Raw genomic sequence first — 143,621 nt, forward strand, 5'->3', positions numbered from 1 at the left:
AACCCCAAGGACCTGTGAATATGAAAAGTGCTTTTCATGGCAAAGTGCACTTTTCAGATGTTGAAATTACCACCTTAAGAGAAGGGGGTTATCGTGGATTACATCTAATCACAGGAGCCCTTAAAAGTAGAGAACTTTCCCCAGCTGGAAGGAAGAAAGATGTGGCAGAAGGGAAAGTCAGAGAGATCTGAAGCCATCCGAGGGACTGAGCACGCCTGTGCTGGTGCTGAGATGTAGAGCCCACGTGCGGGGACCAGACAGACGCCACTAGGAACTCCTAGGAAGGCATGAGAAGGAACTCAGGCAACCAGCAGGAGCCACACTGACTGTCAGCCAGTCCCCAGGGCCGCATTGCTAGCACCTGGGCAACTGAATTCAGCTAACACCCTGTGTGAGCCTGCAAGTCTTCCCCCAGAGACTCCATGAGGAAGGCAACCTGCTGGTGCCTGGTTTTAGCCTGGTGACACCTACGCAGACTTCTGACCTGTGGAGCTGTAATAAATACCTGCTGCTTTAAATCACAGAATCCGTGGTAATTGGTTACAACAGCAATAGTAAACCAACGCAGGCCAGTACCTCCAACATCCCCACCTGAAGGACCAACACAAAGTTGATCAAGCGCAGAAAGTACATTCCCCATAGGCAGTAAGCTCCCTCCCTGCCTGACTTAGGGCTCTGTGCGCGGGAGCCAGCTCTTTGGAGGCACCAAACGTCCCCTGTGACTTCCAGGAAGGCAGGCCGAGGATAACTCCACTTTCTCTTCCCAGTCTCAGGTGGGAACAGGGGTCTTCCCGGGTTGCTAGGCTCCGCCCCTGCAGACACTTTACTCCTCACAAACCTGGCCACCTGGGGGCTCAGGAATGCCATTCACAGTTCCTGAAACTGGATCAGCGTCAAGTTGAGAAGGTTTGTATGCTCAGGGGGGAGCGCATGTCTGGTGTGGAGGCCAGGTTTCGGGCTCCAATTTGCTTTAGGACCTTGGGCGAATCATTTCTCCTCGAGGATCACGTTTCTCCAACCTGTAAAACGAAGGGATGGGACAAACGAATGGTCTCCAGCTTCCTTACAGATGGAACTCTTTTGAGTCTCCGGGGAAGCAGGCGCCCAGCAGGGCAGCTGACTGGCGGGTGTCCAGGGGTTGCAGGGAACACGAGGTTTGGAGACAATTATTGGGTTGGAAGGGGCTCCGATACCTGCTTCCAAGGGCAGGCCGCCGCGGGGTCCACGCAGAAGGGAACGAAGAAGGAAGGGCGGGGCCGGCCCCCCTGCGCCCGCCCCGCGCCTGGCGCGCCCCTGCCCGCCCCTGGCGCGGCCCGGCCCAGCCCAGCCAGCCCGGCGGGCGGGTCACACGCGCCGCTGGCCGGCCGTCTCCCGCGCCCAGTGTGCCGCGCTGCAGTGCCCGGCGCCCCTGCCCCGCGCCGCCGTCCGCGCCCACCGCCTGCCCGGCGCTCCCGGCCACGGTGACCCTGCTTAGGGAGCTGGGCCGAGCGGGCATGGCCCGCCGGGGGGCCGCCGCGCTGTCGCTGGCCCTCGTGCTTCTGGGGGTGGCTCTGGCTGGGATCGGGGCCCAAGGCGCAGCGCTCGAGGACCCCGACTACTACGTGCAGGAGATCTGGAGCCAGGAGCCCTACTACGCGCGCCCAGAGCCCGAGCCGTTCTCGCCGCCGCTGCCCGCGGGGGCCCAGGAGGAGGAGCAGGATCCGCGCCCGCCGGAGCCCAGGCCGTCTAAGAAGGCAACCAAGCCCAAGAAAGTTCCCAAGAGGGAAAAGTTGGCTCCGGAGACGCCTCCACCAGGTAAGTAACTCTGCAGTAGGAGGCTCGAGGGGGCGCCCGTGGCCGTGCGCCTCTCTCCGCGGTGGCCTGCTGGGTCTGAGGGGACAGCTGGCTTCTCAGTCCGTGTGTCTGGGATGAAGGAGCCCGAGAACCTCCGCGTCGCTCCCCCCTGTGCCCCGCCTCCTTTGAGACTGCACTGTGCTCTCCACGGGCCCCTCTGAGGTCCTCAGTGCTTAAACCTGGCCAGCATTTCCCTCGGGTAGAGACAGCTGTGCAGTGGAGAATTTGCCTGGGGAGCTGGGTCCCTCGTGCCCCAAGTTTGAAATTTACTCATTTACTGAGTAAAAGGTCTTTCTGCCGGACACTCTTACTTCTGTGCCTACTTTTCAGTCTTCCTACAGGGCGTTTTCTTGAGAGTGAATTTCCGATTTGGCGATGTGAATGGCTGGTGGATTTTGGCACAATGGCCTGAGGAAAGCACAGCAGTGAGCCTTTACCCAGCGTGTCCCCTCTCAGCTCCTTCCCCATCTCCTGCTTTCTATGGGTCCCTTGAATTCTTTGCTTGGTTGGGGCAGGAGGGCAGAGCCTCTGCTGGGGAAGCTGGAGCTGCACCCAGATCCTGGTTCCTTCCCCCACCCCCAAAAGGCCAGCAGTACCTGGTAGCCTGGTATCTTTCCGTCCATCCCCAGTTTCTGCCAGCCCAGTCTTGGGGAACTGACTTCATTCAGTTTCTTACACTCCTTGCGAATGTGGACGTTCCCTTAATTCTTCCAAATGTTCTTTGCTCAAATTGCAAAAGGCTGTGGTCCGAGTATTTCAAGATTGAGGAGTGAGCCGGCTTATGGCCAAACTCTCTGGCCTTTGATGGCCTTCCTTGAAAGGAGATACGTGCTGGTGGCACCTTACACAGCTCCAAGCATGGCAGGAATCACCACTGTTTGGTTAAATTGTTCATGAAAGTCTGCAGTGAGGCAGTGGGAAAGGAGTGGAGATGGGGACACAGAACCCTTGAGTGTGTGGACGCATATCAGCAGCCCCTTTGCAAGTCCGTGGGGGTGGGGGGGGGGCGTCCTGCAATATTTCGGTTTTAGGCAACTCTGTGAATGACCAGCCAGTTCTGCAGGTTGTGTGACCCTGAACAGAACCATCCAGAATTTCCAATATTTTCTGGGGAGTTGTTAAAATGAAGATTTGGAAAAGCCACAGTGGCTTACTAACAGGACGCAAGAGTGGGAAGAGACCCTCATGTTGGTAGAACATCTGCCGTGACTCCATTGGAGCTGTATATACAACTGTCTCATTTAATTCTTTTAGTGGCGTGGATTTTGTTGTTATTTTACAGATGGGGACCCTGAGGCCTTGACAGTTTAATAACTTGCTCAGTGTCACTTGCTGGCTTGGGAGATTGGAGACGCCTTTTTGGGTTTGGTAGTTTGAATCGAATTCGCATGTTCTGTGTTTAGCACAGTGTTGGGCAAGGATGGGTGGGTGGGTGGGAGGCACATATGTTAGGTTCTGGTATTTATTGGGGGGGATACAGGAGAGGGGAGTGTAGGAGAAACCCCAGCCTGATAGTCTGAGAACCACACTTAACACCCAGGTCTGGGGCTGGGCACTCAGCTTCCTGGACCTCTCCCTGGCTATGCTACCTCACTTTACTTTGCCAGTTGTTCTAGAAGCTTTTCAACAAGATTCCAGTGTGTTAATACATGGTTGTGCTAGTCCGTCTGTGAACCCTTCATTCATCCCACAGGTTGTTACCAAGAACCTGCTCAATATGGGGTGCTGGGAGCGGTCCTGGGGGGAAGGAGAGCCCTGCCCCCACCCTTGTGGAATGGAAGTTGGGGGACTTTGAGAGACTAATGGCAGGTGTGCAGAAGGCTGGATCGCTGGTCCCCAAACTGAAAACTCGTCCTTGGAAATTCCAGACTTGGCTCAGAGACTCAGCTCAAGGCCTCCCAGGGGAGCGGCCTCCTGGCCTGCCATGTTTGTAGTGCATTGTGTGGGGCTTTTTAGAGCATCCCGACTTTAACAAGCAAAGTGTGACATTTAGCACCCACTTTCAACTCCTATCCTTTTTGTGGGTGGTGGTGGGGAACAAGGGCATTTGGCCAGTGGACTCCTCCTCCCTGGACCCCAAATGGGGGAGACTGGCTTAAGAATGACCTTGATGAGGGCAGTCAATGGTAGTTTTCTGCAGTTAAACTGTGTTAAGAGAAACTATTTTTTCCCCCACTTTAAGTGGTGGCTTGATGTATGTACTGCTCCTGATATAATAGAAGCATTCATCTCTGCACTGGACTGTTTCGTAAACAGGTGTCATATCTCAGGAAGGCGTTGATTTATAGAGGAAGAAGAAACAGTGGGCCTCGGTTAGGGTGTTTAGTGTGAACTTGAGGTCTCGGCTTCGCTAGGTGGACAGTGCGTGCTACGTACCGGGCCCCGAGGTGGGAGAGAGGGATTAGAGTCAGAGATGAATAAGCATGTGAAAGCTTTCATAACGAATTGAAAAGTTTATCATGTGCTTTGTCTCTGCAGATGATAAAATGTTTTCCAGACAGCCCTTGTCTTGCGCAAATGTTCTGTGTGTCAGGTTCCAGCGGGGATTCTTGTCTTCATCTCATAGGAAGGTTGACTAAAGGAGCCAGGGGCCTGGGGATTGGCTCTCCGTGTGAGTTTTGGCTCTGACGCTTGGCTGCTCTCTCACACAACCACAGAAATGTGCAGTGGACATCATGTGCTGATGTCCTGGGGAGGGCTTGGACAGCTGAACCCTGTGGTTAATTGAGAGCATTGCGTTTTTCTAGGAGTGGCTGATTCCCAGAGAAGTGCAGCCCTGATTTACTGAATAGAGGGGAATCTTTAAAAAAAAAAAATGCTTAAGGTTTTATTTTGAATAACTGTAGACTCACAGGAAATTGCAAAAATAGTGTAGTATATACAATAGCAAAACCAGGAAATTGACATGGCTACAATACTATTAACTGGATTATATACCTTATATTTCAGCAGTTTTTACATGCACCTGTGTGTGCGTGTGTAGTTCTTTGCAACTTTATTACATGTACAGATTCGTGGAACCACCATCAGGATGCAGAACTGTGCGATCCTTTTTTGAGATTGAGTGAACTCAGTATCATACAATTTCTGAGCACCTCACTGTGAATATCAGTTAATGCCAGGATTTTAGAACTTGAAGGAAATGAAGCAGCGGTCGTTGGGTCCAGTGAATCCTGTTCCTTGCAAGAGTCTGGTGGTGGGCTGCTGGTCTCAGCTCACACCTGTCTGCTGTGGACTCTCCCCACCTCCCACGATGGCCCGTTCATTGGATAATGGTACTGATAACTAGAATGTTGTTTTAGCCACAGGGACGTCGGGACCTGACTGCCTGCTTCTCTCTAATTCCATTCAGTCAACTGTTTCTAGCGAATCCAGTAGTTTCTAGATGCCTGCAGTTGGACTGCTTTGGGATTCAGAGAGTGAGTATCAGATTCCCAGTTTTCATTACCCCAGGTGAAGAGAAGATAAGGGACCACATTTTGGGCGTGCCAGTGGGTTTGGGTTGCATTTACTTTGCGTGTCATCTCCAAGTGGATGACCTTGGTTTGTGGTTATACTCTTTTTAGAGAATAAAATGGAACAGAGAAATAAATCATAATTATATAACTCACTTACCTTTTCCCTCCCAGGTGGCAGTAAGAAATAAACAAGCTAATAAACAAGACACTAAAGAGGTGATTTGAAGAAATTTTTTATACTCCCCCCACTGTGTCGGGTTAGAAGTAGGCTAAGTCATTCAGCCTTTACTTTTCGGGTTCCTACTTGTTTGCTTGTTTGTCGCTTTCTTCAAGGAGCAGGCAGAACGCGCCACTGTTTGAATATGTTCATGCCCACATCACATCCATAGTTCTGGTCCATAGTTCCCAGCCGTGGAATTTGCAGAGTGGGCAGCGAGCCACGTTTGTTTGTATGTCTGTGCCCAGAATCTGCAAGTTTGCATTTTGTACTGTGTTGTGCCCCAGCCACGGGGATAAGGGTGGGGGGAGGGGGGCAATAACTAAAGAGTTGTTACTTGAGCATATGGGATTGTAAACAAAGCCCTTTCTGTGTGTGCGCTGTAAGCCAGTTGCTGGAAAGACCTTCTCTTGTAAGCCTTGCTCATCTCTCTCGGGGGTCTTTCTGTGTTTGGCCTTCAGATGGAAACATCTCCTCTTGGGCAAAGCTGGAGGGTGAGGTTTAGGAGAATGTGTTTGCAAATATTTAGTATGTATTTTAGAAGTGATCCAATGCTTTCAGCACACCCAAACAAGTAACAAGAAATCTTTATATTATGACTTTATATGCTCATTTGAAGAGTTCAATCCAAAGTGTTTTGTCCAGATAAACTCCCTACAAAATTCTGAGGGAAAGGACGTTTTATAAAAAAGGTCATTTCATGTACATCAGCAAGCAGCTTTCTAAGATACACCTCTTTCCAAAATGCTTTCCAAAATCAACTATTCATGCTGGCAGGTCCTCCCTGCCTGTGCCCGTGGTTCCAGAAACCAGGGTTTGTGCATAGATAATAAAGGGGAGACACTCCATGGTTGGGGAAGCTGGATTGGATGCTGTGGTTCTTAAAAATAGCCACCGTGTTTCCCGTGTGCTTCAAGCCACCTCGGCTGCCAGATCTCATGGTGGATGTCACCTTCAGTGCCCGACAACGGCAGCCTGCGCCCTGGAGCCTGGATTTTTGAGATGGAGTCTGCTGACTCTCCCTGAGGGGCCAGAGAGCCTGGGCTGTCAGGCTTGGTGTCTCCAGGAATGGCTCTGCCCTCTGTGGCCTTCTTGGGTCCTTGCCGCCATAGCTGCCCTTCTGGGATCATGAAGCCTGTGATTTGGGGTGTCTTTGCATGGCCACGGGAAGGGCTGACATGCATAACTGACTGGCATCCTGTCAGCTATTCATCTGGGCCCCATAGGATGGTTATAGTGGCACAAGATACTTCTTCAAATGTGAATTTCAGACGAATGTCATGGATTTTTATGGAATACTCAAGATGTGTAGGTGTTTGCCAAAGCTTGTTCAGGATCGGAGAGAGCTGGAATCAAAATCCGGCTCTGCCACCTACAGGCACGTGTGAGTTCTCTAAGCCTCGGACTCCTCACTGTCGCATGGGAATATTAATAAGCCCACTTCCCCAGGTGGTGAGTGGTTAGATGGGTCAGCGTGCAGCCTCCCAGCCTTCGGACGGACAGTTCAGAGGCACTTTCTGTCCAGTTCCCCAAAGTCCCCAGCCAAGGGGAGTCCCAGAAGGTCCTGCTCCATGTCGCAGCCCAGGCAATTGGCGTTTCCTCCTCTGCATCTCCTTCCCTTCTCTTCTGCTTTGTGGAGTCACCTCCTGGATACCCTTCTATACCGAGGCCTTGTCTCAGGCCGTTTCCAGGCTGAATCCAAACTGAGACAGGCAAGTACCCGCGGAGCCTGGCACATCTGCACCTGCTGCTGTTACGGGGTGGCTCTTTCTTTAAAAGGCTCCTTGTCTGGTTGCCAGTCAGGAACATGGCTGGGTGTGGCTGTCCCTCAAGCCCCAGGGACCCTGATGGAAACCAGGCCTTCTGCACCAAAGCTGCCCCAGGGGAGGGCAGAGGCTGATCGGGAAGATAGCTGAAATGGGGGAGGGAAGGGCTTTTGACTGACTGATTGATGGGCTGGTTGATTTTGGTCTAGCCCTGGTGACAGGTACTTAGAAAATTGCACTGGTGCCACCATCTCCACCCCGACCTTCCAGGTCACCAAGCAGGGGAAGCACGCTTTTCATTCAGCTGCTCTGCCTGCCTTTCAGGATTCACCTGATCCCTGGAAAACCCATTTCCACGGGGAGCTTGACTGTCTCAGAACTGGATAAAGGCACAGGCTGTTTCCTCCCCACATCCTGGCAATGTGCTAACATCCACTGGAGGACAAGTGTGTAGCCACTACTGTTTAGGCTTTTCATGCTTACCTGCAGAGTCCCCCTGGCTCTCATGTGCGACGTTGTCTGCAGACGTGCATAGTTTTAGTTTGCAGTGTTTTAGAAAGCTGTAATTATTGTTTGTCCCTATGCCGTCAGGCTGCATTTCTGGGGTGCTCCTGAGAGCCTTCTGTGCACGTGGGGGAGGGCTCCCCCCTCCTGTGAGTTTCTTAACAGGAGGCAGGCGAGGGGCTTAGGACTCCGGCCTAGCCCTTCCCAAGACGGAGTGCAAATGCTGTTGGGCTGGAATTTCCTGGGGAAAATGCAAATATGCAGCAAAGAATGTTTCAGTTTCTGGGGTTTGCTACTGTAAGCTCCTTGTATAGAGAGGAAAAAATAGTTTCCTATCAAACAAGAAGCACTCTATTTATCACCATTGACCAGAATAGAACATGGGGCCCGCACTGGCAATTCAGTTTTGCTACTTTTAAGGAATTTAGTTTTGTCACGCAGCCCAGATGGAGATGCTGATTTGATTCTGGCTCCTTCTCTGTACGCTATTTCCACTTTACTCTCTTCTTTCATCTGGACAGACCATATGTTGCCTTTCTTATTATAAGAGAGGAGGCGGCTGGGAAGGGCCTAGACTCTGCACCCTCCTGGCTGTCAGTGACCTTGGGTGTGTCTGTCCCCTTCTGAGCCTCTGTGTCCCCACCTGTAAACTGATGTTCATAGTAAACTTCCCACCCTCAGGGGACCTGGCCAAGATCAAATGTTATAATCTACGCGAAAGTGCCTCGTACATTGTGAATCACACTCCGCATGTTGGCTGTTATTCTCCCAGCAACTGGAATGGTGCTTTTGTGCTGTGTCGGGGCTCGAACTAATACTAACCATGAAAAGATGAAAGCCGTCTTTTCCCCAGTGGTTCCTGCAGTCAGTCACTGCTCTAAGCACTTGCCATGTATTATATATTATTTGTTTCTTCCCCATAACTGCCATTGAGGCAGGTACTATGCCTCCTTGTTTTACGGACGAGGGAACAGGGCATGGAGAGGGGAAGTGGGTCACCAAGGACACGCCGTGGTCAGTGCAGCGGCAGGGCCGGGAACCAGGTCCTCAGGCCAGTGTATCACCTGGAGCTGCGTCTTCCCGGGAGAAAGTGGCTGGGCCCTGCCTGTCGTCTCTGGCCCCTTGCCATTCCCTTCAGAGCTTCTGTCCCCCACATGTGGTGCCCCTGGGGAATCAACCTCTCAGGGGTAGTACACATGTGCCCCACAGCTGGGCCCTTATTGGATTCCCAGAGCTGCGCGGGGACGTTTTTGTCATGGGCGTGGATCTGGCGTATGGGAGGTGAGGCTGAGCGTGTGGCCTGGGCCAGGCTCTGTGACACGCATTCCCACGTCACTGATGGAGACTGCAGAGTGGTGGCCCTGGGAGAGAGCAGGCTCCCAACGAGTGGCCGAGAATTGTGATGGTACATTCAGAGAGGGTTGTGATGGAACATTTCTTTCCCAGAACTTTGGCTTTTTCCTCACATATTTTGTAAAACATTTTTCCCCCCCTTAATATCTTATCTCTCTGCCAAATTGGACTCCACATTCGCAGAAGTTATGGCACCGGTTTTGCCAATCAGGGTTTTTATAGACCCTCAGTCAGGCTCTTTCAGAAAAGGCCGCCTTTGGACGTCACTGGCCAGGACATTCCTCCCCACAGAAATGGCACAGATGCCCAGGTGACATCAGGCTGATGTCAGAGGCTCCCAGGCTGGCAGCCTTCCTCTGGCCTTTCTGGATGTTTTGGTTCATTGACTCCTTGACTCGAGGGGGATACTTGATTTTGTGATTTTTCAGTTCGTATGAAAAATGGAAGCCACTCCCAGTGGGCGTCACCCAAGAATCTGACAGAGAGAACTGTTCTTGGCCGGGCCCAACGCGCACTTTGTATGTTTTGAAGATTTAAGTTTTTCCTGAGAAATATCTTTTTTCTTTTGGTGACTGTAGAACAATCTGCAATGATTTCATTAATTGGCGTAATCTACTCTATGGTTTTGGTATTTCAACTTGCTTTATAAAGTCCAGATTGAGCATCTTTCTCCACAGACCTGCCCCTGCTCTTGTTTTTGTCTGTCATTGAGTGACTCATTCGTTCATTCATTCATTCATTAGTCACCACAGATTATATGCCATAGTCTAGAACTAGAACTGTGAGAAAAAGCAGATGCAGTTCCTGCCCCACAGACAGAGCAGCACGGTGTGCGGAACTGCTGGGGGCTTGGCTGCGGTGGCTCCCAGCTGCTCCCTTCTCTGGAGCATTGCCCCTGGAAGGTTATCGCTCCCACTCCCCAACTGGGCAGTGTGTAGCCAGAGGCTAACCAGCGCTAGTCTCAAAGAGGAGGCGGGGGGAGCAACCTGTGCAGGTCCCGCTCCAGACCTCCCCGTCGGATCAGACTGTCAGACTCTCGCTGAGAATGTGGTCTTGCTTAGCTCCTTCCTCTGCCTCGTCCTGCTTCCTCCTCCTCTTTCTCCGTAGAGCCCTTCCTCAATACACCCCGTGTACCCGAACCCCTGCATCAGGCTCTGCTTAGAGGCAACTGGACCGCCGACAGGTGCCAGCAGAGCCCAGCAAAGGAGGCACTGATTTAGGTGGGGAGTTCAGGAAATGCGGTTCAAGGAGGGGATACAGAGCTGAGATTTGCAGCATCAGCAGGAGTTAATTAGATGGAGATGAATGGAAGGACGCTGCAGGAGGAAGAACAGCACGTGCCAAGTGCTGGTGGGAAGGAAACATGAACTGAAGGCTGAAAGGAAGCTGGTGTTTCTGGAGCAGAGAGAGAGGGAGCATGGTGTGGGAGGAAGCTGCAGGGGCCTGTGGGGCCTGAGCAGGCAGGCGTCCTGGCCTCGATAAGGAGTCTCATCACCAGGGCCTTGGTGCGTTGGTGGTCTGGAGTTCCAGCTCCTTTTATCAGTTAGATGTGGTGTCACTCTCTGGGCCCCAGTGAGGATGAAAGGTACAAGCACAGGGCGTTTTGCACTCTTGGAATAGTAAGGATCTGCAAGTAGACGTTGTTTTCTCGGGAGGGTTTATTTCCCTGTGTGTTCCTAAGAACAGGCTTCCTCTCCGTTAACCAGCAGCAGCTCAGAGTCCCGGGTACCTCACTGGGGACAGGGGAGGCAGAGGCGGAGACGCTGCTCCGCAGAAGGTGCTTCAGTTCTGACCACCCTGGGACAACTGGGACGTATGTCAGAGTAAAGACATGTCTCTCTGTCTTTCTTTTTAGGTAAAAATAGCAACCGAAGAGGCGTGAGAACCAAGAGCTCTGAGAAGGCTGCCAGTGATGATCACAGCGTCCCCATGGCCCATGGTGATGTCATAGAGGGTGAGTGAGACCCTGTGGAGAGCCCGACCCCTGTGCCATCACCGGTCCAGCGACTGCTGGCCCTGGGAGCAGCCGCCACCACAGATTCCTGCGTGGGGCTGCCAGGGAGCTGCTGCTTCTTCTGAACCATTGGTGTGGGGGTGAAAACCTCCATAGCTGCCCTCTCTTCGGCCTTGCACAGTAACTCACAGCCAGATTTTCCCGTGAGTTCTGAATTTTCCAGAGCTCCTGGTTACCTTCCCTGCTCCTCCCCCTCCCTCCCCAAAGATAACATCGTTTTCTTTCTTGTGGGGCCCCAGAGCTGCCCCCAACCTTGGCTGTGCAATTCTTACCTCCCAACCAGACCCAGGGGCCTCCGGGGTCAGAGAGTAAGTCTTCCACTTACAAAGCCTGCGATCCTCGTCTTGGCCTCTTCCTGCCGTGTAATTTAATTACTTACCTTAGGATGATTGAAGCCGTTAGTTCTAGAGTCATAGGCAAACTCTGGTCCCTGAGTGACAGCTACGTATTCTTATTACCATTACTATTGGTTATGTCTGTTACCCTAAACTATGGTATCTAGGATCACTCTTCTGCTGACATTCGTAATAGTAGCCATTTATGAAGCCCTGGGGCTCTCAGGCGTTGCTAGGCCTTGGGCCTCACATTTTGACATCTTCCAATGCCCCTCTGAGTATTGCGGATGCTGTTACCATCATCATCGTCGTCGTCGTCACCACCAGCATCCTTTCCATATTTTACAGATAAGGAAAATGAGATTTGGTAAGATGAGTCATTTGCCTCTGGCCATGCAGCTTGGAAGTGGCAAGACAGGGATTGGTACCCAAGATTTTCTGATTCTAGACTTTCTGCTCAGCAGTACAGCCGCTCAAAATAGAAAGGGCATTTCACAGATCTGCGTTTACAGAGGCAGGACCTGTTTCAGGGGCCATGTGAGCCTGTAAACCACACAACAGACTTGATCGTCACCGAGGGAATCGCCTGTTCCCTTGGTCATAAGGTAACGATTTGGGGCAGCGTTTCTAACCAAGAAGTCGCCATCAAAGAAATCCTAGATATGGCTAACAGTGGATAGTAAAACAAAAACAGGAGTTCAAGCAAAAATGAACCTCTGCGTCACTTAACAAATGAGAATGACATTCCGTCTTCACGTGGGCAGGTGTGTACTGTACCATTGCCATCCAGAGGACCCCACACGTCAGAAGGGTGTGCTGAGGGCACCCGAGACGTTGGGGCTGTGTTTCTGCGTTGCTGCATTTCTAAATGGGTGGTCATATGACTCCCCACCTGGGGTGGGCCTCAGCATGACTTTGGGTCACCTTCACCCAGCAGGCGGGTAAAACATCCCCTCAGGCTTACAAACGCCACGGGGCTGAAGCAGCTTCCAGTGCTGGCCTCCCTCTCCGGGTGCTCGCTGCCATCAGATCTGGGCCTAGAAGTTCTTTACTATCTTGTTCATTCTTAAGTACTTTTTTTTTTTAAATTGGGGAATATTGGGGGACAGTGTGTTTCTCCAGGGTCCATCAGTTGTTGTCCTTCAATCTAGTTGTGGAGGGCGCAGCTCGGCTCCAAGTCCAGTCGCTGTTTTCAATCTTAGTTGCAGGGGGCGCAGCCCACCATCCCATGTGGGAATTGAACCGGCAACCTTGTTGTTGAGAGCTGGCGCTCTAACCAACTGAGCCAACGTGGCTGCCCTGTCTTAAGTACTTTTAAACATATTTTTAAAAAATATTTTGTCCAGATTTTTTTAGTGGCTTCAGCAGACGTGTTGCTATGCAGTACCTTAGTTCCTCATTACCATAATAGGAGTTGTTGAAATTTTGGGAGTTATTTTCAGAAAGATTTTTCAGTGCCCATGTCACTGCACGTATGCACATGTACATGTGTGCACACACACACACACATACACTGAAGTCTGTATGTGCCTCCTGTTCTGCCACGGGTACGTTCCCCTTCCCCCACTCAAAATTGTTCCACTGACCTTGACCTAAGAGCTCTTCCTGAATGGGTTGGGATCACTGGCCTCAAAAGCAACCACTGTGTCTGTGAGTCCTTGAGCAACCTTTGGCCTGTGAAATTTCTTTACGTTGCTCTTCGGTTCAGCCAGAATTGAGGACACCCCTGGTTGGAAGAGAAGCAGTGGAGGTCCCTGCTATGCAAACATGGAAGGAAGAGAAATGATGGCGGGCATGGAGGTGTTGTTCCTGGAGGCAGGTGGCACAGCAGTGAGGAACACAGGCCTGGGGTCGGGCAGAGTTGCCTGTGGGGTGGTGCTGGGCAGCACGGGGCCTAAGGTGTCCGGCTGGGCACTCGCTGGAACCTGTGTGCATCCCCCTCTCAGCACCTCCCTGGTGGCACTAGGGGGCCTTTCTGGAGACGTGGCAGAATGAAGGGGTTGGGGTGGAACAGATGTCAGCTGCATCGTGTTCAAGTTGACAGGTGGAACAGATGTCAGCTGCATTGTGTGCAAGGTGACAGGTGGAACAGATGTCACCTTCATTGTGTCCAAGGTGGCAGGTGGTACAGATGTCAGCTGCATCATGTGCAAGGTGACAGGTGGAACAGATGTTACTTGCTTTGTTTTCAGGGTGGTGGGTGGTAGAGTTATTAATCACATTGAGCTATGTGAGTGGATGGCATCAGAGGGCTTGTGTCAGATGTGGAGTCACCTCTGGGGATCCTTAGCTTTGAGGGAGAGGTTATGACCATGACTAAGGATCAGTGTCAACTGGACAAGTCTCCAAAATACATCTCGGATATTGTTCTGTAACAGTATATGCGGGTGGTTGGGTGATTGGTCTAGGTCTTTACTTCTCTCTATGTTCATATCCTTTGCTGTAGCTCCAATTTCCTTCACAACAGGTGAAAGCCCCTTGACTTTGGGCTGGTCCCTCTGCCTTTTAAGGCCAATAGAATACGGTGGAGTGATAAGGGGCTGTTCTGAGCCAAGGTCGTAAGAGGCTTTGTTTGTTTCCACTTGCTTCTTGCACCACTGCCATGTCCACGAGAAGAATGTGTGCACCTAGGCCATTGGTCCAAGGAGGCTGAGAGGAGTGGAGCAAATACAGCCCCTGCAGCCTGGAGCCACCAGCTGAGCCCAGCTGATCTGTAGACACTTAAGAAATGTGTGTCTATTGTGTGCCACTAGAGTTTGTTGCTTGTTACGTAGCAGTAGCTAACTAATACAATGAAGACAAAGAAGATCCTTATTTTTTAAAATGTTGCATAGAATTCTATTAAAGGGATGTTCTAGAATTTATTTAATCCCCTCAGGATGGAAATTTAGGTGGTTCCCAATATTTTGCGACTATTAAACAGTGTTGCCGTGGAATTTCCACTTGCCCGTGTCATTGACCCTGCGTTGGTTGAACAATAACTCCCTACTTGGCGTTCAGAACCCACCATGTTTTGACTCATTTCTGGTCTCTGCCTCCCTTTCTTTCCAGCCAGATGGGAGCTTGTTTCTCACACACGTCCTGTGCTGAAAACATGGCGTATGTGTTTCCTCTGTAGGGACCTGGACAGGTATCTAAGTTGGTGATCGAGAGGACAGCTTTGGGTCAGGCTGTACCCTCACTGGCTGTGAGACTCTGGGCAAGTTACTAACTACTCTATGACTCAGTTTCCTTCTTCGTAATTGGGGACGATATCCCTTTATAGGGTTATTGTGAAGATGAAATGACGCGTAGCACACATAGCACACAGGAAGCCCTCAGCAAGCACTGGCAATGATTTTTATTTGCTATCTTGGGATTTTTCTGTGCCTCAGTTACAGGAGTTGGCAGACATTTTTAAAGGATCAGATCATAAATTTATGCTTTACTGGCCAAGAAGTAAAATCGAGGATATTATTATGTAGGTACTTAAATAATCATTTAAATTATAACCATTAAAAAATGTAAAGACCATTTTTAAATCACAGGCCATACAAATGCAGGTGGTGGGCTGGATTTGGCTCTGACCTGGGCTGTGGCTTGCCTACCTCTGCCTTAGAACGTCGTGGTTCTGCAAATGCTGCCTCCAGGAAGCCTGCCCTGATCACCTGTCTTCCGCTTTCCTGTACCTCTTCCTTGTGGTCCCCGTCGCCTCCTCTCTCACATCATAGTGATTCCTATGCATGGCTCTCCTGTTCTGGGAGGCTATGAGTGCTTAAGAGCAGGGCCCCCATGTGATCAATCAGGATGTACCCAGTGTTGGTAGCAGCACTTGACACAATGGCAAACTTGTTTATTGAGCACCTGCGCTGTGCCAGAGCTAGTGTTCTGGGATACCGAACAGGTGTCCCATGTGTGTTCAAGTGGATTCTCCATGACTGGACGTCAGGGCTAGCCCTCCACATGAAGTGCTCTTTGATCTGTAGGAAGGAAGTATGATTTCCGGCCATCGTGGAAGTAGGATGGTTTTCCCAAAGGCATACACGTTGTTGAATAGCAACACCCTTGGTTCCTCTCCATTGTGCCCAGCCTTGGTTGCTGGGTGAGATTTAAGGGCTGAGGGTTCAACCAGGTACCATGCTTGGAGATTGCCCTACATAGTGTGTGTGTGTGTGTGTGTGTGTGTGTGTGTGTGTGTGTGTGTGTGTGTGTGTGTGTGTGTGTGTGTGTGTATGTATATTAAACTTGAGGGTTTTTAATTGTATCTCAGATGGTTTGGTTTTCATCCAAGTCCTTGTTGTGAGTTTCTCCGCAGTGTTGCACTGCCAGATGGTTCTCTGAGGCTCAGCTCTGCTCTTCTCCCAGACATCTGGCACAGCTGTTGAGGGTGGTGGTGTAAATCCCAGACTCCTGATTCTGGAGGAGTGGCTGACATGCTCTTGGCTGCCCTGACAGATGCGATGATAAATGGTCCCATCTGTATTTCAGACTTCTCTGGAAGTGAGTGGGGGCACGAGGGACAGATTGAGACAGAGTCACAGCCTCTTGGGCAAGCCTTCGTCAGGAAACCTGAGAGACGTGGGCACTGGAAAACCCAGGGCTCCGGCCCCCTTTGCTGTTTTCTCTCCTTTTAACTCCATCTTGCCCCAAAGTTATTTTTGAGTCTCTAAAATGAAATGTGTGCCTTGTAAGGCCTTTCTAGCTTTCCTTTACAGTCTGGAGAGATTTGTTTTGTTTTTCCAGTGGTTTTGTGGCAGGGTCTTCACTGGGTTGGATTAGGGGTCTTGGGCGTGCTTTGCCCACAGGAAACTGTAAGCTGTGTTTATTAAAACCACATGACAGGGTGGCCAGCCTGGGCCATAAACTTCAGCAGCTTTGGTCTGAAACTACAGCCACAGTGGACTTGCTGGCCCCCCAAAGGTCAGGGGACAGAGTTCTGATGTGCTTGGTGGTACCAATGGGTGTCAGTTAAAGGCTCCCATCATTTCTGTCACCCAGTTGTCTCCAAGGATGGTTTTGTGTGACCAAGGTCACACTGTTGCATTTGCCGAGTGTGAATTCTAGTGCTGCAGCTCCGTCCTCACGACCAAGGCCAGTACGTGCCCCTCTTGCTCTTGGGGTTGTGTTCTTGTGACAGACACTCTGCCTGTGTCCTTCCCATCTTTCAATGTTTCTGTGGTGAGACCTTCTTTATTCTGCATTGCTGGTTCTAGGACACACTTAGCAGAAAACCCAATTCACTATATCATACCCTAAAACTTGAAAAAAAATAGAAATTTAACCCACTTGAAGTGGAAGTTGTCCTCAAATACATTTGTTTCCTGGCTTATAAATATTTTGACTATGAAAGTAGTGAATGTACCTTGTAGAAAATTTGAAAGATAGAGAAAAACACAAAGAAGGAAATAGAACTAATCCATAGTCTTGTCTTCCAGGGATAACACCATCAACATTTTGGAATCTGTTTCTCCAATTTTTTTCCTCCGTGTATGTGTGTGTGTGTGTATCTGTGTATGTGTGTGTGTGTGTGTTTGTGTGTGTGTACAAGGACAATTTTACAGGTATCTTTGTAGATCATACACAAACACACTTTTTGCAAATTGAACCAGTCCTGTTTTATAATCTTCCATACTCACTTAGCATGCTGTTGTTATTTTCCTATGTCATCAACCGTTCTTTCACAAAACTAAATTTTTTTTCATTTTGTAATGGAGTCATACCTGCCATCCTGTGTTTTAATATTCACGTTGTTTCCAGTTCTTCCCTGGTGGGGAGCAGTTCCGTACTGCATCCTTGCATCTGAGTCCTTTCACCTACTCCTTAAGTTCATGTTTCCCAGAGGAGGAACTACACAAAAGGTGTTCACTGTTCTCTAGAAAGTTTGTACCAACTTGCACTTTTACCAGCCTTTACATATAGTCTTGCACCCATTTCCTGCAAGGGGGTGTGTTGATTTATGGGAGCTCTTTCTATATGAAGGACAAGGGACCTCTGCTTATACATTGCTGTATAGTGTAGTTAAGAGCCTGGGAGCCAAACTGAGTTGAGTTCAAAGCCCAGCCCACCGCTCACGAGCTGTGTGACCTTGGTCATGTGATTTAACCTCTTCATGCCTCAAATTTCTCAAATATAAAATAGAGATAATAATTGGACATATTCATAGAATTGGGATAAGATAACTTGAACAAAGCACTTACAACCGTGGTTGACACGTGATAAATGCTCAGTAAGGGTTAGCCACTGCTTTGTTAAGGTCCCATTGAGTGAGCTTCATAACAGTCATTCATTTGAATGCTTCTTACTAAGTTATATAGTGCAGGAGTCACATGGATGTGGAAAAATTCATGAAGGTAATAAGCTAGTGATTGAGGTTTGAGAAGTGCTATTTTGAACCAATAATTTTTTTTGGCTTTATAAGCAATACATAAAGAACAAACTATTAATTTTCCATGATGATGCAGACATGGTGATTATCAGTCATATTGGATTATGATTCAAATTCATTAATTTCTTGGGAAATGTTGGTTGGGCTTCGGGAATTCAATGGTGAAAACTCAGTTGCTGCCCCGTGACATTAGCCGTGTGGTGTGTCCTGTTTGGGGGCTGGAGTGGGTAGGACGAGAGGAACAGGTGTGGGAGGAGGGAGTCTTGGGAAGCTTTCAGAGGAGGCTGCACGGATCAGTGGTCAGAGCCACTGAGACCTCAGCCGGCTCTGGTCAAGCTCCGGCATGACGGGTTTCCACCGGCGTCCACTGATACCCAGTTCCCTGACGTTTCCTTTGTCCGATCTGCTGGGACCTGGGCAAGAGAATCTCTGAGCTCATGTCGCCTTACAAAGGAGAGCCACCAGCTAGGTTGTGAGGGTCCCAGAAGGTTCTCCTGGGAGCTTTAGATCAGGGCATGGGCCCCTCTGCAATCCTGTCAATCAGAGCCTCTGGGGAGGGGTCTGGGCATTTTTTATAAGCTCACCAGGAGATTCTGATGTTGGATAGAGTGAGAACTGTTGCCTGGAGGAGTCCAGAGAGGACAGTCTGAAGGGTCTTCTGTAATGGGGGTGTGACCAAGCTGTCCAAGGGTGATTAGATAAGGCTGAGATTAGCTCCTTTCCCAAGACCCTGAGGGAGGCGTGCCCATGGGGAGCCAGTGACTTCTGAGATAGGCAAAGAGTCACTGCAGACACATTGTCCCCTACACCAGGAAGCTGCCTCCACACTCTCACTGATCAAAGGGAATGTCAAGTTCAGAAAGGTGAAGGAAAGAATGTCTTGAGTCAGAGCTATTCGATTTATAGACGACAGTGAAAGCTAAAGTTCAGAATGGCTGTGAGCTTGTCCCTGGCAGGTCTTGAAGAATTCTTGGCTTCGCTGCCAGCAGAGATCACAGCCGGCCAGATAGCCTTGGCTCTGCGCTCCCCTCTGCCAACTGGTGACGCCTGTCCCAGCTCCACTTCCTTTCTCTGGTGGGACCCCACACACCACCGTGCAACTTGAATTTGTATTACACTCTTGAGTTTTCAAGTCAAACGGAGGTGGCATAAAAATTGTGCCTGGGGTTTTATGTCAGACTTGATTTTCAAATTCTAACCTGGACACCTAGTAGCTGCTGAGCTCTGTTTAAGCCTCCTTGAGTCTTAGTTTGTTTATGTGTAAAATGGAAATAATAACGCCCATCTCTCAGGGTTCTCATGAAGATTAAATGGCAAAACGTCTTCAGAGGGTCTGGCTCAGAGTAGCTGCTTGCACGTTGGCCCCGTCGCTCCCCAAATCACTACCCTTTTAAAATAATTTTATGACTTGACTCTCATAACAGCTTCCTCCAGACAGATTGGAGGCATTGGGGGTGGGGTGTTGGGATTGAAGGTCCAGATTTAGAATTCTAACGGGTACACTGACTTCGCCCTGTAACTCGGGGCCACAAAGACCTCCAGGACGTTAAATGCAGTGGACACTCTGAGTTCCTACGAGCTGGTGAGCTTAGGTGGTAATTCATGGTGGTGAGGAAGACGAGGACCGATAAATGTGGGCCAGAGTGCTCAAACGGTTTTGTAAAGTGGCTGCAGTGCTGAGGACTTCAGCATGGAGAGATTTAATTAGTTGTGTGTGTGCGCTCGCGTGTCGGAAGGAGGTGTGGAACCAGGCCGAGCATCCCGTCTGTCTTCACCCGTCTCCTTGGGAACGGAGCCCAGGCCTGGGGAATGACACCCGCTCAGCACAGGGTGTCCTTAGAGAGCCACGCAGCTTTTAAGAGACAAATAGAGTCATCTTTGACGCCTGCCACTCTCTTTCCTCCAGATTGTGGCTCACCTCCAAGCTCTAATTAGGATCTTCCTGAAGTGTTCTTTTCACACCTCTTTTCATGTTCTCCTCACCCACATGCTGCTGAGGATCAGTGTCTCTTTCCTCCTGGAGACAACAGGAAGTTGATTTGATGATAAAGGGTTTTGTTTGTTTTTGTAGGAGGGGCAGGAGCTGTCCTGAGGAGCTTTTCCTGGCTGCTCTTGGAACCGGTTGGTCCCAGAGCTGAGTCCTGCCTGGGTTTCTGCAGTGCAGCCTGGCTGGGGCTCAGAGGAGGGGTGAGGGGCTGGGGCTGGGTCTCCCCCTGAATCCAAGCGCTCTCTAAACCTAGCAATGAGCTCCTCCACGGACATTATAATTGTGCTTATAATGCAAACATGTTATAGTCTGTCACTCGGGGGGTTCTGGCCTTGTTGCTTTCTTGCTGCCTGCCAATATCCAAATTAAGCTTTGAAACACTTGTTTCTCCTCCATTTTACGTGAGCATCAAGGCAGCACCCGTCTTCCTCAGTAGAGTTTCTAAAGGATGGAAAAAAGTCCTCCATGTTGGACGGTGACAGCTCCTTGGACAGGGGTAGGATGTTTCTGCAAGAATTTAAAACCAAAGGAATTCTAACTTCTTGTTCCAACTTTGCATTGCTTCTGGAGTTCTTTGGCAGAATCCACTGGGCTTTTTGGGGAGGGTGTCACTGTGCACTGCTCAGCCCTTCCTGTACCGTGTGTCTCTGTGTGTGTCTGTATGTTTCTAGCACATTATTCCAGCAGTTCTTGCAGAGTCTGTGGTCTGGGTGGGAGGGGGGACATTTTCTAAGTACTTGTATGTCTGCCCTTGTATGCCCTTCATTACCTTGACTGATGACTGACAGTGGATTCTAGATTCCAGTTTCTTTTCCCTTGGCCCTTGGAGGCCCAGGTTGCCAACGAGAAGTCTCGCGTTAGTTTGCTGATCAGTCTCTTGGGATGCTGCTGGCAGTCACGGACAAGCAGAGACTGTAGCTGGAACGGGGCCGCGTGTCTCCTTCTATCCTCGGCCCTTCTACAGTTCTGGTTTTGAAGACGTGGAAGTGTCCTTGAAGTGGGTTAATTCATTCTGTGGATTTTGTTTGGCTGCTCCCTGCCTTTGGGGTTATCATTTTTAGCAGCAGTCCCTCATTGTGTCCAAAGTCCAGGGTGCTGCTGAAGAACTGAAGTGCTGTAGATGTCACTGCAAGGACCAGGAGGCGTCCTTGAGTGGCGGCCCAAGGGATGGGAGCTGGTGGCCAGATGCGGTCAGCCTGCCATCTCCTGCTGCTTTCGTGTGTTGCTGCTCTGTCTTTGCCAGCGCAGGGTGTGGCCGGATGGAGGAACAGCCCCCGGCCCCTTTGTGGGCCTCTGCACGACTGGGCACCTCAGATGGTCTGGGCTGCTGTGGGGGCACAGGGTGTCCCTTGCCCATGTGGCTCTGAGGCCTCCAGGCTGTTCCGTATGCTTCATTTTCCTTCTGGTCTCTACCTTCCTCCTGAGTATCTTTGCAGAGGTTTCTTACTACTTTCGCCGTTGAGTAGACCTGCTGAAAATCCTTTCCCAGGGTAGAAAGAAGAGGAGAAAAACGAATTGGGTTGAAATGTACTGAAACTCCTCAGAGTTAAGTATTTAATACGAAGAACCTTTTAGTACTCTGTGTTTTGAATGAATTTAGAATGTTTAAATCAAAAGGTAATTTTCCTGCCCATTATTTCCGTCCTGCAGTGTAGGAAAATCCTTCATTTTTCTGAATGTGGAGGTTCCTGTATCAAACTTCCAGTATTCGTCATTCGGATGGGCCTAGGAACCTTTGTCAGGAAAAGGGTGATTCTGACCTGGGAGATTTGCCTCATGGATCTTTGCATAAAGGGATGTGGGACAGACAGTTTGTGCTTAAACTACTTTATACTTCAACTTTTCATTAGTTACAAATGTGATTTGGGAAGGCGGGTAACTCTCAGATGGTCTAGCATGCAGTTTTTTGCTGAGCTTAGTGGGATACGGCATTACACCCTGCAGCAGGTAGGCGCCCTGCGGTAGGTAGGGATGCAGGACACACTTGCTGAGCTAAATTGCATTGATGGTTACGGGAAAGGAGTAAAAGTCAATGTGAAACAGATGTGTGGTGGAAGGAAAGGAGTGAAGACTCTCCAAGGAACAAGTAAACAGTGGAGATGTGGTGGAATAAGAGCCGCCTCCTGAGGGAAGGCGACGCTAGGGCTGTGTCTCTGCCCCCGACTGGGGCTTCTGCCATCTGACTGTGTGGGGACAGGATGCCGAGGAGGAGGAAGTCGCTACAACCTTGGAGAGCTTCTTCGGCAGTAGACTGAGGAAGACCATTGGGACAGCTGCTTCAGCTGAAGTAGTCACACCCGAAGCCACAGGAGCTACCAGGGCTGCTGATGCGAAGCAGGCTTGACAGATGGAAGGTCATGGAAGAGTTGGTCTCCAAATATGCTCACGAGTGGGGTCCTGAGTTAAACTTTGTGCGTGTGTGATTTGATTGCTGCTAGTGTAGATGGCGTCTGTGACCTCTTGTGGATGAGGCCTTGGCTGCTCACTGTGGATTGTTCGAGAAGGGAGGGAGGACTCTTAGAGAGTTAGAGGGTTACAACCCTGTGCTGCACGGGAGGAAAACAAGGAAGAAGGAAAGGGAGACACGAGAAAATATTGTGTTATGGAAGCCATGGGGGTCGGAGGGCGGGGAGGGAATAGCCGAGAGAGCAGGAGAAAGGGAAAAGCCCCAGGAGTCCAAAGATGGAGCAGAGCCACCATCTTCCAGACAGAAGCCAGAGCACACAATGCAAAACTTCAGGAAAGGAATGAGTAGAGAGGAAGTCGAGATGGAGGGTGTGGAGCCCAGGGTTGGGCACTGAGGGAAGGTGGTCAGAAGAACCGTTCACACCTCAGCTACACAAAGGCTGAACATGGCTGATATTTACCCGCAGTGCCAGACAGGCAATTCCACATGCCTGGCCCATGTGTGTGTCAGTTGTGAACTGGGGACCTGGCACCAGTCCCCCTGCTAACAGCACCCAATTCTCAGCGGGCAGAGGTGTGATGAAATGAGTCAGGCCGTCTCCAGGAGGTGCGACGAGAGGTTGAGTGGGGACCCCTGAGAGGTGTGTGTGATGCTGTGAGAATCCATCCATTCCTCTGCATCCTGGATGATGAGGCCTCTAGTGGCTCTGTCCTGTACCTGTCCTGTGTCCCTGCCTTGGTCCCTTCTGCAAGATTCCTGCCATCTCTCCAGTGATTCTCCTTCCAGCTTAACTGCTGTTGGTTTCTTACAACCAAAGGAGCCTCACCAGCCCTGTGTGTCAGAAACTTCATCTTTGCCTGTGAAGGGTATGGCATTTTCTCTGTGAAACCATCTCTAGCTTCTTTATTAATAGCATGGATGACGGAGAAGGCATGCAAACAAAACTAACTTCTCTAAAGACAGTGTCATCTGCTAAGGAAAACAAAATCCTTATTAGGATTCACTGAAGACTACATTTGGGAGCAGGCTGAGTGCCTGTGTGTTTATCTGGGCTTCCCACCAAGGGCATCGTCAGCCAAGCTGTGGGCGGACAGAGTGGCTTTTCTAGCTTCTGCTGTCACATCATGTCGAGAGAGAACAGGAGCGGACATTTGTCTGATGCAGCAGCTGACAGCCTTGCAGGCTGCATGGAACACCAGTCTTGCCAGGAGTACATGGTGGTCTTGCCCCTTGAGAGGGCAGGCCTTGAGTTAATGTTAGATGTGCACGCAGGAAGCACCCCACTTAGGGGCACTTTCTTTTCACCCCCGTGTACCTTGGGGAGAGGATATGGCAGAGCTTCCACCTATCAAGAGAAGAGCAATTTTGATGAACATGCAATTTTATTCAGGTAGTTCCTTTTTGAATTAAAATATTCATATACACACAAGAAGTTTTCCTTTTCGGGGAGAAATGCTTTGGATAGCAACTGTTGCTTTATTTAGCTGGTAAATAATATATATGTGTGTCTGGCCATCTGTCTGTCTCTGTCTGAGTCTGACTATCTAAATGATACAAATGGAAGGTGTTAGCTGGACGCAGTAGGTGGAATTCGCCACCCGTATTGTTTTCTGCTAAGGAAGGAAGGACCTAGGGGATGGACACACGTGCAATATGGCTATGAAATAGGTTCACCCAAACGGCGGCAGATCCTTTTTGTGTTTCTGATGCTTGATTATGTGGGAACGTTGGGGATCTGAACTGAGCACCTGGACGTGGAAGGGCAGAACCAGTGCCCTGTTCCCTGTTGGGGTCTGAAACCAAAGCTGGCATACCTGGCAGAATGGAAATGTGCAGAGGCCATTCTCAGGACATGAGCAATCGTCCAGCAGACCCACTGCCCAGCCAGCTTGGTGGCAGAGTTCAGGAGATGCTGGTTATTCCTGAGGACGCTGATGTGCCAGGAGCAAGGTGGGCTGGGACTTGGTGACAAAGAGAAGAGGGGAGCAAGCGGGATGGGGGGTAAGAACGGGGGACAATGGAGTAGCAACTCCGGCTGAGTTGTTGAGAGCTCAGGGACAGAACCAGGTTCTAAGGGGCAGGTTGAAAGACATCCTGGGGTCCAGCCTCCTAGAGACAATCAGCAGTGACCTTGACTCTCAGGCTTCACTCTGAATCCTGACCAGGGACTCTGGTTTATGCCAGTGACCACCAGGATCTGAGAGCCCAGTGTGGCAGGTAGCACTGAGAGAAGGTGCCGCTGTCTGGAGGCCAGGGTGGCGTGGCGCGGGGCTCCCGCTATCCTAGCCTGGGGGCTGCACTGCTGCTATGTCAGCATCACAGGTTCTGTGACTGCCATGGCTGGTAGAGGCCGGCAGCACGGATTTCTGGGTAAGTTGGGTAAGAGCCTTGCTCAGCCGTCAGACACTTGAAGTCAATTTCCAGTAGGCAGGATGGAGAATTACTCAGTTAACATTTGGAACCAGGAATGTCCTCCAGTCCTAGAAGGTGTCCAGGGCAAACCTGAGTGAGGGACCGGGTTATGGTAACTAGGTTCCTCTCTGTGGGGTCAGCCTCAGGGGATTGGGGGTGCTCGCTGCACAGACCCCTGCTGGCTCTAAGCTCCCACCCTTGCTGCATGGCCCCTTCACAGTCTCGCTGTGATGGACCCCCGTTTGCCACATAGCCTCTCACTACAAGCCCTACCCCTTCAATGTGGTTCCCACTCACTGCATGGCCCCGCCCCCGTTCACCTCATGGTCTTCGTTCAGTGGACCCGCTTGCAGCATGGCCCCCTCTCAAAGAAGCCAGCCATTGCTCACGGTGCCACCTGAAGCTGAGTTCTCCGGCAGCGTCAGCAGGTAGCAGTGGCACCATTTATCCCCCACCCCGCTCCCCACCATGCTGAATAGCAGCACCTCTGCCTCCCAGGGCAGCACAGGTGGCTGATAAGTATTTACCCATCGAAGCAGCCTCCCTACAGTTGTGGACAAAGCGAGGAGAGCATCGTTTGAAAGCCTGGAGGCTGAGAATCTGGGGACCAGGAGCCGAGGTCCAGCTCTGCCTTGGACCACTTCCCTCAAGTCTCAGGATTCAGCTTCCTCTTCTGAGAACTTAAGGGGAGGATGAGATGGTGTCTCAGGTTCCAGCAGGTCCCACTTTCTTACCCAGGTGCCCGCCGAGCACCCCAGACTGCCCATTTCCCAGGCTCCTCCAGCCTCCTGAGATGGGAGGGGCCTTTCTCCTGCCATGGTTTGTCATGGATGGACAGACACTCCCACGTCCCCAGGTCCGTGGGATCCCTGGGACACTCCCATCTCAGTAGTGATCCACAAGGCTAAAGCCTTGTTACCTGCGGGACTTTTCTAATACTTCTAGTAGAAATAGACTTTGTCTACTTCTACTGCAGGGGTTTTTGTTTCCTTCCTCCAGGGTTGGATTTGAAGCAGACAGCATCACTTGGAGATTTCTAGCCCCGGGACAGGGTGTGAGAACAGCAGCCCAGGAGTCAGGAGGCCTGGGTTCCAGTCCCAGGGCTGCTATTAAAGCTCTTATCTGTGGGATGATGGGCTGGGCTGGGCCTTGCCGAGGTCACCACCCAGTGCGGGCATCTTGTTCCGGGGCAGCTGGGATCCAATTGTTTCAAACCCATTCTGAAAGTTTTGTCAAGAACAGAAGACAATACATTTCTTCTATGTCTACATTACTTCTACATTTCTTCTATCTATACTGCTTTGCATATTAGCATGCACAACATAAGGGCTAGAGCTGCTGGAGTAAAATGAACAAGTTTTAATGAATCTGCAGAGGTCAACCACAGGGTTGCTCCGAAATTTCTGACCAGTAATGCTCCCTGGTTGAGTCACGCTGTGGAAGGAGCCTTAATTGGAAACAGCCTCAGACAGTAGCATGGACAGCAACAGAGAGAAGGACTATCAGAGCAGAGACACCCAGAGAGGAAATGCCGACAAGAACGAAAGTCGGCATAATGCTGACAGTTGCGTCAACAATATTTGTCCCAAAACACTGGGCGTGCCAGTGGGAGGGGCTGCGATGATGAGTGGGAGTTCAGGGGAAAAACAGAAAAGTGCGTGGCCAGATTTGTCTTTCCACACCTGCCCTTGATTTTAACAAGCATTGTCCTTTCCAGGTTGCCCACCTCTTGGTCTGGAAACCTTAAAAATCACAGACTTCCAGCTGCACGCATCCACGGTGAAGCGCTACGGCCTGGGGGCACACCGAGGGCGGCTCAACATCCAGGTACCGGCGCCGGGGGAAGGATTCTGAGTGCATGGCTAGTTGCTCTGGTCACAGACAGGCAATGGTTCGTTGAACTTGGGTCAGGCACCGTTTAACATGCATTAGCCCTAATTCTTACAGTAGGAAGGGCATTGCTGCAGAATCCTTATCTTACAGAGAGGGAGAGAGCGAGCCCTGAGATCCGTGATAGGTGTCTTCTCCAAAGACTGCTTAGAAAAAGGGTGCTGCTGGTACCTGGACCCCAGTCAGTCCACATCCATGTGATCTGTCTGGAAAGAGCAGGAGGAGACTCCTGAACCCTTGTGGGCGGGAGAGGCGAATGAACTCTTCAAGTTTGAACAGGAGTAACCATTAAAAATCCGAGTGCCTCCCGCACCTCGAAGGGGCTCTGATCCTCCAGTAAATAAAGTCAGACCCAAGCAGGGCTAGATCCAGAGGGGCTTGGGGCTGTACCATGCATTAATTAGAGGAGCTGTCATCTGACACCTTAAACGCTTTATGAAAGAAGTTATCCGTTTTTAAAGAGGAAGTGTTCACATTTATCCACACTTTCAGCAGAAACGGAAAGGCCCTGTTCGTCCTAAATTTGTGGGGTGAGGTGTCGGGAGGTGAGGGTTGTGTGCTCTCAGTTGGGAATTCCACTGGTAGTGTAGACAAGTGTGCTGCGTTCAGACCTTTGTCTTAACACATCTAGATTTGGGGACCTTGCAACAATTATCTTACGTGTCTGAGCCTCAGTCACCTCATCAGGAAAATGAAAGCCCCAGACACTCACAGGATTTGTTGAACAGCGAAATTAGCTAATTGATCATTTAAAAACATTTCCTGGGTCATCTCACGTCTCTGCTTAAAGGCTGCGGCAGCTTCCAGGTGCTCTTGGGACAAACTGCAGCCTGGCCCTGTGTGATCAGCCCTCTTAGTGCTTGTGTGGCACTGTCCCTCCTGAACGATGGTTGACTTGTTTCCTTGGGTGTTATCTGCCTCTCCTTGAGCAGAGGCCCAGGTTAGAAGGGGCTTTGTCTCTTCTCCTCTCCTGTTCCCCATGCCGCCCCACAGGCCAGAATAGTGCCCAGAACACAGGAAGTGCACAGAGCATGTTGGATGAAGACCTGGCCTGAAGTGCGGGTGGCAGTTACTTGCTTCCCTGCTTTCTCTGGGCTACAAAGGAGGCCTGGTGGTGGGTGGGTCGTCCTGCAGGAAGCGGAGGCTGGGCTGTTCTTATTTCCTGGTCTTCTGTCCTGTCTCTTTGGTCCTTCACCCACAGGAGGCGCACACCAGGGAGAAACATGCTCCCTGGGCTAAAAGTGTTGGCAGACACATGCTCCTGCTTCAGTCGGGATGAAAATAGGGGGTGATTAAAAACCACTTCAGCTCTAGTTGACCTTAAGGGGATTTACTTTTTCTTCAGTGGTATGTCATCTACCCTGATGCCCTCTGAGAAAAGCTCTGCACCCACACGTAGGGTGTGCAGTTGCTGCTGTCACAGCCAGGTCCAGGCCAGCCGAGCCCCAGCCCCTGGGCTCCCCCATCCCATGGCTTACATGGTGTTAACCACAGAGAATGGGCTGTTGCTAGCAGCCTGTGTCAGGCTTTCAACACACTAGATTGGGGCCCCTTTTGTGGTTCTTGCTTTCCAGAATCAGTGCCCAATGAAGCGCAATTCCACGGTCACAGGTGCTCCAAATTCATCTTCCCACACTTACCGTTTGAAATGCAGTCTAAAAATAACCACATCTTGTCTCACATGCGAGTATTTTGTAGGCGTTTCAAGCTACTGGGATTTCATGTGCGAGAAACACCAAGGTGTCAGAATTAGAAACTGTATTTAAATGCCTTAGGGCTGGATGTGAGCGAGTTTGTCCAGCCCTTTGCTGACACGTGTCCCTGGGGGTGCATGTGTGGTCCACCCAGAACTCACGGGCTCATAGGCTTGATGCGTCCTGGTTCTGCTAACAAGCTGAGTGGCCTTAGTTAGGCAAGATGCCCGCCTTCTCTGAGGCTGCAGTACAATCCCACCACCAGTTCTCCTACCTTCATGGAAGGTGAGGATCAAACGGCATAAAGGGACAATTGTCTTCAGTAATTCTCAGTTGCCATGTTCATGCCGTTAGAATCCATCCACTCAGCTGACCATTGTGAAGTGCCCACGACTGCCAGGAATTGTGCGGGGCCGAAAGCAAAGATGGAAAGCTCCAGCTTATTGTCATTTCGCAGGATGCCTCGGTCTCTAGCAGGGGGGGACCGAGCTCGGCTCTGGTATTGTTGGCACTGTGCCAAGTGCTTTATGTGCATTATTTATTCCTCAACACAAGGACAATTATTATTATTACATCTAGCTTCTAGAAAACAGACTTGTTTGGATTGGTAGAGTAACTTGGTTAAGATCTCCCGGGAGAGGCAGGATGCGAATACAAGCTGCTTTAAGCCTGGAGTCGTTGCCCCTGACAACTCCACAAAACCGCCCCCAAGTCAACAGATAGAAGTGTTCCGGGCTCATCTGGGATGATTATTAAGCCGCGTACATCTCTCTCTTTCCCGACAATTACCTCACCTTGATTTACTCATATGTCACCTTCGCTAGATGATAATCTTGCAGACAGTGCGATCCGGCTTTTCCGAGTACCCGCCCACTATCTGAGCACAGCGACGCACACAGCGACGGCACACATGTCTCTGCTTGCTAACGGTTTCTGGTAGCAGCTGCAATGCTTCAACATCTCGTGGCTGCTGTAAAGACGTCTTCCTGGAGGGGGCGCTGCAGCCTGCTCTGCTATCTTGGGTGTTTTGCTATTGCAAATTTGCTCACGTGATTGGCAAATATGGAAAGATGTCATTATGACACAGAAGTAGCATTGGTTCATGTGTCGCTTTTTGCCAGTACATTGATTCTTTGTGGGACCAGGCATCCGGAACCTGACCCCAGAATGCGCCGACCCAGCTGAGAGCAGTACCTTCAGAAGAATTCTTCCGTCCTACACTCTTCTGCGCGCACTCTGTTTTCGGACGCTTATCGCTTAGTTTTTTTGGCCCATTTTGCCCTTGCCCAACTCAGTGGCTTCCACTTTCCTACACCCCCTTCCATCGTACTGCCTTCAACCATTTTTTGCAAACATCAAATCCTAGCATTGTAGCTGCATTAAAATTTTTTAAAGCAATTTGACATGTCTCCTTAACTGTGGTAGTATTTTTTAGGATTGATTTTTTAGTCTGCTGATTACAGAGCCACATAGATTTTGAAGCCTATTTTCCCCATGAACGTGGTTTATATAGTGCAAGATTTTACAGACGCTGAGCTTTCACTGAATTGCATTTGCCACATTATTGTGGAAATGCCTGTGTCTTTGTCTTAGTCCGTTCAGGCCGCTGTAATGTAATACCATAGACCAGGTGGCTTATAAACAACATAGATTTATTTCTCACAGTTCTGGAAGCTGGGAAGTCCAAAGTCAAGGTGCCGGCTGAGTCGGTGTCTGGTGAGGGTCCACCTTCTGGTTCATACATAGCTGTCTTCTCCCTCTGGCGAAAGGGGCGATGGAGTCTTCTCCGTTAGAAGAGCACGAATCCCGTTCACAAGGGCTCCATCCTCGTGACCTCATCACCTTCCAAAGGCCCCTCCTCCTGATACCGTCACCATGGGGGTTAGGTTTCAACACAGGAATTCTGAGGGGTCATAAACATTTAGTCTAGAGCATTCTTTCATCTTCATTTTAAGCACAGGACTTGGAAAGGGTAAGTGCACCTTCTAATTCAACTGGTAACTTCTCTTTTTTTGCAAGTGGAATTTTGCTGTGTCTGTTTAATAATGTGAGCTTAGAGAAGAACCCCACCTTTACGTTTCATGACACACATCGGGACAAGATCTAAGCATTCAGGGAAAAGATCTCAGCTGAGGTTTGCCCTTTTACCTAGGATTGTCCTTGCCGTGTGCCCGGGAACCTTACCTACTACCTCACTTTTGAGGTTGTGATCTCATTTAGAGCAAACAGTCATTGGCTTCTTCTGCTCCGGGGGAAGTCACAGACATATTGGAAATTTCCATTCCAAATCTCAAAGCGAACGTTTTGGCAATGACCTCTAAAATCAGGCGTGGGTCATTTGCCTGTAGTTGGTTTTAGGAGGTAGCCCTGTACTCAGGTGGGTCATTTAATGGCAGCTCTTTACCTGTCCTGTTCCTGCAGAATCCACTGAGGACCCCAAGAGATTTTCCATGGCTCATAAACGAAGCAAGGGGCAGGGGTAGGTGCTCTTCCCTGACTGGTGTGTCCCACCACTGTCATTACGTGGATGCTTTCTTAGCTGGAAAACCTTGAGCAAATTGTAGCAGCACTTGACATTTCAAAGGGCTGGTTTCGATTTCGTTCTTAAGACCCTAAAGTTATGGTGTGGGCCTAACATGTGATCAGCATGGCGGGACCTCAGCATATCACCACGATTCCTGCCAGTAAACAGGGATGTAAGAGAGTTGATGCTCAGATAGAGTTTTGGAAGAGCTGATGTTTTGAGGTCACAAGAAAAAACGCGGCTCTGCATTGACACTTCCAGATGTCTTTGTGATGCCTGGTCATGGTTATTTGACACTGTGGACCGCATCTTGGAGGTGTTAGAAATGACTTGGAGTTTGACCCTTAGAGAAGTTCACCTCTGGTACCTCCTTCATGAGCAACTGTCTGGTTATATTAATAGCATCTGTCAGAGCCAGTTCTCAGCACCGCTGGAATGAACTATAGTGTCCTTTTTAGTCGTTCCCTTAAAGGACTTCTCCAGAGCCCCTGGATGCTGCTTTTGGGATCCACTTCCAGTGTTCTGATCATCTTTTTACCTGAAATGAGGTACGCGCCTTGAAAACGACTGATGCCCCTGACTTCAGATGTACCCTGCAGGAAGACAGGAAGTTAGGCATAGGACGTTGGACCGAGTTTTATCCTCGTGTCAAAGTTCACGTGCATGGGGACATCCTACACATCAGTCTCCCTGTCCCCTTTGGTCCCCTTGCCCAGATGTGGAGACCACATTTGTCCTGGTAGGAAGTAAGAGGGCAGCACCTTCGGCGGCGTCATTTTCTCAGGCATCACCCATGACCACCTCTCTCCCCTATCACTAGAGTCTTCTGACCCCAAAGCCTGTCTGTCCCTTCAGACCGTCCCGGTTCTCTGGGTGCTCAGCCTCCAGTCTGTTTCTGGCTACACAAAGCTTGGCTGTAACTCAACAAGTCCTGGCTGGGACCTATCTATGTGTGCGGTGCTGTGGAGGCAAAAATCATCACCGGGGTATAGTTTCTAAACCAAGGAATGTCCTGCTTGTTCCGATGAAGAGATTTTGTTCTGCATCTGACATTAAGGAACAGTCTGGAAGATGCTGTTTCCATGCCAAAATGCTGGAATTTGGGGTATTTGGATTTTTATGGGAATAACAGGACCAAATATTTTAAATCATGACTCTCTTGGAAAATTCAAAATATTACTATAACGATGATAATGTGCTCTTCTTATTCTCAAGAAGCTTGCATCGTAAACACATGAGCCATTAGAAGCATGAAGACTAGAAGAACTGGGTAACAAGAGAAGGGAGCCTGAAGTCACCAGGACCTTGGCCGGAAGTCATAGATTCAGGAACCGCGGGACTCTGGTTCAGATGTGGATTCTGTCCCACTTGCTATGTGAATTTTTCTTAATAACTACCTTATTAAATTTCATTAAATTAATATTTCATCTTCTATATACTCGGAGGGAAACTGTTTTAGAGATAAGGAAATTGAAGTCAGAGGCTAAAAGGACCTGCCTTAACCTCACAGCTAATGGGAGCAGAATGGAGGCTCAAATTCAAGGTTTCTGGCTGCGGGTAAGCCCGTTCTTCCTCTGCATCTCAGGACCCAGGAGAAGGCCCAGTGTGTTCACCAGCATGTCTTTTCCCAGCGTCCCAGCTTTTGTCTCATCTCCCTGACCTCTGGCCTGAGAGGCCCCTAGTACCTTCCAGGCCCACCTCCTGGCAGGGTCCCGAGAAGTCTGAGGGGTGTAGCAATCTCCCCCTCAGAGCCTTGTGTCTATTCAGCTGGCACAATCGAGCTTACCTTCTCAAATGATGCCACGTGGGGTGGGCCCTCTGGGCTGTCTGCCCAGCCACACGTAGGCCAGGCACACTGTTTCTCGGATGTGTACAGCTGGCAGTCGGTGTGCAGGCCATTCTGTGCTAAGCTTTCAATGGATACAACAAACTACACAAGTGGAGAAGCCAGTGCGGGGAGAGGACGAAGGAGAGGAAAGGGAGAGGAGTAGGGAGAGAAAGATCGGAGCAGGTCCTTTCTTTTTTTATATTCACTTCATTTAAAAAAGATTTAAAAAAAGTGGAACTTTACATACTAGGCACTATAATAAGTCCTGGGGGAACAATGATGAACAAACACAGAAACAGTCCCTGACCTGTTAGCAAATATTTATGGAGGACCTACTACGTGCTGGGTCCTGTCCAGGTGCTTGCGATACTTCAGTGACCCAGACAGACAATGATCCTTGCCACCTGAAAGCTTACATTCTAGTCGGGGAGGCACCTAAAAGCCAGAGATGTAATAAAATATAACTTTTATAACATGCTAGGAGGTGGTAAGTGATATGCAGAGAAGGGAAAAAAAACCTACAGCCGGCAGTGCGGGTCAGACAGGCCGGCTATGGGGAGGGGACAGGTCATAGTTAAAGGTGACCAAGGTTGGCTTCAGAGAGGGGGTGATATTTGGGGTCAGTTGGCTTGAGGATTAGCAGGGAGTCAAGTTTCTGTGGGAAGAGCATTCTGGGTAGTGGGCATGGCTGGCACTCAGGCCTGCAGTGACAGCATGTCTGCATCAGAAGCCTCCATCAGAAGACTAGAGCACAGTGAGCAGGGGAGGAGGTGAAAGCCCAGAGGTAACACGTGAAGAACTTTTATTCTTGAGTCAATTGGGGGATCCTTGGAAATTTGGGGGACAAGAATGACATGCTTTGACTTACACATGCAAAGGACCAACCTTGTCGCTGAGCTGACTTAGGGGACCGAGCATCAAGGCAGAGGGGCTTTTAGGGAACGACGTCAGCAACTCAGACAAGAGGTGGTGCTGGCTCCTGCCAGGATGGAGTGGGAGGTGGTGAGAAGTGGTTGGAGTTTGGATATATGAAGTAGCATTTTTCTGATGAGGTACATGAGGATTGGAAAAGGGGTGCAAGACATAAAAAGAGGAGTCAAGGATGCCTCCAGTGTTTTGTAGCCTGCAACTCCAAAAATCTAACAAGGAAATGAAATTATTAAAAAAAAACATTCGCCTATGAATGCACAATTATAACCTGTAATGAATACCCAGAAAGAGAGGACCTTAGGTATTAGTTTCCTGGGGCTTCCATAACAAAGTACCACAAACGGGGCATTTAAATCTTTATGTTTCTCTGAGAAGTTAAATCTTTATTTCTAAATGGTATGTACCTATTGATAATGTGTTGATTTATAAGTTTTTGACTTTTTCTTTTGAATTCTTATTATGGAAAATGAGAATTGCAGCTCCTTTTTTTACTACCACTTTACTTCACTTTAATGCTTCCTATAAAATTATATCTCAAATTTTGGGGAAATCTACTCACGTATTCAAGGTTTTCATTAGTATGACTGTAAATATTTACTACTGAGGCAAGAAACATTGTAGTTTTGAGCCAAGAAGTATTCGTTTTATATCATTTTTTGACAAGCTTTTGTTTTCCTAGATCTACTTATACTTTTAAAAACATCTCCCTATACCCTGCAATAGGTCTGGGTCTTTAAATACCCTTTAATATAATTGTCTATGAGGTCAAATGGGTTCAGTATTTTTAGCCTCACTTTTGTTTTCTATGTTTCTGTGGCCATCCCTCCGGAGCCCTTTGACCCACTTGCTGTATTCTGGATGGGTTGCTTTCTGGGTCTTCTACCCAGAGACTGTCTTGGGCCTCCCTTCATCATCATTCTGAGCCTTCTTTCCTGTGTTGGAACCCTTGATTTCAGGATGTGGTAGCTACCACTCTTTGGTGTCTGCCTCATTTTTGGTGGAGCACATCCTGTAATAGTTTCATGGAAATGGTGCATGAGAAATACATTTTTTGAGGATCTGTGAACCTAAAGTTGTCCTTATTTTACCACCCCAACTGATTGATAGTTTGGCTGAGTGTAAAATTCTAGGATGAAAAATCTTTTCCTTCAGAATTTTGAAATCAGTATCCCTCTATTCTTCTAGCTTGGATGTTACTATTGAGAATTCTGGTACCATTCTTACTCCTTTTCATTTGTTTTATAATTTGTTTATTATTATACGTTATTTGCTTCCTCTTTGGGAGCTTTTAGAACCATCTCTTTATTTCTGATGTTTTGAAGTTTCACAGTGATATGCCATGGTGTGGGTCTTATTTTATTCATTGTACTAGAGATGAATATTTTTCAGAGACTTAAGCAGTACAGATCTGGGACATTATCTTATAATTTTGTGGGGTTTTTTTGTAATTTGTTCTGCTAAAAATCTTCTGGATTTCTTTCTCTGCCCTTATTATTTTTCTCTTATTGTTTATTGTTATGGGAATTTTCACATTCCAAGAGTTTTCTTGTGCAATACTTTTTCCTTTCTAAGAATATCCTGTTCTTATTTCGTGTAAGCAAGATAATTTCTTTCAAGGGCTATTAATCGTAGTTTCTTTGAGGTCTTCTCCTGTACTTTATATGCTTAATTTGTTGTTGTTTTTGTTGTTGCTCATTCATGCTAGGCCTGGAAGCACTGTGTTCTAAAGTTGGATGGAGGAAGACATCTCAGTCTTCAACGTGATGGTGTCCACTGGGTTCCCTGTTCTTACCTATCACGTTGCACTTGCCCTCCTCTGTGTCTGAGCACCCCACATCCAGAGCCTCTGTGGTTTGGGTTTTTTTAGAGAAGAATCTCAGATCTCCTGTGGAGTGGGAGTTGGGATGTGGGAATCCAATTTTTTTTGAATATACATTTTGAATCAATTCCCTGTTTTCATATTGCCCCACCCTTACCTTCCAAGATGCCTAAGAATCTAGTTTTTGAGCTTTCTTAGGTTCTGTGTGGTTTGCTTCTCATTGGTGTACCCCTTATAAGGTAACATTTCCTTCTTGTGCCGAGTCATTCAGGATCCCTCCATCTGATTTCTGTCTTCATTTATTTTAATTTGGGGATTATAAATGTCTTCTAGCTTTGACAGAGATCAAGGTTGTAGTTCTTTATTTTGTTTTCTTTGGGGGGAATTTTCAAGAGAAGAACACAGAAAAACCAACACTTTTACTCTATTATCTTGAAACAGAAAAATCCTGTTTGATTGATCTTAAATGGATAGTATCAGGTTTTCTCTTTGCTATGGATTTATTAAGTCTCACATTTATCTTAAGAAAAATTTATTCCATTATATGCATTGATGGTTTCTTTAAAGTAAAGTAATGATGCATATAACCTAATTGCCTTGAGAAAATTACATTAATTCTCTATTTGATATTGTAATACAAATAATCATTCTGTGTAGTGGAGTTTTCAAGACAAGCTTATACCTTAAAGAATCAAGCCTTTTATTTCAACAACTTCTGATTGGGATTTCTCCAAAATTTATGAAGTACTTATCTGTGTTATTAAACAGAAAGGGGTGAATGCACCCCTCTCTTGGTTTCTCAGAGACATCGTACGAATATCATTTATTGCAGTGTGGTGTAATTTGGTGACATCTCAGGGGCTGGTACCTCTTCTGTCACTGAATTCTCCCAGGAGCTTGCTTTATAAATTTATAATTGATTTTGCAGAGGTGGCTGTCATTTTCTAGAAGAGGCTGTCATTTCCCTATGAGTCGGTTTCAGGAAGGGCTCTCCTATTCCCTGACACCTTACTACATTTAACTGTCTAGTGAGCTCAGAAAGAGCTGAGATTGGCAGCAGAAGCAAAATATCGAGGCTGGTAAAAGCAGGAACCTTAAATTTCACTCTAGATCACAGTTAGTAGACTTTGGTTGAATGCCAGCCAAGTTCCTCCAAGCTTCCATGAATCTATAGGGATGAATCTCCTGGGCTGTGTGGCAGCTGTTCTCGTCTGCTTAGCCCATGACCAGATATCCTCACCCTTGGCACAGCTGGCATTTGGGGTGGGGCTGCCCTGTGCATCGTAGAACACTTGGCAGCATCCCTGACCTCTATCTATTAGTGCCAATAGCATACATCTCTCCCAGTGTGACGGCCAAAAATGACTCCAGACATTGTCATATATCCCCTGGCGGGCAACATGGACTGCTGTTGAAAACTTTATACTATGGGTCTTTCCTGTTTGCAGATTCTCTATTCTGCATATTTGAAGTTGTAGAAAATGTACAGCAATGAACTGGAATAGTATTGTAATTCCTAGAACTTTGTAAAATGTGAAGTAATTTGAAAGCACCAAATCGCCACGATTTGCCAAATATTCATTGTTTTAAGTACACTGATAATTGATATTTATTGAGCACTTTTTTGTTTTCAGAAGCCCACACTAACTATGTGTCGGGCCATGTTGTAAGCTCAGTCAACACCCTAAGGGAGAAATGATCACTGTCCCCACTTTAACAGGTGGGGAAACCAAGGCACAGAACATTTAGTCAGATCACCTGAGTTTAGACAGCATGTAAGTGGCAGAGCAGGATTCACACCTAGGCAGGGGGTACTTCAGAGCACAAGCTCTCAACCAGCACTCTGTGCAATGGATGACTTTCAGATGCCAAGACCAAGACGCAAGCTCCATAGGAAGGCGTCAGTCTGTCTGCGCATTCTAAGCTCCAAGAGGGCAGGGCTGAGCATGTTTCTACCTTCACCATCCTACTGCCTCGGCCACTACTTGGCACATAGAGGCACGGTGAAGGTTAATTTCAATAAATGAATGGAACTGTTCTCAACACCAGTCTCATAGGCCGTTTACGAGAAAAGAAGAACCACAGCAAACACTACATGTGTCTTGTGGTTTCTTGAAAGAGGAGGAGCTGTGATGTTGACGGTCATTAACGTGTCGCAGGTCTCTCTCATTGGGAGGGTGACTGCCTCCCGTGAAGAAAGGGAGTGATCATGGAGTTGCGGCCGTCAGGCTGGGGTAGTGATCTGTTGGCCGGCAGCATTGGGAAATGACAGGTCACACAGAGCATCACCATCACATTCACAACATGCACTAAGCACAGTTAAGAACCGATAACGCACACTTGCAAAATTTATCCTTCCTTTGGCGATTCTAGAAGGCAGAACCCTGCAGCACCTCTAGGTCCTTATTACAGACACCCCGTGTGTCATCAGACCCTGAGGTGCTGCTTAATTGAGAGCTTGGGTTTCTGGAGAATGTTGCCTAATAGCTGGTTTATTCACCTTCCTTTGAGGTGGTAGTGCTTTTAGAAGGCCACGATATGTTGGTATTCTGACAGTTGCCCTCAAAGCTCTTTCGAGATTGTTGCAGGAGAGGATTGGGAATGCACACACTGTGGTTTGGTCCTGATACAGGCGTGTGTTCGCTGGTGCAGTGATGGAACCCTTGGTCAAGTTGCTTGTCTGCAGTAACTGGACTCTGAGTGTCACATCACCACTGCCCGTTAAAATTAAGGCTTCCCAGAATTGGAGCTGAAAAGTGCTCAGAGGTGGGAAGATGGGCTGCCTATCATTTTCTCTTTCAAGAATCATACAGACTTTTTCTCTTCTGATCGTGTACTTGTGAAATAGCCATGGGTAAAGGGGATTAAGGCCGAAAGGGTCTTAGTAAACCAAGCAGCTTCACTTGGTTCCTATATCCTCTTTTTTTTTTTTTTTTTAGGTTGGGGAATTTGCTCTTCAAATGGTGATAATGCAGGGAAAATTCCAGAGCAGAAAGTTCACCTACCTTGTAAAATTCAGATTGGAGGATTCTTTGATAGCAATAGTAGTTGGTACTCAACACATCAAGTAACTTAAATACTAATAAACACATATTCACTAGGTAAACTTAGCCTTCAGCACCTCGTGAAATATTACCTCTGCTTTGGGGCTCTCTTTCTTGGTCTCCCCCAGACCCAGTTAGCTGTGCTTTCCTTAAATGCTCCCATAACAGTTTGCTCCTGTTCTGGAAATAACACATGCCCCATTGTGTTCTAATTTATCTATTTTCATGTCTTTCTCTCTGCCCGGATGGTGAGCTTCTGGGAGGGAACAATTCACCTTGTATCCCCAGCACCTGGCATGTGTAGGCTGGTACGTAGGAGACGGTCTGTGTCTGTTGGATGAATGAGTAATAGGAAAACTCATTAAATTCCATCTTTCATACTGGGCAAGAAGAGGACATATCATATTGAAACACTTCTAACTTTTAATAATAAGCCACTCCCTTTTATGATTTAAAATAAGGAGTTCAGGGCACAATGATTTTTTTTTAATCCCCTTCTTCATTTTCTCCCCTTCGGCCCCTTTGTCTCAGTCTCATGCAAAATAAATTACCTTAATTTTCGTTGATTCCAGGTCTTTCTGAAGAACACCTCTCTTTCTTTTCAGGCGGGTATTAATGAAAATGACTTTTATGATGGCGCCTGGTGTGCAGGAAGGAACGACCTCCATCAGTGGATTGAAGTGGATGCCAGGCGTCTGACCCGATTCACTGGTGTCATCACTCAAGGGAGGAACTCGCTGTGGCTGTAAGTGTGCTGGACCTGTGCTTCTGTAGTCTCGGTGCCTTGGGTCTAATGTTCTGGGGTTTCGATGGAGACGGGTGGTTGCTAGGAGGTGTGTGGTGATAGACAACAGAAGGGAAGAATGTTGGAATGTGTACAGGAGGCTGGGTTTGCTCTCGACACAAGTCCCACTGGGAAGATGCATCTCTTGAAACGACACCCTCTCCCTTACAGGAACAGAGAGAAGGATTCACTTGGTAGGTTAGGCTGAGTTGACAAAAGTGTAATCAAAACAATGCAGTTTAGGCAGGTGGCTGCCATCTTGGATGGTACGTTATTGTTGCCTTGACTGAGCACAGCTGAAGGTAGGAACTCTGGACAAGCAGTGAGCAACAGGGAGCGGGTCTAAGCCACTGTCCTGGGATGGAAGGTATGACTCTTCCAGACTCTGGGAAGGACTGGAGGTCTAGGCAGGTTCCCAAATAAAGGATTACTAGAGAAGTAGTAGAAGTGAAAGATGGGCCAGTGTGAGGTCTGAGAATGAGACGGATTGATCAGAGTTGAGCTTGCCATCCGGGCTGGGTCAGTAAGAAGATGACCTGATAGTAATCCTGAGAGAGGTGGGCTGCATCCCCGTAAAACTCCATCACATGGTACATACACGCAATGAAATAGTATTCAGCTTTAAAAAGGAAGGACATTCTGGCAAAGATGAACTTTGAGGACCTTATACTGAGTGCAATAAGCCACACACAAAAGGACACTATGATTTTATTCACATGAGATTCCTAGAATAGTCAAATTCATAGAGCAGAAAGTAGAATGGTAGCTGCTAGGGGCTGGGGGGTAAGTGGGGTGGAGCATGGGGAGTTATTGTTTCAGAGTATGGAGTTTCACTTTGGGGTGGTGAAAAGTTCTGGAGATAGATGGAGGTGATGGTTGCACAACAGTGTGAATATATTTAATGCCACTGAATTGTACATTTAAAAATGGTTAAAATGATAAATTGTATGTTATGTACATTTTACTATAATAAGTGAAAGAATATATGTTCAAAAAAAAAACCAACCCAAAATAACCTCTCCACCTCAGCCTAGGGCTGGAGATGGATTACGTATTTGCAATCATATTAGGTATCGCAATTATGTTATTTTTAACTTAAAACATACCCGTGACATTTTCATGCTGTTACTCAGACTTCATAATGATCATTTTTAATAGCCTATCATTTACGCAGCCGTGCCTCTATCACCATCTCAATTTTCAATTATCAAATCTCATTTTGCAAGAAAGCACTTTCATACTTTTTTCTTCCTTTGAATTATTTCCTTCATATAAATTTCCAGAGCTGGGATAATTCGTGCATTTGACAACATTTGCTTATATGTGTTAGTGTTGTGTGTGTATCGCATTTTATTCTCTTAGCTTTTCAGTAGGAGTTATGCATGTGTTTATATGCGTGATGTTTGCTCTGTGGGATGCGTTTTGCTCTAATCAGCGGGTTACTACCATGACAATCGTTTCACTGTTTAGATCCTGAAAGGCAAGCGTTTTGAAAGAAAAAAAGTTGCATTGCTCAAAGAAAATGGAAACTTGCAAAGAAAGACTGATTTGAGATTATCCACAGGGGCAAGAGTGGGGCTTTTGCTTGAATGCTTGGATATTAACCTGTCTGACCATTATCATTAGAGATCCAGTGGTCGGGTTATTATTGGATTAGAGAGAAAGCAGCATAAGAATAATGCTCACATTCCATTTCAACTAGAAACATAAGAGGGTTTGGGTGAATGAGAAATTGCAGTAGAACAATATCTTTCTTTGACTCAGCCTAGGAACGTCGAAGACGGAAGACAAGGGACAGAATTGCTTTTAAGAGTCAGTTTATTTTTTTTAATGTCTAAATGTATTGCAAGTCAAATTATTCTTCAAGGACAATGGACGGAAAGCTGATGGGTTTCATTTTGTCTGACCTCCTGGGGTAGGACTGTCTGCACTAAGAAATGAAGAGGAAATGGGACAAGGATACATTTTGGTATCTGGGCCTTTTTTTCCCACAGGCACAAATAATGCTGGAGGCACTGGCATCATTCCAGTATGACTAGGAAACATGTCACCAAGAGATGTCATCAAATCCTAAAAGTAAAGAAGACAGTAGCTGTCCCTCTCTCCCTCTCCCCATGACCTCTGTGCCCACGCTGTTCCCAGTAGAAGCATCTATGGTACATTTTTAGTATTCCTATTTATTGGTCTCCATATTTCTCCCCACTAGGCTGAGTCCCTTGGTGACAGAGGCAATATATATTGCTAGTCTGTGTCCCTGGGACCTTACCCCATACCCCAGGACCTTACCCCGGGACCTTACCCTGGCATCTATTAGATGCTCCATCAATGAATGATGCTTTCATAAATGAATATTGTTAAGAAGTAACAAATTGACTCAGGTTCATTCACACTGAATAGTAATGAGTTAATTAATCTATGCATGTAAATGACCGAGAGCAAGCTTAAAATGTAAGTGCGGAGAGAGGAGGGATGTGGAAAGAGAAGACTGAGAGGTGACAAAGACTTCTAGAGATGGATGGACAGCACCTAAAACTGTCACTTTGGAATCACATCATGGCTCTTGTTGGTTATGAGATTTCCCCTGTTGGAAGCTCAGTTTGCTCTTCCCTAAAATAACTATTCTCTAGCTCACAAAGATGTGGTGAAAGTTAAATGAAATTGTTGTATTGTTTTTAAATTACACAGCACTTAGTAAGTGCTCAATAAATGGTAGTTTCTTCCCTCTGCACAAATTTGGATTTGTTTAGAACAGTGGTTTTCAAGCTTTATTTTTAGCCACAGATCCTCCTTCAGATAAGATCTTCCTTGGAATCAATTCGAGAACACAGACAAATCAGGCTTTTCTGCGTGAATCTGGGGGTGGAGGGGCAGTGCCTGCCTGGCTCTCCCCTCTCTCTCACAGGAGCACCCCCGGAGGACACGCTCATCCCGGTATCACTGTATAAGAAGCGTATTGAATAGCATGAGGGCACCTCTGCAGGTTATCACCCTGCCAACTCCTTCAAATGCCGATTGCTCCTTCCAGAATCCAATGGGGGAATGCAAACCAAGACAAACAATGGCAGAGTTGGAGTGAGATTTTGGTTTTTCTAGTTAAATGTGAAGAACACACCCTGACCTCAGTGTATTGCGTGTTGGTTGATAATGTTTTAGAAATGGAAAGAAAGGGGGCTGCCAGTCCACGGGGTTTGGCCAAGTCGATGTGGCTGTTTATAAATGGCTTGCATCTGGTTGGTGGAATACAGAAGCACTTTAGAGCTACAGTGCAGGCACACGTCGTTTTATTGCACTTCACTTTATCACATCTCACAGATGTTGCATTTTTTACAAATTGGAGACAAGACCTCTCCACCAGCAAAAGGATTATGACTCACTTTATTGCGGAGCCATTTTATTGAGGTGGGCTGGCACAGAGCCTGCAGTATCTCGGAGTCTGCCTGTATATATTGAAGAATACTAGTAATGCTTTTCACTTACAGGACTTTTGTAGTTGGTCTTCTTAAGTGAACAGCTACCATCTTATTTGTTCCCGATGTTCTCTTTATGTATTTATGGATTCGATCGTCTGTTACCGAGCAGTCTGTTATTGGGGACGCAGTGGCCTGCCTGCAGGGAGCTTTCAGGCTGGGGGACGAATCTGAAATGTTAACAAGTCCACTAGAATCAGCAAAGTACACCCTGACGTGGGATGGGGCAAGAGGGCTGTTGTCAGACCCAAGATTCAGATGGAAAGGACAATACAGCAGGTCATGTGGCTTACTCGTGGTCCACGACTAGTTCATAACCAAGTCGACAAAAACCTCTAGTTTTAATGATTTTTCAGATAATTCATGCTATTTGAAAGTAACAAAATATAATTGTTTTTATGACATTGAATACTTTATATTTTTCACTGATATAAATTATCCTTCCCTACTGATTGCAATTTAGTGAAACATTAATATACTAATAAAAACCAATCTTTCACTTTCCTAATTTCTGAAAGCTTATTAGATACATGAGTGTTACAATTATAACCAATGATGATGGAAAAGTTAATTACTCTGCCTGAGGTGAATAGATGCTTCTAATGACTTGGGCAAAATACAGGCAATTTAAAATAACCAAATGTTTTTAATTTTAATTGTTTAATAAACAAAACGGTTCTCATTATCTCTTGAGAGTCTGTAAATGTGTCCTTAAAGTGCGGTGGCGATTAGATTGATGAGTTTGTAAGGAGAGGGCGGGGAAGGTTTGACTGGGTGGCTGAATGTTTAAAAAAGCAGGTGGCTAATTACAGGGAGGTGAATGGAGCTTCTGCTGGGAGCCAGGCTTGGGGCAAGAACGCAAAGATGGCAGATAACTCAGTCCCAACCTGAAGAAGAGGCCTTTCATTTGTTAGTGGAAATATTGGTAGAGAATCCGACTGTGGGCTTCCCCTTCAAGAATCCTGATGATGGAAGGGAGCGGACGGGGTACCAACCCAGAAGCAAGACGAGGCCAAGGAAAGGCCTGTTTTCCGCATGTGTTCCTAGAAGACAGCTGTGTTTATAATAGGGGGCAGTGCCGATGGGGCAGGTCCCTGAGGGGCACAGGCGGTGGTGGGGAGTGGAGCCGACATGAGTGGAGGGGCTCGTCTGGTCCACCGAGATACTAGTGGTGGGGGGTAAGGCTGAGGTGGATTCAGAGCCTTCACACCTGGGGGATTTCTATTCTTGGTGAAGTAGGAGATGGGTCCTCTGTAGACGGTGAGCACAGCAGATTTAGGGGTTGGAAATGAAGGAAAAGGACACGGGGTGTCTGTCTAGTTGCAGGGAGGGCTCAGCTGGAGTCTGAAACAGAACTATAATGGCCCCATTTAGCACCATTGGCGCCTTTTCCACTAGGGGGCAGTAGAGTTGCTGGCAGTGTGGCTGGAGGAGGTCCCCGGACAAGGGCATCATGGGATCTGGCAGGACGTTCAGAATGAAGGGTTGTGTGAGGTGGAGGTTCAGGGCTGGTTGGGAAGGAGTCAGCCAGAGGGCTGATTCCCTAGAAGCTAAGGGCAAGTTCAAGGAACCCCTGGGGAAGATGAGGCTTCAGAAGTGATGGAGGTGTGGCTGGAGGACAGTGGTCATCTGAGCACTCCACAGGGCAGCAGGGGTGATGAGTGGGGTCAGAGGGCAGTGAGCAGAGGGTCAGAGAGGAGCAGACGTCTGGGAGTCTTGGGGCTGCAGGGTCGGCCACTCAGTGCTCTCCCTGTTGGAAGAATCTCCGGGACATGCTGGACTCATTCGGGAGGAGATGAAGAGGCAGCTGAAGAGATGGTGGAGTCTGAGTGAGAAGGGAAATGAAGGTGAGAGGAGGCAGAGGCACATAAAGAAGCAGCTGGAGGATGTTCATTCAGATGCAGGGGACGGAGATGGGACCTTCCCAACACCTTCTGCCAGGGTTCCGGCGGCTGGACCTCTGGGTCCACAGTGAGAAGGATGAGACGGGTTCACACAGTTCCCGGTTCTCTTAAACTTCATCTGGTTTTAGATGCCAGGATATGGATCCTGTCCTTTGCAGTTCCCTCATTCTCCCTGTGGGTCTGGGCCCCAACACAGCAGCAGCCTGCCAGGGCTGGAGGAAGGGGTGCCCGGCTGGGGCTGGGAGCCCGGGAGGACATCCATTGTCCCCTGGGAGCTCATCAAGGGAGGTGGCTGGCGCTTTGATAAATCATCTGCTTGTCTTCTTGGGAGAGAGCGTGTATATGTTTTCAGACTGTGTCATGCTGCATCTCCTCTTTTATTGCCAAAATGAAATATTGGCTGGCACCTGTCGGGGCTGGGGAGACAGGACTTTCTAAACTCCTCTCTAACCTCCTTGAAAACTGTCAGTTTTGAGTTGCAAGTTTGGCATGAAATGGAGAAGTTTTAATGAAAGCAGCTCCGAGTTCAAGTACAAGGCCAGCCTACAATCATTTCTTCCTTTTGTTGCCTTTCAACAATGCAGAGAAAGTTATGTGAGAGTAAATACAGTTCTCACTGCCACATGACTCACCTTGATTGTCTGGGTGCCGATGACTAAGGAATGAGTTTTCAGATGGTCAGATCTCTGAAACGGAAACAACTCTAGAATTCCTTCCTGGCCATGAAGCTTCCTGCTATATTCAAGGGTCCTTGTCCCCTGGCTCTGACTCTCCAGGAAACTTGCTGGGCATACCCTGCCTTTTCTTTCATCTCTTTCTTGGTAGACGGGCCTCTTGCAGGAGAGGCCCTCTGCCCTGCTTAGCTTACATGATGTTCCCATTCCTTGCTGTGTGAACTGGTTCCCTCTACCTGTCTGACCTCATTCCCTTTGACCTAGCCCAGGAACCTTCTCTTTGTTCTGCAGATACAGCAAGCGAGCTCCTGCCCCAGGCCCTTTGCACCTGCCATTCTCTCTGCCTCAATGCTCAACCCTCCCTGTGTTCAGAGGCTTCCTCTGACCATCCTTCTGAAAACCACTCCCGGTCACTCTGTATCCTCACTTGGCTTTATTTGACAACCTATTTATTTGTTTGTACTTGCCCTGATATCACTTCCAGGGAGCAGGCAGGGCCTGGTTCTTCTTTGCCACTGGGTTCCCAGTGCTGGATCGCTGCTTTGCTCAGGGATGTTTTCCTGCTCCATCACTCCTGACTCTCTGCCCCTGGGGGCTGGACCACAGCCCCCACCAGCCCAGGTCCACCTGGCATAGGGGGCTCTTCAGTGCATTAAGCACTGAGAGGAAACATGCCACACACAGCCTGTGGGATGCAGCTCTCCATTCCCATGGTGCCCTTCCTTTCTGATAGGTCCTCACCTGGTGTGGGAGAGCGCATAAGAGCGCAGATTCTGGAGTGAGACTGGGATTCCAGACCTCCATAGTTGCATGGTCTTGGGTGTGTTTTTGAGCCTTTCTATGCCTCAGTTTCTTCATCTGTAAAATGGAGATAATAGTATCTTCCATATAGGATTGTTGTGGGGGTTAAATGAGTTAATACAACATCAGGCAGGTAAGGCAGTCCTTGGCACTTGGCGAGCTCCCTGTAAGAGTCTGCTATGGCCACTGTTTTCTTTGGATTCCTTCCCTTCCTGTGTGGAGGGTTCTGCTCACATGCCAGTCCCCATCCCTCTTTCTTCTGTCCAGCCAACCCTCTTGGGGGTTCAGACCACATTCTCTCCCCTCTCTGATGGCCCTCACTCCCTCTGTGTGGTCTGAGAGTCTTTAACCAGGAGGCTGAGTAGGTGGGTGGTCCAAGTGATCTTCTCACCTTCCAAGCCTCAGTTTCCTGGTCTGTAAGAAGAGGCTGAGCTGGCTCTCAGCTTGTGTGTTTGATGAGACGTAACTCGGCACGTTCTGGACACAGCAGATGCGCAGTGAAGCGTGGTGGCTTTTGTTTATGAACTGGCCTCCTCGCACCCCTCCCCTTCCTCCGAGCCCCCATTTCCCCCAGCCGTCCATTGCGTGACCCTCCGATGTGCCCAGTGCCCCCAGAGGGCACCCAGGAAAGACTTGAGGACTGAATCAGTCACACTGTGGCGAAGAATCGTGGAGCCTTACATTCTGTGAACTTACTCCTGTGACATATCAGTATTTTGTTGAAATTAGTTTGGCTAGCAGGATATTTCTTTACATAAAAGCGCGTTGGTTCCCTGCACCCGGGGTGCTGAGCGCTTTGCATTCCCTCACGCGGTGCTCTCAGTGAGTGCCAGGACGGCCCCTTTCTCGTCCCCATTGTGCAGATGAGGAGACAGGTTTGGAGAGTCTAAGCAACTCAGCTCATCTCTCTGTGCCTCCTAGTGAGTTTACTTGTCCTTTCTGCTCCCCCGCCCCCACTGTCGCTGCTGGGTTTCTCCTGGGCCTTGAGGCCTTGAGCCCTGTGAATGCACTTGTGTGTACTTCCTCTGAGCACTTTCTGAGGCTGGGGCCACGGGACATTGCAGGGCTGCCTCTTACCCAGCAGACACAGCAGGCACAGTACCTGGGGCCACACGACCTTTAGGGGCTCAAGAGTGTTTAACTTCGTTCACAACTGGGGAAAATAAATGAACTTTTAGGTCAAAGAAAGCATTTTACTGTATAATGTTAATATATGAGGAACCTGTGAATGTGTTATGTCACGTGGCAAAAGGGACTCAAGGTTACAGGTGCAATGAAGGTTGCTAGTCAGCTGACCTTAAAATGAAGAAGTGACTCTGGATTTTCCGGGTGGACCCAGTGTCATCACAAGGGTCCTTAAAAGTGGAAGAGGAAAGCAGAAGAGAGAACCAGAGACATGGCAGCATGAGAAGGTGTCCACTGCTGCTGGCTTCGAAGATGGAGGAAGGGGCCACGAGTGGGAATGTAGGCGGCCTCTAGAAGCTGGAAAATGTGAGGAAACAGATTCCCTTCAAGAGTTTCCAGAAGAAACACAGCCCTGCCCACACCTTGATTTCAGGATTTCTGACCTCCAGAATTGTAAGATAATACATGTGTGTGCTTTACGCCACTAACTTTGTAGTAATTTTAGAGCAGCCATAGAAAACTAATAGTACCCATGGTGGCCAAAGTGCCTAGGGTCCCCAGAAGTCCTCCCGTGGCCTGGCTGTGCCACCCCATTGTTCTCTGATGCGAGTTCAGGCTGTGTTAGACATCTCCAGCTGTAGGCAGCGCTGGCCTGGTAACTCCAGGCGCAACACACATTATAACGGAACCGAATCGGGGCCAATTCTCTCTCTATTCCTGGGATTTTCGAGAGCCATTTCTTTGGTTCCTTTTTTCCTGGTCTCTCGAGTGACCCTTTCGTATTTGAGGGACTTCAAATACCTACTTTTTACTTTTAGTTCTTTGCAGTGGCGCTTCTTAACTAGGAACTGCTTTACCCCAATGTATCGAAGTTGGCCCCCAAAATCACATTTCCCCCCCCTCTTTTCCTGGTAGACATTTTTACTGGAGGTAATGGAAAATAGATAATATTTCTAAGTTTATAACATTCCCTCCTATGGGCTGCATTCTCAAAAAGCCATAGTAATCAGTCCAAAGTGAAAAATCCAATAAATTGATGGGCTGGTTTTTCAGTGTCCAACATTTGGCAGTGCTGAGAATGTGGCGGACCATTTCACTCTGCTTGTTTGCGGCAGAGAGAGTGGGGGGAGAGTGAAAATGAGTATGTACCTAAGTTCTTGAGTGTTGTGCGTGCCCACGCTTATTCTTTCTTTCTTTTTTCAGTTACAGTTGACATTCAGTATTATTCTATGTTAGTTTCAGGTGCACAGCACAGTGGAGACATTTATATAATCTACGAAGTGGTCTTCCCGTACCCATGCCTGCTGTGGAAAACACGTAAAGCTTTTTCTTCCTTTATTGTTTCTCGAAGCTACTAAAGGCAAGATTAGACCTCTGGGGAGCAGCGGTTTTGCCCAGAGTTACGAGTTGGCCACAGTCAGGATTTCAGCCTGTGAGCTTTATCCAGGAGGTTCTGGATAGGAAGACGAAGCTGCCAGCTTCCTCAGAGTTCAACAGAAAATTGGCCTAAAAACTAGGAGAGATTCTGGCCTCTTCCTTCTCTGACTGAAAAGGGATTGAATAGTGCTTTCCCTACATGTATGAGAAGTGGACAACACCCAGTACTATTCGCAACTGTGGGGTTTTTAACGGTCTATTGGGTTGACTGACTTCACTCATTTGGCCATGTCAGATAGTGTGCGCCGAAGCTGATGGTGGTTGTCTGCGAGGATTTGGGGAGGTTTTCTCTCTTGTAAAGTGGAGGGAGAGAAGAATCTGACTGGCAAGACCAATAGCTGTGAAACTCCAGAGTGGTAGAGACCCCCCAAGGGGCACCTCAGGTATCCACCCAGAATTAATTCTTTGCGATTTGAGCAACTCATGTTTTTCCGAACTATTCCCTTGTCACTTTGCTTAGAGTACTTTTTGCTGTGTAAAATTTTTTGACTTTTGTGTAGTTAACATAACCAGTCTCGTAAGGTTTATTGCTTACTTAGAAAGAGACCTTGCTCTTTCTAAAGATTGAAGTGATTTCTTCCATATTTTCTTCTAGTACTTTTATGGTTTCCATTTTTACATTGAAATCTTTGAGCCCTATGGAATGTATTTTGGTATGGGGTGTATGTAAGAGGTCAAACTCTTTCTACCCTCAAATGGCCACCAGGATGTCCCAACATTATTATGTGACCCATATTTTCTCCAACTGCTATGGTCTAAATGTTTGTATCCTCCCAAAATTCATATGTTAAATCCTCATACCTAATGTGATGGTATTTGGGAGTTGACCCTTTCAGAGGTGATTAGGTCACGAGGGTGGGGTCCTCATGGTCGGAATCAGTGTCCACATAAAGGAGGCCCCATAAAGCTCCCTAACCCCTTCCATCGTGTGACGCCACAATGACAAGTCTGCCACCCAGAAGAGGCCCATCACATGGGCCATCATGCAATTACACTGGGCCCTGATCTCGACTTCCAGCTTCCAGAACTATGAGAAATAAAATTTTGTTATTTATTAGCTACCCAGTTCATGGCGTTTTGTCATAGCAGCCTGAAGAGACTAAGATACCAACTGCAGTACCCTCAACAGGGTATTCTAAGTTTCTGTTTACTTCTGGACTTTTAATTCCGTCCCATTGCTCTGCCCTCATGTGCCACTATCACACTGCCATGCAGGTACCACAGCGTGGGCTGTTTTACCATCTCGTACATCTAGTTCTTCCTCCTCATTAATGTTTTCAGAACTTTTCCTGGATATTCTTTTTCATATGAACTTTTCAATAAGTCCAAATTATCCCCAAAAAGGAATTTGGGAGATATGTTAGAGGGGATTGACTTAACTTGAGTGGTTAATTGTGGGAGAACTGACATCCCTGAGATGAGTGTCTTCCTCTATAAGAACATGGGGTCAGCTTTTCTACATGTTCAGATGTTCCTTTTAACTCTTTGCAGTTTTGTTTTTTTATTTTTTTTGTTTCAGTAAGACCATGTGCATTTCTATGTTGACTGTATGCTTTTGTAAGATAGTATTTTCCTGAGTGGTCTTGCAGTTAATGTGTATTTTAGCAGTCCTATGGAACAGGTGTGTAATGGAATCTCAGCATGGTCATAATGTGCATTTCTTTAGTAGCTGATGATGTTGAATGTCTTTTCATGTGCTTATTTGCCACCTGTATATCCTCTGTAGTGAAATGTGTCTTCATGTCTTTCGTTCATGTTTTAACTGCTTCTTTTTTTCACTCTTTAATTTTGAGAATTCTTGATAAATTCTAGGTACATCTTTTGTCAGTTATGTGGTTTGCAAATATTTTATCCCCATTGGTAGCTTTTCCTTGACCCTCTTCACATTACCTTCTCAGAGGAAAAGTTTGTAATTTCAATCAAATCCAATTTATTGATTTTTTTTTCTTTTATGGATTGTACTTCTGGTGTCATGTCTAAGAACTCTTTACTAAGCTCTAGATCCCAAAGATTTTCTCTTATATTATCTTCTAAGGTTTTATAGTTTTACGTTCTACATTTAAATCTCTGATCTAATTTGAATTGTTATATAAAGTGTTAGGTTTCGTGATATATAATTAATTATATGATTTACAATGACACATCTCATCAAACCTAATAATATATAATTGCCCATGGATCTATAATTTTTTTGCCTGTAGGTATATAATTGCTTGAGCACCACTTGTTGAAAAGACTCCACCATTGAATTGTTTTGCACCTTTATTAGAAATCAGTTGGCCATATTTCTGTGGATTTATTTCTGGGTTCTCTGTTCTGTTCCACCAATCTGTGTGTCTGTCTCTCCCCCAAACCACACAGTCTCGATTACTATAGCTATATAATGTCTTGAAACTGGATAGATAGATTTGTCCCACTTCATTCTTTTTCAAAATGGTTTTAGCTATTCTGGTTCCTTTGCCTTTCTCTATCCATTTTAGAATAATCCTTTTTATATCTATAGAAAATCTTACTGCAATTTAATAGGAATTGCCTTAAACATGTATATCAGTTTGGGGAGAATTGACAGGCCATGAACACAGAATATTCTCCCATTTATTTAGATCCTCTTTGATCTTTGATCTCTTTCATCAGCATTTTATGGTTTTTAGCATACAGATCCTGTAAATGTTTTGTTAGATGCAGGCAGACCTCAGAGATACTGAGGGTTTGGTTCCAGACCGCCACAATCAAGCGAGTATTGCAATAAAGCGAGTTGTAATCTTTTTGCTGGTGGAGGGGTCTTGCCTTCAATTTGTAAAAAACGCAACATCTGTGAAGTGCAATAAAGTGAGGTACAATAAAGGAAGGTATGCCTGTATACATCTAAGAATTACATCTCTTTTGAGCAATTGTGAATGGTATTGTTTGCTAATATTTTATTTAGGATCTTTGCATCAATATTCATATGTGACATTAGGCTGAAGTTTCCTTTTTGTGAGCATTCTTTTCTGGTTGCTAGTGTCAAATATTCCAAGTGAGGGAAGATTTCTTTCATTTTGTATGCTTTGAATACATGCAGGCATAAGATTTCAGGGGGGCTGGTTTGGGGAGGCTGATGAGGGGCCCTTTGCTGACTGCCTCTGTCCTGTAGTACTCAGGCTGTTTAGATTTTCTGTCTCTTCAGGTCGGTTTTGATAAATTCTATTGTCGTAGAAAATTTGTGATTTCAAATATATTTATGTTTGATTCAGCACCATAGTCTCTTAAAGATTCTTTTAACTTCTACCGATCAGTAATTATTTTCTCAGTATTACTTTTATTTTAAATATTTGTGCTCTGTCCCTTTTTTCTGCATCAGGTTACCTACTGGTTTACCTACTTTATAAATTTTTTCACTTTTTTAAAGAACGAGCATTCCGTGGAATTATTTAGTAGTTTGGCTAGTGTTCTGTTTTTGCATTCATTCATTTCTTTTTTGAGAATTGATTCTTTCCCTTTGCTTTTTCTTAAGATTTATTTTATTGTTCTGTTAACTTCCCGAGTTGAATACTTAATGCATTTATTTTTCTCTCTCTTATTTAGTGATGTAAAATTGAGAGTGTTGATTAAATGGAATAAAACCAGTAACCTAATTAGAACTGTGTCTGGCGGGTAGTTGGCACCTAGGAGGTGCTCATAATTACACTCTGATTATATGCTGATTCCCGGAGCTAGGTGAAGCTATGTCATAGACAGCATCCCAGAAGATGCAGCTGAAAGAAAATGCAAGGAAAACCGCGAAGCTCTTTCTACCCTGTAGAGCCATTTCTGCGGCAACACACCAGCTCTTAAAGACCTCACATTCTGCAAAGTCATGCACTGAAAATAATAGAGCTTATTTGAGCAGAAACCCAAGTAACCTGGAACCAGAGCACAACTAACTCTGACAATAGTCTGGATAAAAATATCAGCATAGCCCAAAACATCGTACATCTTCTACTCAAGGACATAAAGGGCCCTGCGTTTAACAAGAAGGTAAAGTCAGCGTGGAAAGGTTGAGGCTGCTGCATCGTGCTTAGGGAACAAGGTTAGAAGGGCATCGTAGTCAGAAGGCAAGGTGGGGTTAGCAGCTGCAAACTCTGGTGAAATGTGATGCCAAAAGTGAAGGCTGTGGCTCATTACCTTTTGTTTGTTTCTTTCGTGCAAAGATAGTAAATAACTCTGCAATAAACACTTCCAAGTCAGAGCATGGGGCACATGGAGAGGAAGGAGCTGGGAGGGTGGGCCGTGTGCTCTGTGCTGGAACCATCCGTGGCCTGCTGCGTTCAGCTGTGTTAGTCTGTCTTCCACTGGCTGCTGTAACCTGGTGATTCAAACATTAACGTGCTGGGAAACCATCGTGTATGAACCAAGGTGACTTCGGCTTTGTACTGGCATTATTCCCCTCTCTCTTCTCTAAGCAGTACATATATGCACACAATGAATATGTAACACATGGTGTGAGAGGCCTACGTGAAGTCTAGCCAGTGGATTCTCCATATTATGACGTGTATTTGGAATCGTGGTCAGGGCACTGTTTATATCCAGAAAATAAATGTTTTCCCCTCAGAATCCTCTACCCAGAAGCGTCTGGTAGGTGTCCAACCATCTCGGCAAAACTTTCCAAACCATGTTAGGGAATTTTGACTTGGGAGCAAAGGAGACTTTCAGATGGGAAAGCATATGACGTCTCTGGGTGCACATTCTTCCACGTTGCCCTGGTCTCTTCTACTCGTACTGGCAAAATGGCAGCCAGTTGAGTTCCTGAGTCTTTGCTGCCTCATGCCATTCAACACTGGAAAATGTCACATTTCACTACAAAACAGCCATGATGACAATAATTACCATGTGTTGAGCTACTTGAGTAGTACACGCATTGTATGTGTTAACTTTGTTCCTTACCACATCTGTGGAAGTCAGGGTTTAGCCATTTACTCTTCGAGAGCTGCAAGTGCCAGAGGTGGCATAGTTAGGACGTGGCAGAGCAAGTGCTTTTGCTTCCAGGATGCCATCCAGCTCCAGGAATTGTCCCTGGCAGCTCTGTTCATTCCCTCTCAAAGCTCCAGCTGGCTCAGAACATATGAGTCTCGTGGTATGGATTGTGTTCACTTGATACCATCTTTCATGCCTGGTAGGAAGCTTCCAGTTTTCGACCAAGACCTCTCACTTTTTGGGAGAGACTTTTCTTACTATACTAGCTTCAGTCCAGGTGGAGGGAGTAGTTGAGCCCATGGTTTTTCTAACCATTTTTAAAAGTTAAAATCTTTGCAAAGTTTCACAGTATCCATTATTTTTCTTCTTTGTAAACAACCTACTGATTTCCAGTTTTTCTTTAAAGTCTACCTCAAAAATAACATTAGCACGGCCAACAGAGTAGTCAGTTGGCAATATGCTTAGAGCACAAGGCAAGCAATGGGAAGTGAAAAGCAAAATGCTTTCCAGTTTTACTCAAATAAAATTCCACTGACTTTCTCTCCAGAGTCACATAGTAAAATGTAAGCTCTTAAAAGAAAAAAGAAGCTCTGCTTTTAAATCCTCCTTTGAATTTATAACTGAAATATGAATTGGCCTCAATTCTTGCATGCATTGGAAGACAATGACCCTGAATTGGGTTGAAAAATTGAGAAAGTGCCTGAGGAGGGAAGCAGAAATGAGAAAGAAATACGAGGGTTTATTTTTCAATGAACAAATCGTGTGTGTAGTTTAAAAAATCAGGTATCACTACTTTTAATTAAAAATAGTAGCTCCTATTCTACCTGTTGTCCCAAGGCAACTACTACAAACCATTTAGCTGTTTCTTCTATTTTATTTTTCTTAATCCATGTATTTCTGAACAAAATACTTTTAGTACTGTGTCTTGATTCTTTTAAATTAGTTATTATCTGTTGGTTTTTTACCATAAAAGGTGAGAATTTAAGTCTCTTATTGACATACCTCCAACACACACACACACACACACACACACACACACACGCGCTCACACACTCTCTCTGTCTATCTCTCTCTATGTGTCTCTGTCTCTCTCCTCCCTTCCTCCCAAAGGAGTTACAGTATCAAGTTTAGGTAAATTGGTATTGAATTTTTGCATTATGATCATTGTAGAACCATTATTTAGAGCTGGGTCACCTGGTGTACTATAATTACATTTCCTTTCCTGGGCAACTTTTTTGCTTTTACTGGAGGTGATAATCAGTTCTTTTTAATGCTTTGCTTGGTTTTATAGGTACCTCTCACTAAGTCCATTCCCTAATTCCATTCCATGGATGGGAAGCTAAGGGCCTAGCCAGAAAACCACAACCACAGAAATCTAAGTCACCCTGCCCACCCCAACACACCAGCCTCACTCCCAAAGTGGACATTAGAGTTCAAATAAACATTAAGATGGGAAACATTCTTTCCCATCTGACAAATCAGTGTTTGACTTCATGGTCCACTTACCACAGTTGAAGTTTCCCGGTGTTTCTGAAAACATTTGGCTCCTTCTACGCAATGTTAAACGCCGTGTTCTACAAGGAGGAGCACTCTGTTCTTTACCCATTGTGAGCCCAACTGGCAAGAATAACTAGGTCATCCTACTGGCCACTGGCGACTTCTAGAAACCCTTCCATTTCCAGCGCAATTCTCGATGTGCTCTTCTGAGCGCTCCCCAAACCACATGAGTATTCCATTGCACTGTGGAATGCTGACAGGCCGTGGGCAGTACTACCAATTGTATTTGACTGGGAAGATACCCCATGTCTGCATGTACAGTAGTGGTTCTCAACTAGGGCTGATTTTGCCCTCCCCAAGGGACATTTATCAGTGTCTGGAGACATTTCTGATTGTTGTGACTGGGGAGTAGGGTGCTACAACGGGGGTGGGGATGGGAATCTAATGGGTATAATGGATAGAGGCCAGAGATGCTGCTAAACATCCTAAAATGCACAGGACAGCCCCCCACAGCAAAGAGTTATCCAGCCCCAAATGCCAGTAGGGCTGAGGTCGAGAAATCCCACCCTAAACAATTCAAAACAAGACGGTAATTCTCCATTTGACTTGTTCAAAACTATTTCGTGGAAGGGGTAAATGTCACTGGCAATTTGTGAGGGAGGAAAATGAGACACAGACTTTTCAGGGGCTTATGGCATTTAAATACCCCCAAAGGTTGGTGACTGATCTGGGGATACTACAATTCTGTATTAGAGGCTAGGGAAAAGAGGAGTATAACGAAGACCAATGGATGGGATACTGGAGCATCCAGGTATAGAGAAATAAGAATGATCTGATCCTTTCCTCCTGCCCACCTAGTTAGCAAGCCACATCAATAATGATACATTTGGCTTGTTCGTAAAGTAAGGTCACGTGTGTGGAAGTACTTTGTAAACTGAAGTGCCGTATGAATTACTATTAGAAAATGTGGGTATAGTTGCTCTTTCAAAGAAAGAAAAAATTACGTATTTATAAGAAATTAGAAAGGCAAAGATTTAGGTGTTTTTTTTTTCCTTAAGATATGTCTTTAAGAGATGAATGTAGCATCTTTACATACACCCCTTCACAAGAATTGATTGTAGCATCTTCTTGTATAGAAGCCTATTGTGCACTGTTCAAATAAATATTTTGCCTTTCCAATTATGTAATGTTTGATGGATACAAAAGAAATGATGTAATAGATATGCAAGGTATTAAGCATTACAATAAAAACCAACACTCATGAACCCACTACGCAGCTGAAGAGCGAGAAGTTTGCCAAAACTGTTGAAATGATCTACCCGCTCTTCCCTGATCCCACCTATGTGCTTCTGTCTCAGAAGTGGAACCATTCTCCTTGTTGGGGGTTTATTATTCCCTTGCCTTTTAAAGTCCTATCATGTATGTATCATACATGTAAAACAATTATCTTTCTTGAGATTTATAAAACTGCTTTTGTACTTTATGTAGCTTTTGAAACTTGTCTTTTCCCACTCAACATTATGCTTAAAAGGATAGTTTGTGTTGTTGCCTGTGGTTGTAGTTCATTCATTTGTACTGCTACTTAACATTATACCAACCACCATTTATCTATTCTTCCCTAACCATAATAGGGTTGAACTTCTCTTTTCCTAGGTTTAGTTGCCATTTGAGTTACCTTTACTGTGAAATACTTGTCATGTTTCTCCATTTTTTTTTGTCTCATTGATTTATAGAATTCTGAAAATACTTTCTAAATATTAATCCTTCTGTTAGCTAAATGTGCTCAAAATATATTCTCCCAGCTTAAGGTTTCTCTTACTGGCTTCTTTATGATGTCTTTTGAAAAGCAAAAGTTTTAAATTTTAAGGTAGTTCAATTTATTCATCTTTTATAGTTAGACTGATTCTCTTCTATAGAAAACCCTTCCATACCTCATGGTTATGAAGTAATTCTCCCATAGGTTCTGTAATTTGTTTTAAGTTTTAATTTTCACATTTAAGTAGTTAATCCATTCAGTAATGGTTTTTGTGAATGATGTGAAATATAAGGTCCAGTTTCAGTTTCTTTTTATATTAATACCCAGTTGCCTTGAGACCATTTATTTAATAGTTCATTTATTTTCCATTCATATGCAAGACATCTCTACCAAGTTCATATATGTGCATTGGTCTTTTCTGGGCTCTCAATTTTGTTTCATTTATAAATTGTCTATACGTCTATTATCACTGTCTTATTAAAGCTTTAAAATAAGTTCTAATATCTCGATAGGGCAATTTCCTCCCAGTCTTTCTTCTCATAAAATATTATGATTATTTTCTTCCATATAAATGTTAGTATCTCAGTTTGTCAAGTTTCTTTAATATTGGGATTTCTTTGTGAGAATTGACATGTTTATAATATTTTTTTATCCATGAACATGGTATAGCTTGCCACTTATTTATGTCTTCTACAATGTCTTTCAATAAAGTTTTTTTCCATAAACAGCTTATACATATTTTGTTCATTGTATTCTAAGTACCTTATTTTTTATTGCTGTTATATAGAATTCTAATTAATTTTTGTGTAGTAAGCTTATGTCCAGTCATCTTGCTGAACTCTTTTATCAAGTCTAATAATATTTCTAGTTTCTTTTGAGTTGTATTTATAGACAATTAAGTTCTTCGGGATCTAAGTTTGTTGCTTTTCTTTTCTTCTACTGCTTCTTTCTCATGGAGAATGTTTTCTTATGTGTTTAATGATTTGTTAAAACTGTGAATTCCTATGTAATTGTAATCCATGAAACCTCTGAGAGCCTAAATTGAAGACTCTTCTTTGGAGAAGACTTGTGTGTGCTTCTTTTGGGAACCCAGTGGACACTAGTATTCTGAAACCATTTCGGCCTCCTTTAAGGGTCCAGGAAAAAGTCCCTGGTTCAACTTCCCTACCTTTTGTTTTTCCAGGCTTAGTGCTTTGGTCCCAGCGCACTGTTATATGCATTATTCCGTAAGGCAACTCGTGTGTGTGTGTGTGTGTGTGTGTGTGTGTGTGTGTGTGTATTTTTTTTTCAGTTCACAGCTGTTTTTTTGAGTGTGCCCCCCCCCTTGGAGATTTCTTTTGCTTGCTTGCATGCCTACTGATGGTTTAAAACATTTGTTTGTTTCAGTGTAACCAGGATCTTATACTGTAACAGAAGGCTCTGTAAGCATTTAGGCTGCCATTTTGTTGATGGTGGACATTCTTGGTTTTTATTGAAACCAAATTTACATCAGGTACTAAAATATGCATATATGAATGTGTTCCAATATATTTTTTTTTGTAGCCCACCTTCTCTGTTTTCCTAATCTGAAAGAAGGCTGGATTAGTAAGAAGTGTGGTATCTTATACATGCAGAGGGTTGTTTTCTGGTTTGGTTTTTATTTCTGTTTTAAGAGAGAGAGCAGGCTAGCGTCAGCATAGCCTCTCCCTCATTCTGCAGTCAGAAAGTCTTTGACACAAATACTTCTTTACTTGGGCTGTATTGCTTTGAGTTGAAATCTCTAGTCACAGAGAATTAAATGTCAAGGTGGTTCTGTGATGTGGAAAAATCTCTCTGAGGGAAGTGGAAAAAAGCCACAAAGGGCTGTGAATTTCAAACCTTCCCCGAGGATCAGGAGACCAGGAATCATGGACATTATAGCTCTGATCTTTGAAGCTGGCTCTCTTATAACAATGGATGTGCCTGTCATGAAAGAACAAAATATGCAGGTTTTATGTTTGATAAGGAGTATATTGCATTCATTAACCTACCCCCTGCCTCCTTCATTCCTCTGAGCCACACACCGTTTCTTTGTCCTCCCTCAACTTCTTGTACTTGCCTCAGCACAGCACTTAATCATATTCTCTTGAAATTTCCAGTTTACTCCCCTGTCTTTTTCATTAACCTGTAAAAACCTTGAGTAAAGAGATTATATACAATTTACCTTTGTATTCGCAGAAGCTGGCACGATATTTGTAATACAGTCGCCACAGGGTTAGGAGCAGGACTTAACACATTCCGTGTCACTTTAATTTTTACATGTGGCTAGAACTTTCAGGAACAATTCAATCCTCCCACAGCATTGCTGATTGGCAAATACCTCTTCTATCACCCTGGATTATGAACCTTCTTAATTTTAATTAAGATTTAATTAATTAATGCTTAATTTCTTTATGGCTGTAATAGATTGTTACCATCACTAGGGTACAAAGGGTTAAACTTGAAGTGTTTGGAGGTAGCATCTGAATTACATTCACAGTTCAACTAGTAATTTTATATGTTGGTATAGCACTTGATAAGATATTAATTATGATAGTATCATTCGTATTAAGAGCTCAGATTTATGGAGCAATTATTATGTTCCAGGCACAATGCTCATTCACTGTGCAAAGACGCAGAGTTGTTACCTCACCTTACAGCTGGAGCTCAGGTCACATGACTCTCACACAGGTCGCAGCTAGTAAGTGGAAGAACGAAGATTTTACTTGGGGCTTCTTGACCTCAAAGCCTAAGGTCTTAACCAATGTACTATAACACCTCTCAATTTATAAATTAATACATAATCTTCTTGTAGGTATCTTTATTATTTTCAGAAGTTTAGGCATCTTGCCAAGTTTATACACATGCGGTAACACTGGATTTGAGCTGAAGTAATTAGCATTCGTTTCTTTACTCATACTCTATTGTACATTTACTAAATGCACAACAGTATATTCAAAATGTGTGTGTGAACAAAATAATGCCGCAGAAGCCAATCAAGTCAAAATTGTAAAGAAAATAAGTGTCAACCTAGAATCCCCAGCAAAGATATCATTCAAAAATGAAGATTAAATAAAGTCATACTTAGGCAATAAAAACTGAAAAACATTATTGCCAGCATATATAGTTTAAAAGAAATATCACAGAGAGTTCTTCAAGCAGAATGAAAATGATCCTAGATGGAATGTAGAAATACAAAATTAAATGAAGAGTACCAGAAAGTGTAAATAAGTCGATTTATAAATATTAACTGTATAAAAACAATAGTAATGTCTTATTAAACTGAAGATATATAGAGAATTGAAAATGAATTACAAAATAATGCAAAAGATAGACAGGTAAATGTATTTAAAGTGTTGCATGGTTCTAGAATCATCATGGAAGTGGTAGAAATTATAATTTAAATGAGACTAGTAACTAAAAGATGCATATTGTAATCGTTAGGGTAATTATAAAAAGAATAGTGTGAGTGTACAACTAGTAGTTATAATAAATGGCATACTTTATTATTTCATCTTAATAAAGAGAAAATCAAATAAGAATATTTGATTATCAAATAAAATATCAAAAAAAAGAAAGAAAGAAAAGAAAAACAAGAGATGGGTCAAATAGAAAACAAATAGTAAGACGATAGGTATAAGTCTAAATATAGCAGTAATTACATTACATTTAAATGAACTATATTCTTCAACAGAAGAAGAATATCATCAGACTAAGAAAACTGAACTGTATGCTATTTAGAAAAGACACACTTTAAATTTAAGGAGACAGAAAGTTAAAAGTAAAAGGATGAAAGAGAATATATCATATAAATCCTAACCAAAACAGCAAGGTTAGCTATCCTAATATCAAACAAAGTTGTCTTTAAAGCAAGAAGCATTAATAGAAATAAAAAGAGACATTTTATAATCATAAAAAAGTCAGTCTACCAGTAATATATCACAGTGGTAAATCTGTATGCACTCAATAGCATAACATGATGATAAATATATAGCAAAGATTGAGAGAACTAGGAGAAACAGATAAATTCATAATCAGATTGGCATTCTTTAACACACCTCTTTCTACAACTGACAGACTAAGCAGACAAAAAATCATTAAGGATGCAGAAGATCTCAACACAGTTCATACATTTGATCAAAATAATATGTGTGGAACATTGCACACAACAATTACGGAATTGACATTGTTTTCTAATATAAAATGCATATATTAGAAAAGAAGAAAAGACCAAAACTCAGTGATCTCTGGAAACTATACAAAAAGAATAGCAAATCAAATCTAAAGAACATGCCAAGAAGAAAATCGTAAAGAGCAGAAGTTAATAAAATATTAATTTGAGCCTTAGAAAATTGCTGATGGTCAACTGTTTTGATCTATAAAAATGGTAGTTTTATATGGTTCAATCTAAGAGGAAACAAATAATAGAGAGTAAAAGCCAAGAGATGTTGCTTTGAAAAGATTAAGAAAAAATTAATAAACCCATGGCTGATCACAAAAAGGAAAAAAATAAACTACCAGTATCAAGATTGGAAGCATAGGAGAATATCTTCATAACCTAGGGTAGGCAAAAATTTATTGAAAAGGACACTAATAGCGGAAACTGTAAAGAAAGAAATGTTTAATTGGACTATATAAAGATTAAGAATTCTCTTCATCAAAGGATAACCACAACAAGAATGAAAAAGAAGACACAAACTGGAGAACATATTAGCAATACATGTATTCAACAAAAAACTCGTGTGTAAATAGGGACAATCACTCTGGAAAACTAAGACAGCTGAACTTATGTACATGTTGTTTTCTTCTAAAAGATTTACCTCTCACATTTAGATCTACAATCCATCTGGAGTTGGTTATTGCATGGTGTGAGGTAGAAGTCAAGATACGTTGTTTTCTGTGTGGGCTTCCAATGAACTCAGGACCACTTTAAATTATTCTTTTCCTACTGCACATCAGTGACATATTTGCTAAGTCAGGGTTTTTCTCATGTTTGTTTTTTATTTTAATCAAGTATGAGTTCATTCTTTTCACTTGACAAGAGCTTCTGGATGTTTGCAACCACTGATACTTACTCACCTGGTTGACTGTGTCAGAGCAAGCATCAGTAGACATTCACTTTTCATACTTGTCTTTGGGTAGTTGATTCTTTTCATCCTTGTCTTTGGGTTGTGGTCTAGTTGCTGCCGCTCCATATCAGGTCCATGTTCAGAAAATACTGAATACAGTCTTCCAGGTTCTATCAAACCACTTTCTAATGTTATAACAGGAGAATGTGCAACTCCTGCTGTCTGGATTTTTTTTTTATTTCCACCTTATAGAAACTTTTAATTCTTGAAATGAGTCAGTACATCCAAGCTTTGGCGTCACTGCAGGAGGTCCCAGCACATTCTGCAGTGTGCGCCCTGGAGCCCCTCATTGCAAGGGGCGTAGCTATACTCTCCCATCATTTTTTTTGTAGATATTTTTCTTCAGATTAAGGAAGTTCCTCTCTAATCCTAGTTTAAGAGGAGTTTTTTTTTTTGTTTTTTTTTTGTTTTGTTTTGTTTTTTTTTAACGCAAATGGCTATAGAATGTTCTCAAATGCATTTTCTGCCATCAGAGTGATCATGATTTTTCTCCTTAGTTCTGTTTATGTGGGGAATTATATTGAATGGTTACAATTGTGGCTAAACCACCCTTACTTGTATTTCTGGAATGAAGTCCACTTGGTGGTGATGTATTACCTGTTTTTATATTGCTGGATTCAATTTGGTAATAAACTGCTTAGGATTTTTTGTATCCATTCTCATGAAAGAAACTTTTCTATAGTTTTGCTTTTTGTCATGTCCTTGTCAGATTTTGATATCGTGGTTATGCCAAATTCATAATTGGGAAATACTTCCCCTTTTCTATTTCGCGGATTTTTAAAGTGCTATTTCTTTCTAAAATGTTTGGAAGAACTCAACCAAACTTTGTGCTATCTCGTCCCTGACTCTAAGCTCCAGGGGCTTCAGCTTCCTTTTGTGTTCTCCAGAGTGCCGTGGTCTCTCCTTGCTCCATCTGTGAGATGCTTCTACTCCAACTGGGGATAAAGACACTATCAGATAATTCTAGAAAGGAATTATAAAATTACAAACAAAATTAAACTATGAAAGATAGGAACACATAAAGAAAGAAATGGACTAGATTGGAGGGTTAGGACAGGCCTACCTGATAAGGTTTGAGGTCTGAATAATTTAGAGGCAGACAAGGGATGAGAGAGGAATCCAGACAGATGGAGCAGTATGTGCAAAGGCCCTGAGGCAACAGAGAGTATCATCAGTATCCGGAATTGAAAGAAAGAGCACAGGAAACGAGAGTTAAGCGAGGGTCTGGTAGAACATGATGAAGATTCTGGTCTTAACACTAAAATGAGAGTGATATTTTAGCAGGGGGTGACATCATATTTCATTAGAAAAGTAAGCATCTGATTGCAGGATGGATTGGGGTGGGGGCAGGGCAATTTAAATACCAGGAGACCAACCGGAGGCAACTGCAATAATCCTGGCCTGAGAAAATGGCCTGGGGTAGTGGCAATGAAGATGGAGAGTTGGAAAGATTCTAGAAAGATGTGGGAGGTAAAACTGACAGAACTTGGTGATGGAGTCAATACAGGGGAGGGAGGGAAAGTGGGGTGCTGAGGATGACTGTGGGATATTGGCCTCCCTGAGTAGGTGGCGGTAACTTTTCTGAGGCAGGGACTCAGACGCCAGGTTGGCTGCTTTGAAACGAATCAGTTGGTTTGGAGCATGTTAAATTTGCGATGTCACTGAGACATGGAATGGCAAGTTCACACTGGCAGAGGCCAGCCGTTCAAAAGAGAGGCCTGAGCCACATAAACAGCTAATTACCCCTCACACGTAAGTGGTGAATTTGTCCATACATATATATATATTTTAAGATTGTGTAATTGTTCCTTGGGTGTCATTTCATTTTTCTCTCTCTCCTTTTCTTTGGAGAACTTATCTTCATTTTACTTTCTACCCCTCTCTTGATGGCTTTCCTATGCCTTCCCCAGCCCCGTCTCCTAGGGTACAGCCTTCAGCTCTGCAGGTGGTGATCTCACCTCCTGGATCACCACGGGGCATTATCAGCAGACAAACAGACAGCAAAAGGAACAGCAGTTGCAAGTCATTTGGAAATTCTTTGAATGTGAGAAACAGGTTGCTATTTTGGGCGAGGACAATTTTCCAGTGCACACGACATGAGCTGTTGCTGAGGTGTCTTTTGAAAGGCTCACTTACTGTGTCCAAATCGAAAGGCGTGGGCTTGAGCCTGTGCCCCTTAAGGAGGAACACGTTGCATAGATTCCAGCTTCCAGCGGAAATTCAGACAAAGCTGGTGGGGAGGAGAGAGAAGGAGAGGAGAAGGTTTGAGGTGAGGGTTTATTTCCAAACACATAAGAATAATTTCTGTGACAGGTGAGTTAGATGAACCAAAATGAATAGAACCAGCCGCTCTTTCTAATTAAACTTTACTGGACAGTATTGATTCAGACTGGAAACTCAGAACTTTGTTGAGATGTAACTGGATCCTGAGTCCAAGGTTTCACAGTAGGGAAAGGTTTCCAAATGCTTCAGCTGGCAGAATGTTCTGAAAGGTCAGTAAATCATGCTTAGTTCCAGTATTTTAAAAATTAAAAAGAAAGAAGCTCAGGGAGACTTTTTCTGTTGTTTAATGATTAATGTTATAAAACACCGAGGGGAACATGTGCTTTTCACATGAAGGTTGTTTATTTGCCACACCTATTAAATTGATCTCCACTCCGGGAAGTCAAATTGTGGCCACTTTACCCCAGTAATTTCTGTGCAGTAGGACGTGATGACGGGGGTCTGGCTTCGGGCCCAGCTGTCACTGGGTTGTTTCTGGGTGGTGGGGGGATCGACTACATGTTTGTGACAGCCAAGGAGAAACCCAGTGTCTCTTAGAGACTCAAGCTGTTGTTTTTGTGCTTGGTGGGATCTCGTTTGTTATGTTCCCCAATCAGTTTCCCAAATGAAATTTCTAGACCAACTTGCAACTTTTACCGAGGTTATCATGCTCTATTAAGGGACTCTATTAAGCTACTACTGTGTCTGATACAAATGTTCGTGATAAACAATTATATACATATTAGTGTATCTCCTTGTGTGTGACCAACATTTAGTGCTTATAGGGGCTAAGCATTGTCCTGCATGTTTCAAGGGTATGAAACCATTTAGTGCTCACATTCATTCTTTAAGCCCGGTACTTTCCTGATTCCCATTTTGTGGATGATGAAACGGTGGCATAGATGCTCAGTTATCTGGCCGAGGCCCAGGGAGGGTGAGCAATAGGGCCAGAGAGTGACCCAGGGCCTACTCTTCTTACTGCTATACCTCTACCTGGAACAGGTAAACAGGTGGGAAAAAAAGGTTAAAAAAAAACAAAGTGTGTAGTCCCAATGATGTTTTATTTTCTCTTAGGAGTGACTGGGTGACCTCCTATAAGGTCATGGTGAGCAATGACAGCCATACGTGGGTCACTGTTAAGAATGGATCTGAAGACATGGTGAGTCTCTGCTTCCCTCTAACCTTGGTGCCTGGCTGTGCAGGGCTCTGCAAAGACAGGCAATGTGTGTCCAGGCTGTGTTTGCACCTGGGTATTTGCTAACTCTCTGTCGACTCACATCAACCACTGAGTCTGATGGATAATGACCTTCCTTCCATGCCAGAAGTTCAGCATCAAGTAGCCCACCTTTAGGGCTCATGTAAAATTCAGAGCTTGTGGGGTACAGTCTCTTCCACAGTTTACAGGTCAGCCCCGGAAGTTGTGTGGTCCTTGGGTAAGCTGAGGCCCCTCACAGCTATTCAGTTGTAATAGTTCCCCAACTTGCTTTAATGACCCCCATCTTTCAGCTCCACAATTTGCTCTAGGTTAGCTTGTTCTGACCATGTTACTCTTTTCCTCCGGTTCTCAAGTGCATGTTCCTGACATGCTATGCAGTGTCTTGCATAATCTGACCACAGCCTCTGTTCTCTGTTTTCAACCTTCTTTCTCGTTCTTATCACCCCCCCACCCCCCCGCACACACTCCTGTGTTCCAGAAAAAGTGAGCCAGCTGCTTTTCTTCCCCTGAATTCCACCTCTGGGCTTCTCCAGCCCTTGCTGCTGCTTTTCTCTAGACTCCCTCCCATCCCTAGAGATCTAAATAGTTTTCCTTGAAGGCCAGTTCACATGGCAGCCACCTGTGTTAAGAATGGAAACGTCTCCTGGTCCTTTCCTCCCGAAAACCCAGAGCTCTGTGGCTGTCCCTTTGCCGTGGCATGAATAGATTTCAGCTATGACATCTAAGCATCACCCTCATCCCCTACAAGATGGGGGCTTCCTCAGGGCGTGGTCCAGGCCCAATTCAGCTCTCTTTTCCCCTCGATGCCCAACACCCATGTGGTATTCCTTGTGGAATGAGTGAATTACTGATCCTTTTATCCCTTGATGATCAAGCTCTAGAAGATTCTCCTTTCCCCCCTTGTGCATAAATAGATATTTGAAGGAAACAGTGAAAAGGAGATCCCTGTTCTCAACGAGCTGCCCGTCCCCATGATGGCCCGCTACATCCGCGTCAACCCGCAGTCCTGGTTTGACAACGGGAGCATCTGCATGAGGATGGAGATCCTTGGCTGCCCGCTGCCAGGTGAGGTTGTCCTTCCATGGTGAGTTTGTCCTTCCATGGTGAGTTTGTCCTTCCCCACTTCCAGCAAGCAGGAGAGCAGGTGTCTAGCCAAGACAAATGAAAATAAGCCGAGCAATCTTCTTCTTCAACAACAACAACACACCTATTGCAAAATATTTTGAAAACCTGGGTAAGCAAAAAGAAGATAGATAAAGATCTCCCTTAATCCCACTCAGAAACACCGTGAACATTTGGGGCCTCAAAGTAACATGTCAACTGTGGTGTCAAGGTTGAAAATTTACTCCACTCAAGCGAGCAAAAAAAATTACATAAAAATTTTTCAGTAACACATGTAATTGTCCTTGACTGTTCCCGCTACCCTGGGTAGAGGAGGTGGTAGAAGTTCATTTTAAACTTGACTATGTACTTGGATGCCTGTATCTTTGGATAAATGCTTGTTTCTTTAGGTTGTATTCCCCTGGTCCTATTTTCACGTGATGGTATCTGGCTGTGATCTCAGGGTGGTGGGAAGAAGGGGGCTTGAGTTCACAGGTGCTGGTGTCTGTTCTGGACAGGCTGATGTGGTCGGGCTCATGGCTGGCTCTGTCTGGCCTTTCAGAACTTACGAGTTTGTGCCCAGGTGGAGCCTGTAGGTAGCAGCCTCTTCGTCCTGATCAGACATCTCCAGGGAAGGAAAGTGTGCCCCACAATATCCCTAAGGACCTTCACTAGGACCTGCAGGAATTTCCACATTCTTGTCCCCTCACAGTCAGCCCCCAGGGAACAAGCAGCACAGCTTTGGGTAATCTCTCCTGTGCATTTTCCACCAGCGAGTCTTTCCCACTCTTGTCTAGTGTGACATCAGGTCTTGCTGCCTCTGGATTTCCCAGGCCCTCCAGCACCGCCGGGGGAAGGGCACCACCAGCTTTGATGTCCTCAGGTACCACTGTATCCATCAGGCTATTTCTATAGCCATCCCCCACCCCCGCCATGAACTTACATCGACTGCATCTTCGAAGCACATTGAATGTCGCTTATTGTTTTTCTCTTAATCCCATAATATCCCTGATCTTGCTTTGCCAACTGTGAATTTTTAGAACAGAAACTGTATTGGTGAGAAAGATGGGTCTATCTACCCACCTACTTACCCCCACACCAAATAGATCCTTTGTTATATATCCGTACTTACTAATTGCACAACCTTTTTCATGTCATTAAACCTATTAGAGACCATCTGTCTTGTGGATACCTTTATCCTGGTTCATGGACAAAATGCCACGTTTTTAATCTGCCCCTTAGAGTTGGAAATGCTCTTGTTCCCAATGTTTTGATTCTATAAAGAAGCCCACGGTGAACATCTGTGTTTCTGTGACATCGTGCGAGTCCGGGGTGGTTGTGTAAATTATAGGACTGTTCAATTATAGGATTATTGCTTAAGTGAGGTTAAAAGTGGGAACGCTAGTACGAAGGAGGTTTCAAGGCTGATCCAGAGAGAATATCGAAGGCCTGCCCGATCTCGGAGCTGGGCCTCCCTTTGTGGTTGGTTCGTCCTGGAATTACAAGCTGAGGGCCCGCCTGCTGCCGTGCAGGGCCTGCTGGGCTCTGCCAAGCATGCTGCGTCTGTGGGCACAGATGTGGGCGGTGTCTGTGAGCCCTCTGTGCCGGGCCAGGAGGCTTGCTCCCCGTGGCGCTCAGCGCAGCCTCAGTCTGTTTGCTTCAAAGAGCAGGGTCATGGTGTCTCGCTGTGGGCAGCAATTCATCTATTGTCGGGAGAGGGCAAAGGACACCCGTGAGAGTCTCATGAAATAAATATTTCCCTGTGAAGTTATTCTTTGTGTGTGTGTGTGTGTGTGTGTGTGTGTGTGTGTTTGACGTTAGGTCCTGGAGGCTCTTTAATCCTCACAAAAACAGTTACGGTGTGAAATCTGGGTGGGTTTCAAGTATGGACTTGGAATGGCTCTCAATTTTCCAACCCCAAATATTTAGGGCTATTTTTCTTCTAGAAGTTACTTAGCACTCTGCCTAGACTTTACGCATGCTGCCTGGTGGTGGTCACGTCCAAGGGCCTGGGGCAGCACACAGGGGCCTCCAAGCCTGTGTGCTCATTGCCCTGTTGTTAGCACAACCCATGTGTGCAAGCTAATGAGGTCGAAGGCAGGGATGACCCAACCAACTCAGCCATTGAAACCCAAGGTGACCTCATGGTCTGAATGTGGCGCCCAGATTCTGTTCTTCCCAGAACTCTTGTTGATGAAGTATTCATTTACTTTGCTTCTGCTTCTCTTTGTTCTGCCTTTCCATTCCTTACCAGTTTCCTGAGAACTCTCAGGTGGGGGCGGAGGAAGGTGGCGATTCTTTTTAAGACTTTGTGAATAATGTTTCCAGAAATTTCTGAACTGGAAACTGAATTACCTTACATCATGGTCTATTAATAGGACTTTTAAAGCTCAAAATTAAAAGAAAATGGGAGTGTTCTTTAATGGTTATAGCCTTTCATTTCTGCAAGATAAAAAGGTGCTAGAGACCTGTTTCATAACAATACGAATATAGTTAACACTGCTCAACTGTACTCTTCAAAAAATGGTTCAGATCTAAAGTTTATGTTGTGTATTTTACCACAGTTAAAATTATTAAAAATTCAAAAAACAATTTGTTGTTCATTTTTTTAAAAGTAAAAGTTCTCTTCTCTAAATTGGGCTGGACTTGTCCATTTTGGACTGAAGATCTACACATATCAGAAGCTGGGGAGAGCTTCTGAAGATACATTTTTAATAAGGAAGAGTTCAGGTTGACACACCCACCAGCTGAGTTCAAGGTCACCGCCTTGGTGGTTTTCAGGGATTTTGCTACTGCAAACAGCACTGCCGGGTTCTGAATAGGGCCCCGTGAGCCTGCATGCCAGTTTCTCACAGGGTGACAGGGCTGTGCCCAGGGTCCTGGAAAATGACCTTCGGGCCACGGGATGATGCTGCGTGATTCCCCATGCTGCTCTGTACCTTGTTATGAATGTGTGACTTTGCCCTCTCCGGGGACAGTCATCACCCCTTCCTCATCTTCCTGGCCACCAGGTCTGAGCGATGTCCTCTCTCTGCGCAGTGCTGAGGTGGCCGGGATTCTTGGGTTGGACTCAGAGGACCTTGTGACGGGATGTACAGAGGTCTGGGGAAAGGCCTTTATTCTCCATCAAGCACAAGGGGAGCTGCTGCAGGGCGGTGCCCCAGAGTCCTTCCTGTAGGTGGGCTGGGCCCAACTGAAGTGCTGTCTCTCCTTTCTCCTGATACATATACCCTCCCCCCGTCATAAATCACTGAAGAAATGTTTAATTGTTAGATTGCCACCTGTCTTCCTGAACTATAATACTGTTTCAGCCAGCGCTGCCCTTCTCATCAATATGTATAAGTTGGGAGAGGGAAGGCGTCACCACAGCTGCAAAGACCTTTTCAATGCATCTCTTTGCTTTGTTACCTTCCACTTGCTTCACAAAGTCAGGCCACGGTTTGAATACCCTCTTGTCCCATAAGATGGACCATTCATTTGAGCCCAGCCTGGGCTGCTGAAAAGACAGGAATCAGGTGGGTGACACAAAGTTGCTCATGGTCACCCTCATGGAGGCCTCCTTTTGCTAAGGGTGATGTTTCCAGCGTCTTTTGATGAGAATAAAACAGCTCCCTAGAATCGCTTTGTATCAGCTGCAGCCTTTCTCCCTCGTTGCAGGTTCCGGGCCTTGTCTGCTCAGAAAAAGAGACATGAATCGACATCCATTGCAGAGGAAGCCTGGAGCACAGGAAGGGCATGGGCTTTGGCTTAGAGCAGACCTGAGTTCAAAGTCTACTTCTACCCCTAGACAACAGGTTGCGGGCAGCTCACGAAAGTGCTGGATGCTTTGCTTTCCTTGTCTGTAAAGTGGAAACAAGACCTTCCGTATAGACTGGGGGTGAAGTCCTTAAAACTTCAAGGTCACCCTTTCTTTAAACATCCCAGTGAACTAACTCAAGCCTTCATAATGTACCTATGGAAGGTCCTGGGTTGCTCTGCCTCCCGCCCCGTATTTCTCGGGGTACCTGCATGGTTGCCTGCACTGACCTCTCTTGCTTCACGATGCCTTCTCCCAGGCTGCTCTTGGTCCCCTTGGGCCCTGCCTGCTAATTATTCTAGATTGGAGAACAACAGCCTCCACTGAGGCCGATTCACATGAGGCAATGTTGCTGCATGATGCGGGGTAGGAAGGGGCTTTACTGCGTGTAGTGTAGACCCCCCCAGACCTGATAGTCAGCACTGCTGTCCTGAAGGTTCCCGGTCATTCCAGCAAAGACCGGCCCGCCTCCACGTTGCTGGGACCGCTCTCTCCCTGCGTAGACTTTCTCCTCTGCTTCCCATTTCCTGTCTGGCTCTGTCTTCCTCTGACTTCCTGTCTCCTGGACTTCTGGGTTGCGGGGGAGGTGAGTGGGATTCAACCATCTGTTTCCTTTAATTAAATAGAGACCATGAACTCCTTTCTTCTCCCTTCTCTCATCCTTGCCCTCCATCCTTTTCAGTTCCATGCGAAGGACACTTCTGACCCCCTAGAGTGCACACGGCCGCCCTTGTTTTTATTTGCAGTGTTTCAGCAGTTCTTCCATTCCTGACACATAGACATCATGAAGACTAAATAAATCAGTTTGTAGATGCCAGCACGTGAGAAGTACAGAAAAAATGTGATTTCCCCTACTTTCCCTCCATCCTTCTCCTACAGCCTTGGTTTGACCATTTGGTTCTATAGCTGACTCATTTCTAAGGTCACCTGACCCCATGAATGGTGGGTAAAAGAGATGGAAGAGCAGATGTGATTAGTAAAATGAGGTCATACTGAATTAGGGCAAGCCCTGAATCCAATGACTGATACCCTCAAGAAACACAGAGGCACACAGGGACGCCATGTGTCGACAAGGCAGAGATTGGGGTGATGTGGCTATACGCCAAGGAGAGCCAGCAACCCCCAGACGCTGGGAAGAGCCAAGGATCCTACATTACAGCCTTCAGACCCCTGTTGACCCTTTGATTTTAGACTTAATTCCTTCAGAACTGTGAGAAAATAAGCTTCTGTTATTTCAGGTTGTAGCTTTGTTATGGTGGCCCTAGGAAACTAGCACATGAACAGCCCCAGAGATGACATAATGTTCCATGATTTTTCTCAGTCCTGAGGATGTGGTTTTCATTTACCACCGCCCTCCACCCTACCCTCCATTCTCCATTCTGTCATGGTGGTAGGGGAACAGTATTACAGCGTAGTCAGCCCCTTCTCCGAGGTCTCCTGGTCCCTAGAAAGTGTTATCTTTTCCATAACTAGCCTTTCCTAAATAACTTGATTGGAATATCCTTCCATCCATCCATCCATCCATCCATCCATCCATCCATCCATCCATCCATTGCTCACTCATCCATTCATATATCAAACACTTAAGCAACGCGTGTTCTGAGGCAGGGCCCGAGCCTTCTGGTAAGACGGACACAGTAGCTGCCCCCACACTCTCACCCCATAGCGAGGGAGACATGTCAGCATCTTCACTCCAGTGAATCCATCAGAATTCGAGGGGACCCAGCCTTGCTGGCTCAGCCCATCCTCTCTGCAGTAGAAAGCAGCTTGCCCTTACTGAGTTTAAATAAACATGTGATTTCTCTTCTTGATCCAGCTGCCCAGTGTTGATTATCGTGGGAAACTGTAAAAACAGCAGCTCTCTTGAAAACGGTCCTTTCTTATAGCCTGATAGCCTCCTGTCAGCCAGGCTGCAAATTGGCCCTTGGACTGTCTGGAGAAGCAGCATCAGCCAAGAAATCAGAGGGTTTCCTGGACTTCTCTGCAAGCAGCGCAGTGGAGATGTCACGCGGTAGGGTTATATGAAATGGAGGCTCAAGGAAATAAGCACGAGTGATGTGCTGCTTTCTCTTTGGAGCCACGTGGAGCTGTGGGTTTGATGCTTTTGCTGACAGTAATGACCTGGGATCCAAACGGGCTTTGCCTAGGGGTCCGCATCTTCACTCGGTTCCTTTTAGAATAATATTAACATAAGAACAGTCAGATGGGTCCTAGACAAACGTGACTTCTATTCATCAGTTCTTTATAGAGAGTTTGGTGCTTAGTTCGCACATGGTTCAAGGTCATTTGTGCTCAGGGGTCTGTGCTGGGGGTGCCTGGGCTTAGGGAGGTCACACGGCCATCATGGCAGGTGTTTCCATGGCAGGTGTTTCCTTGGGCACATCTGCTGTGCCTTTGCACTCCTGGTGTCTTTCTTAGTTCTCAGGAGAGCACTTTGAGGCCAACAATTCTTTGTTTTTTTATTGAGTTAAAACTCATATAACATACAATTAACCATTTTAAAGTGTACAGTTAGTAATATTTAGTGTATTCACAAGTTGTGCAAGCACCAGCTCTCTCTAGTGTCAGAACTCTGTTATCGACCCATAAAACCACCCTGGACCCACTGAATAATGATGGCACAGTCCCCCTCCACCATCCCCCGTAGCCTCTAATCTGCTCTGTCTCTGTGGGTTGGCCTGTTCTGGATAAAGCACATCAAAGGAATCGTGAGCCCAGAGATTCTTGATTGCAGGTGAGCCCCCTTTGCAACAAAGGAAGCTTTTCCTCTCCCAGCTGAGCACCTGCTTCTTTCAAGCGAGACACCAACCCCAAAAGCAGCAAATGGCAAAGCAGGCAGTCCAGGCCTCCTCATAGTTCCTTTGGATTTCCAGTAGTGGCTTTGGTCTGGGATTATTACTGTTGTCAGAAAAAGCATCCTGTGCAGTGAGCTGGTGCTTGATTTCGGATGGGAGGAGAGGGTGTCACCGCAGTGAGGTGTCTGGGGCGTGTAGTTTCCTAGGGCTGTCATAATGAAGCTCCAAAATCTCCGTGGCTTAGAACAACAGGGCACCATTGTCTCACAAGTCTGGAGGTTGGAAGTCCGAGGTCAAGGTGTTGGCAAGGTTGGTTCCTTCTGAGGGCCGTGAGGGAGAATCTGTTCGTGTCTCTCACCCAGCTTCTGGGTTTGCTGACCATCTTTGGTGTCCCCTGGCTTGTAGATGTACCACTCCCATCTCTGCCTTCGTCTTCACGTGGCTTCTCCTGCATGCATTCCTCTGTGTCCAAATTTCCCTTTTTATAGACGCCAGTTGTAACAGATCAGGGTCCACTCCACTGCCCTCATTTTAACTTGATGACCTCTGTAAAAACCCTCTCTCCAAATAAGGTCGCATTCTGAAGAACGGGGGGTTAAGACTCCAACATATATTGGGGAGGACATAATTCACCCCAAAAAAGGCCTCAGTAGGCCAGTTGGAGCAGTTCAGGATTTTCAGTAGTCGAATGAGAAGAGCAAGTAGGGAGAATGTTGTTTAGGGTCTCTGAGCCCTGCCTGGAGTTTGTCCCTGTAACTAAGGTGTTCCAGAAGGAATCTGCTGGTTTTCAGTATATATGACATATAAAACCAACCACATGGAAGGAAGCAGGAGATGGTTCTCCAGAGCTCCATCTGTGAGGATAAAGTCCTTATAGATTCAATCAGTCAGAATTCTGTCTCAAACATCAGAAGTCTTCCTCAAATTAGCTGAAGGGGTGGAGCGGAAATTTTGGGCTCACATGAATGAAAATTCCAGGGATAGATCTGAGTCTGACTGGCTTCAGGCAAAAATAGGTGCCCATTTCAGGGTCTGCTTGGTGCAATCAAGGTTCCCTCCCTCACTAGCTCGCAGACAGGGAGGCTGATCACTAACACCCCAAACTGGTCCTACCTTCTGAGTCACCGCAGGAGAAAGAGACCTTCCTTCTGTAGCTCTGGGAGGAAAGTCATCTGATTGGCCCATTTTGGATCCTGGGATCCTGGGATCATTGCTGAGCCAGTGACTGTGGCCAGAGGACAAAGTGTTTTAATTGGCTGGAACTGGTTCACGTGTCTATGCATGTGAGTGTCGGACAAGGTAATTCCATTGGAACCACCTGGAATAGATTTCCCTCAGTAGAAAGGGAATCTTTTGTCCACAGAGGGAAGAAGGAGGCGGTGGGTTTGGCTAAGTGGCTCTATCTCTAGATTCTGGCCCCTAGGAGGGCCGGATTTGGTTCTCACTCATCTGCTTACCTACAGTTTGTTGGGCTCCTAACAGAGTCCCAATAACACTTTATCCAATCAGAATAAATGGGCAAGTAAAAAAGGATTTGTTCAAAATGTGGGAGACACAAAGCTCTGAAAAATACTCACCCATGATTTTGAGATGGTTCTGGAACTTGTACCCATCTCCTTAGGCAAACTGATTAGTGTAAGGCTAGAAGAATGTTGCCAAGTATGGAACTCTTTTGTGCTTAGAGTTCTGAGATTTTCTTCAGTCCCTTCTAAGAACCTTGAAGGCATAACTTGTGTTCAAAGACAAAGAGGGCTTTAAAGAGTTTTGGAAAGAGGCCCCTGGGACGTAGAGGGGGGAACGGTGAAAAGCTCTTAGAAAACAGCATCTGTGTAAGTTAAGTATAAAGTGAAAAATATGTACCTTTGCTTTGAAACACAGAGGTTTGGAAATCAAAAGGAAGGTGGCTCGCCTGAGGGAGGGGTCAGCCTGTACCCCCAGAAGGTAAGCCCTTGAAAAGTAGTGGCAGGGGTATTTTTGGCTCAACCTGAATGGCTTTTGCTTTCTTTTCTGGACAAAATGCCAGTTTGCCCTCCCACATTTCCCTTTCAGTGACTGTCATTTGTTTCTAATAGTATTACTGGCAAACCTTTCGTGAATACTAAAAACTGTCTTTTCATTGTTTGTATGTGATTTTCAGCTCATTGCACAAGACTTCAATTTTCAAGGGTGAGGCCAGTCTTTGAGTGAACCCTGGCAAGTTTGGTTATGGCAGTCATGACCTGTGGCTGTGAGGACGCAGACACACAGCTGGCTCAGTTGATCCCAGATATTATGTATTATGCACCGAGTACTTTGTCCCTCTGGCCATGTGCTCAGCGCTTTCACATGGCGCTTCTCAAGCTTCTGAGCCTACGGAGTCAGCTGGGATGTTTTTAAATGTGGACTCTGATTCAGTACATCTGGGCTGGGTCGAACAAGCAGCGAAAGCGCTAGTGACCACATGTGGTGGCACCAGTTGGGACTTGCAGCTGCGGGTACCACTGGGATCGTTGCCTGCCACTGCCCTGCCTCCAGAATCGCCCTTCCAGCCACTTGGATCAAACCAGAAGCTGCTGTGGTTCCAACTTTGCTTAGGTGGTTCCTGGGTTAGATGATGGACCTATCTAAAGCTCTGTGTTCTGTCCAGATGGACGGAGATCTGAGCTGGCCAGGATTTCTGGCTGCGCACTCCAGATGCTGAGGCCAGGAGGCTGGCGGAGGCTTTGTAAGCCTCAGTACTTTTTGTTAGGTCAGGAGAAAGACCTCGGGCCCACTGAGTCGTCCCTTCCCCTTCTCCTCCTCTGCACTCTTTGTCCTCCGCTTTCTTCTGCGTGTTCTTTGTTTTTGTAATTATAGAAGCATTACATACTTACCTAATTACAGGCATGAAAGAAAAAAAGTCAATTTATATAAGGGAAGCAAGTCAAGACAGACATGTTCTCCCCAGACCCCTGAATCCCGGTCCCCAGAGGTGACCACTATTAATACACCCCTGTTGGGGTGCTTCAGACCAACTACAGAACCCCAGCTCCCACTGGCTTAACAGTTAGGAGAATTGTTCATCTTGTGTGATTGGAAGTCCCAAGGAAAGTTGGACTCCAGAGTTAGTTCACTCGTTAGCTCCTGATGTCATTGGGGTATTCTCTCTCCTCTACCTGGAGAGGTTCTCACCCCGCCTCTGTGACATTAAAGTCCTTCCCTTCAGTCTGGACCAGTAAGAGTGGCCAGCGGGTGCTGTGGTCTGATTGGCTTAGACTGGTCACATTGGACCCCTGGAGCTAGGGGTATGAGGTCTGTTTCTGAGAAGTGAAGTGGGGAGTCCCAAACTACACAGGCTTCTGTTAGAGAAAATGAAAGTAGGCTGAATGCTGGTAAGAGACTAACAGTGTCTATCACACTTCCAGAAATATCCATTCATGTATGCAGTTGTGATATTCATTCATTCACTCATTCATTCATTCATTCAGTGCTGATAGTTTGCCAGACACACAGATTATCCCAATAATCTGTTGGTTTACTAGCAATAAACCAATGAGGGATGTGCCAGTATGTTTCCTGTTTTGGGGGGAAGAAACTAAGGCAAAGACTCTCCAGTGATGTGTCCAGGGTCACACAGCACGTAAGTGGAAAAGCAGAGGTTTGAACCCAGGCCCCCTGGCTCCAGGCCCATGCTCACCATCCCTGGCTAATCCTGACTCCTAACAAGCTTTTTGAAAGTTGTCTCTCTCACCTCTGTGCCTATGTGAGAAGCTGGAGCTTGGCCTGTGTCCCCACACAAATCAGGTACCCAACAAAGCCAGCACAAGTAATAGAATGGTGTCAATGAATTTAAAACCATGTTTCTCTCCCTAGATCCCAATAACTACTATCACCGACGGAATGAGATGACCACCACCGATGAGCTGGACTTTAAGCACCACAGTTATAAGGAAATGCGCCAGGTGAGACCCAGGTTTGCCAGCGTGACACGCCACATGCCCAGAAGCGCATAGGCTTTTATTTTCAGAAATATGCATGAGATGATGATGCGTGAGACGTAGAAGCTGAATGATCGTTTTGGTTTGCTGAGGCCACACTAAATGCTTGTAGTTCCGAGTCTGACAATGCCTCGTTGGGGCTCGGGTGACCGGCAAACGACTGACACAGAATCGGAACCCAGACTTTGCTGATTGAACACTAGTTCCTAAGAATCACTGTGTGTTGAGTGATTCACTGATTTATTAGACGCAGAGTTGAAGAAGAAAAAGGATCCCGAGGAACACTCATCGTAAGCCCTCATGGAGGACCTATATTAACTTACCTCCATTAGCAATTTACCGTCATTAAGGTGGCCCATCCTCCCAGCTACCCTAGGAGGACAGGGATTGTGGTTATCCTTATTTTACTGATGGGGAAACTGAGTCACTGAGCACAAATAACCCTACTTTTTGTTATTTCAGAGTCTCCGATTCTCGATCCTGGTTGCATATTAGAATCTCCTGGGGGAAATTTGGAAAAATGCCTGTACTTAGACTCCACCTTAGGCCAATTAAAGCAGAATCTTGAGGAGAAGGGTCCGGGGATCTAAATTTGTAAAAGCGCTCCCTGTGGTTCTAATGTGCAGCCAGGCTTCAGAGCACCCGGCTGATCCTCTTATAGCTCTGAGTACTTTCATACAGTCAGGAGGAAAAGGTAATCTCAGATGAGCTTTTTCCCTGATTTAATTACAGAAACCATTGAATTCTGAGCTGTTGATGGCATTTGCATAGTGAGTGCAGAAGGGAGAAGGGACCAAACATGTCTTAGAACGGACTGAAAGGGGAGACTGTGCTGAGTGCTTTCTTTGCCTCTGACATCCTTTTAAGGGTTTGCCACCAGCGTGGTGCTGGAAAGTGTGGGGAGGTGCTGGTAAATGAGAAATCCTTAGATGTCAAAGAAGCTGTTTGAAGAGAGAGAACAAACAGAGAGATGTCCTCACAAATTCATTTACTAAACCCAGAATCACCAAGGCCAAGTTAACCTGACTCAAAGTAAGGGCTTTTAGTTACGGGGAAAAGGAACGACCGCCCAGCACAAGTGAGGACGGAGCCATTAGGCTGGCCTCATCCCAAGGAATCAGCAAACCTGGTTTGTCTCCGTGTCATTTAACAGCAGACATTCACACACAGCTTCTAGACACCTGTCAGCACAGACTTAGAGATGGGACACGCTAAAGAAATTGTCTTGCTGTCTTGCTCTTCAGAAATCACGATAATGTATTTGGACGTAAGGTCGGTGAATCATCCGGCCCTTCTACATCCTTGGGTGTTTACAGGGCTGCGCTCGCTGCTCCGTTTGCAGAGCACTTGCGTGTTAACTCAGCTGTGCCCCCCGGCCATCTCAGACAACATTTCGAGCCCAGAAATTAGACAAATATCAACTCAGTGGGTGCAATTAATGTCAAAAGCAATGAAGCTAAATGCATTTCAAATGAGCAAACTGCACAGAATCCAGGTAGCTGGTGTCTTTAAATAGTCGTGGCGTGCAGAGACCTGGGGTTCTTCTCATACAGGGGGAGCTGGGGACTTGTGCTTCATTACCCAAGCGACTCTGGTCACCGTCCTTGGTAGATGTGTGAGCTAAGAGAAACCTTGGTATGGTGATGCAGCCTCGCGGGTGATGCTGGATGACCCCTCGAGGGTCTCAGACCCCAGAAGCACTCAATGGGGAGCACCCATCAGTCCTGAAGAGAGTTCAAGTGGGAAGTGATTTGCCACTTGGATCCCTGGCCCCTGGGGATGGGGATACAGCTGGCATGTTTAGCAGTTCCCCATGTGGAGTCTGCTAGGTTACTGTAGAAATCCTACTTCAGGGGAAAAACAATGTTAGTTTATCCTAGTCCTGAAAGAGACATTTACCGCAAGCAAAGAAACAGCAGCAGGAACAGGAAGAGAAAATAGGAAAACTTATTGCCTGGGAAGGAGAAATTCCTGAGGATGTGTGGGACTCCTGTGTGCAGAAATATTTCTAGAGCAGTGACCTGTAGGCAGTGACCTATTCTTCCCTGGGGGGAGCCCTGGGTCGTTGGGATGGGGAAGGGGGCGAGGGAGGAGAAAGTTGCACAAACACTAATATTGTAGGGCAGAGTGCGTTAATTATCCCCGAGCGCTGAGTCTCACAGCACGAGTCACGATTTATAATTGTTTAGGCATCTGTCTACATGGATGTTACCTCTCCTTCCACTGGGACCACAAAGGCAGAGACTCTGTCATTTTATCATAAATCTGTAATGTGTATGAGATAAATATGTACGTTTGAGGTGGTCACAGGGGAGACCTCTGGAGAGTAGGAGAGAGAAGTGACTGGCTTGCTTGGCCATGATTGGGAAGTGGGTTCAGATGGGGCTGGCCATCGCCCAGGGCCTGTGGCCAGGCTTGAGCAGACAGAGATGGCAGGAAGGGCACTCTGAGCAGGAAGGGAAGCAAGAGCACAGGTATGGAGGCAGGAGCAATTGGCATGTTTCTAGAATAGTCCACAGTCTGTTGAGAGAGGAGACTGGCCTGAGTGCTGGGAGAGGCTTTTGTACTGAGTGAGAATCAGAGGAGGTTTTTATGTGAGCGGAGCTCAGGGAGATCAATCTAGAAGGTGTACGGAGAGCAGACTGGTGAGCACTGCCGAGACCCCAGGAGAGGGACCAACCAGGCCTGAAGAAGGAGGAGGGGAGAGGCATTTCTGAGGTGCACTGGCTAGTCCTAGGTCAGCTGGAGTGAGTCGGGGAGAGAAAGGGGCCTGGCGTGCTTCTGACGGGGTGGACTGCCTTCCACAAAGGGAGGAAAATACGTGGTTCTGAGAAAGCGGTTAATGATTTGACTTTGGTGTTGGGTGTGGTGTTGTCAGGTTCTAAATGCTCGGGAAGTTCTGGGTGGTTGGCTGACACGCAGAGTGTGATGCACTAGAAAGAAGTAGAAACATGGGTTGGAAGGCAGCCAGTTAGTGGTACTGATTTCCAGCGCAGCGAGGATGGTTGGGGCCTCAGGCTGTGGGCTAGCGTTCCCACCTGCTCCGTGCTCAGCCTGAGCCTGGGGCTGGGTGATGGGGGCAGCAAGCCAGGGCAGGGCAGCAGGCCCGCAGATCCGGACAAAGCCACTCCTCACCCGTGGGGCACCCCTGACTCGGATTCTCTCCCTCCTTCCTCCCCCTGGAATTCCTTTTCCATTTGATCAGATGCAGTGTCTATTTCTCAGGCAATGAGCAAAGATGGTGGAAGAGGACTTTTTCTCTTGTCTCTCTCTGTCTATTTTTTTTAACATTTTAATTCATTGGACAAACAGTATTGTATCAACATCAAATGCAAACCAAAAATCTAAAAGCTAGCCCTCCATGAACCCACTACCCTCAAGAATCAGCAGTTTTCATGTCCCCCAATTTCTACCCAGTGCTTGAATTTCTGTGTTCACAGAATTCATAAGATTTTGTTCAGACGATGGTTACAACTTTGCCCGGCTTTTCTCAGTGAATCCTGGACCATTAGCCAGTTTTCATGCTGTCTTCATAATTGTGTTTGTAATGCCCCAGAATGTTCCAGTGAGTGGATGCACTATAATTTCCTCAGCTCTCTTCCTGCTCTGGAGCATTTGGACATCTCCCGACTTTTAACAAATGCTGAGGAAGTATGAGACATGCTACAGCAAGTGTGATCATGCATATAATTTCACCAGTATCTATGAACAGTTTTCTTCTGATATATTGCTAGAAACTGAATTACCAGAAAAGGGAGCTTTTTCTTTTGTTTCCTTCAGGAGAAGAGGAAACAACAGATCCCAGAATTCAGTAGTTACAAGGATGGCAAACTTTATTCCCATCTCAGAGATGAGGAAATAGAGTCTTGACCAGGCGAAGCGTCTTGCAAACCCAGGTCCTCTCTAAGGTGATGTTTCTCAACCTTGTGTCATTAGCACCTGCCCACCTCCCACCCCAGAGGCTTTTTAGATACTTTCCTTAGTTATCCTCCACCCATTATATTGAATACTAAGGAATAAGATTTTGTTGGATGGGGTTGAGCTTTAGAGGGCCACCAAGCATTGTAATATCTCAGACTTTTAGCCCCAAAGAGCCAATTTTCATCTCCTTGAGGGTGATGTCACCCCAATTGAAAATTCATACTCTACGGCCATGAAGAAAGAAAGTCCTTACTCTCAAGATCCACCGAGACCTAAACTCAAAAATAACAAACTCCATCTTTGACTTTCAGGAATAACCAAGGTGGATCACTACCCAGGTCCTCGGTGGTGCTGGTGGCCACTGGAGAAACCAGAGGGCCACGGTGCAGAGAGAATTGTAAAGACCTTTGTAAAGGAGATTCTTCATTCAAATGCCTGTGTTCCCATTCTTCTGTGTGGAAAAGATGCTTGTAATAATAGCAATAATATGTTCTATTACCACCACACAAAGAAAAAAGCATGGCTGGTATAGACACTGTGACAGTAGGTAGAATATAAAGAGGGGACTCTGATGACCCATGCATCCCAGACTGAGACACTCTCCATTGCTAAGCGTGCATCCAAGGGAAGATGGTGTTTGTCTTTTTCCAGTGTCAAGGTCAAGTTCTCTAACCCAGGTGGCATATTTCTTTGGCAGCTAATTGAAAGGGGGACGAGGGTAAGCATTACATGACAGCCAGGCTGTGTGCCAAGTGCTTGCATTCATTGCCTAGTTAAGGATGAGCCGAGTGACTGTGTCTGCAGGACTCGTTATTGATCTGAACGCAAGACAGCGGACCACCTGCTGTGCTGGTCAGGATTTGCTGAGGTCGCCGCTCATCGCTGAGAATGACTGTGCAATCAGCAGGGACTAGTTCACGGGGCCCCAAATCAGATGACGAGTGTGCTGTGGCCATCTTTCAGAGTGTGTCTCAGACAAAACAGGCAGCAGAAATGTGCTGCTTTTCATTGTTTTGTTGTACTTTCATGGACAGGTAAGACCCCTAAGAGTCCAAAGCCCTGGCTCCACCTGGTACCAGTTGTGGGACTCTGGGCAAATCACTCAGTGTCTTTCTCGGCCTCGGTCTCCATATCTATAGAATGAAGACAGTCGCCTCTGCTTACTTCACCTGGTGGTCCTGGTGGTGAGATTCAGGAGAGAAACAGAGCGCGTTATTACTGTGATTGCCAACATTATTAGGGACGTTATCACGGTGTCTCTTGTTGAAAAGTGTTGCGTCTCAGACGTGGCTCCACTTCCACCCTGCACTGTCCATTACTCTTGCTGGGGGGTGTAGAAGCTTCGTTTCCCTTGCGTATTTTTTTCTCCACTTCTGGTGGGTTCCTGCTTTTGCCCTCTTGTGAACAAGAGTCCTTTATAGTCAGCGTCCTCTTTCTCTCACCTGGATACTGTAACACAAAGTGAGTTGTCATAAAGTGAAGCACATTTGCCCCCCAGGAGTGGTGAGAGAATTGGACCCTGAGTTCCTGACCAAGGCTGCACCTCGTAGGTGGGTCATGAACACAAAGCCATAGCGGCTGTAAATCCCTCCAGTGCTTTAGAAATGCTCACTGATATTCCTTAAATGCATTCCACGCAGTTGCTGCAGAGTATAATATTATGAAAAGCAAATGACGCGCACAGCAATTTAACTTTACTTAGCATAAATTCTACATCGTACTGATTTTCTAGTTCTCAAAGATTTGAGCCCACCATAAAATGTGCGACAGATCTGTTTATTTACAATTTACAAAGACATTTTATGGATAATTTGGTTGATCCAGAATCATTTGAAAGATGGTTAGAACATGTCCAAGTCCACGCTGTCCCTTGGGCCATGGCCTTTCTCTAGTCACCACCAACACAACTCCCACTCGTCTTTCTAAGGAATAAAGCCTTCCCTGGTGGGCAGCTCACCTCCTGGCAGGGATGCTCTTCCTTGCGGCTTCTACAGCGTCTGAGCTTCCCTCCTGGTCTTTAATACACTGTCATAGAATCGTCCCGTGAATGCCTCTGCCTCCACCACAAGCATGGGTAGTCTGATGCCTGGCTGAGATGTCCTTTGAATCAGATCTTCTTTCCGATGGGAATTGCTAAACAATTTCACACAGCAAATCGAGGCTACATAATAGGTCACCCACAGGTCCTTGTTCAGAGATGAGAGGTAAGGCAACCTCAGGAGGAGGGTGTCTCTGTCCTCCACCCCCGAGGGCAGCGTGTGCTCCTGCTACTCCTAGTAGAGCCTTCCTTCCCTCCTTGGCAGCTGTTCTCATTCCTGCAGATGGCAGCTGTCAGTCTGATGAGCCAGACTTTAAAAGCAAAATTCAGAAAACAACACATCACTATTTCACGTCCTTGTGGAAGCCTGCTTCCCCCGCCCTTAACCACCCGACACCCATTATCATGGCCTCCCTGTGCCCGCTTACTTATCACCAAGGAAGTGGGTCATGGTAAGACTGCTATCTGGGGCTGCACTATAAGCCCCAGGAGGGCAGGAGTGGTGTCTCTTTCCTCAGCCCAGCATCATAGATATTCATGAGATTATGAAAGAAAACTGGTATTCAGTAATAAATATTTATTTAGGCCGGGATATAGAGATACATGGCTCAGTCCCTTAAAGGATCTTCAGTCTAGTGAGGGGACAAAAGAAAACAGAAAGCACCGTGAAACCGTAATACCACAGCCAAGGGAGCATGATGGAACCACCACCCAGGGGCATGATGACCGCAACCAAGGGAAGTGATAGCCCAACCAAGAGAGGGGATACCACAACCATGGAGGTGATAGCTACAACCCAGGGGTGCTGGGAGGACACAAGGCAAATGAATATTCCAGGCAGAGACGGCAGCACTGGTGTGTGTGGAGGATGGGGACACGCAGTGGGCGGGGCTATGGGAGGGGAGCAGCAAGTGGCTGTCTTCTGGAGAGGTCTGCCCCCCTTGGTGTGCAGCCATCATTGCTTAGGTCCTTAATCCACTTTGTGTTCCAGCTGATGAAGGTTGTGAATGAAATGTGCCCCAATGTCACCAGAATTTATAACATTGGCAAGAGCCACCAGGGCCTGAAGCTCTACGCTGTGGAGATCTCCGACCACCCCGGGGAGCACGAAGTCGGTGAGGTCGCCCCTCTGGGATCCATCTGTCCCTTCATGTCCGGTGCCTTCTCAAAGAGCACAGTTCTCAAAGGCCACAGTTCACCTTGGGAGAACATTCATGAAATTGGGCAGGAGCTGTCCATGCACCACTTCACATAGACAGATTCCGCAGAATTTGGTTCTGTGACCCTCTCATCTTATGATACAGGCTGTCGACTTATTTAAGCTAGAAATCTTCTTTTCTCCAAAAGGACCATTTTTAATCCTGTTTTCCTGCTCTGGACCAGCCACACTATGCAAAGAAGCAAATGGCCAGAGACAACTAGAATAGTCCTTTTCCAGAAGAAAATTCTAGACTCTCTTGTCATCAATAACTCAAATTTGAGGAGCTCCCTAGTTTTTTTTTTTTTAAATTTCAATCCTATTTTCAAGTATTTTCTATTTTCAGCCATTTCCCATCAGCCACTCCCGAGCCTATGTTCTCCAGGTGAGAGGGACTTCTCTGATTTGCTTTTTGGTAAATGTGCGAGCCCTCTAGAAATCCCCTAATATTTAAGTTCAGAGATTTGTCTGATTCCTTCCACTTCAACTTTCATCTGTATTTCAGGATTTCCTCTGAGGAGTTTCTTGTAAAGAGTAAGGGCTTATCAGCTGGTAAAATCCCATTTCTTCAAAAGCAGTGGCGGTGCCAGTGAGGGGAGAAGTGTTATCAGCGCCTGCCGAGCACTGATAAATTCCAACACGGAAAAAGCTGAGCTTGGAAGAGAAAAAGCTCGGACACCCTCTTACAAAATTGTGTCATTGCCGATTTGCCCTGCCGGACTGTTCTCTGCTTGTATTTGTTCATCTTGGCATCGTGTACAATTTAATAGGAAGTTCTTTTAAGGAAAAGAATTACCTTCCAGAAGAGAAAAATATCATTTCTATGGCTGTGTTTAGTTTGTAAACTTAAACCCTTAACACTGTGTTCTTTCATCCTTGCTAAGTAACAATAAACATTACCTTGTGGCTGATAGTCGCTAAGATTTTTCTACACATTTTCTTATTTACCTGACTATTTGGGACTTAAAACAACAACAACATAGTACCTATATAATTTTGGAGGTTCATTTGAAATAACAGGTAGGACTAATATTGTAAGTTTATATTATCCAGAGATTGTTTTTTTTTTTGTCTAGCACAATGTGATAAGGGCTGTTTTGCTACAGGCATCTGATCTGAACCTGTACTTTTCCATCTTTGAGTCAAGGTGAACCCGAGTTCCACTACGTGGCAGGGGCCCATGGCAACGAGGTGCTGGGCCGGGAGCTGATGCTTCTGCTCGTGCAGTTCCTGTGCCAGGAGTACTTGGCCGGGAACGCGCGCATCGTCCGCCTGGTGGAGGAGACCCGGATTCACATCCTGCCCTCTCTCAACCCCGACGGCTACGAGAAGGCCTATGAAGGGGTAATGGCGCCGGTCACCCGCGGCTCGAAGCCCACCCTTGGCGCTCTCTTGTTGAGTGTCTGCCTCTCTGCTGAGACAGGATTTAGGAAAGATGCAACACCGAAACGGAGACTTAGGGGCCCTGAGAGGTGGACGTGCCAACAGACTGGAGAACGGGGCTGTGAATAATATTGTAACATATACAGTGAGAAGAATAGAACAGAGTAACGACGCCTGACATTGGGCAGTCTGTCAGGGCATGCACTGACCTTGAGGATTTCTTGTGACCCTCTCATTAGTGCTCTGAGGGGAGTTGTTTATTTATTATTTTGATATATTTTTATATTTCTTGTCCTGATTATGGTATAGAGTTTGTATAGGTTATACTTATGTGCAGAATATACATATGTAGAGAATTATGTATAGAATATAGTTAGTATTATCTGGGAATAAAATGAAAAATTATACTTAACACAACGGTACCTACGATACAGAATTTGGGTTGTGTTTATTGGTACAAAGATTTAGGGATTTGCGAGGCCAGCTGGTTAGGGATTTGTGAGCAGGGCAGGGAGAATGCATTTAATGTGGTGGGTGTTGATATTCAATGATGGACACTTACTACTGGGAGTTTCATCCAACCGGAATATAAGCCCTCAGAGGAGAGAAGCGGGGAAGAAGGGACCAGATACTTTCTGAGCACTGCCACGAGGCAGGGATCACTCTCTCCGTTCCCTCTTTGGAGTGATTTGGCTGTGTTCTCCATCATCCACCAAATAGCAATAGAAGGTATTTTGATAAGTATCCTTTGGACGTTATCTTCGGGTCAGAGAGCACCTCGAGGCTTAGAGACACACACTCAGGTGGAGATGGAGATGGAGATGGAGGCATCTTGTGCGTGACAGTGTCAGCACTGCCCAGAAGGTGGTGGATTTCTCACATTCTGAATTGTCTCCCAGGGCTCAGAGCTGGGAGGCTGGTCCCTGGGGCGCTGGACCCACGATGGGATCGACATCAACAACAACTTTCCTGACTTAAACTCGCTGCTCTGGGAGGCAGAGGACCGCCAGAACTTCCCCAGGAAAGTCCCCAACCACTACATTGCCATCCCTGAGTGGTTTCTGTCGGAAAATGCCACGGTGAGTAAAAATACCCCCTAATCTGCAGTGGAAGGCCAAGGTTAACACCCAGTGGTATTTGCAGAGGATGTGACATTTAAGCACAAGACAAAACCATTTTTCTTTCATGTTTTCTCCAAAAGTAGAGAAATGTGCTAGATAATAACTACCTTTACAATTGGTATCTGAGGAGATTCTTCTTAGAAATCACTTAATTGTATTTCTTTACAACCACGCAGTGCTTCAACCAAAAAACTTCCCCTGGTTTGGGCACGTTTGTAACTCTCACTATTACCTTCCTCTTTGGTCGTTATACTGCTACGAAATTGTCCTTAGCCCTCACGGATTGCTTGACATGTCTTATTTTTCTATATAACTCTCCATGCATTTATTACCTGGGGTGCTTCTTCGGAAGGAAAAACACAATTGGGTGAGGTGTTTTCCCTAAGTTTCTTAGTCTTGTTTCCCAAAGAGTATGTTGTAGAATAAATAATTTTCACAAAATTTCCCAGGCCTTTTATTGCTTCCTCTGCCCATTACTGTTACCCCTCATCTTTGATAGTCTGTGTCCCTCAAGAGACCTGCTTTGATGGCGATAGGAGTTAGGGGTTAGTCTCAGTTGGGACAACAGAAAAAAACAAATAATGAGATAGAAGTTTACTTATTTTTTCACATAAAAGGATCCTGGAGGCAGATGGTACACAGCTGGCCAAGTGGAAGTCCCAGGATCATCAGGAACCAAGGACTCATCCATTTTCCTGCTTCCACCATGTTAACATGTGACCTTCATCCTCAAGGTCATAATCCAAGATGGCAGTGGGTACTCCACTTGTGATGTCTGTGGAGTGAAAGGAGAGAAAGGGTTAAAAAAAATATTAAGTCCTCTTCTCAGATAATTCAGTTAACTTGAAGAGGCATTCCTAGAATTCCTACATAATGCTTCTGTTTAAATCTCATTGGCCAGAATTTAGTCAAAAGATGATATCAACCCACCACAGGGAAGGCTGGGAAATACTATATTTTAGGCAAGCACATTGCAAGCTCAGTTAAACCATTTCCAGTGTTTGTTTATTTATTTTATTATCAATTTTATTCTACTGGAATTATCTTCATAGGGATCAGTAATTTATGGTAAATATTTGATTCATTGGTCAGTATTTGACCACATCAGGCTTTCCAATTTTTGTTTCTGATATTGTCATTTTTCCTCCCTCCCTCCCTCCTTCCTTCTTTCCTTCCTTCCTTCACCTTTCTTAACTTTTTATCATAAAAAAAAGTCAAACCTACAAAATTAGAGAGAAAGCTGTAAGGGATTCCCATGTACCCATCTCAACTTCTCATTTATCAATTCATGGTTCATTTGCACATTCACCAACTTTCTCCCCCTCCCCAAGGTTTTTGAAGCAAATATCAGGCATGATATCATTTCATTTGTAAATAGTTTAGTAAGTATCTCTAAAATAGTGGACTCTTTTGAGATTATAAATGATTAACATCATATCAAAATAAATTATTTCTTAATATAATAAAATATGTAGCCCGTGTTCACATTTTCACTATTACCGTTCTCCCTCCCTCTCCGCTCTCCCCCACCCCCAGTTTAAATCAGGATCCATATAAAGCCCATTCATTTTGATTGGTATCTAAGTCTTTTAAGTCTCATTGGAGTTACAGATTTCATCTCTATCACTTTTTTTTCCCTGCAGTTTTATTGTTGTTGTTGTTGATCTCATAGCAACTAGGTTATAAACAACCAGATTGCTTCCTAGCGTTTTTCACTGTTTGGGAATACATCCCATTGTATTCTTGGGATGTCATGTAACATATCCCTCTGTGTTTCTTATAAATTGGTAGCGAGAATCAGAGGAGACTAGGCTAATTAGAACAAAGGTTGGCAGACTCCAGCCTGTGGGCCACGTCCCCCACCCCAGGCTTGCTGTTGTCAATGGTGTGTATTGGAACACAGCCACGTTCATTCAGCTGCATGTTGTCTGCGCAGAGAGTTGAGTAGTTACAACAGATGGCAAATGTGTTCATACTACCTGGTCCTGGTCCTTTACAGAAGAAGTCTGGACTAAGGCTTCATCAAATTCAAGGTTGATATTTTTTTAGGTGTGTGTTCTTCTATCAGGAGACAATCACACTTGGCTATGTCTCTTTCTGTGCTCTTTGTAGCCATTGATGAACGCGCCTGACCCATGAATCCCCTGGAGTTGGAAAATGTTGATACTCAGTCATTTCCTCTTTGTGCAGTCACTGGAATATTCCTACAAAAAGAAACTTCCCTGGATTTCTCTTTTTTTACATTCATTTTCCCACAAAGTCCAGTTTTCCCAGGACCAATTTTGAAATTCTAAATTTTGCTAAGAAGATTCTTCCATATAATGATTGCTTTTTCGACTACGTCCCTGTTTGGAAAGCTACCATAGGGAGAGAAAGCAGTTTCCTTCTTATTTTATTTATCAAAGAGTGTTTACTTTGGAATACTCACAGGTGGCAGTGGAGACCAGGGCAGTCATAGCCTGGATGGAAAAAATCCCCTTTGTGCTGGGCGGCAACCTGCAGGGGGGTGAGCTGGTGGTGGCATACCCCTATGACATGGTGAGGTCTCTGTGGAAGACGCAGGAGCGCACCCCCACCCCGGATGACCACGTGTTCCGCTGGCTGGCCTACTCCTATGCCTCCACCCACCGCCTCATGACAGACGCCAGGAGGAGGGTGTGCCACACAGAAGACTTCCAGAAAGAGGATGGGACTGTCAACGGCGCTTCCTGGCACACTGTGGCTGGAAGTAAGTCTCTGAGCATCCTGCAGTCATCGTGGGGCCAAATGATAACGGACTGTGGGACAGGGAGGGACCCTGCGGGGCGGTCTCCTGCTGACTGACTGTTCTTCTTCTTATCAGTATAACAGCCATCATGGTTAACCATTTACAAGTGCCAGCACTCTACATAGAATGGGGTGTGACTTATCCTCGTTTTATAAGTGAGAGAACTGGGGCTTGGAGACCAGGAGGGATCTGCCCAAGCGAGAAAGGGGCAGAGCTGGGTCTGTTTGACTTCGTGGGCTGCTCTTAGCCACTGAGCATTTCGGATTTTATACGATCAGAGATGGGTACACATGGACTTAGGGGAAATGTTAGACCAAAAAGGAAACCCAGCAAAGGGACAGAGTCCGCGCTGGTGCTGGTGCCGGGCTTTTTACCCACAGCTGTTCCCATCCTGGGGGACGCCCCATGCTGTAAGTCCACAGAGGGGGCTGGATATTGAGCCCATGCTCCAGTGTGAAGTGACTTCAAGCTGCAGGTGTGTCCTGAGGCCCGACACGTAGTGAAGACAGTTTCACACATCTGTTCGCTGGAGGTCAGGAGGTCAACAGCTGGTCTCCCAGCCATACCATGGCGTCCGGTGGAAACCCCTCCGTGTGTGATGTGAGGATGTGCTGTTGCTCCCGGCATTTACACCGGACCAGAGAGGCTTCCAGTAGAGACTTCAGGAATTCCGAGGACCCTGTGGTCCAAGTTTTAGGATGAGTACTTTATTTCCTAGGCCAGGGCTGCTCTCGGCCCAAGCCTCCCAAATGAGGAGGGATAAGGGTGTCACATTCCCTAAGGTCCCTCTGTATGGGGATGGCAAGACCCTAAGCATATTGCTCGTTGCTTATTTTCTTCACTTTGTGATGGTTGGTCAAGCCACTGGTGAATTTGAAAAATATCCCGTGTCAGATAGACCTGGTTTGGAGTTCTGGTTGCTGTGTGACCTTGGGCAAGTTACTTCAACTCTCTGACCCCTCATATTTTCCATTTGTGAGATGGGCATGATGATAACAGTGATGATCCCGCTGGGGCTGTTGTGGGGATCGTGTAGGTGACAGGTGTGGCTGTGCTGTCTGTCCAGCTTACCGGAAGCACTCAGTCGTGATAAGTCTCCATCCCACACTCCTCCATCCCAACCCAACCTCTTTCACCAGCATATCTCTATTTTCTATTTCACTGTACGAATTAACTTTAATATTATTTTATTTTATCAGAGGTTCAGCTTCCCATACTTTCCAGGTATATTTCCACCCTTGGGAAAACACAAATAAAAGAAGTGGTAGACATATTTATTCCCATGATGATTTTAAAACACGTACAGAAAGCTTGCCAGTTTTTTTTCTTGCCAAGCAGACGTATTTAATTTCTCTCCATCATGGCTTTTCTCTGTACAAAATAAGAAATATGAATGCAAATCGCTCTCTATCAGGAACATTTCTTAATGGCCAAAAAGCATTCTTGCTTTTCAATTCTAACCTGAAAACCTACAATGCTCTTCACGTGAAATATCTGTTTGTTTTTTTATGGCTGCTGTGACTAATTCGGGGACAGACACGGCGAGATTCATTAGCATCAGGTCAATAGTAACGTTTTGAAAAGTTGGCTGCCGCTTCATCACATCAGCGGCATTTAATTTTTTCCTATCAATTATATTTTCCATTATTTCCGGGACTTTTGTGGCAGAGCCACGTGGTAGTGCCAGCCTCTTTAATCATTCTTCCTCCTGGCAGTGTGATGAAGTCTGCAGATTCATTTCTTTGTATAGATTAACGAAATGCGATTTCTAATTTCCTTGCCTCTTCTCCTGCTCTGCTCCATCTTTTTGTTCCGGTCTTGCTCACTCACTAGCACCGCACTGCCAGGCATTAGTTAATGGAGAGTGGGGCCGTTGAGAGCAGGGTTCAATACTTCTCAAAGTACACATCATTTGTGGTGTGTGCGTCTCAACTCCAAAGTGGTGTTAGACCCTCTGTGTTCCTGCGTCCTCCCGAAATGAAGGCAGATGTCATGATAGCATCGGGCACACAGAGCTCCGTGTTCCACATTGAAGCTTGTGACAAGAGCAGGATTCCAGGCAAGGAGAGAACACAAAGGAATGTCTCGCCGTCCTCAGCTGGGCCCAAAGGCTCGGGAAGAACTATCTGGGTCACAGCATCTTGCCCACACGGTTTGCTTCTGCAGCCATTCTTTGCCAAGTATTCCCTGTTACAAGACATTTGCTGAAGCTCTGGAAGTCAGCAGCATGGCGTCTGCCCAGGTTTCTCAGTGTTCTTCCGGTTTCATACCATGTTGCCCAATCTTCTAGTGCTTCCAGGGCTTGGAAGACACATGTTGCAAAATAGCAGGCCCAATCCAGAGTTTGAAGTATCACATTTATTTATTTCAGTACTAATGAGGCATAAAAGGTTGGGAATAGGACGTTTTATGTGCACAGAGGAGCGCGGCCCTCCCGGGATGTCCCACCTGTGCCAACTAGTGGACATGCTATGTTCTCTGCAATTCTGTACTTCAGTTCTACTGTGTGAGTTGACCTGGCGTTTTGACCAACCTTCTTCAACCAGACCAGGCCCTGCAAAGGATGTTCTATTAACTTGACACTGTCCCACCCTGCCGTGCCACTGCTCTCACTTCCTTGTTTATCACAAACGTTACAGCTGATGACATGTGAATGGTTTGAATCTGGTAGAGAGAGTGACCATATTTTGGTACCATTTTGCCTGTGACATTAGCAATTAGGCAGCAGACTGATACAGAATTGCTCTTGACACCCAAAGCCATGATTTTTAATCAGACATTTATACTGAGTGATTCATCACTTAGCATAATGGCGAGCTAAGTGAGAAGGAAAGGAGGACAGGGAGGGAAGGACAGAGGCGGGTCAAATCGCAGGAGGACCTCCTCTTTTTCTCGGTCAACACAGAGAAACCCAACGCACCCGCTTCCACTCTCTGTAGCCCTAACCCTCAGAATCCATGGGGGCTCATGAGAAGTACTTTCTGCTGGGTGAGCACTTCCTGGTGATCACACACCGCTTCACTGCAGTGTGTCTTACTGATCACCCCGTTCTCCAAAAACAAAGGTGTTGGGGAAAGAACCCCTGGAAATTTATGCCGTCTAACATTCATTTATTCATTTCCCGGATATAAGATACTGTAGTGGGTTGAATGGTGCCTCCCCCCAAAAATGCATGCTTACTTCCTAACCCCCAGGACCTGTGGATGTGACCTTATTTGGAAAGTGGGTCTTTGCAGGTGTAATTAAGAGTCTCAAGATGATGAGGTCATCCTGAGTTGCCTGGTTGGGCCCTAAAATCATTAACAAATGTCCTTTCAAGGGACGGAAGAGGAGGAGAAGACACAGAAACAGGGGAGGAGACCATGTGAAGACAGGCAGAGATTGGAGCTATGCGACCGCAAGCCAAACAATGCCAGGGGCCATCAGAAGCTAGAAGTGGTAGGAAGGATCCTCCCCTAGAGTCTTCGGATGGCACATGTCCCTCCCGATACCTAGACCTCAGACTTCTGGCCTCTAGAACTGTGGGAGAATACGTTTCCATTGTTTCAAGCCCCCCAATTTGTGGCCATTTGTAACAGCAGCCATAAGAGACGAATACAGGGACCGACTCCCTGACAGGCTGGGTCCTTCACATCTGTTGCAGTCGTGTCAGAAGCACCAGGCTCATCTGCTTTCGGGCCCAGTGGTGAGCACATGTGCCGTACAGCCCCCAGCAGCTGTGCTCTGTTTGGAGATATGAACAAGGGCCTGTCACACACACCTAGGTTCAAACCCTGCCTCTCACCCTTTCCAGACACATGGTTCTGGACACATTTCTTAACCGTTCTCTGCCTCGATTTTCTTATTTGTAAAATGGTGCTATGCTACCTCCGTCTCTGCTGGGTTTGCGGAGCAGATTAAGTGACTAATGGATGCAGAGTGCCAGGTCCCGGTTTACGGAACGCACCGAGGTAACTGGTCTGGATAGCTTTTTTAGGAAATAGAATAGAAGAGTGTTGTAGAGCTGTAGCTGACAGCAGCGTAACTACAGAGGTAAGTTTAAATACTAAAAATCCATACTGTTAATGAATGATACCCTCATTCCAAAAGTAGTGTTAAACCGAGATTAAGAAATAAAAGGATTTTACCTAAAAAGCTCCTTTTGTCAGAGATGCTGTGTGTCATATGTGCCTGTCTTCCCCATACACCATTCCACCTGCATCTTTACCCTCTCTCAGCTCCCCTACCCTTCCCTCAACACTTGCCCTAATTAGTTTTTTATCTGTAGTAGATACTTGCTACCTCCTTGTGCAAATGAAGTCTTTTGAATCCCGTTCTAGAATGTTCTTGCAGTCTCCTCGGTGCCATTTTGAGCCTTGGTCAGTTACGTGTTGTCCGGTTGCCTTGGCAGGTCTCAACGATTTCAGCTACCTTCACACAAACTGCTTCGAGCTGTCCATCTACGTGGGCTGTGACAAATACCCACACGAGAGCGAGCTTCCTGAGGAATGGGAGAATAACCGGGAATCTTTAATCGTGTTCATGGAGCAGGTATGGCCTGGGCACACGGCTGTGATGGGACGAGGCCCTTAAGATGGCTGAAAGTGAGAGATCATGCTAGTGAATCGGACTGGGGCCGTCGTCCTGGGCTGGCCACTGCAGAGTGGGAAGGAACCATTGTCTGTTTGCACTTGATTGGACCCGAGAAAGCGAGCTCTATGTCAACGTTGATTGCACTCATGCTGAGTGAGACTGATTCATGCTGAGTGAGAATTAGATTGGGGGGTTTTCAGCTCCTGCTCTGTGGAAAGGTGGGTGACATGTGTCCGAGCCAGCGTGCCCAGGCCCCATGTATTAGTCTGCCAGGGCTACATAACAAAATATGCAGGCTAGGGGGCCAAAACAACCAATCACAGTTCTGGCGGCTCGAAGTCCAAGACGAAGGTGTCAGCAGGTTGGTTTCACTCATAGGCCTCTCCTTGGCTTGGAGCTGGCGGACCTCCTTCTTACTGTGTCCTCACGTGGGCTTTTTCCCATGGGCATACACTCCATGTATGTCTATGTGTCCAAATTTCCTCTCCTTGTAAGGACACCTGTCAGATTGGATTAGGGCTTACTCTAATGACCTCATCTTAACTTCTTCACCTCTCCAAATACACTCACATTCCAAGATTCTAGGGTTAGGGCTTCAACATAGGAATTTTGTAGGGGACACGATTCAGCCCATAACAGGCCTCATGCTGAAGTGTCTGCAGGAGGCAGGGCATCAGCTGGGAGCAGTTCTAACAAGGGCCTACTGAGGTGCTGCTTGCAGCTGGGGAGGAAGCCCTGCTGGATACATGAGGAACGTTGCACCCCCGACCCGTTCCTCCTGCTCTCAAGGACACGTCCATCTTGTAGCACTGAATAAACCGGTTCCAGCTAGGTGCTAAAACTAACTGAATAGCATCCATGCCCCACTGAGGAACAGACTAACTGGAAACCAGAGGAATAAACAAAAAGGAATGCCGAACTTCAGTTATGCTCGTCTGACTCTACCCTGATTCCCACGCATTACGGAGTAAGATCCTGAGGCTGTACACCGAGGCTGCCCCTGGTCCTCTGGGTAGCATAGATGAGTCAGACAAGGCATCTAGCCAATGGCTTGGGCTGCCAGCTTCCTATACCTGCAGCTCCACACCAGTGGCAGAGGTCGGCTCTGGGTTCTAGCACTCAAGGAAGGTCGCGGGAGGGTTGGTGCAGCCCACTGTGCACTTCCCTGTCACAAGAGAGTGTGAACTTGCTCTTCGCCCTTTGGGAAGCCATGAGCACACTTACTGTCCCCTCCCTGGAACTTGGTGAGGAAAGGCTCTTTTTCATTTATTTCATCTAGGAAAAGAGAGACGGCCCTAATCCTTCAAAAGTTGTGGTCCCAATTTGCCAAAGAGCCTCATATGGGTTCAAAGCCCAGGCATAGTATTAGGCATAAAGAATGTCATTGGCAATGATGGCATGTCACCTTGGATTCTCACATCTTACCACAGATAGGAAACTGAGGCCCGGGGTTCAGAATTGATGTGTCATGTGACATAGCTAATCAGTGGGAGGGCCCTATAAACTAAGTTGTTGTTTGTCTGTGACTGTTTCCTTTCCTCTGACTCTTACGTCATGAAGTCGACACATTAAGTCTATATAGTCCAGAAAAGTCAAAATCGATGTGCCTATGAAAAGTTAAATTCCATTTTTAGTGATGTGTTTTTTTTTTTTTTTTAATGAACCATCTCAGATCCTAATATTTTTTAAACCTCTGAAAGATTTTCACTCCAATGGAAGACTTCTGGTGCAGACTCATAAGGAGTGCAGAGGTTTACACATCAAATCCACACAGAGCTTTTGAGCTAGGCGTGGCTTCATGAGGGTTCTTGGTGACACTGGGCTGGCCTCGGGTTCTTAGTTCTCCCTGTGCTGGTTGGGTGGGAAGAGTCAATGAGCTCACCCCATGTCTCATCATGTTTGCCGAGCAGGTTCATCGCGGTATCAAAGGCGTGGTGAAGGATTTACACGGAAAAGGAATTCCAAATGCCATTATCTCCGTGGAAGGTATCAACCATGACATTCGAACAGGTAACTGCAAATAGGAAATATCCACTTTCTTGAAGTATTTGAATGAATGAATGAATGAGTGAATGAATGGATGTATAGATGGACATTGCGTGGTGGTTCATAGACTGTGCAGTGAGTGGCTGAGCTGGGATGGGAGCCAGCTCACATCCGAGTGCAGTGCCCCTTCCCTGACCCCATGCTGTTCCTCCTGTAGAGCAGGAGGGGCCTTTCCCCCCAAAATTGTCCTCATCCCTGTCTTCCCAACACGTCCGAATTTGACCTGTGAGAAAACGGAGACCCTGGGACATTAGGACGGAATGAGGCTGGGATTTAGACCTGGCCATGTGCTCTTCAGTGCCAGGTCGCCTGCCAGCATGCCCCGTACAGAGGCCAGTTATTACTTACGTGGGCAAAATGTATCTGAGATGCCACAGAGTAGCAGACTGCTGCTGCCATGCCCCGAATCTCGCTCTTTCCATGCAGTTGCCTATTTCTTCACTCAGCAGGATCTTCACACTGTGTAGATGGCAGTTGGTACATACCAGCCCCTCACAGGCATCCATTGATTCGTTTGTTCATTCATTTATTCAACAAATGCAGGTGGCAAACCCGTCACAGGCCAGATACATGGGAGGTGCCCGAGGTCATTATGAAAGAGGCTGTTTGATCAGCTGTCATAGGGCTGTATTTTAAGCATTGCTAACGAGTGCCTTCAAAAGAGTGATTCGTAGGAGGCAGGAACATCCCTTGGATCATTAGGCCTTGTGCGTGTGGTGAGAAAACACGAGGGTTTTGCAATGGAGTGGGACATAAAAGTCCTGGGGCCCCGCACACCAGCAGCGAGCTCTTTGCCTAATGAGCTCTGAATTTCAAGTCCCTGTAATCAAGGAGACGGTTTTGATAAGCTTATGGGAAACATGTGTCCCATTGTCTTTATTTCCCCCATAAATAATTTCCCAGTGCTCATGGTAAGTGAATTCCATACTTTACGCACGGAGCTTTACTGTGTTTGTTTCAGCGTCTTTCAGTGCTCAATGTCAGCTCTGAATTTGCCTTGATTTCTGTCTGAGGCTTGTGTGATGTGACGTGTTTTATTTCAGGAGGGATTTTGCATAAAATAAACAGGGGTATTAAATGCAGTTCCACAGGGAGAGAAGCTAGGAAGAATGCTTTCTAAATGCATGACGTATGTTGGCCAGCACCTGGCTCAGAATGCCATGTGACTGTCCCATGCTTGGTCAGGACACTCCACCTGGTCTGCTAGCAAATGACCTTCAGTGGGGCCAGGGTTGTATCTTCTGTCCACCACTGCCGAGCGAATCCAGCTGTAGGTCGACCTCCCCTCTGCAGCGGCATGGAACACTCGCGCCTGGACAGACCTGACCGCTCGGTGGGACAGTAACCCATCAGTGGTTAAGACCTGACATACCCAACTTCTTGGGTTAATAAGACATTTGTCTTCATCCCACTGAATCGAACTGGCGTTACTTGGGGATGCTCCGTATGAAACATACTGTGAAGTGCAGAAGAGTAAGCGTAAGGAGCCCAGACTCTAACACATGGCCAGGACAGGAAGAGGAGGACACGTGGTCTGGTAGGAGGACGGGGGACATGCGAAGGGCTGGCTCCTTCAGGTTTGCTCGGGAGCTGTAGGGCCCAGAGAGGTGTCTCAAAGGGGGAGCTGCGTTGTGAGGTGCAGGCTGTCTGACTGCAAGATGAAGACTGCTTGATGGGCTCTTACGTTCTGAAAAGCCATGAAATGGCATTGGATGTAGTTGAAGACCTTGCATTTTCACTAAAGGAAGACGCAAGGTGCAGGGCTGAGAAATACCAGGGGGCCCCCTACCTAAGTCGTGCACCGGGGCTCTCGCACTGAGTCCTGTTTACCAGGGAGCAGGCTGCGTGACGTGTGGCAAACAACGGCCAGCATATTTCATTTTTCTCACATCCTGTGCTCTCGTGCCGGGGTCTCAGCCTTCAGCACCCATGTTTGACTGCTCATGTAGCTCCAAGTTTCTCTTGGACCCGGACGTGGAATAAGGGCCGTGGAAGTACAGTTACCAGGGCCTCCTCCCAGGGTGTTGGCCCATGTCCTGTGTTGTCCTTCCCTTCTCTTTTCAGAAGTGAGGAGCCCCACCCCTAAATTACTATTCTATATTTATAGCCACGCTAAGGGAAGCCAGGAAGCCATGCACCAATGGCTTTTCAAGATGGCATTTTGTGGTGAGGGCCTACCGTTTGGAAATTCAAGTTCATAACGAATGGCGTATATTGTCACGGCGAAAGGAGTGTTAGTGATTATTTCTCCATCTCTGCTCATGTGTATAACACTGTGGGGAGTCTACACCCCAAGCCCCTGCCTGTTAAAACCATTAAGGGGGCTTCCAAAGAGGAAAACATCTTGACTTCCAAAGTGCATGAAGGGCTTGCATCTGCAGGGGCTTGAATTCCACACGGCCTGCCTCTGAGTCTCTCTCTGGCCAGGGGGCTGGTCTTGGAATCACGGGGCTGGTAGTCTCTGCTTTAGATAAAAGTTGCTCTGAGTTCCTCTGTTTCTTTTCACAGCCAGTGATGGGGATTACTGGCGCCTCCTGAACCCCGGAGAGTATGTTGTCACAGCCAAGGCGGAAGGTTTCACCTCGTCCACCAAGAACTGCATGGTTGGCTATGACATGGGGGCCACTCAGTGCGACTTCACTCTCAGCAAAACCAACCTGGCCAGGATCAGAGAAATCATGCAGAAGTTTGGGAAGCAGCCGGTCAGCCTGCCAGCCAGGCGGCTGAAGCTCCGGGGGCGGAAGAGACGACAGCGAGGGTCACCTCCCAACGCTTGAGACACATCCCAGACCCCTGCAAATTAAACCACCCCCGGTCATAGCTCCATAGAGGACTTGCTCCCCGTTGTTTGCTCTGTAATTCAAGAAGGCCTGGGAGAATGTGTGCACGGCAAGGCTGGTCCCAAAGCGAGGGCTGAGGGCTTAGGACATTTTCTTCTCTTTGTTCCCTTGTATCCAAATAACTTGGGCAGAGTGGCAGAGAAAGGCTGGCTGGTGTGAGAGAATTCAGCAAGTCAGTCGAATCAGAGAGAGGGGGAAGTTTGCCTGCTCGGGCCTCCTGGCCGCCACAGGAAACCGGTGCTTCCCGTTTGCATTGCGTGACAGCAAGTTCTCCATGTATTTGCAATGAGCACTTGCATTGTGCACGGCTAAATTGTAGCAATCCTGGGGCCCTGCAATCCCCAGTGTCGCCATTTGAGATGCTCCTGGGCTTTCCAAGAGAATCCACCCTCTTGGCCCCAGGACATACTAAGCTGCAGCAAATCAATTCTGCATTCTGTTAACAATAGAGACATCACCAAGCGAGCTCAGTCAGCCTCTGGAGTCAGGTTTAGTTTCCTTTTCAACAAAAGCTCCTGCTCATAAAAGGGGAGATAAGCTGAAATAATTTAAGTGAAGGTTGGGCAGCAGGCGTGGACTAGGGCTGGGCTGGTCGCTTGCAGACCGGGTTTCCAGAGAACCGTCCCCAAATGTCCTGCTGCTCTGGTAGCCCTGGGGGCTCCCTGGGCGGGGACTGCAGCAGGTGCCGGCCTTCCTAAGGAACCAGATCCTTCAGCCCTGCTCCTCAGTGACCTGCTAGGACTTGAGAAGAGCTGGAAGGAGGCTCACCTGCAACCTTCTCTGCTGCGGCTGTCCTCCTTTCCTGGAAACTGGCCTGATGTCACTAGGGGAGTGGTTTTTGATATTGGAATACCAGACCTTCCAGGTTGCGCTAAATCTGATGATAGGCTCTTAGAATTATCTGCGGAGCGTTGGTTCAGGAGGGGCTATTGAATTACCATACAAGAAAACAATTTGTCCCACTTTTTTGTATTAATGTTGCTGCCTCACTGACCTGGGAAGGATGAGAAAAATAAAAAAAAAGCAAACGATGTGATGCTTCCAGTGTGTGGTTTTCCTGAGTACACTCGCCGCCCCCACCCAGTAGGACCGGCCGGAAAGCTTTCGAGACGGGTTCCCTGCAGCTTGATCCTTCAGCTGAGCTGATTCCAGGAGGCCATGGAAGCTCTTCCTCCTGCCTGTGTGTCTCCTGCCATATAAACAAAGCTCCAAGTTCACAGCCAAGCCACAAGGAGTCCAGGGAAAATTAGAGAAAAGAAATCAGAGAGATGGGTTGAGTCTTCTGGTGCCTTCTGGGGCACACAGAGGAGAATGACGGGTCATTAGAGCTAAGGGGCACCTCCAGATCAATGAGTTCCAGGACGGCACCCAGCTTTCCTCTTGCAGACCAACTCTGATTTATCAGTAGTAGTTGCTTGGAGCTCTGTGTTAAGGATTCTGAAGCAGAGTCCTGGCTCAGTGGGAAAGAAGACCGCAACTTAGCTGTGTGTGTTACGGGGATGAGAAGGGGTGAGAGCGGGGAGACCGCAAACGTCCATCCTTGAGCTAGTCCAACTGTCCTGAACTTAGAGGTAGAAACACAGGCCCGGGAAGGGGCACAAATTGTCCAAAGTCCCATTTCGGACAGCGGCGGGACACTTACGGCAACGCTCTTTCCACAGCCTTCCTGAAAAACGTGTAATTAGGTCCTAGAGCAGCCCTGGGGCCTGTGCCTCTGGACCTGACTCTCTTAGAAGCAGATCATGCCCCCAGGCAATGACAGAGCCTTGGAAGCTATGGGTGTGTTTCATAAATCAGAGAGGACAAAAGATGGGAAGCCTTGTTTGATCCATTTGCCTGGAGAAATTTAGCAAGGAGCTGATGAAACGTGTATAAAACCCTGAAGAAGCACACTGGGCCTGATTCTGGTGCGCTTTGTTTTGCCATCATAACTCCCTGTCCCCGTGAGCCGACCTCGCACCTGGGTTCTATCCTGACGTCGTGCCGTGTTGATGGTCAGCTGGTTGGTGACTCTCATCAGAAGCACAGCTTCAATCTGCACTGAATTTTGATTGAAAGTTGCGGCTTCCTGCCCAGCTCCGCCTCACTTGTCATTTTCCCCAGGCATGTGCTCTTGCTGGGCTAAGGGACACAGAAAGGCTACAATCCTTTGGGCATTTTCTCCATCTAGCTCTGGGAAGTCCAGAAATTCCAGGATTTGGGGATCAGGTCCTGCCTTCTTCCAGTTCATATACAACACACTGCACGAGGCCTGGGAGACCATTGGAGCAGAAAGAAGAGGGAGACCTCTGAACCCCATGGAGAAAGTTTCCATGACACCCCCAGGCCCGTGGAGGAAGGAAAGAGCCCACCCGTCACTGTACCTCCTGAGGAGGGGGCAGTGGGTTTGAGAGGGAAAAGATGGAGCTCTGTGGGTGGGTGGCTTGAGTTTGATTCCAGGGCCGCCTTTTACTGTCTAAGTGATGTTGAGCAAGTTGCCCCATCTCTCTGAGCTTTATTTCCCCATCTCTAAAATGGGATAGGAGCCCCTACCTCTTAGGGTTGTTGTGGAGGTTCAATCAATGTTAACATATTTAAATGCTTGGAACCTTCAGCATCAAAAAGATCTAGAAATTAAAATGGAGTATTTTTAGAAAACAGTCTGGTACTATGTTTCCCCTAAAATAAGACTTAGCCGGACAATCAGCTCTAATGCGTCTTTTGGAGCAAAAATAAGACTCGGTCTTATTTTACTATAATATAAGACTGGGTCTATAATATAATATAATAAAGTATAATATAATATAATATAACCAGGTATAATATAATACCAGGTCTTATATTAATTTTTGCTCCAAAAGACGCATGAGAGCTGATGGTCCATCTAGGTCTTATTTTCAGGAAAACACGGTAATATTTCCTTCCTGGTCAGTAACTGAACCCTGGTAATTTCAGGGGTTATTTTCAAGGGTTAATAATATGGACAAGGAAACGGCTACATTTCTGAACTCTCCTTGTGGGTAGGGGTGGCACCATGTTTGTCAGTTCTGGTTAATGAAATGTGAGAATTCCAGAAAGTGCGAATAAAAGGAGGGTGTGCCTTTCTGTTCTTTCTCTTTTTTCCTTTTGTCAACCTGGAACAGACACATAGCAGTTGATGCCGCAGCAGTCATCTTTGATGCCGACCTTGAAGATGGAACCACGCCTGGAGGATGGAAGAGCCTGGGTCTCGGAGACACAAAATGCCACCACGTCGGTCTCAGCGGTCTTCCTCTGGATGTTTCCAGCCTACCTTGTCTCAGCCTCGCTTATTGGGGGTTTTAAGTTATGTGTGTCAGATCTTTATCCTAAGTGACACAAGGCTCAAATTCAGGTCTCTCTGATGCAAAAGTTAGCATTTCCAACCCATAAGCTCTACTGAAACCAAGAACATTTTTGCACATATTTTTCTAACTTAGTCTGCCTCAGAACTTTAGAAACCAAAAGCCAAAATGCTGAATAAACTGTGACTAAAAAGAATAACCGTGTGGCTCGGGTATTTTCAGTTCCAGTTTTCAGATGTTCCGTTATGCACCGAGGTCCTTTATAAGCATCCTCACCAAAGCACCTACTATTTCTAATGTTTTTCACGCTGTCACTGAGCACTGCCTCCCGACTCAGCAGTCACCGTTAATGATTATAAAGTAAGACTAATGAAGCTTCAGGACACTAAGCTTGTTGGCACGATGAGTGTCCCTGTGTTCACACACTTGAATGGGACTTTGAGCCTGGGGAACCCATAACTGCGACTCTGAATAATTTTGCATTTGCAGAGACTGTAAGCATGATTTTGCAAAATATTGCTTTATACCTTTCTAGCTGCATAAAGAACTTTCCAAGATGATTCTTTTGGTTAACAGAAAGGTAGTGCACTTCTCAGGGTGTTTGCTTACTTGTTCAGTTATTTCATTAGGGATTAAATTATCTGGGTTCCTATAAAACCCTAGGAAAGAAATGTGTCCTATTGTGAAGAGGGTAGGTTCAGAGTCAGGAGGTGGAGAGGAGTGAGAAATTGACTGTACAAGTGGACAGCGACCAGACTAATTTGAAAACAGATTTCTGATCCGCAATCTGCAGCAACCAACCCAGGAGAACAGCCTGCTGTCAATCAGACTTGGAGGAAGTCAGACTGCTCTCTCTTCAAATGATTCAGGAAGCCAATCAACCAACACAAAATGTCCAGGAATTGCTCAATAACTGATACCTTCCCTACTTCCTGTCTCTGCTTCCAACTTCCGGCCAACCAGAGAAAGTTCAGTATGCTCCCCTAAGCAATCACGTAGAGTGTCCCGCTTCTAGCTATGCTGCCTCCAGCTTCCCCAGGCCAACAACCTCTAATGGGTGCGCCTGAAGCCCTCCCTCAAAGCTTCCCCTCTCCTTGGCTTGCCTTTAAGTCTCTGCCAAAACACGAGAGATGGTGCTGACTCCATGCATAGTCTGAATGCATAGTCCCTGCTTGCTTTCACTTGGGTGGTCTTCATTTATTCCACAGGAGAGAGCTCAGGCATTGGGAGGAGAGAGAAATGGATTTGACTTCAGACTCTGTCACTCACTGCCTGTGTGAGTCCAAGCAAGTCACTAACCCTATTCAGACTCAGTATCCTCACCTGCAAAATGGGCCAGCTGACTCAGAACAAGCATGCAGGAAGTGAGGGACCCTTGCACTTTACTAAAATCACTTCCTAGAAACCAATTCTATTACCTTCAGGTTTTTGTTTTTAATTTTATGTTTTTTAGGAATACTGGGTAATTTCTTTTCCTTTACATGGCACTTTGCAATTCACAGAGGATTTGCACATCCATTATTTTATTTCTACCTCCCAGCAACCCCTGGGGTAGGCCCAAAGTTCTTATCAGCCCCATTATGCAAATGAAAAAGTGAGGTTGGAGCAGTTAATGGTTAACGTGGCCCCACTAGTAAGGGGTGTGCAGGTGGAGCGGAGTGAGGGGCTTACTTATCCTGACGCCTTTTAGTACAAAGAGGCAAACCAAACATGTTTGTTTAGCTCACGGGAGTATTTGTTTAGGACTTACAGCCTGGGGATAACGGCCTGTGGACTCTGATTCAGATCAGAGCTTCCTTCCACGGTGTGGGTGCTGCCAACTCCTGGGCTCCCTCACATGCTGCCTTTGGATTGGTTCTGAGAGCCACGTTCTGGTTCACACCCTGGGTCTGCTGTGCTGACACTCAGTGTTATTAAAGCACCAGGGATCATCAAGACCAAGACAGGTGTCGGGGCTTCTGAGGGTTGAAAGGCCAGAGGTGCAGAAACGTCCAGGTCCTTCGTGTCCATCACCTCTCCTCTCCCTGGAGGCTCCCAGAGGCTCCACGTCAGGGACAATGATGGTGGGTGGGGAATCAAGGCTGCCAAGCCAACAAAGCCTCCTCTGGTCACAAACCAAGTCCTCCCTCTCCCTGATGGCTGTGTTGGACCCAGTGACTGCACACAGGCTCACTGCCCTGCACAGTGAAGAAGGAATCAGAGTGAGGGCCTGCCCGTCTGAAGTGCTGGGCCAGCCTAGGCCGAGTAGGGCCTCAAGAGGGAGAGAGAACAGGGGTTCCTGCCTTGAAATGCCGTAACCCCACCCAGTGGGAAAACACAGGCCAATGATTGTCATCGGTTCTGGCCAATCAAGTGCCAGCTCAGCCCACAGGCTGACAGGGGAACCTGGGAAAGGGGACGTTTGGGGCAGACCTTGAACCAGATGAGACTAAAGTATCGCCATCCCTCCTGGGACCCTTCAGAGGTAAGATGTAATGGTATCTACAGAAATGGAGTCCAACAATTCCAACTACCACGTGGAATTAATTGTCTTCCTTTTTCCATGAAGGAAATCTCGTGTCCTGTCCACCCTAAGGCAATACACTGTGGGTTCCCATGACATGAAGGCTTGTCGTAAGATGAGGTTTGTTGTCAAAGGCCTTTATTGAGTGTTTGCTCTGTCCCCTCCTGACAGGCACTGGGACAGGATGGAAAAGACCCCAGTCTCTCAGTTGGAACACTAGCGTGCCAATGTCCTTTGATGGCAGTTTTAGAGATTGGTCACTTCTCTCTGATGACTTCGGGTGGTGTAGGGCAGGAAAGGTGACCTTCAGCTGGATTGGGAAGATGAATCAGAGTTCACCCCGCAGACCAGGGGAGGAAGCGTAAGAGCAGGCCTCTCGGGGGACGAGACAGTCCGTGCAATGGCACAGAGAGACACAGGCTGTGTTAGATTGGCGGAGCTATAGAAGGACTCCACATTAATGAGAGAAAAATATCAGGTGAGGAAAGGCAGATGATGGCAAAGAGGAAAGCAGGTGCAAGGCTGTGCCAGGCGCCAGGCCTCAGGTGCTGGATTGGGTATTGAGAAGTACCCTGTGGGCACTACCGACCCACAGAGAACAGCAGAGGCCACACAAGAAATTCCAAGAAATACAAGAGAGCAGAAACACGGCTTCTTGCTGAGAAGTAATGGGGCCATTTCCATGAGTGGTTTCTTCGGTCTAAAAATATGCATGCTAAAAACATTTCTTTCAGTACATGGAGTGGAAAAAATGTTTAGTTCTTTAAAAAGGAGGATACATTTTTTAAAAAATCAATGAATTGCAGGACAAGCTTTAGGATTTAATTGCAAACTTAAATTTGGCAAACCTGGTCCCTTTGCAAGCACTGCTCATGCATTAGGTTGGCCAGGGCTGTCCCCTGGGACAGCAGTGAAACTGGGGGAGAGAGGTGTAATTATTTCCATTTTACTGATGAGGACACAAGGCCTGGGACTGGTCCGTTACTTATCTAAGCTCTTTTCCATTTATAGAGAAGCAGAAATTTGGAGGGAATAGCATTTAGTAAAAGGATCGATAATTAGAAGGTCTGCAAGATGGGAATTTGGCGCAGAAAAATGTCCACAATGGGATATTTTGTCTAACTGTATTGCCTTGGTTTGGGGTTCCCTGAGACAAGTCTGAGACAAGAACGTGGGTGCAGGGAGTTTATTTGGGATGTGATCCCAGGAAGCAGGAGCGAGGGAGCACACAAGTGATGAAGATAAGCTCGCTGCTGTGGGCCATGGCAGGTCACGCCCCAGGATCCTGGAGAAGAATGTAGACGCCTCCCGTTATTGTCCCGACAGGGGATTGGAGCTGGTGTGAGGGCAGGTGGACTCCGGGGGTCAGGGAAGGAAGTGTGTGTGCAAAGCAAGCAGCGCAGAGCCTGGAGGGGACATTGCCAGCAGGAAGTGAATGTGAAGCTCAGAGAACAGGTGGACCTGGGGGCACCAGTCACTAAAATCCATCTGCAACCCCAAGGAAGGCAGGTTTGAAAGGTGGGTCCAGGATACTGACTCGGCCATGTGATGCCTCAGTGGAAGAAGCTCTGAATTCACCGCCTCAGTGCCCTACACTCAGGAAGACCTCAGGGATTGTCCCCTCATCTCCCTGCTGCACTGCTGGTTACAAGGAATCCTAAACCACTGGTAATGAGCGCAGCAAGGGAACTGGAAGTTGGGCTGAATACGTCTACTCATTGATTCCTTCAGTGAACAAAGATGTACTGAAGCCTGCCGTCCACTAGGCACCGTGCTGAGGCTCAGGAGACCCCAGGGAAGGAGAGAGGAGAGGTCTCTTCCACACGGAAATGGCGTCTTGCAGGAGTCCTCAGCGGTGCCTGGTGTTTCGGCCCCAGGGGGCTTGCTGTGGACATGAGCTCACAGCTGGAGGGAAGCAGGTACACAACTTCTTCTCAAACGTACTGATGGGCTCGGCTACTTTGCAGGTAAAAGTCATCCAGGAAAGACACGTGGGAAAAGGTCTGTGGGAAGTAAACATCTCCACTCAAGAAAGTGGATTTCTGGAGGGAGACAGGAGGCCAGGAGTCATTTGAGCCTTTCCCAATGGCGTCTGCAGCGGTGGGATTAGGAGAGGCGGGTCCTCTAACTGCAAGGAGATGAGACGTTCTGGGGGAAAAAAACACACCCGGCCTCTATGAGGTCCAGCTAAGATGGTGGGATCCATTGTTCAGGTTTCCATACACATGTGATTCAGCTGCGCTGAAGACTGCTGAAGGATGAGCCAAGGATGAGCAGTTCCTCTTTAGCTCATCTGTCCTGTACTTTAGGAAGAAAGCTTTGGCAGCAGCAAGAAGGATGGAGTTGGCAGGGCCAAGATTGGGGAAAGGAGGAGCCAACTGGGAGCTGCAACACCAACCGGTCCAGGTGACAGATGATAGAGGTCCCGAGCAAGGCAGCAGCCACAGGAAATAGTGACACCACATATCACACATTCTAGGACTGGCTCAGAGGCATTCTGTGCCTCAGGTTCCATGGGAACTGTCAGGTCTCAAGTCCAACACATCTTAATTCGTCCAGGCAGTACTTAAACATTTTCGAGTGTCTGGTGCTTCCAAGCCAATCCCTCTTTTCCCCTCAACAGACAGGACTGAAGCCAACACCCTGGAATCAGCCAGGCTCCAAGGCTCTTCCCCACTTATCCCACCATTTGGGGGCCATATTTCCTTGAGCTGAGCTGATTAAATCCATGAGCTTTAGACACACACACACACACACACACACACACACACACACACACAAACACACACATTTTTTATTATTGCCCAGGTTGCATGCCCATGTCCGACCCGATGTCTTTGCCTAGGGCATTCAGTATCCCAAGTGCCAGGCCTGGGTCTCATGTCCACCTCCAGGGCTGGAGGAAAGGGATCACACTGACCCTAAGAACATGGTTGGAGAATGGGGGAGAAGGTGGTTTTACAAAGGAAAGCCAGGGTGTTGTTCCCCCCGTAAACGAGATTGCTGTGCTGCCGAAGACCCATATAAGCTCCGTGAAGACAGGGATCCTTGCTCTTTGGTGACCGCTGTGTGCGGTGTATGTCCACTCTGTTGACAGTGCACTTGACTGAGAGCAGGAAGACCCTGATCTGGCTGTCGCAGCAACAGGTTCTCCTAAGTGATCTCTATAAAATCATCTTACATAACCCGGCCTCTCTGTTCCCTTCAAACATTGCGATTGTCTCTGATTCTGATTAATAAGATTCCATGAGCCCCACAAGGAAATTGGTCTCTTTCCCTAATGGGTGCACCCGGAGCCTGTGCCCTGTGTGTGTGTGGGGGGGGGCGAGGGGGAGTATGTTTTCTAAGCCCCCAAGTTAACTACATTCTCTGACTTAAAATAGCCCCCATCTTGGGTCTTTGGGAACAGTATCTGTAGGCAGATAGCCCCCCCTACTTTTCTCTCTGCCAGCTGCACTCATGATCTGGGGAAGGCCCTTTCCTCTTGGACATTTAATGGCCTTGAAGGACATGTTATATTGGGGAGAGGGCAGCAGGGACTTGGGGACTATTGGATGTGAAGGGAACAAACTCAGATGACACATCTCTTTGGTTTTGGTCACGCTTGCAACCTCAATTTGCAGATGCCCCTGATTTGCTTGTGTTTTCCAAATCTCATCCATCTGTCCATGAGCTTTTACGTTGCTTGTTGAGTATCCTTACTGAGTCTTTGTCTGAGAATATGAGCGGAAGAAAAGAAACCCCTGAACATGAAATAGTACATTTGTGCCATCAAAACATAGGCTGTTGGTTTTCTTTTTAAATTAAGAATTGCTGTATAAAATTGCACTTTGCAATGTCAAGATGACTCTAACTCTGAGTTGGGGTACAGGGCCCCAACTTTATTTGAGGGCCTAGTGAAGGATAACAGCAGTCATGAGCGACAGGGTAGGTCATTCTGTCCTCCTCCATCCACTGGCTGATTTCTCTTCTCATCTCCTGACCCTGAACCTGACTCAGTTTCAGGAACGGGGGACATGACTTTGCACAGTCCCCATGGAAACACCTTGGCAGCGTTAAGGAATGCCCAGGGTCAGATATTCTAGGGCAGGGAGATCTGGTATTACCTCTGCTTTGGAACCAGCTGATCCCCAGTGAGCCTGGGCTCAGTCCGTTTTTGGTGCCTGAAGACAGTCTGGGCGCCATGTTTATGTTCAACAAAAAGCCAGTCCAGAAAAACTGCAGAGAGGATACCTGCAGTGTCAGCATGCTGGCCGGAGTTCCCAGAGCTCTTCCTTTCTCTGCAGACACTAGCCTGTATTTGGTGCCCACATAGGCTATGTTTACTTAGAAAGACACTGGGCTTTATTTGAAGGAATACTCCCAGTCTACTTGGCCCCAGTACTTAGAGTCAGAAAAGTGCTGGGCTTGTCTGTTTGAAAAGTCATCGTCTTATTAACTCTTAGCTGCAGGGACTGGATTCTGCTGGAGCTGCTCATTTAGAGACAAGTAACTCAGCCTGGCCTAGTCCTGTCTGGTTTCAAGGTTTCCACGGAGATTGGGATGGAGATAGAAGTAGGTTGGGAACCCTTGAGACCTCATGCAGCCAGGAGCCTGGCAGTCCTGGGGACTCTTCTTAGAGATCAGAGATAAATGGGGAGGGGTGTGTGTGTGTCTGCATGTCTGCATGTTAGAGACTTGACATTATATACCCACATGTGCAGAGGTGGGCCTCTCTTATGAGAGACAATGCACTCCTAGAAATCACAGTGAAAAGCCACCACACATGACTGGATGATATAAGAGAAATATCCAGGACAGTTGACCACAAATTCTTCCATTAATGGGGCCTCACTATTGAAGGCCAGCTAGGCTACTTGGTGGCTGGAACTTCTTAACACTTAAGGTCAGAGGTTAGACTGCCTCATGGTTTCAGTTATTTGAATGTGAATGGCTTGAGTGCAAGCACTTGGTGTGCTACAGAGGCGAAAGTAGGAGCTGTGACTGTGGTCTCTTGGAGCCCAGACTTCTGTGCTTTGCAAGAGGGGATGAAACGAGGAAGTATCTGCGTGCTTCCAGCACACACGTCTCCAGCACACGTGCTCTATCTGGGAATCTAAGTCTATTGTTTCACAGTCAGCACCTAGTGCTTACTGGGCACTGTTCCACATGCTGCTGAATAAGATGCAGCCCTTTTCCTTAAGAAGCTCTCCATCTACCTGGAGAGATGGACAAGCAAACCAGGAATTAAGCCACATGCATTGTACAGTGATGTACAGCTCGGAGGATGGAGCCACCCCCATGCCCTGGGTCAAGAGAGTCTTGTGCCATTTGAGAGACCCACCTCGCTCCCTTTCTTCCTTCTGCACACACAGGGAATGGGACGTGCATTTTTCCACTGACCTTACCCCCTGTCAAAGTAGGTGGCCACCTGGTCCTACTCCTGGCCTGGTACCTCTCTTCTGACCCATGGTTTAGTGACTGAAGCCAATAATGCCCCCCCTACACACACACACACACACACACACACACACACACACACACACACACTCCTTTTCCTAACCTAGATTGAGTCTGTTTCCTGTTACTTGTAATCCCCTAAAATTCAACTGATTCAGGCAGTGACTTACTTGTGACCTGGTTCCTAAATGAGGTAGCACTTCTCAGTTGGCAAACTTGGGAAGAGCTCATCAAGGAGAGGACTCTCACTGGGAAAACACAACCTCTGTCCAGCTGCTCAGAAGTCCCACAGAGATCTAGAGATCTAGGTATCTGAGCCGGAGCCAGACAAAACAGCAAATAAAAAACAGACCTACAATGACTTTGAATAATGAAAGTCTTGATTCCAGAATATACAGTGTGCTTGTTGAATATTGTTAAAGAAATATAGAAGGAATTACAAACCTGAGTAAGAGACTATAAAAACATTGACCAGCGGCAAGTGTAAGTTTGGGACATCGAAACTATAGTAATATAAATTAAGATCACAATGGAGCAGTTCAAGATCAGGATTGACACAGCAGAAGAGAACATTATGAACCGAAGACAAGTCTAAAGAATTTACCTGGAAACTATCACAGGGACAAAAAGAGATGAAAAAAGGATGGATTGTTTAGGAGGAATGGATCATAAAGTAAGGCTGGTCAACGCGTGTGCTTTGCATTTCTAGAAGAGATCATGGAGAGGGTAGGGAAAAGGCAATGTTCTGTGAGGTCACGTTTCAGCACTGTCCACCGATGACGGGAGGGCGAAAAATGTTCCGATTAGTAAGCCCTTCAAAGCTAAGGTCGTTAATGCAAAAGACTCCCCGTCTAGACACATGGCACTTAAACAGCAGAACACCAAAGACAGGTAGAAGGGTTGAAAGCAGCCTTAGAGGAAAAGACACGTCACTTCCAAAAGAAAAAAAGAAAATGATGTTAAGAGCAGGTTTCTCAATAATGACAATGGAAATCAAAAGACAGTGGAATACTATCTTCAAATAAATAAAATAATGGTTAACATGTATGGCCAGTGAAACGACCTTTCCAGAGTAAGAGTAAAATAAATACATTTACATTTATGTAAATCTAAAACAGAACGTTTACCACCCAGGACTGGGGCGAGAGTGAGTCCCATAAAACACCAAGACGCTCCCAGGCCGAGGCCAGCAGGGTTGGCACCTGAGAGTGAGTCTCCCTTCAAATTTAGAGCCTGGGTGCCTCCCTCTCCTCACTCTAGTCCCAGCCCTGTTATCGCCAAAAGATTCCCCCTCCCCCCTCGCCCCTCCTCCGAAGTTCTAATGAATATAGTCCAAGAAGAAGGAAAATAACCCCAGAAGGAAGATGTGAGATATAAAACAGAAATGATGAGTTCATCAACTAGAAAGTATCTAGCTGAGCCTATGGATTTTGAATGTATAAAAATTAATAAATGTGTAATGTGTAGGTTTAGAAGAAAAAGCTGGAGCTAAACAACCAGATGACACAGGCACCTGAGCGAGGAGGGAGGTGATTTCGGTTAAAGCACCAAAGAATCTTGCACAGGTTGAAGAAGCTGATTAACCCAAGACATGTGCTTGTTGGGATTTCTCCAGTGACCACTGGACACCTGCGTCCTGCTGGAGTGTCCTCATTGGCTCTGGGCACACTCTGCCCTGCTTTCTCCCACCAGACTCCAGTGGGCTCTCCACGGAAGAGGCCATGTGTCAACTTCAAGACCTCCTCAGAGGGAGCGCGACCCCAGAAAAATGTGTTAAGCCTCATGCGCTTTTTCTTTCTTTTTAAAAATTTTTTTTATTATGAAAACAAAGTTGTTCATTTGCCTAGACCAAAGAGGAAACTGAGTATTCACGTCTGAAATTCCAGTGCCCAGCACACAGGAAGTACTTGAAGAGTGTTTCTTGAACAGTTTTATGACCATTGTGATGGAGGTATCTTTTGGATGTGGTTCTTGTCTTTTGGATTTTTTTTCCTTTCTCCATTTTACAGACAATCGATGAGCACCTTTTAACTCCAAGCATTGTCCTAAGTACTGGAGAGATCAGCCGTGGTGAACCAAATACAGACACCATCTCTGCCCTTACAAGCCTTGCTGTCTAGGGCCGTGACTTTCAAATATTTCAACCACAAGCACACTAAGAAATACATTTTCCTTTGTGAACCAGAACACACACCACACAATAATAAAAGTTTGATATTGTATTTAGTATGCATGATGTACTCTGATGTTTTGTATTTCATTTTATTTTTCTTAAAGAAAAATGCCAGTTGCAACCAACTAAATTGATTTTATGACCCACGACTGTTTGGATCATTCCTGAGGTTTGAAAAACCCTGATCTAGTGCACAGCTTCTGCATCTTTTCTCTGCCACACGTTCCTTAGACTCATGTTTTTCAATGCACAAAACCATGTATGTAGGGTCACAACAGAAACGTATTACACTGAAATGCAATTATAAATATTTTAAAAAGCAAATGAGTGATACAGTAACGTATGTGTTACATTATTAACACATTAAGTGCAAGATCGGGCAGCCGACTCATATTTTGAAGTAGTGATGAGCAGAATGCTATTTTGAGAATTTTGCAACCTCGTCTAAACTGTAGAAATACCTGTGATTACCGTTGGTGACAAACCCACGCGTGCTGAGACTACTACTCTGGAGTGTCACCTACATTCATAATTAAAGGAATGCTAAATTTTAGGAGTTAGTGAAAACAAAGCATTTCCGTCCTAGTCAAGTTAGTAGAACCAAAGGGGCCCCTGGACCCCCAGATGGGAATCGTTGGTCTTGTGGATCCACACTTTGTCTCAGTGATTTCAAACTTTTTATTGCAGCAGGACCAAAGGCACTAAAAGGAAGAAGCAGGTAAATTATGCTTGCTTAGTAACTGTCAGAATCGGCCAGAGGGGCCCTCAGCTGCCCATGGTTGATCATTTTTTCCCCACAATCTACTGAGTATTACTAGAGAAATGTTGATCCACCTCCCAGGTAGACTTAAACACACTTTGTGCGCGTGCTGCTCGCTGTGAATCTACTGATTTAAAAGTTGGGAAAGGAGTCAGAGCTGCAGAGAGCTAAAGGTAGCAAGCACGCTGGACCAGGGGCGGGCAGGCAGGAACCCCAAAGCCCCCCTCCCCCACCCCCTGCACCGTCTCCATCCTGGTCTAAAGCAGAGACTGCACAGTGCAGGTGGGTCCTGCACTCTGATCATTGCCAGTCAGCCATGTTCTGTTGGGACAAAGAGCATCTTTCAGAAGCGGCTGTGAGGGTATCTCAGGGCCGTCTCACTGCCACTGTGATAATAGATGTGTGGCCTTAAGGAACATCCTCGCAACTTGCTAATAGATTGACATTAAAAGAAGTGAAGGGAACACCGACAAGCTTAGTCTTGTTAAATACACACCCTAATAACGGAGTGTGGGAGGGAGCATTTGATCAGTTCCCAACGGAGTGTCACGGAAAAGGTGCCTGCTTGCTAACACGTCGTGGAGAAAGCCACCTTGAGACTATAGCTGTTGGATAAATAATAAGACATTCCCTCGTATCTTCCAGATACGCGTCGAGGGAATTCCAGAGGAGCTGAAAGTCACCTGAGAAAGTGGAATGGCAGCTCTTCACGATTTGTTGAGGAGCCATAAGAGGACGCCCAAGTCCTTCTGTTTCCCAATATTTTGTTAAATGGATGTGACACTCCGTCGTGGTCTAGCTGGAGCAGGAGACTAGCAATTTGCGTGAGGTAGGATGGGTGATGGTTAGTTTTATGCACCTCCTTGCATAGGTGAGAGCCACCTGTCATTTCTTCAAACACTAATTGTTGCTGGGAGGTGTTTTGTAGCTGTGGTTACAATCAACTGACTGTAAATAAAGGAGATCACAGCACTGCCCTCAGCAGTGGCAGGGGTGCTCATCCAATCAGTTGAAGAGCAAAAATTGAGGTTTCCTGAGGAGACGAAATTCTGTCTCACTACTTCCTGGATTTCCTGCCTGCCAACCCTACGGATTTCAGTCTTGCTGGGCCCCCATAATCACATGAGCTAATTCCTTTGAATAAACCTCTTGATATATTTGCTTCTATTTCCCTGGAGAACGCCGACTGATGGGGACCCGCCACATTTTCTCTCTTTCTTGGAACTTTCTCGCTCCTTGGTCTCTCACTGCACCTCTCTGCATCTTCTCTCTCAGTCCTCATCTTTCTCTCCTTCCACCTGCCCCATAAATATTGGGATTCTCTGGGTCTCCCTCACTGAACGCATACTTGCTGGGTGATCTCTTCACTCATTTGGTTTCAGCCACCTCCTAAAATCTTGATGATTCTCAGATTCATCCTTGTCTCCATTCTAGAACTCTCCCTCCTTTTTCAAAATCATCTAACCAACGGTGCATTGGACCTCCGCGCTGGAGTCCCCGCCCTGCACCTCAGACTCAATACATCCCCAAGTGGACCCGTCATTCCCACCCCACGTTCTGGCTCTCAGTCAGCAGAATTTCCATCCGCTAGCCGCCCGAGCGAGTATCTCTCCTAATAACAAGTCAGTCATTTTTGTTCACATCTGATTTCCTTAAGAGCAATATACGAGTAAAAAGTGCCTTTTCTTTATTCAGATGAATGAAATTAGATTACTCTGCGGTATAACCATTATTCGAGGTACACGATTTCTGTAATGGGATAATTGGCTGCCTCTGCCCCTGTAATCACCTGAAATAAGTAATACGTGCACCTGTATTTTTAATCAAAGTACAAAATAATACCCAGGGGCGGCTGGGAGGCGCAGTAAATGCGTTAATGGTGCTTGTGATCAGTTCGTGGCCATGAGCCGTGAGCCGTCGGAACGCATTCTGGTGAGTGAGAGGGACCAGCTGAGTCTGGGGAGACAGGCGGAGAGGAGAACTCAGGGGAACTTCAGGCCACGCTGAGGAAATAACCCTTGCCCTAAGTGTGTGGGAGACCATTGGCAGGTTCTGGACGAGGTTGTGAGATGATTGGATGGGTGTTTACCATCATTCTGACCTCCGTGTGGAGCCGAATTAGGCCAGAATGGAGTCTGGATTCCTTATTCTGATTCACTGCTCTGATCTGGACCAGGCATCAGTGGCATTTAAAAGTCTCCTGTGTAATTAATATGGAGCCAAGGGGAGACTTTCTGCACTAGCCTGAGTCGTCCAAAGCTGGAGACCCCCAGTGGGGCCCCTCGAGAAAGATTCCTGCAGCTTCTGCTTCAACAGTCCTGCGGCCACAGAGAACTCACGCCTGTCCCGGGGCACGTGGCTCTGATGGCTGGATAATTCTTTTTCATTTCAAGTCCAAATCTTCTCCATGGACTCAGCCTTGCTTTCTGCATAACCATTCCAGTTCTTTTAACATGAGCTGATTTCAGGGATTTCTGTTTTCTTTTTTATCTTCCTTTTCTTTAATGTATAATGCATGCACATGGAACGAGAAAGTATAGAAAGGTAAGGTGAAGGGCAGACCCAATGTCAAATGCCAGACCTCCAGACTCCTGAATCCTCCAGAGCCAACCATGTTACTGCTTTCGATCTTTTCAAAGGAATTCTATGCTTTTATAGAGTCAACACCATTTTTGAGACAAAAATACTACATACACTATTCTGCACCTTGCTTTTTTTAAACCTAGTAATACATCTGGGAGGTTATTCCACCTGCATATATAAAGCCGTATCTGATTCTTTTAAAAGCTGCATGTGCACTTTACTAAACCTGTGAATATGATACCTTACGTGGCCCATCCCCTACTGATGGACATTGGATAGTTTTCGATCTTTTGCAACTACAAGCAAAGTAATCATTAATATCCTTGCCTTGTATATACCTCTTTGTATAGGTTATCTGTGTGATAAATTAGAGCAATGCAATTGCTAGATCAAAAGTTATGTGCATTTAAAATTGTAATACACGTCACCAAATTGCCACCTAATGAGATGGTACACATTCTCCACTAGCTAAGTATGAGAGTTACTGGTCTCTCGTCACTCGTAGGAGACCGGCCAGTTTGTAACGTGCTCCTAGAATGGTTTAGCCCTGAACTGAACCCACTATTTCTGTGTGACCCAGTGACCACAGTGAATACGGGCCGTCCCCTCTCAATCCAGTCACTATGCTTCTCATAGAAAACTCCACACTGAACCTGCCCTGTGACCACGGCCACATCACAGATGGTTAGTCATTCAGCTCTCTTCCAAAGTGCAGCTGCTAAACCAGGTTTCTCCCATTTTGTGCCTGGGCTATTGGAGTTTTGTACACAAATAGCAGATATTTCCGTTTATCTGTGAAGTTAGTTTCCTTTTGCTGCTGTAACAAATTGTCTTAAAGTAACACGGATGGATTATCTCACAGTTCTGTTATTTACAAGTCCAAAATAAGTCTCAGGGGGCCAAAATCAAGGTGTCAGCAGGGTTGCGTTCCTTCTGGATGTTCTGAAGGAGAATCCACGCCCTTGCCTTTCCAGCTTCTAGAGGCTTCCTACATTCTTTGGCTTGTGGCCCCTTCCTTCAGCTCAAAGCCAGCTGCACCGCATTGGCCAATCTTTCTCTGACTCTGACCCCTGCTTTCCATCGTCACGTGGTCTCCGACTCTCCTGCTTCCATCCTCCATCTTTCAAGGACCCTGTGATTGCATTGGGCTCACATAGATAACCCAGGGGAATACCCCTGTCTTAAGATCCTCAACCACATCTGCAAAGTTCCTTTTGTCACGTAAAGTAACATATACACAGGTTGCAGAGATTAGGATCTAGACATCTTCAGGGAGCCGTTCCCATTCGGCATTAAACATCATCTTATAAAGGCTAATTGCTTCAAGTGCTGCTTGAACATAATGGGCTTTCAGTGAGTGTCTGGCTAGCTTCCCTTCTATGGGGATTTTTAATTAAGTACGAACCAGTGCCTAATGCTAAGCTGAGCACCCTTGAGGCTAGAGTAAAGAATTGCAGGAACCACTAACATGTGGACCTGTGCTTTACAATTTATAAAGAACATTTACATCGATTATCACAATGTATTTTTCACTGTGAGGTGAGGAAGCTGCCTGAAGTCGCATGGCAGGTACATGGCCCCAAGATTCTTCCGGCTCCAAAACTGTCACCCTTTCTCCTGCAGCAAGTCCAGTTGCACGAATGGCATGCTGCCAGCCCACATGGGGTCTCCAGTAAAAGTCCTTGAGAACTCTTTCCTCTGTGGGTTTCAGAGCTGCCTCTTCCCACTTCGGGTTGCAATAAGGGGTCCCCTTTATCAGTTTATAAGTTTGTTCTCAGTCTGTAACCACCCAAAACTCAAGACAGCCTCATGACTGAGTGGGTCAGGCCTCGGACAATGTCTCCAGATCCCTTACATAGGACCTGAGAGATTTGGGGCCACGGCCAAAGTCACAGGAGACTCAAAGCAATGGGGCCCCTCTCATTGACCGTCACCAGCTCTTGCAGAGGTGCTGCCCTGGAAGCTAGAAACTCCGAAAACCCCAAAGATTCTGCCGTTCACTCCAGAGAACGTGATGAATTTCTCGGAACTTGGAGGCTAAGTAGGGAACCAACATCAATGGAGTACCTACTGTGTGCCAGCACTTTCCAGAGGTAGCTCACTTAGTCTTTCTAACAGTTTAGGTGCCCTTATCACCATTTCGCTGATGGTGGCTCTGAGAGGTTAAGATCACAAAGATGGCAATGAAGGCTTCTGTACCAGGTCATTCTGATTCCAAAACCCACGACTTCTGCTTGCCCATGCTGGAGGAGGAGCTAAGCAACATTCCAGGTTAAACAAAAAAATCTAGCACCTGCTTTGTAAGAGTACAGTGTTAGGAGCCCCAAGCCCCCCGTCTTCCCCACCCTGGTTAGGTTTGCAGCTGGTTGTATTACAGTGAGAGTAGCTGGCTGGAGAAGCAAGGAGGGAACGTGCAGGCTGACTGTACCCCTGGCAGGTGCCAGAACCCTCTACTGACCAAGAGGAGAAGGAGGAGGTCCCACCGAGTGCTGCCAGGAAAGGGGGAGTAGCGTCAGAGCAGTTATCAAGTAAAGTCACCCAACAAACAACTAACCAAATAACAAGAGAGCTGGTTGCATGTCCACGAATATTCTCGGCACTTGCTTTGATCACCATTTGTCAAAGTCGAGCTTCATTTCCATTTCTTGTTCAATTTAGGCCCATCTGCTGCTCTATGTGCCTGATCCCATCGCTAGAGACACAGGCGCACAATTATCCAACTCCTACGCATCTTTCTTGTTCTTGTTCTCTTTGGGTTTAATTTTCAGGAGAGGCTCTGCCTTGAGCTTGTTTAAAAACCTGCAATTATGAGGAGGCACCTAATGAGACCAGGAGCAAACTCCTGTACTGTGCAGCTATTTTTTTTAATGAGATAAACAGGGGAAAATGTCAAACAGAAGGATCTCTGTGCTTCTTTGATGACTGAAAGGGTACCCAGCACCGCAAATAAATATGCTGCCAAGAACACATGTCTGGGGGCTTGTGATCCCTGGGGTCCAGGGTCTTGGTGGCCTTGCCTGAGATGTGTCACTGGATTTAGTCGGGCGAACACCCACTGGCCAGTGCCCCCAGGCCTGAATTCCTCCTGGTCATGGTCAACAGAGAAGCCCCCCGAGTGTGGGTGCAGAGCTCTGACCTTGGCGACTGCTTGGCTGCCTTGCCAGGAGAGGTTCGTTTTCTTCCCTGAGCTCATTAGAGGCTAATGACTGTGGCTGTGGAAATTGCAAAAGCACGTGTCATAATCAGTATTTTGACATGGGATACAGCATTCCCAGCAACTCCCAATGTCTGTGGAGACTCAAGAAGCGACAGAAAAATCCATCACGGATATGCCGCTCGCACCGTGTAGCTAAGCATGGGAATTCCGTTACAGAAGCATTTACTTAGTGCCTGCTTTCCACCTGGCTCTGTGCGGAGCAGTTGGGATACAGACATGAGTAAGATGGAGCTCCTATCCTCTGGATGCTGCTGGAGCCGATCGGAGAATTAAAAGGCCGATGTAAGAAGTGAAGCCTTCCCCCACAGCCCCACAGCCACTCCTCCCGAGGTTTAGATTTAGCCAACAAAAAGAAAGGAGGCAATCGAGGCTTAACTTTTTTTTTTTTTTAAAGATTTTTTTGTTTTTTTATTGGGGAAGGGGAACAGAACTTCATTGGGGAAGAGTGTGCACTTCCAGGATTTTTTCCAAGTCAAGTTGTTGTCCTTTTGATCATAGCCGTGGAGGGCGCAGCTCAGCTCCAGGTCCAGTTGCCGTTGTTAGTTGCAGGGGGCGCAGCCCACCATCCCTTGCGAGATTCAAGGAGTCGAACTGGCAACTTGTGGTTGAGAGCCCACTGGCCCATTTGGGAATCGAACCGGCAGCCTTCGGCGTTAGGAGAATGGAGCTCCAACTGCCTGGGCCACCGGGCCGGCCCTTAAGATTTTTCTTGAACAACACCCACTTCAGGCCCATTCTTCCTCCCCAAGGGGTGAGCCCTCTCCCTGCCCTCATCTCCTCCATTCTGCCCACAGCGAGACCCCAGCACAGGCTCGGAGGTCCCAGCCCGACCTCTGCCCAAGGCACCCTTGGGAATGGCTGGGAGCCATGGGCCCCAAGCCTGGCCCCACGCTGGGGCTCCCTGAGTGCGGATGCCAGGCACCTCGGCGCAGGCGCTGATCATGTAGGTCTGGGATTGGTGCCAGGAGGCGTGTTTTGAGGGATCAACCCAGGTGATTCTGATGCATGATCAGGTTTGGGAACCGGCTAACCTAGGGCCAAAGGACGGTTTTACCACCTCTAGCTGGTGGTGTTGGCAAGAGCTGCTTCCCTTCTCTGGAACATGTTTTCCCATCTACAAAAGTACACTGGATGATGTCTGAGGTCCATGGCCTCAAACTACTTGTGTGTCTACGAGGCAGACCACCTGGATGCCTACCCATGATGCCGTCCTTCCGTCAGAGGCCTCTCCGTGAGCCGTCTGAGCAGAGAGGAGAGCAGGTGAGCCGAGACCTGGTGCTGGTCCCAGCCCCTCCACCTGCTTCCTGGGTGAGGTCCCCTAGGCCAGGTCCTCTCCCCTCTGTGGGCCTCAGTTCAAGGTACATCTGGAAGGGTTTTCAGCAGATAGCCACCCCTTTGGATCTCTTTTCCTTGGGGATTTGTGCAGGGCAGAGAGCAAAGCACCCTGGAGGCAAAGCGAAGGGCCCTGGGAGGAGGTATGCCTCCTGGCAGAGGGCAAGCTGTGCGTGCGGTGGGCTCTGGGGATGGGTCTTGCCCTGCCATTGCCACGCTGCCTGCCGCGGGGGCCTGGAGCTGCGTGAGGGCTGGACGGAGGGTCTGCCCAGTGTCCAGCTTGACCCCAGGAGAGCCGGGCCACTCACATGTGGGTGACTATCTGAAGCCTAGACATGAGCTCGTGCCCACTTCAGACTCTGCCAGTCCATCTTCCTCCAGCTCCCCAGTCAGTGCTTGTGGGCTGGGGGGACCCAGGAACCCCCCTCCCACCCCGTGCCCCTTCTGATGAGCTATTTAAAGGAGAAAAGAGGTTCAACCTGCCCCCATGGGACTTCAAGGTGAAACTTCCCACTCCCTGCTGTCCTCCCCCATGGGCGTCCATATCTCAGCTCCGCAGGATCTTTTTTTTTTTAAATTTATTGGGGTGACAATTGTTAGTAAAATTACATAGATTTCAGGTGTACAATTCTGTATTACATCATCTATAAATCCCATTGTGTGTTCACCACCCGGAGTCAGTTCTCCTTCCATCACCATATATTTGATCCCCCTTACCCTCATCTCCCACTTCCCACCCCCCCCTTACCCTCTGGTAACCACTAAACTATTTTCTGTGTCTATGAGTTTTTGTTTCTCATTTGTTTGTCTTGTTCTTTTGTTGTTTTTGGTTTATATACCACATATCAGGGAAGTCATATGGTTCTCTGCTTTTTCTGTCTGACTTATTTCGCTTAGCATTATACTCTCAAGATCCATCCATGTTGTCACAAATGTTCCTATATCATCTTTTCTTACCGCCAAATAGTATTCCATTGTGTATATACACCACAACTTCTTTATCCATTCATCTATCGAAGGACATTTTGGTTGTTTCCATGTCTTGGCCACCGTAAATAAAGCTGCAATGAACATTGGAGCACGTGTGTCTTTATGGATAAATGTTTTCAGATTTTTTGGGTAGATACCCAGGAGAGGGATTGCTGAGTCATATGGTAATTCTATTCATAATTTTTTGAGGAACCTCCACACTGCCTTCCATAGTAGCTGCACCAGTCTTCTGCAGGCTCTTAGTATCCTCCCTGTGTCCCATTCCCAAACTGTGCCCCAAGTTTCCTTCTCCACCTTCCTGTGGGTGAGGAGATAATCTCAGGGTTAACTGAAAGAAGGCTGATTTAAAATTTACCACCAAGGTGTCAATGACAAGATCACACACTAACCTAGGGATTCTCAAACTGGGTTCCACAGACAGAAGTCTGTCTGTAAAGTTGGATGGAAAACTACATCTTCATTTTCAATAACCTGTTACTGAAATCTAGTGTTACTTTCAATTATAAATGAGTGATAGACCACATGGGGGTTACTGACCTGTGACTTTGTATTGTCACATCACTTAACAGTCGATGCAGATATTTGAAATATTGTTTAGGCTCATCTTTTGAAATGATGTTTATTCTGAGACTGCCACTAGATCTTGTCATTTAATATGTTCATAACAAAGTGCATATATTGCTTTGTATTTGCAAACATATTTAAAAAACATTTTGGCAACTATTTTTTAATGTAATTGGTTTCCTTTGAGATCTCATGGATTTTACTTCATTCTTTTAAAAAATGTTATTTGGAGGAGTCCATAGGGTTCACAAGCTGCCAACAGGTCCTTGGCACATAAAAGGTTAAAGACCCCTCCTTTAAAGGAAGGCTTGTTAGCACAGATGAATTTCATCTTATTAGGAGAATTGTTGGCAGAGTGGAAATGTAAAACAATTTTGATAATGGTGAGAGAAGGCAATTTTGAATATTTGTCGTAATTTCCAGGAACTAGAAAAGATCTAGAGCTTTATTTAAGTCAACTTTATTCAGCTTTAATTTATATACAAAAAAATGCACCTATTTTTCTGTATACTCATTGTTTAAAAACTGTGGTCGAAAACTGAGGTCGAAGCCTTTACCATCTTTACCATTTTTAAGTGTACGTTTCAGCATTGTTTATTCACACTGTGACGTAAAAGGCACTCATTTGAAGCGTGCAGCTCGGAGAGTTCTAGCAGCACATTTGTCAATACATTTGTGTGAACAACAGTACAATAAAGTACACAGGATTTCTAACACCCCCCCAAATGTTCCTCTGTGACTCTTCATAATCTCTATTACTCAAACCCAAGTACCATTGATCTACTTTTTGTCACTATAGACTAGTTTTGTCTTTTTTTTTTTAACCATTTGATATAAATGGAATTCTACAGAATATACTACAATTGTTTATTCACCTGTTGATGGATGTTTGGGTTGTTCCCCGTTTCGCGTTATTACAAGTAAAGTTACAGTGGGCATTCGTGTACAGCACTTTTGGCAGACAGATGTTTTCATTTGTCCAAGGAAAACCCCTTCGAGTGGAAACGCTGGGTCACATGGGAAGCCTCTGTTTACCTTTGTAGGGAACTGCCATCCTGCTTTCCAAAATCATTTTGAGTTCCCACCAACAATGTATGGGATGTTCAGTTGTTCCGCATTCTTCCCAATACGGGATATTATTGATCTTTCATTTCAGCCATTCCCTGAGTAGTGGCATTTCGTGGTTTTAATTTGCACTTTCCTGGTTGCTAATGATGTGGAGCACCATTTCATGTGCTTATTGGCCATTTGTGTCTTTGGAAGTGTCTGTCTTAATCTTTTGCCCCATTTTATTGTTATTTGTCTTCTTAAATATTCTGGGTACGATTCTTTTGCCAGACATATGAATTGCAAATATTTTCCCCATTCTGTAGCAAATATTTTCCCCATTCATTTTCTTAACGGCGTTTTCAAGAGCAGTAGTTTTAAATTTTGATGAGGTCCAATTCATCCATTTTTTATTTTATGGTCATGCTTTTTGCATTCTATCAAAGATTTCCCAGTATTGCAGACCCAAAGTTGCAAAGATTTTCTGCTATGTTTTCTTCTGGAAGTTTTGTATTTTTAGTCTTTATATTTGGGTCTGCAATACTTTTCAAGTTAAGTTTAGTTAATGGGGTGAGATGTAGGTCAAGGTTTATTATTTCTCTTTGTGTGTGAATATCCAGATATTCCAGCACCATTTGATGCGAGGACCATCCTTTCCAATTGAATTGCCTTAGCACCTTTGCTGGAATCAATTGATCATATACGTGTAGGTCTATTTCCAGACTCTCTATTCTTTCCACTGATTTGTATGGCTCACCTTATAGTACCATAGCTTCATTTTTGAAGATGAGAAAGCTGGGGCCGAGAGAGTGAAGAGCCCTGCACTAGATCAAAACAAATAAGTTAGAGGCCAGGACAGAAGGTGACTCTTGTAAATATCCATCTTTAACTCTTATTGGAAGTTGGCAAAGAGGGTACTAGTAAAAGTGTGGGTTGAATGCCGGGAGGCCATGCTTCCCTGGGAGCCCACCAGCTTGACTGTGAGATCCATGCAGAAGTGAGAGGCCAGTGCGAGTGAGAGATGGAGCTGGCTCTTCATGTGGCAGCTGTGACCTTGCACGAGCTTCTCCATCTCTGTAGGTTCCGGTGTTAGTCAATCTTCTCTAGAGAAACAGAATATCACACACACACACACACACACACACACACTCACACATAAACTTATTATAAGGAATTGACTCATGCAATATAGTGGCTGAAAAGTCCTATGTTTTGCTGTCAGCAACCTGGAGCCCCAGGAAAGCTGCTGGTATAGTTCAACCCAAGTCCAAAGGCCTGAGAACCAGGGAAACCGAGGGCAGGAGAAGATCCACGTCTCAGCTCAAGAAACCAGGCGGGAAGAAGCGAATGCTTCCTTCTCTTCCTTTGTCTTCCATTCTGGTCCCCAACACATTGGACGAGGCCCACCCACACTGGGGCGGGCAAAGTGCTTTCCTGAGTCCACTGATTCAAATGCTCGCTTCAGCGGGAAACACCCCCACAGACACACCAAGAAATAGCGTCCAGCCAGATAGCTGGGTATCCCATGATACATCAAGTTGGCACACAAAACTCACCATCCCAGTTCCTCATCTGTACGGTGGGGTAGGAACAATGCCAGCTGCATAGAAGTGCTGTGGGATGGGTGAGCTGATGCTCTGGACGGACTTAGTATGGCCTCAGGAACACAGTAGGTGCTCAGGAGACTCTTAACTACTCATACCTTCAGTCAGTGTAAGGATCCTTCCTCGTGGAGCTGACCCCAGGGATGTCACCTGGTGGTGGAGGGCCCCTGGTGACCGGGCCACGCCATTCCCAGGCACAGCCCTCCTCCTTCTTCCTGTCGCCTGGGGGTTGGGGCTGTGGCCCAGACAAAACTCCTCTGAGGACACTCCAGCCCTCCGAGAGCAGTGGGGTGTCAGCGCAGCTTCACACAGCCAGAAGCGGCCCCCTCAGACAGGGGCCTGGATCCCACCCCAAGGGGATGTCTTAAGGGCCCTGGCCCCCCCCAGGACAGTGATGCCTCATGCATGTGGCCATTCTTGAGTTTCTGTGGGCTCAGCAAGGTCGAGGCGAGGACTGTGGGTGCTGAGGGGCAGTTGGGGAGGCCCACCTGAGCACAATTCCTGGTTGCAGCATGTCGAGGACTTCTTCTAAAACATCAGGATCACGTGTCAGGCTGATACTGCTGTGCTCAGAAATGAATCACGCCGCAGCATTGTGGGCACTGTGGAGTGGGGTAAGATAAAGGGGACCCAGCTGAGCCCCCTCACTCATGATGCCTCCCCCATGGCGTTTCCTAGGAGTCCCTCCTGAGAAGCCCAAGACTCTCCTTTGCAGTGACAGTTTGCTATCTGGGACGACAGCACTAATATCAGCCTCCAACTTTGAACTGCTAACCTTGTGTCAAGCAGGTTCTAGCAGGCAGAACACAATGATGGCACAGCACTGCCAGGCAGGTCTTACTGTTATTTTCAGTTTACACATAAAGAAACTGAGGCACAGAGAGGTTAAGTCACCTGTTCCAGGTCACACAGCAAGTTAGTGCAAAGCTGGTATTTCATCACCTGTGCCTTGGGTTTTAGATACTGCTCACATGAAGACATTAATTTTATGTTAATTCTGCAGTTAAGCAGGAGGTAATATTCTAAAGAAGCAGCAGCTGCAGCATCATGGACCCCAGAAGGACAATAACAATTGTAATGTCGGTTGGGTGTTCCTAAATGTGAGGCACTGCTCTCCATGCTTTGTGTGCAATCCTGACTTATTCCTTGCAAGCCTTTGAGGAATAAAATGTTCTCCCCCCCATTTGGGGAGGAGAGAAGCGTGCCAAAATAAGGTCAACGTGCTCAAGGTATACCTAGAAAGTGGCAAATCTGACATTAGGACCAGAACATAGAAAAGATTTTTGAAAGAAGGAAGAGAGTGGCTTGCCTACTTATGGAACACTTGAGTTCTAATGTCTGATGTTAGGAAGTCCTTTCCTTCTCTAAGCCTGTTTCCCCAACTGTATAAAGAGAGACCTTGCTAAATCTTCTCTAAGCTTAGGAGGCGTCTTCATGAATTTAGTGAAAACATGACTATAATGTCAGACACATTTGGTTCAAATTTTGGTGCCCCCACTTACTGGCTGTGTGATCCTGGGTGAGCCATTTAACCTCTCTGATTTTGGTCTCTGCAGCTACTAAATGAGAAAGCCCACCTCTGGAACTTTTCAATGAGAAAATACAGCTGAGGACTTATCTTAGTCTGTTCAGGCTGCTGTAACAAAAATACCACAGACTGGGGGGCCGGCCCGGTGGCTCAGGCGGTTAGAGCTCCGTGCTCCTAACTCCGAAGGCTGCTGGTTCAATTCCCACATGGACCAGTGGGCTCTCAACCACAAGGTTGCCAGTTCAATTCCTCGAGTCCCGCAAGGGATGATGGGCAGCGCTACCTGCAACTAAGATTGAACAGGGCACCTTGAGCTGAGCTGCCGCTGAGCTCCCGGATGGCTCAGTTGGTTGGAGTGCATCCTCTCAACCACAAGGTTTCTGGTTCGACTCCCGCAAGGGATGGTGGGCTGCGCCCCCTGCAACTAGTAACGGCAACTGGACCTGGAGCTGAGCTGCACCCTCCACAACTAAGACTAAAAGGACAACAACTTGACTTGGAAAAAAAAAAACTCCTGGAAGTACACACTGTTCCCCAATACAGTCCTGTTCCCCTTCCCCAATAAAATCTTTAAAAAAAAAAAATGCCACAGATTGGTGACTTATAAACAACACACAATTCTTTCTCACGATTCTGGATGCTGGGAAGTCCAAGATCAAGGTACTGGCAGAGTCGGTGTCTGGTGAGAGCCCACTTCCTGCGTTAGACGTGGCTGTCTTCTTGCTGTGTCCTCACATGGTGAACGGGTGAGAGAGCTTCCTGGGGTCTCTTCTTAGATCCCATTAATGAGGGCACCACCTTCATGACCTAACCGCCTCCCAAAGGCCCCACCACCTAATGCCATCACCTTGGGGGTTTAGCTTCAACGTATGAATCCTGGGGGACACACACATTCAGTCTGTAGCAGGCCCCTAGCGCAATGCCTAGCACACAGCAGGCAATCTACAACCACGGGACTCCTTCCTTTCTGAGGTCCTTCCTGCTCTCTTCCTGGGATCTGAGCTACAATTAGTCATCTGGCAAAGCCTCAGGAAGGAACCAGGCCCAAAGTGGCAAAAGTTCCATGGCATTTGGGAGGGGTGGGGGACATGCCTCCCAGAGACACGTGGTCCGTCCCTGGGCAGGCATGTTTGGAAGGGGTGGGGGCTGTAGGTTTGGGAAAGATAACAGATAGTCCCAAAGGGTGAATATCGTCCTCTCAAAAGGCAGGGCCAGGAGCATCTGGGGACCAGAAATGGGAGAGGAAATGGGTAGAATATAGGATGACAGGAGATACAAGTGATACAAACTATGTCCCACCATGAAGTTATAGAAACCCAGCATTTCTGACACTTGACTTGTACATAACAAAAATGTGTTCATACCAGGTCATCAAAGCATGTGGACCAGATTTTATAGCAGGAGGCTTTACTGGACAGAATCACAATATATACTTCCCTCCCGTATTAGCTATCATTCTATCATAAAAATATGTCCCATTGTCTGATATGTTTTCAAGACTCACAAGCCATTGTACACAGAGCAGGTGACATTGGCCTTGGATTCAAAAATCTTGTATTCCATCACAACAGAGAAGAGCTGTTGGCATGTGTGTGATGTGAAAGGAAATACTGCCACATTGGGAGGGCTTTGTTTTTCAAATGGAGCCATACTCCTATTTAATAAATTAGGAGAAAATAAAGGTAAAGCTACAGTGTTAACAAACGGTAGAGGATGCTAAACTTTGGCTTCATTCGCTTTACACTCAGTGTGCAGCTGTTTGCGTTTGTGCACATTCACCCACGTGTGTACGCTCATGGGCGCAGAGTTGTGGGCGCACACGTCTGTGGGCACATTGCTCCAACATCCACACAGATGTCCCTCCCATGGTCCTATAGGTCGGACATTAGGGACAGAACATTGTGAAGGAGCCAGTCAACGGCAGGTTACTTTGTCCCTGGGGATGAAATGTCTTTTATTTTTCTAAATCCCAGTTTCCAAAAGTATTTTTGAAGCGTCCCAATAGAAAGAACATTTCCTTGTGGAATGGTACACTAGCTGGCACAGACCTTAGGTTTCCTTAATGCGGGCTCCCTGTGATGCCCCAAGCTAAGATGGTGTGAGTGTCCCCACCACACAGACACCAAAAAAACCATGAAATCTATGAAAACTAAAGGAATTGGACTCTGGTGCTCTCCTTCCTTAGAGCTTCCAGTTGTTCTCAGGGAGGCGTCTAACCATTCTCCTCTCAAGCAAGGGCAGTGATGGGTCTCCCTCCGGGAATTGGGCAGGGTTAGTGTGGGTGACGGGCATGCCCCATTAGTGAGGACAGACGGGGTGGCTGAACTGGTCCGCTGACATCCACTCCACACCACAGCACAACAGAGCGGTAGAACTATGTCCGCCTAGACGCTGCCTCACCCAAATGTGTCACACACGTCCACATGGCAAGGGTTTGAAATTCTTTCCCCACGTGGGCCTAAGTAAATAAAGACTACCCTACTGCAATGTTTAGGAAAACGCTCCATGTGGTCGTGGGGGTAAGACAAGGTGCCTTTTTGATTTGTCACTGGACTTTCAATGCTGTTTATGATCTGGAGTTAGCCAGGTTTTCCCTGGGGAAATCCTGATGGGCTTGGTGAGACACCTTCCTCCTGAAATGTCCCTTAAATGTTCCAGAAGAGATTATGTTTATATGCTTGTAAAACAGCACTGTTGAGGTTTGGAATGATGTCAGGTTTTTGGAAGGTTTTTAGAGCATGGGGTTTGGTTACCGGTAATAATTCAAGCCAAGATTTGGTATAAAATGACTTGGGTGCAGTGCAGTGGGGGCTGAGGCTTGGGGGCTGGGCGTTTGGCATTTCAGCCAGGCATGAGCAATCACTCTCATGTCATTAGGAAACTGAGCAGCTCAGGTCAACCAATCGATCGGGCGCCATGGTGAATGGCATCACTGCTTCCCCCAAACACATTCCCCATGGGTAGTATAGGGTGTCACCGAGGCCTGGGCCCCGAGGTCAATAATCTGACTCTCACAGTTCAAAGTGGACTTCCTGTCTCCAAATGCAGATTTGAGGTTCTTTGAAACCAGGGGAATATGCACTCTAGGTTCTGTTAAATACAGGCAACGAAGCCTTCCATGCCAAGGGATAAGTAAAATGCTGACTACAGAGCATGGGACCTGTGATCCTATGAGCACACACGTCCCGGAAGGTGCACACACGTGGTCTTTTGAGTTAGCAATCGAAATTATTTCAGAAGTCCTTAAATATGGGAATCCGTGATAAATTACAGCACTGCTGAGTGATTAGATTAATAATGTTTGACCTTTAAATGTTAGGTACATATTAACATGACACACTGCGTGAGCAATTGGTACAAGGCCCGGAAGTAGGTGTGGGTGTGAAGGGTGTGGTTGAATTGCTACGCAGGGGGAGGCTAACTTTTGCAAACGTGGTTGTTTCCGCTGTTTGAATCCTTCCGTTGGTCCCTGGAGCTATGTGGCAGTGCCCATCACGACCCTGCACTGACACTCACTGTGCACGCTCCCTACCAAAGACACACCTTTGTTCCCACTCAGGCAGAGTGTCGGGGTGCACCTTGGCCAAATGAGGTTGGTTTCTTAAGAGTGAATTACGTCTCCTTCCCCATTCACCGTATAATGTACGTGCCCCTTAAAATAAATGTAATGCATTTTAGTTCCTTCCTTCCTTTCTTCTTTCTGTCCTTTCTTCCTTCCTTGCTTTCTTCTTTCCTTCTTCCTTCCTTCCTTCCTTCCTTCCTTCCTTCCTTCCTTCCTTCCTTCCTTCCTTCCTTCTTTCCTTCCTTCCTTTCTTCTCTCCTTTCTTTCCCTTTTTCGGTAGCTAACTATATGTAGATTTGCCCCCGTGTTTTGTCTTTTTAAAAGACATCTAATTTGATACTCCCTACTTAAAGACTCTGATCGTCCCCCATTGGCCACAGATCACATTCACTCCATCTGGAGAGGAAGGTACTTTCCCTCTTCATTCCCGGACACACGCTGAGCTGTATTCAACCCCCATTAGACTCCTCACAGGCAGTCGCACCTCCTCTGTGTCTTGTCATATGCGCTTCCCTATTGGAAGTTCTGGCCCAATGTCAGGGCTTTTGGGAAGGCTTCCAGAACCGCCCCCTGTAGCCCCCCAGCACTGTGTACACACTTCTGAGGCAGCCCCCCACGCCCCCGCTCCACACTGCAGGGTACTGCCTGGTCTCCCCCAGAGGCTGACACAACACAGGGCTGGCACACAGCGGTGCTCAGTAAATGTCTGAGGAATGACAGGCAGGTGTTTTTACAGCTCTGGCTGGAGCCGGCAGCTACAACATACCGCTCTCTGAACTGTGCCAGGACTTGGCTTTCCTCAACCCCGCTTCTGCACAGTGACATGCAGAAGTGGGTCAGGCTGAGCGAAGCCGTGTGTCCTAGCCACTCCCTCTCCCAATGCAGATATCTTGGGAAGATGAACAATTCCACGCCTTGGGACCCCTCTCCTCTAGCTAGCCAGCACCCAGAAATGCTCTGCTCCTGCTCTCTGACCCTGTATTTGTGGAAGGAGGCATGAGGAGGCTTTCACTTCGTGGTTACATCTGAACTGGGGAGACAGGAGCAAGTCTGAGATTCCCACATCTCTTCCTGGGACCAGGCCAGGGCTTCAGCCACCAGCAGAGCAAAAGCCGCTGGCCAGGGGCTGGACCAGTTCTTTGAGGGCCAACAAGCCACTTAATCTTGAGAGAAAGTGGGAGCTGGCTGGAAGGCAGGAGACTACAAATCCTTTCAGCCACCTTTCCCCACTGAACCCCTAAGAGCAAGCCATGGAGGACCTCCCCCCAAAACCGTCTCCCCACGGCCACCTCAGCCCAGGCTCCTACAGCCATCACCGGGGTCCTCCATGTAAACGCTCAGGGATTCAGGGCACGAAGAGGTTGACTTCAGAGCCAGAACCGTGCTGTGCTATCTGGATGCTCGTGAAGGCTGCTGGCTCAGAGTTTCAGGAAAATTCAGATGGATAATAAACCTTCAGACCCCTACAACGTTTAGTCAGATAGATTCCTTGTAGGCGGAAAGGGCTATGAACCATAACTTCTGGATGTAGAGGTTGCTGCTAAGCCTCTTCCCCCAGAATTCCCCTGGAAACACATATGGAGGGAGAGAGACTCAGAGGATTCCTTCCCAAGCGTGGCAGCTGTATGACGGGAAGGGCCCCAAGGCTGGGTGCCAGCCGGAAGCTGTGAGGAGGGGTTGTCTGCTGCTGATGGAGAGACGCCCGCTGCGCCTCAAGCAGCCATGCGTTGGGTGAAGTTGGAGGCTCTTCCCCCTGGTGCTGAATGGCCCTTCCTGAGAGACGACCTTGTTTTGCTTTGCCCCTCAGATTTCTCTGCCTGCTGCCCCAGGACCTACAGATCTTCCCAGATCTGTAAAAAGGAGGTCACAGTAGTACCTGCATCATAGGATTATTGTGAAAATGAACGGAAACACAGCCCCTTTACACTCAGCGTGGTGCCTGCTGTCTAATAGTCACTCAGTACACACCAGCTGTTAGTACTTTGTCGTGATTCCAAGCAGCTACCTGGCAGGACCAGCCATGCTGGATGAAGATGGGGACCAATAAGAGAGCCACACCCACAGCACCCAGCACCGTCTCTCTCTGACCCTGCCTCCGCCTGGCTCCACTCCCCATGTATGAGGCTCGTGGGAAGAGGGTGGGATGGGTTAGTGACACAGGGACCCGACGCATTAGCCTCCCGTGGCTACCAGGACAGATTTTGAGTCGAGACCCCAGCAAGTGTCCCTCTGAGTGCCACGCTTCCTTCTTTCTCACAAAGCATCCTGCTTCTGAGCCAGCCAGTGCTGCCGTCCTTGGTCAACACCCCAATACGTCTCATGTTTACTACCTGGGAGCCCCACGGAAAAGAATGAGGCTGCTTTGCCAATGCCTTCCCAGGCAAGGGTGGACAGCTTCTGCTATTCCACTGGAGTCTTCTGAAAACAGGTTTTTATAATTTCTTGGTGTGATTAATTTTGTCTCTCTGAGAACAAGATGACTCAGCCCTTGGGTGGTCTGGAGCTTGAACGAACTATTTGGAGAATTAGGGAACATATGAGACAATTGCTGTGTAGCTATATAGAAAGACCCAGCTTTCCGTAGAGCTTGTCCAGGCATCTGAGATCATTTTTCCTCAGGGAATAGTTTGAAGACCACTTACAACAGTCACCCGGGCACTGATGTTTGAAAATGCAGAATCCCAGGCCCTGCCCAAACCTCCTTAAACTGACCGCTGAGGAGGGAGCACGGGAAACTGCATTTTAAACAACCTCCCTTCATGATTCTTTGGAGAGTAAAGTTCAAGCTTAAAGCATAACTTCCAGATGCTTTAAACCTTCCAGAAAGGTAGTGGGAGCCCCAAATATATCTAGGACCTCTCTCTTCCCCATGCACTCACAGTCTAAAGGATATGAGCTAATGCAAGGACTTTCTGGCACCTGACACAATATTCTCATGAGAATCACAGGCAAATTAGTTTATGAAGCATTTGGATTAAACTCTGAAACTTCACAGCCTTCAGTCCCTCCAAGGGTCACACCATAACCACGAGTAAGCACCGTCAACCTGCCCACAAGTATGCAAAAGCATTGCAACCAACACATGGGGCATGGCCTGTTCTTTCCAGCTTCTCTCAGAAAGAAAGGCACCATGGAAAAGAAAACGAATTTCATAGACATGAGGAGAGAAGTTTATTGCTCGTGATGACAGAAGACTGAGCTGAGTGCTAGAAGGAATATACAGTTGGTATGAGATGACTCAAGTCAACTTCCTCTCCTCCCCCCAGCTGATTTCTAAGTAAAAACAGGCAGGCTTTTAGTGAACCATCTTTGGGAGGTCAGCTGACCATGACACACGCAAACCCCAAATGCCAGGACTCTCATCTGAGTTGACAGTCCCTTAGTAAGTAAGTCTCAGGGCTCTGAAATCCCCTCCTTCAAGAAGAAGCATAAAGAAAAGCTAGCGTAGTTGCAGAGCGACTGAAAAAGACATCGTGAGCTGGGTATAAATCTACAAATTCTGGCCATGTAGGGCTGGGAACTGTGTGCTATCTGTAGGTTCAGGAATTTGATAGCCTCTCCAGTCCAGGCTTTATTTTCAAGCTTCTTAAAGTGCTTTCACCTCATCCAGCTGTCCACCAGCATTTGGGCTTTCTACATCAAACCGTGCACTAGACTGAAGTCAAGGAGAGAAACCCAGGCCGGGTGACATAGACGCTGGCCCCGATGTCTCTAAGTGCTTCACCTGAGAAAACCGTGTGATGTTTGATACCTTAAACAACCAAATGAGGTAGATAATTCACCTGGGAATAATGAAGCAGGGGCAGATTTTATAGACTGTCTATAGATGAATATAAACCTGCATCTCAAGTTCATTCTGGCCAAGTTGGCAGATGCTGGTTGCTAACTCCATGATTCTCTTCCCACTTCTCCTCGGATTTTAATACCTGTGTCTAAATAGTAACGAAAACCCTCAATCAATGGATTTATCTGGGGGTTTGTCTATCTGATGCCAATACAACTGGCATTCTTGGGTTTTTAGCAGTCCTAGGGGGTCAGTGAAAATTATGAAAGCATCTTTTCAAGATATGCGGCGTTCTAAGTGACTGATTTTGTTTCTTAGCTAAAGAAGAGGTAAAGATACCTGGTTGCTTCAGGACTATCTGCTGCCTATACAGAGTGAGCAGGAAGAGGATGTGACACAATCTGCCTTTGATGGCAACATATTTTACTGCTTGAACTTGACTGTGTACTGACCTGACCCACTGAGTCACAACGCCTCTTTGCCAAATTCTGAGAGTATTTGTGCGTATTTTCTTGGTCCCATGCTTGTTTTCAATCTCATTGGTACTTTTGGTGCTGGGACAATGGAAGGTGGACACACAGCTGCTTGTTACTAGGAAATTGCCACCCAATTGAATGTCTGCTGTGATTCCAACTTGAGAGCAGCATGCGTTCTGAATCATAGGAATTTGGTTCAGTAACACGCAAAGTCAGCTCTGGGCAGGGGTGCACTGGTGATGTCTAACAACCAGGTCTCGGAGCAGAAAAGACCCGATTTGTAGCATTTGCTGATTTTCTTGCTATAAATAGTCCCATCGTGGCTGATTTCAAGCTACCAATGTCACATTCGTGAAGACGGAATTGGGATGGTCGTGCCCCAGTGGCTCTTCCAAGCAGGTGCAAGCACACCCCCAGCTGCAAGCAGAAGGTGTAGAGGCCTCGGAAGCTACATCTGTCTCTTTTCCAGTCTCCATGGAAACCTTGAAACTAGACAAGACTAGGCCCAGCTCAGTTATTTGTTTTCTAAATGAGGAGCTAAGGTTGACTTGACATCTTTCCAAATAGACATGCACAATATTTCCCTTTCTTTCAAGACTGGGGCCACCTGGCAGTGAAAGCGACAGGCTCTTCCCAGTTCACCCTGGTGAACCCCTGCGCTCCCCGTTACACCTGCAAAGTTAGGGTGTGTGGAGCTGTCTCCCCATCCTTTCCACTCTGGAGGAATCACTTAGAGGACTGAGAAATAACTGCTCTTCGCATTCGTACATTAATTTGAAATGGTGAACACAGACGGGATGAGCAGAAAGCATGGTCCATTCACCTTGGTTTTTATTAAATCAAGATGAGAACTGCTAATGGATTGGCATATGTATTTTAGTTATGGTTTTCAATAAAAACTTTACTCTCTCATCATTAGCACAGGGCACTTTCTCAGTCACCTCTGGCAGCCTCTGCTTTCTGTTGATAGACTTCTAGAAATGAAGGTATTGAGCCACCAGGATAATGGAAGCCTGTGCTTTAAAATCAAGGCTAAAACCCTGATCCGGTCAGTTCTTGTCCATCCATCTCAAAGGACGTGCCAGACAAGATGTGTGAGACAAAGTAAAATGCTTCCTGCAAATTCAGGTCACAAATTGGGGAGGGAGACCAGCCAACCACTTTCCTCCTGCCTCTCCTTGGCTCCAACGCTAATGGCCTGTAAATCAGAAGAAGGTGACTTCAAGGTCAGACTTTAAAGAACATTATTACATGTATTACCTGCCTATTTAAACCATTTTCATGCTAAGAGTGTCTATACACACAAATGTTAGCTTTTGGGGGGAAGGGAGGGACAAGAGTGGAATCCAGTATGAGCATTTCTAAGACAACTGGTCCGCAACAATCGGCTAGCCACTGGTTGTTACGCATTTTCCCCTTGGGCACAGGACCCAAGAGTCCTAGCTGAGCACAATTTAGTTAGTACCAGCTGAATAATATTTGGGTTAAAGCAGCCACCACGACCCTGTAGGAAAGAGCAGCCATGCTGGATGTGGGGCCCAGCGGCCACTGCCAACCTCACTTTCAGCATGACTGATATTCCATGGAGACCACCGCTTTTCTTCAGCATGGAGCCCAATATCCAGTGGTTAGGAAGCAGGTGGACGCCATGCTTCCCCACCTGCCACCAGCACTGTGTGTCCTTCATGAAGACTGGACTGAGACTCATCTCTGGGAGCCTCTGGTGAGTCTAGGAGCTCAAAGGAGCTTCTCAGAAAGAAGAGCCAGAGCACATCCCACCGTCATCCTTTGGTGATAAATAGGGGCGTTCAACATCTGCTCTTGAGGAACCAGGAAGCAGCCTTCAGAGCCCCTATAAACCAGGGAACCGGAATCACGGGGCTTGCCAGGAAGGTGGCGGCTGATGGTGTCCGCCCAGGAGCCCCAAGCCCTCCCTGCCTTCTCACCAGCTGTCTCACTCCAAACTCTCCAGTAGGAGTGGCATCCTTCACTCAGAGACTGGCAGAATGTTCTGGCTGTGGGAGTCACCTGTGAGGCCCGAGGGGTGGAAGGAACGCCTGTTGAGGATCCTGTTCAGAATCTCTCTGCAGCTTTTGCGGTACTGGTGTCGCAGTAAGGAGTACACGAAGGGGTCGGACGCAGCCTTGCTGTAGGCCAGGCACTTGGACAGCACCCCCCAGTGCGAGCTGATGGGCACCGTGGAGGACAGCTCCAGCAGCCTGTGGGGAGATGGGGAAGGCCGTTACTGAGAGCACAGCTGGCACTGCCTCGGGACATCCAAGGACCAGAGTTCCAGTCGGTCCCTGAGCCCAGCTTCCTGGCCAAGCTGCAGTTCTCTGAGACTGCCTCGTCCAGTAACAACAACAGCAAGTTACAACAATAACGGCAGGAGACATTCACCAGGCACTTATTTCATTCTAGTTAACTGTGCTAACTACGCACTTTACACGTGTGATTGCATGGAACCCTGGCAGATATGACAATCTCCATTCTACATGTGAGGAAATAGACGTCCAAGGAGGTTAAGTAATTTGCCCAAGGTCACACGACCAGTCAATTGTCAAGGCAGGATTTGAACCCAGGGCTGTCTGACTCTGGAACCCAAGCTCATCTAACAAACGGGCTAATCCTGGCCACTGCTCCAACTCTGCTGCTGACCTGCTGTGTGGCCCTGGGCTAGTCATTTCCCTTCCTCGGGTCTGGCTGTTTCATATGAAAAATGAGGAGTTGAATAAGATCATCTGCGATTATTGCAAGTAAAAAAGACTGATTCTTTGCTTCAAATCCTAGCTCTGCCTTCCAAAGGAGGTTGTTTCGGAAGAAGGGCTGGGAATAATTTTGCAAACATCCTACAAAGCTCAAAGTACATCTTATATCAGGAAAGAATCTGCTGGCCAGCAAGGCCTCTTCCCAGGGTTGGGATTCTGGTGTCCCCAAGCAATAGTGGCAGTCAGGGTACCCTAAAGTGATTCTCATTCTTTGGGGGGGACTAGGGAAGATACAACTCACGTGTCAAAGAGGTACAGTTCTGAGGGTCCTCCTGGGCCCATCCATCAACCCCACTCAGTGGTGCTAATGCCAGGCTGTGAGGTAGGAAAGCTTCCCTCTGTGTTAATGGACTTCCCCCAAATTGTGCTACTCATTCTTCTCTCTCAAGTGTGACCAGCATATTTGGACATTAATTAAGGTAGAAAAGGCCACAGAGCAGGGAGAGAGCTTAGAGATCACAAACCAACCTCTTCTCACCCCCTGTCAAATGAGGAAATTGAGGCTCAGAAAGGGAAAGGGGGTGCCTAGCATCACACAGCAAGTCAGTGGCAGAGGAAGGTCTGGCCTCTGGGATCGGGCACCTGCATTCTACACGGGGGGGACAATCAGGGGGCAGGGGGCAGGTCTGCAAGATGGAAGGCAGCAGTGGCTTTCAGCTTGGTGGGATGCCCCAGTGAGGCCCCAGGTACAGAAAGGACCGAGCTTGGGCTAGAACTCTGTATGGCCAACGTTAGTGGTTTTCCTGAAGCCTTCTTGGGACTGAGGTTGTGAGGCTAAGTCCACGCAGAGAAGGAGCGGGAAGCTGGTGGGCTGTGATTCTCCACTGCAAAGCCCCTTTGTGAATAGATCCTTAAGGAATGCATTCTGGGGGCCCTTTGCTTGGCTTCTTATTCCCGGCACCACTGTCAGCTCTTGCCCTCTGACCCTGTGGGGGAATGTGGTCACATTTCCATTCTTGTCCTTAGAAGCCTGAATGGGGAAATGGAGCTGTTAGCATTTGGGAAATCTGTACTTTCAAGAACTCTATTTTGGGAAGTGATGAATTTAAGAAGACAAAAATCCTGAATTTAGAATTCACACCTAATAATAGTGATGAAATAGCTGAATGCCAACACATTGTTGCTATGTGATGCCAAATTGCATTTCCAAAATGTCTAGTCTTCTATGTATTGTTAATTCATTCTTAGCATTTTGGCTCTCCCAAGAGGATGTATTAAAAGAGCCAAATAGCTAACTATCCAGCAAGGTCAAAATTATTATTTGTAGGTTTTGCAGACTTCACAGAATAAAATTATTTAGGGCAATTTAAAATTTTGCTGCTTAGATAATTAAGAGGTAAAATCGATCGCATTTGCTTCTCAGGGATTTTATGTAAAGTCTGAATTCGCCTGGCTCAGTAATGATAGTTCCCAATTGAGTGTCTCCTTAGGGCCAAATACTTGATGTACATCATCTCTAATCTTACAATGACTTTGTAGAATCGGTATCATTCCCATTTTACAAATGAGGAAATCGAGGCTCAGAGAGTTGAGCAGCAAGCCAGTTTCTCCTACGTGGGAAACCCAGTTCCATCTAACTGTACCCAAGTCCAGGGCCACACTAGCTTCAAACCTCAGCAATCACATTGGACGAGATGAGCTCTGGGGTCCGTTTGAGCCAAACAATAACTTTTCCATAAAGTTGTAATGTGCTACTGAGAACTTTTGTCACTTGGCCCTCCCACAGTGCACGTGGCGACCTCTGCTTTGAAAAGCCAATGTCTGGTCTTTGTCAGGACCTCCAGGCGAAGAGATGCTTTTGGTCAATGCGGGCCTGGTCCCTGTGCTTGTGTGGTCGCTGAGCCAGGCTGAAGCTGGGGTGCCCCTGCTGTGCTCACATGTGGCTGGCTGACCTGCTTTCTGCTTTTCCTGTGCATATGGACCCCCACCCCCAGCTCCCTGCCGTGGGCCTGCTCTGGTTGGCTTTGCTCCCTCCTGGCTCCGACTGTTCCAAGTCCCTAGTTGTTCAAGGGAGCGGAGAAGGGGGGAGGACTTCCATATTGCCACACCTGCTTCTTTGTAATTCCACATCTGAGCCAGCATTTGGATGACCACGTGCTCCCCTCCAGATAACCTTTTAAAGAGGTTATGCTCCAGCCCCCATTCCCACTAGGAAAAAAGGACTCTTATTCTGATCAGTTATGTTTTCCTTATGGGCAGGGTCCCCGCGTGCTAAAAGGTGCCTGCCATGCTCTGTCCCTCTCTCTTTTACTGTAGTTGTTGGTTTATTGAGCTCCCCTCTTGCCCCCACCCCCACTTCTAACCTAAGAGCCCTCGGTTTAGGGTTTATTGGGTTCAGGTGTTAATAAAGTGGGACTTAGTTTCCTTTTGTCCTAGCTCCCTGTTGTGGATTGACTTGTGTCTCCCCCAAATTCATATGTTCAAGTCCTAACCCGCAGGACCTCAGAACGCGACCTTACTTGGAAATAGGGTCCTTGCAAATGGAATTAGTTAAGACGAGGTCCTTGGGGTGGGCCCTACTCCAATAGGACTGGTGTCCTCATAAAAAGGTTACAGGGTGACATTTGGACCCAGATGCTCACAGAGAGAACACCGTGTGAACATAAAGGCAGAGATGGGGTGATGCTTGTACAAGCCAAGGAATGCCAAAGATTGCCAGACAACCAGCAGAAACTGGGAGAGAGGCCTGGTACACATTCTCCCGCAGAAGGAACCCACCCTGCCGACAGCTTGACCTTGAACTGCTAGCCTCTAGAACTGAGACAATCCATTTCTACTGTTTAAGCCACTCAGTGGCCGCTAGTGAAGGCCTGGGAAAGGAGTGCACCCCGAGTGAGGGGGTCCATGAGGAGATAGGGGGTTGTCAGGCAGATTCGGGGTCCCTAGGCATAATATAAAAATGGCGCCAGGTACCCAGCCCGTTCCCGGAGCCCGCTGTGTCCCGATGCAGACCCAGGGGTTGGCAGAGGCACTAGCTGCCCCGGTGTAGAGCGTTGCGCCCACCTTGCCCTCCCCGTCCCCACTCCCCACCGGGCCTGCCGTTAAGCACCAAGGTGACTTTCCATGTACTGCCTGTGGGATGAACTAGAAAACCCTCTGCCATTAGGCTCTGGTCAGGGGGAAATGTTTATGCTTCTGTACTCACAATGCACACATGCCAGCCCTAAAATGCCTGGCGCAGTTCTCCCAGGCAAATCCCCCGGGGTGAGAGCCCACACTAGGTCAGAGGTCAGGTGGAGGCCAGAGGAGGAGAGAGAACAGGTCACGTGTCTGCTTTTTGAAGCCTCACAGGCGGTTCAGAGACACCCTGCTATAGGTGCCCGGGGGAGTCTAGGCAAAGTGTGGGCAGTGCCCGGGGAAGGGAGAAGGTGAAATGCTGCAGGGTGTGGGCCTGTTAGCAAATCAGAAGCAGAACACAGAGATGTATATTATTCTGACTCTGGGGTGACACAGAGCAGATACCCGCAGAGCCTCCCCCCAAGTCCTTTGCCCCTGGCCCCACCTCTGAACCCCTTTGCTCTGTATTTGTTGTGGGCAGGACCCCTCCCGGAGCCACTCCTCTCACTCAGCAGGAAGCCCTCTGAGCTGAATCACTGGCAGGTCTCTGTGATGGTTGTCACTGCAGAGGGTCACGCTCCCACCCCTCACCCACAAGGACCTCTCACCCCCACCCAGCAAGCCGGCTGTCCTGGTCCCTGAAGGAAGGTTGCGGTGCACTTGCCAGAACTCTGAGGCATTCTCTAAACCCCTGGAAAGATCAGTGGCTCAATTCTGCTGGACAGTGAGAATCTCAAGGAAACTAAGTAGTGGGGTGAGAACAGGAACAGTCACACCAGCAGCCCTCCACCCAGACCCTCCTGTGGGCCCCCAGGGGCCCAGGGCTTTGATAACTGCTTCACAGACATTGTCCCAAGCCCCCCTGGTTGTGTTCTCCCTACTGTACAGAGGCGGAACCGAGGCAAAGTGACGAGCCAAGGCCACAAGGCCTGGATGTGGAAGAATCGGGATTTGAACCCTGGACTGTGGGTGCCAGTGACTATGTGACATCCTGAGGCCAGGCAGCCCCTCCAAGCTCCACGACTCTGCTCCAGTCAGCCTTTACTTTCAACTCTTAGATTTAAAATGGTAAATTGGCACCCTCTCTTTACACCTTCCATGCCTCGATCTTCTCTCACCTCTCTGTCTCTCTGTCTCTGTCTCTGTCTCTGTCTCTCTCTCTCTGACACACACACACACACACACACACACACACACACACACACACACACACTGTGCACCAAATGCAACATGGGTCACAGAACATTGTTTTGGGAAGCCCGCCTGATGTCTTCCAAGACATCTGGAGAATTTGGTCTGTGTGTTTGAAGACCTGTAAGTAATAAGCTGACACTTCAAATTTTCATGAGACATTAGAATGGAAAAGGCATTTTATTAATAGAATATTAACACTGGACAGCCCCCTGCATACTAAACCCGTCTGCCATCTGCAGAATTCTGTGACTTTGAAAAGGCACCGGGATGGTGCTGTCAGGTCCGCAGTCCTCAAAGCCCCACTGCGATGATTTGGGAGAAGCAGAATTATTTGTAAGCATCCACTGCTATGGAGATAATAGCCTTATAAGTGTTTCTAGGTATGGTAATGTTAATTCAGAAAATATTTAATTAGTGCTTTCGGATGAGAATCTGTTGCGGATATTCAGACCCTGATCAAATATTCTGGAAAGAGTCAGACGGGACCCAAAGCTTTGAGGACATGGGAGCCAGTGTGTGTAACTAGAGGTAGTGTCTCTTATTAAGAACGAAGGTGGAGGTTTCTGAAAGTTTTCCGCTGTGCCCCAACATGCAGGTGCAGGCGGTTCTCTGACTGGCTGGTACAGTTGGTGAAACTCTTTCTAGGGGGTATTTGCTGCACGGTCAGCACTGTGCCAATCCAGTCTGCCGATGGCTCCAGCCACCAGCACTGAGGGGCCCCGGTCCAGGTCTACACCCGCTGCTGTCAGCCCAGTGGGAGATCAGAGGGGATTCCATGCGAACCCACCCCTTCTTCCATACCTGCCTGTGTCTGGGTCATGCCATGATGCTGAGGCACAGCAAGTTGGATCAACCTGCAGATGGGCTTCTCTGTATTTCCAGTGCCTGGTCCCAGGCTGTGGAGATATAGCATGGCGGCAAGGCGGAATTATTGCCAATAGGCCAGACGCCGACCTCTAACACTTGGTTCTGCCATTTGCTACTCCTATGTCCTTGGGTGACTCATCTCACCTCTCTGAACCTCTGTAAGATGAGGATGCTAGTACTGACCTTGCAAGAGAGCTGTACGAGGTGCAATCAGGTATGTACTCGCACCTCCTAGGTGCATCACAGGTGTCCAATAAGTGACAGGTGCAGTTATAAAGAGTCCATATTATCTTCTAATAAGGGAATACTAATAAGGAAGCTTGAGAGCCTATTTGAAGATGTGAATGGTTCTTGACCCAAGAATGAGGCATCTCTATCAGAACATTGTGAGGCAGATGCGAATGGATGGGGAGCAATGCCCAGGGACCCCTGCCCAGCCAGCTTGAACTTGATCAACTTAAAGGAATCGCAGTGTCACAGCAGAAGCCCCTTCTCTTCCTCAATGTCCCGATTTTGCCAGCTCTGAGTTCCCCACTGCTGTCCCGATCTTAACCCAGACTCTTCTACCCAGACTGCTTTATAAATGCATCTCCGTTTATAAAGCTCAGATGGGAGGAAGTTGCAAATCAGGCTGCCTGGATAGAGGCAGTCATTGTGGAGTTGTGGGGAGTATCGGTTTCTGCGCTGACAGCTCAATGAGGGGTTTAAGTGACACTACAACAACTTGATCTCTGTCATCTCAAAAACTGCAGCTTTCTGGTTCTGAGTCGGCACAAAGTGCCTCCCCAACCCTCTGGAAGGAAAGCAGGAAGCTCCGTGCTCTCAGAGGAGACGCAGAATTGTGCATTGCATGGGGTCCGTGTGCAGGCTTTGGTTGCAGGCAGAGCCAGGCTGGAAGCCTGGCTGAGTCATTTATTGGACTGGGCAAGGCTGGCACCTCTCTGAGCCTCAGAATCCTCCTCTTTAGAGATTATCCAGATACGCAGGGTGGCACAGCTTCAGGCACAGAGTGGGGACTTAGAGGAGTGGTTTACGAGACAAGCTTATTCTTACTTCTCCCCTCTGAATTCCACAGGGTCAGCCTGTTGCTGCCTCAGTGGCTTTCACTTTTATTTCTATGGATAGGAAGGGGGCAGAGGACCGTGAGTTGGCACGGCATCCAGGAGAGTCTCCAGGACTCCTCGGTGGCCGTCCAACGGGGGCTCAGGCTGCTCGGTTCCCTGTGCCTTGTTAGGCAAATGACCTGCACAACCCCTTTCCTCTCTGAGCCTCAGTTTCCCCCATCTGCCAGTGCAGCTCAGACAGCTTACCCAGCCCTGTGGGGCGCTGTGGGGTCCAAGAGGAAACGTGAGCAACTGCAGATCTGTCAGGTCCAGCTAACGTGTTGCCAGAACGGACTTCTTAGCTCCCACAAGCCCACCTCTGCCCCACGGCTGCCTCCTGGCACTCATTAACCCTAACCAGGCCAGGCGTTGTAGGCCTCAGCGACAAAGCTGTGGGGTTTCCTTCCCCTCTAGTGTGTGAAACAAACACTAGATATATTTTTTTTATTTTCTGGCTAACACGTATGGAGAAAATTCTGTAGCTAGAGCAGGTTGGCTTTTGGAATGCACAGTGCTGAGGCCAGAGCACTGCAACCTTGGCTGGCACGGGGTTGGGGATTGGGAGAGAGTGTGACAAGCTCGCGACTCCTGGACTGAGAGTGGGAGATCCCCGGGACTGTAGGACAGATGGCCACCTGGCTGGGCAGGGCGCGTGCTCCCTGCCTTGTGCAGACGGCTCAGGGACTGGGCTATCCCCGCACTCAGTGCGCCGCAGGAGGCCAACCATTGCAGCTTGTCTTCCTGTCTTTTTCCCCCTTTCCTTTCCTTTAGGGTCTCCTGGGGGTGCAGTCCAGGATAAAGGGTTAGCATGATGCGATTTGGAAATCATGTGGGAGAGAGTCTTTTACAACGCTTTTCGTTCTGAGTTTAATCC

The 143,621-nt window shown here is 46.9% G+C and overlaps 2 protein-coding genes across 2 annotated transcripts in view; one reads left to right on the plus strand and one right to left on the minus strand.

Moving 5' to 3' along the window:
• The first annotated feature begins 1,195 nt into the window (after nt 1-1,195).
• On the plus strand, nt 1,196-99,925 carry CPXM2 (carboxypeptidase X, M14 family member 2). The gene is made up of 14 exons (XM_033131159.1): nt 1,196-1,794; nt 10,987-11,085; nt 26,368-26,477; nt 38,985-39,124; nt 65,219-65,303; nt 66,275-66,425; nt 76,884-76,972; nt 83,959-84,082; nt 85,313-85,509; nt 86,448-86,627; nt 89,100-89,397; nt 93,827-93,966; nt 95,919-96,018; nt 98,563-99,925. Exons 1-14 carry the CDS (start codon nt 1,494-1,496, stop codon nt 98,829-98,831), a joined length of 2,283 nt encoding a protein of 760 aa, XP_032987050.1. The 5' UTR covers nt 1,196-1,493; the 3' UTR covers nt 98,832-99,925.
• A 32,742-nt stretch (nt 99,926-132,667) lies between these two features.
• Nucleotides 132,668-143,621, minus strand: part of GPR26 (G protein-coupled receptor 26) — a 19,367-nt gene continuing 8,413 nt past the window's right edge. The window contains exon 3 of the mRNA XM_033129756.1: nt 132,668-135,977. Within this exon, the coding sequence (XP_032985647.1) occupies nt 135,746-135,977 (232 nt within the window). The 3' untranslated portion in view covers nt 132,668-135,745. The remainder of the gene's footprint in view (nt 135,978-143,621) is intronic.

The sequence above is a fragment of the Rhinolophus ferrumequinum genome, chromosome 16 (genome assembly GCF_004115265.2).
Source record: "Rhinolophus ferrumequinum isolate MPI-CBG mRhiFer1 chromosome 16, mRhiFer1_v1.p, whole genome shotgun sequence".
Lineage (NCBI taxonomy): Eukaryota > Metazoa > Chordata > Mammalia > Chiroptera > Rhinolophidae > Rhinolophus > Rhinolophus ferrumequinum.

Excerpts from the sequence above, each read along its gene's own strand:
- CPXM2 (XM_033131159.1), top strand. The coding sequence starts at position 1,494 with ATGGCCCGCCGGGGGGCCGCCGCGCTGTCGCTGGCCCTCGTGCTTCTG. Across the intron at positions 11,086-26,367 it reads CCATGGTGATGTCATAGAGG|GTTGCCCACCTCTTGGTCTG; the intron begins GTGAGTGAGACC and ends TGTCCTTTCCAG. Across the intron at positions 84,083-85,312 it reads CCCCGGGGAGCACGAAGTCG|GTGAACCCGAGTTCCACTAC; the intron begins GTGAGGTCGCCC and ends CTTTGAGTCAAG.